The sequence below is a fragment of the Mus musculus genome, chromosome 4 (genome assembly GCF_000001635.26).
Source record: "Mus musculus strain C57BL/6J chromosome 4, GRCm38.p6 C57BL/6J".
In the NCBI taxonomy this organism is placed as follows: domain Eukaryota; kingdom Metazoa; phylum Chordata; class Mammalia; order Rodentia; family Muridae; genus Mus; species Mus musculus.
In genome coordinates, this window is record NC_000070.6 from 115699795 (window position 1) to 115827399 (window position 127605).

The following is a 127605-nucleotide window of genomic DNA, read 5'->3' on the forward strand; positions in this document are numbered from 1 at the left end:
GATAGATCACAGGGCTCCCAATGGAGGAGCTAGAGAAAGTACCCAAGGAGCTAAAGGGATCTGCAACCCTATAGGTGGAACAACATTATGAACTAACCAGTACCTCGGAGCTCTTGACTCTAGCTGCATATGTATCAAAAGATGGCCTAGTAGGCCATCACTGGAAAGAGAGGCCCATTGGACTTGCAAACTTTATATGCCCCAGTACAGGGGAACGCCAGGGCCAACAAAATGGGAATGGGTGGGTAGGGAAGTGGGGGGAGGGTATGGGGGACTTTTGGGATAGCATTGGAAATGTAATTGAGGAAAATACGTAATAATAAATAATAATAATAATAAAAACATCAATCTTGGAAAGCATCATGTCAATGGAGTACTGGATATAAGCAGAGGATAATTGTTATAAAAAGATAAGTCAGATTGTAGGAAACACCTTTAAGACCTGTAGATAACTAAAATGCAGAGATGTGGGGTAGAAGGAATGTGGTGTCAGGCAAGGGTGTTTAGGGACTTAGAGGAGACTTGGGCAAGAGTATAGGCTAGAGAGAAGTTTTTTTTAAATGAAGGATAGAATGAACAACTTATGACACAATTTAAGAAATGGAGTGGAGGTGGAGTCTGTTGCACACATGAAGAATTTGTCTAATAAGAGTGAGGACACCTTAATCTGAAACTGTGGAAAATGGTTAGCAGGCATAGACATTCACAGGTTTGTGGTAAGACTAAAGGACTTTCAGAAGGACCATACTAAATATTAGGAAAAGGGAAACTATTAGTTTTAATGATAAACTAGAAGCAAAATACAAGAAAGGGAAAATAATTAAGGGTATTTTCAAAATTATTAATTTGGGGGCTGGGCAAAGTGGTTTCGTACCTTTAATCCCAGAACTCAGGAGGCAGGAGGAAATGAATCTCTATGGATTTCAGACTAGTTTGATCCAACCAGGGCTACAAAGGTAGACGCTGCCTCAAAATAAAAGCATTAACTAGAGCACCTGAGATTATGGTGTTCTCTGAGAGAGAAAGAGAAAACCGAAATGAGGCAAGTTTGGGGGAGAAAGGCAAAGGATGCAAAAATTTAAGATCAGCATAAACTGCAAAGAGCAATGAGTGCCCAGAGGCCATCCAAGTAGAGATGTGTATTGCTCGGTTCTTAAACACAGGAGAGAGCCTAGAGAAGTGGTCATCAATCAAAACTTCAAGGCATCAGGGTCCTTTCAGCAAAATAAATATAAATAAATAAATAAATAAATAAATACATACATACATACATACATACATACATACATACATACATACAAATTAAAAAAAAAAAAAAACTTCAAGGTAGTGCTGGAAATCCAGGCAGTAGGAGTCATCCTCCTTTCCTTACAATCACTGCCAGGTAAATCACAAAATTCTGGTTCCAAAGCATCCGCCTGACTGGTGAGACAGCCTTCACATATCACCCCTCACCTAGGGATGGTGAGCACACTGTGACTGCCTCGATTTTCATTGTGCCAAGACTAAATCCAGGCAGAAAAGGAAACAGACACCTAGAAAGCTAGGAGACAAGGAAGAGAAGAAACTGGGATGTCTCTTTCAAGGGCCATCAGCCTGTGAAGGACTAAAGCCATGGAAACGGAGAGAACCTCAAGGATTACAAGTGGCGTAAAAATAGAGAGAGGAAGGGGAGAAGGAGGATTTCCCCAGTGACATCCCACAAACTACCAGGAGTCACTTGCAGTTAGAATTCTCTCAGTTGCAGTCCCTCAGGGGACTGACTCGGTGGTTAGTTTTCCCAGAAAGAGCTAAAGAGAACACTGAGATGCACATCTGTAGCTTGTTCCTCCTAAGATCTCATTTTCATCCATCATTTTGCAACCCAAAATATTCTTCTGTGAAGTTCCTCCCAAGCCCAGGGGATGAAAATGATTTTGTCTATTTTCCAAAATGCCAGATGCCTTTCCATTTCTGGCAGTAATGAGCATCCCATGGGACACAGAGTCCCCTTTAGACACTCCCTCCCATTCCCGGATCCACCACACACCCGTGTATCCAATCTTTAGATCCTTTAAACCCATATTTCTTAGTCCTCCACCACATTTGGGGGAAGAAGGCACATCAGCTTGAGGAAGGCATGTCTCTGACACCCAGCACTTTTTGAAGGGATGAATTACCCATTCTAGATCTCAAGAGAGAGAGAAAGGAGAGTCACTGGAAGACAGAATGCCTTTGTTTCTTGGCCCTTGTCTTCTGTCATTCACATCATCTTTTCTGCTCTTAGCTATTTCCCAAGATTAACAAATGAACTGGAGTTCTGACACCCAACACTTTACGCCTCTCTGAGGTCAAGCAGGACCTACCAGGTAGCAAAACTGCTCTGAGTGCAATTACCTATGGGTCCTGACCCCACCCTCTGGCTGCTGGGTGAAAGAGCAATACTTAGGCTTAGCACAGTTTTCAAAACTTCAAGAGCTACCTGAACCCCTGTGTCTCCCTTGTTCCATCTATAGTCCTGTCCTGGGGAAAGCTATTAAGATCTAGTGAATCTTTTTAAAAGTAAAAGATGACAAATAAAATCTGGAGCTGGACAGATGAATCAGTGGTCATGGACACTTGCCTTTCTTGCAGAGGACATGGATTTAGCTCCCAGCACCCACCTGAAAGCTCACAACTACCTGTAACTGCAACTTTAGGGACTCTGGAGCCTCTTTTGATCTCTCCAGTCTCCTGCACCCTGGTGCACATATGCACATACACATAAATAAAATACATATTTTTAAATAATAATAACAATAGCAATAAATAAAACCATGGAAATAACAAGTGTTTCAGGGCAAAGTGGAGGATTAGATGGAAAAGATCCAAACATACATGTAACATGTGAGCTGCAGTGCAATACTGCCTATGTACAGGTGAAGTAGGGGTGTGAGAGCTGAGTAGAGAGAAAAGCATGTTCTGAGGGGACCAGTGAGGACACTGGACACTTCTCTGAGAAGGTGACAGGCTGCGGGCAGTGGGGAGGCTGTCCTGATGGGAGAAGTAAGAGGGAAAAGGTAGGCAGCCTCAAAGCAATCACGGATGACAGGAAACAAACAGGAAGTGAGACAGCAATACTGAGCAGACAGAAGGCACATGGGGGAGTTAGCAGAGCCTCTGGGCTCTGCAGTAAGCCCTGGGACCTTCATGCCTACAGTTCCACCCGAGCCCTTGTCAGAGGGAGCTTCTACACCCTCTAAAGCCTGGCCTGGGAAGCCTTCTCAGCTCTCCCCCACCTCAGGCAGAAACACTTCCCTCCATGAGAACCCCTGCACATTTCTCTTTCTGACTGCAGTTCATACCGTGACTTCTGGCCTTCTTCAGCTGTGTTATTTTCACTTAACCTTTATAAATACCTTCCATCATCTAGAATTACCATCTTCATGCCATAGGAGAAACTGAAACTCAGAGAGGTAGAGGCAGCAACTGAAGGTGACTCAGGACCTTGGAGAGCACAAAACCATCCTTTTCCCCTTTGTTGGGACCATCTGTATGTACATCAGCCATCTGTATAAGAATGAGTGAGCCAATTCTAAGAAGGAGCAAAGTGTCCACACTTTGGTCTTCGTTCTTCTTCAGTTTCATGTGTTTGGAGCTGAGACAAAAGGATGGACCATCTAGAGACTGCCATATCCAGGGATCCATCCCATAATTAGCCTCCAAACAATGACACCATTGCATACACTAGCAAGCGTTTGATGCAAGGACCGTGATATAGCTGTCTCTTGTGAGACTAGGCCAGGGCCTAGCAAACACTGAAGTGGATGCTCACAGTCAGCTATTGGATGGATCACAGGGCCCCCAGTGGAGGAGCTAGAGGAAGTATCCAAGGAGCTAAAGAGATCTGCAACCCTGTAGGTGCAACATTATGAACTAACCAGTACCCCGGAGCTCTTGTCTCTAGCTGCATATGTATCAAAAGATGGCCTAGTCGGCCATCACTGGAAAGAGAGGCCCATTGGACAGGCAAACTTTATATGCCCCAGTACAGGGGAACACCAGGGCCAAAAAATGGGAATGGGTGGGTAGGGGAGTGGGGGGGGGGGACTTTTGGGATAGCATTGGAAATGTAATTGAGGGAAAAAATGTAATAAAAAATATAAAAAATAAAAAAAGAATGAGTGAGCCATCTTAGTATATATGCATCCCCTTTGGACTGCCTGCTTTGTATTCACAGGAACAGTGTCAGCCTCAATTACACACCACCTACAGCAGATCTAGCTCAGGACCCATGGAAAATCAAGACTCAAAAAGAGAGGGACAGCTTGCCAAGACCACACAGCAAATCAGGATTGGTGCCAGGTTACAACCCAGGTCATTTGACTCTGAGACAGAACTTAGGCCCTTAGAAACTAAAATGACACTTACGTCCCTCCCAGAGTCTACTCCTTCACTTGTAACTGTCTAATTATATACCTACTAATCCTATTACATTCTGTATGTCCTGAACCTTGAGTTGGAAATCCACTTCAGGGCACAGGGACTGCCAACTCCACCTACCTGCTCACAGCAAACAAGCTAAATTGCCACTCAACCATGGGTCGCTGGCAGATTTGCCTGCAATTCAGAGGTCAGCCTGGGAACACTTAGAGGACACAAACATGCATGGAAACATAAACAGAAAAAAATGTTGTTGTTTAGCCTGTAGATGTGATTTGGGGAGATAGCTACAGAGACAAGACCTGTAAGATAGTGAGAGACAGCCTGAGGGGGACAGGGAAAAGAAAGACCTTCCCTCTGAAGAAAGGGAACTGCAAGAATAAAGGCCCAGAGGTGGAAAAAAGAAGAAAGTATTCAGAAGCCTGCAACATTGTGGTGATTGTGATGAAATCACAGAGCAATATAAGGGTAGAGGGAGAGAAGATGGAGTGTTAACTGAGCAAAGCCAGGAGTCCTTCCCACATAAGGAAGAAAAGTTGGCACTTCAAGAGAGGGGAGTAGAGTGAGCGTCTTTGCTCACACTTTGCAAATCTTTCTCATCTGGAGAAGGCCCAGGACAACCTGTACCTAGAATATTCTCCCCAACTAAAACAACAGCCCTATCAAGAAGCCTTCTGCAGCCCATGCTTGTAGCCAGTCTCTCTCTAGTCCCTAGTCTAACATTCCTAAGGGCTAGTGTACACCCATAGCTCTGATTATACAACTCAGTAAACACATAACAGAACGGGGGAGAATGTTATTCTAATCTGCAATCTTTCCAATTGGCCTAGGAAGACGACAGACTTGTTCCTAAGATGAGAACTTTCTTTCAGTTGAAGAAGGAAATAAGAGAAAGAATTTTGAGATGAAATTACCCTGCCTGTAGATTAGCTGTGGACCGAGCAAACAATGGACTGTGATGTTTACTTCCGTCTTCCCCACCACATACCTCTTCATCAGCTAGTCCTGCAAGTCTTTTTAATCAAAGTGAAGTTCTTGATGTGTAGATTCAAAAGCCTAAGCCTGAAGACCTCTAGCCCAAATACCAGATTTGGAGAAATGCATGCTACATTGAAGCCACTTTCCCATGGTTAAGACCAAAATAGAACTTAATGCACAGCAGAGGAGAGAAGAGAAGATGAGACGAAAACCAATAAGACCAAGAGAAACATACTTACATCACCCATGTGTGTGTGTGTGTGTGTGTGTGTGTGTGTGTGTGTGTGTGTGTGTGTGTGTGTGTGTACAGCAGGCCCAGGTCATAGACATATGACAGTTAGACAGTAGCTAGGAATAGAATGCCCTGGAGGGCTTGCTCACCCATACACCACAGCGCACGTGTTTCCCTGAGACCTCTGCTGCAGGAGATACCTGGCTTTTCTGTTTAAGCTAGCCTTCCTCATCACATGGCAGTTAGACTACAAAAACAACCAATGAGAGAGAGCCTAACAGAGACCTACTGCCCTTCAAGACAGCATAATCTCAGAAGCAAGTAGCGTCACCTGTGCCTCCTTGGGTTTATTAGACGCAAACCTCACAGAGCATCTCATACCCAAAGAGGGATTGGAATGAACTCAGTCCTTGTTTAAGATTTGTTTATTTTGTGTATAAGAGTTTTGCCTTTGTGTATATGCCTGACATGTGTATGTGCACTGTGTGAATGCCTGGAACCCATGAAGGTCAGAAGACAGTATCGGATCCTCTGGAACTGAAGTTCCAGATGACTTGTTAGCTATAGTGTGAATGCCAAGAATTGAAGCCAGGTCCTCTGGAAGCATAGCCAGTGCTCTTACCCTCTGAGCCATCGCTCTAGCCTGGATCTCAACTCTTGGTAAAAAGAGGCCAAAAAACCAATGGGTGCATCTGGAGGATATCATCCTGAGTGAGGTAACCCAATCACAAAAGAAATCACTTGATATGCACTCACTGATAAGTGGATATTAGCCCAGAAACTTAGAATACCCAAGATACAATTTGCAAAACACAAGAAAATCAAGAAGAAGGAAGACCAATGCATGGATACTTCATTCCTCCTTAGAATAGGGAACAAAATACCCATGGAAGGAGTTACAGAGACAAAGTTTGGAGTTAAGACGAAAGGATGGACCATCCAGAGACTACCCCACCCGGGGATCCATCCCATAATCAGCCACCAAACTCAGATACTATTGCACATGCCAGCAAGATTTTGCTAAAAGGACCCTGATATAGCTCTTTCATGTGAGGCTATGCCAGTGCCTGGCTAATACAGAAGTGGATGCTCACAGTCATCTATTGGTTGGAACACAAGGGCCCCTAATGGAAGAGCTAGAGAAAGTATCCAAGGAGCTGAAGGGGTCTGCAACCCTATAGGTGGAACAACAATATGAACTAACCAGTATCCCCAGAGCTCATGTCTCTAGCTGCATATGTAGCAGAAGATGGCCTAGTCGGCCATCACTGAGAAAAGAGGCCCCTTGTTCTTGCAAACTTTATATGCCCCAGTACAGGGGAACACCAGGGCCAAGAAGTGGGAGTAGGTGGGTAGGGGAGCAGGAGGGGGGGGAGGGTATAGGGTACTTTCGGGATAGCATTTGAAATGTAAATGACGAAAATATCTAATTAAAAATTGGAAAAGAAAAAAGATAGAGGTGGGAGGATAGGACTGGTTTTCTTCGACCATACACTGAAACAGATCCCAGATGGTCATTCTTGAGAACCAAAGGGCACAGTGACTTCAGAGCAACAGGACTTGAGGAAACCTGGCCATGAATGTCAGTTTGCTTGACTGCTACCACTTAGACAATGACTCTCTGCCCAGGTGTCATGACTGATCATCCCAGAGCATCCAACTCTGCAGCCTTTAGTTTCTACTTGTGCATACACACTTGCTTTAAATCTGCGAACATGTATTAGCTCCAGAGTTTATCCCAGCAGGACCAGGCAGGCAACTTTGCAGACTTGGGATATTCTCTAGAACTAACTTAGAAACTGGCTGGAGCTCTGCCAGGCATACTGGGGGGGGGGGGGGGGGGGAATGGTTTCCCAGTAATCAAAATCCTAAACTAAACATCTGTCAGAAACACATGGAGGTGGATAATGAAAAGCAAACTTTGCACTTTGTATAGGAAGTGCACAGCACAGAAGAAGCTGCCAATTTCTGGGGTGAAGAGTGACAGGGTTGTATGGTCTGAATCAGTAGAAAGGACATACAAGTGTTTCCCATGAAGCAGAGGTGTCTTGATGCACAGCAGAGGGTACCTGCTGGTGAGTAAAGAGAATTGTTGTAGACCAATGAGAGCTGGAGAAAGGATGCACAAGTCTATTGGTAGATGCCAGATTGAATGTTTTCAACTTGGTGTGTGTGTGTGTGTGTGTGTGTGTGTGTGTGTGTGAGAGAGAGAGAGAGAGAGAGAGACAGACAGACAGACAGACAGACAGACAGAGGGACAGAGAGAGACGGAGAGAGACAGAGACAGAGAAACAGAGACAGAGAGAAGAATATTTATTATATCTCTGGACTGACAGGTACTACTGTATCTCAGCAGCTGGAGATCAGAGGAGCTAGCAAAATCTGAAATCTTTTCAACCTCTCTATAGAAGATGATGCCCACCAATATGTATTCAAAGAGCCCTTAAACAAGAAACATTTTTTAAAAAAAAAAAAAAAAAACATGGACCGAAGCACCCAAGATTCAGAGTATCCTACAACACAAATGCTAATGTGTTGCTCTGACGAAATGTGCATTAAGAAGCCAGGTGGTAATGGCCCATGCCTTTAATCCCAGCACTCAGGAGGCAGAGGCAAGTGGATCTCTGTGAGTTCTAGGCCAGCCTGGTTTACAAAGTGAGTTCCAGGATAGCCAGAGCTACGCAGAGAAATCCTGTCTTAAAACAACAACAAAAATGGGAGAGAAACAGAGAGAGGGGGGGCACTAAGACAAGCAAGGAGGAAGCTGCAGAATACATTAAACTTTTGGCCAAGAAAATGAAGGAAGCCAGAGAAAACTGCCGGGAATAGATTGTGGGGAAACATAGGCTGGCCTCCCTAAGAGCTTCTACTTCTGAGTGGGATTCCTGTCAAGATTAAGTCTCTAAGAGTGACAGACTTTGGAGCACTCACATAAACAGGATATCTTCATCAAATTCTTCTTTAAGGGCTCAACATTCTATGCAGAAAAAGAAAGACTGTAAGAGCCAGAGATAAAGGGTGGCTCCAGGAAACAGCATCTTCTAGACATAACAAGATTGACACACATATGAACTCAGACACTATGGCAGCCCACACAGGGCCTGCCTGCAAAAGTTCAAGGCAAGCAGGGTCCCAACACCATGAGAGGGAAGCAGATTAGGATCCCAAGCCTAATCAAGAAGATTATCTGCAACTGATACTTGATGGCAAAGGAAAAAAAAAATCAGTTTTCTCCAGTGGAGTCTCACTGGTTATAGTAACCACACTTCAGAGGAGGCCCCTAGCCCGGTAGTAGATAGCAACACAAATCAAACTCAACAGTATCTTTGTAGATGTTTTTGCCTCATTTTGCATTTTTTTAACATTGGCCTTTGGCATGTATATTTTGGTTTTTGTTTCTATGTTTTTGTGGTGATGTATGTTTTTGTGTTGTATTTCTTGTTTTTCTTATTTTGGCGTTGTTGATTTTGTTTGTTTGAAAGAGAGAGAGAGGGGCCTGGAGTTAGATGGGGAGGTGGGGAGGATCTGGGAAGAGTTGGAGGAAGGAAGAGCATGATCAGACTATGTTGCATAAATTGTTCTCAATAAAAATAATGTGTTTAAAAGTCACAAATATGATAAGATCTAAAAGCAGACACAAAACAAAATTCCTGAACTATGAGATTATAAATCCTGTCAAAAGGCCTGGGCTGCGGAAGTCACGTGACCTACCAGGGAAGCAACTGTTATTGTTTTGCTAAACAGATCTGCTTCTCCATAACTAAGTTAATGTCGGTGGAGGAGTGCTGCTGTCAGCAAATAACAAGCTACAAGTGAATGAGTATCCAGTCAAGAGTGAGACACGGATATCAGTCCTACCCACCCAACCAAGGATCAGGGAACAATGCAGAAGAAAAATGTAGTAAGTGAAGGATCCGTGTGGAATGCTGAGTTCTGCTCATGATCTTACAGCAGCTGCGACCGCCTACACAACATCTGCATACGATTAGGTCCTTCGCCCCCTTCCCATCGAAGGGAGAAGGAAGCACGCTTCCTTCCTGAGGACTTACATGTAGTCTCAGTTGATGAGGGAGAGATATTTCCTTTAGTTACAGATAAGGTACAGATTGTGCCTGTAAACAATCCTTCAGCCATGGCCCTGTAATCAACATTGATGAAACGCACTGGGTCGTGAAAATTTTAGAAAGTAAAGATATGAAAGAATTACAGTTTCTGATCTAAAGAAGTGAAGGCTGCAGCTCTCAGGCTTCAGACATAGTCTATGCCACTAAGTCACCAACATTTGTTCTGAGACTACTGTGAGGAAGCACTAATCCTCAAGAGCCAGAAAACCTGGGTCAAAATTCCAGGCAAACCATATACCAGCTCCAAGGCCACCGGACAGTCTCTGAAACAGATTCCATCTGGGAAATGGAGATGGGTATCCCTGTCAGGCAAAGTTGTTTAAGGTTAAAGCAATACATGTAGTTATGACTTGGATACACTGTGTTCAGTAAATGTCTGTCGTTTGTTATCTGCCTAAAACTCTGCAGAAGTTCTGGTCGGGAGAGGATCCTAAACCAAGCTGCTAAGCTAGATGTTTCTATGTTTCAGTGCTTCCCTCTGCTGGCCAAAGGAGGTAGCTCCACTGGGGGCGGGACGGGGGAGAGAAAGAGAGCAAAAGAGCGAGGGAGGGAGAGCGAGAGCGAGGGAGGGGGGCGGAGGGGAGGGAGAGAGGCCAAAGTCTGGCCTCTCGAGGCCAAAGTCTGGCCTCTCTGCTGGCTACCAAATCCCCCAAGGAGGTAGATGTGGTGTAGCACAAACAATCTCAGCTATCCAGCGGCCGTGTGAAGGTACATGCAGCCCTTCGCCTCTCTGAGCCTATCTGCTTAGCTGTAAGAATGGAGTGACAATCCCTACCATATTTCAGAATTGCCGTGAATCCCAAATGGCCATGCCTTTGGGACACTTTCCTAAGCTAACCTCAAGTGCTTTGTGGTCAAGCACTTTGATGTTGGGCATCCAAAACCCCAAGGAGGATCTGAGAAGTTGGCCCTGCACTTCAGTAGTCCCTCTCCAGGGGAAGAGGAACGTCTTTGTCTATGCATGTATCTTGGAGTATTTCCCCTATACGTTCCTTTAATGGTTTCATAGTTTGGGGGCTGACATTAGGCCATTTTGAATTGATTTTGGAGCAAGGTGAGAGGCAGAGACACTTTGTTTTTCTATGAATGAGCAGTGGTTTGAATGAGAACTTTCACTCATAGGCTCACATATTTAAATATATGGTCCCTGTGGGTGGTGCTACTTTGGGAGGTTACGGAATCTTTGGGACAAGAAACTTTGCTGCAGGAAGTATGCCGTTGGGGTGGGCTTTCAGAGCTATGGCATCACCTTACTTCCAGCTCACTCTCTGCTTCCTATATATGGATGGAGATGGATGTGATCTCTCAGCTTCCTGCATTGGCTGTGTGCTGCCCTGCCTCCCCTGCCTCCCCTGCCATTATTGACTCTTCCTCTGGAACCAGAAGCTGAATAAATTCTTTCTCCTTTAAGTAACGTCCAGCCATAAGTTTTATCACAGCAACAAAAAGTAACATATACACTGAATATTCCATTTTCCCAGCATTTCCACTACATTGAAGACACTATCTTTTCTTCAATATATGTTTCTGAAGTCTTCATCAAAATTACATGGCTAAAAAAATCCAGACTAGATGGAGGCAGGGTGGTCTCCAGGCCACATCCTTCTGAGGAGCTCTTGACACTTGCTACATCTGGGGAGAGAGAATCACTCTTTCTTCTTTTCCTTGTTTACAATATGTGCTACTAACAGATTTCCCATGCTCCATTGTCTGTCCCACACCCCAACATCCAAACACAATGTGCACAGCAGCAACTGAGGCTTAGTAGATTAAAAAAAAAAAAAAAAGAGGTTAGGAGGCAAGTGTGTTGAGGGGTTTGAGGGAAGTTGGATGGGGAAAGTGGGAGGTGGATATTACCATGTTTCATATATATGTATGTGTGTGTGTATAAAATTTCTCAAAAATAAAGGAAAATTACTCTTCTAAAAATTATGTGTTGGGGCTGGAGAGATGGCTTGTCCCAAGCTAGTATCTCGCCGGCAAGAATTCACTCGGACAACCGGATTCTTCTACAGCAAAGCTTTATTGCTTCATCTGAAGGAAGACCCCAAACCCGGAAAATGGTGCTGCTTATATACCCCTCCGTGTGACGTGTCAGCTCCTGATTAGCTGCTCACTCATCACCCCACTACTACGCCCCGGGGTGGGCAGTGACTTGGCATGAATTTACTCTTGCACCTGCGCACATTACTTGTTTACCAGTTAGGCACAGTGGAGGCCAGCACCATCTTGTAATGGCGATTGCTCACGGCTCTCCACAATGGCTCAGTGGCTAAGAGCACTGACTGCTCTTCTGAAGGTCCTGAATTTGAATCCCAGCAACCACATGGTGGCTCACAGCCATCTGTAATGAGATCTGATGCCCTCTTCTGGTGCGTCTGAAGATAGCTACAGTGTACTTAGATATAATAATAAATAAATCTTTTTTTTTAATTATGTGTTTATAGCTGTGCGGATTTAATTTTAATCTTTGGGTTCTAGTCCACTGACCCTGTTTCTTAACCACCACCATGCTGGTTTTATAACTATGACTCTGTAATATAGTTTGGAATCAGTTATGGCTCCAGCCAGCATTGTTCTTTTTGCTCACAATTGCTTGGGTTATTAAGAGTCTTTTTGTGATTTTTATACGAATCCTAGAATTTTTTTTTCTATTTTGTAAAGGATGTTATTGGAACTTTGATGAGGATTAAAGATTAATATCTAGAAACTGTAAAGAACATGTAGAGACTGCCATATCCAGGGATCCACCCCATAATCAGCATCCAAACGCTGACACCATTGCATACACTAGCAAGATTTTATTGAAAGGACCCAGATGTAGCTGTCTCTTGTGAGACTATGCCGGGGCCTAGCAAACACAGAAGTGGATGCTCACAGTCAGCTAATGGATGGATCATAGGGCTCCCAATGGAGAAGCTAGAGAAAGTAGCCAAGGAGCTAAAGGGATCTGCAACCCTATAGGTGGAACAACATTATGAACTAACCAGTACCCCGGAGCTCTTGACTCTAGCTGCATATATATCAAAAGATGGCCTAGTCGGCCATCACTGGAAAGAGAGGCCCATTGGACTTGCAAACTTTATATGCCCCAGTACAGGGGAACACCAGGGCCAAAAAGGGGGAGTGGGTGGGCAGGGGAGTGGGGGTGGGTGGATATGGGGGACTTTTGGTATAGCATTGGAAATGTAAATGAGCTAAATACCTAATAAAAAATGGAAAAAAAAAAGAAATGGGCAAAAAAAAAAAAAAGAAAAAAAGAAAATGTAAAGAACCAAAAAAGAAGAAAAAACATCAAAGTTCAAATAATCCAGTCAATACATGGGCTATTGAAATCAACAGACAATTCTCAAAGGATAAAGCGCTAATGGCCAATAGACATGAAAAAAGGGTGTTCAACATTTTTAGCAATCAGGGGAAGGCAAGTTAAAACTACATTAAAGTTCTTTCTCACCTCTGTCAGAATCGTTAAGAAAACAAACACTGGCAAGAATGTGGGGGAAAGGCCAGCCTTCTATACTGATGATAGGATTGTAAGTGCTCCAGTCACTATGGAAATCTAAACCTGAAAACAGAACACCATATGACCTAGCTAGACCACTGCTGGGTCTACACTGAGAGAACTATAAATCAGCCCACTACAGAGACCCACATAGCTATGTTTATTGAAGCACCATTCATAATAGCTAATGTGTCCATCAGCAGATGAATGGATAAATGTTTTATAAATAAACAATGGCACTTTATTCAGTCATGAAGAAGAATGAAATTATGTCATTTGCTGAAACATGGATCCACCTGGAAATCATCATATTAAGCAAATTAAGTTCAACACACAAAAAATGACAGATATGTCTTTCTTATTTGTAGCTCCTATAGACACATAAAACCATATGTATATATGATGTGAAAGCAGAAAGGAGATTAGAAGAAGGGGGAGACTATCAGAGACTGGGAAGACTAAAAGGAAAGAACAGAAGAGGTATGGATATAGTCAAAGCACATTATATACTTGGAAGAAATTGTCTATATTAAACTCAACACTAAATATAATGAAAAATACACTCGTAAAATATTTTTAAATTTTTAAAGCAGAGAGAGAGAATCAGGGAACAATATTTAAAGTTTCCATCTGTGGCAGCAAGACCATTACTGTCTCTCCCCAACGCACAATGTGCTTGCATCTCAACCAGTAAAACTATCACAGCTTAAAATGTTAGAAGTTTAAAATGCACAGAATAACTAAGCTATTAAATGTCCTCAGTAGAGGTTTAGCAATAAAGCACACTACAGACTACTGGTTCTTGATGCTTGTGATCCTATAGCTGACAGTGTCTGGAACTTATTGTCACTACCTGTTATCAAAAGAGAATATCAAACCATACAACACAATCCTTCATATGATTCACACTGGATTCAAATCACTCTCCCACCACTGAAAACTCAAAAATCATCTTTTGAACTATCCTAATCTGGCAACTGTTTATATAAAATAAGTAGGCATAAATATAAAACACGTTTATGAAAGATCTATATACAAGTAATTGCACTGCAGTACTAAGAGAAACTTCCTTAGTTAGCCAAGTCATCAAGGCTAACATCACCATTAATTAGAAAAATATGTTTGTCCTTAGATAACATGTCACTGATATAATAACATTCCTGCCTAAAAAGCTTAACCTGAATCTGTCATGAGGATATAAATAATTGTTGACAGTATAGTAAATGTCCTGAATGTCTTAAATCTAAACTTAGAGACTTGTTTTAAAAACAGCCTGTAGCCTGTACTTTCAAAGATATCATTGTGGGCTGGAGAGATTGCTCAGTGGTTAAGAGCATTGGCTGCTCTTCTAGAGGACTCAAGTTTGATTCCCAGCACACATTGTGGCTCAAAATCCCCTGTGAATCCAATCCCAATGGATCCCATGCCCTCTTTTGGCCTCTTCAGGAACCAGGTGCAGAAGTGGTACACAGACATATATGCAAGCAAAATAACCATATACATAAAGTAAAATAAAAATAAAAATTTTAAGAATACATCTTCAAAGCCAAACCTTATATCAATCAATAACAAGCTGAGAAACTGTTCCAGGTTAAAGAAGAAGAATAGAGAAAGCAACTGAATACAATGTGAGATCTTTGATTGGATCCTAAAGGATATTAATGGAACTTAAACAATATGTTAAAGGGTGCTAATGAATCAATGTTAAATTTCCTGAAAGTAATAATTATGTTATTGTCATTCAGAAGAATGCTCTTCTATGCCTTATATGGAAATTTCATAATTTGACAGTTAATTTCAAATAATTCAAAATAAAATAAGATATTGATATTTATATGCAAATAGAGGGCTAAATAAAATGTTGCAAGAGTGTGTGTGAGTGTGTGTGTGTGTGTGTGTGTGTGTGTGTGTGTGTGTGTGTGTGTGTGTGTGTTGATTTTTACTCTTGTAGACAGGCTATGGCCCTAACATTTTTTCAACAATAAGCAATTGGAGGGGAGATTATACAGCTAGATATTAAAGAATGATTAAATGAATGAAGACATTTATCTCAGGTTCATAAATAAATATTCTTAATATATGTTTAAAAATGGCTCAGTCTGAGCAGTAGAGAAATGAAAGCCAGACTCCAGAAAAATTCTAGTTTTCTCTATTCAATGTATAAAGATCAAGCAGACTGACAAAGCTTAGTGCTAGAGACACTAAGTTGACAATTCTGTTCTACTGTATATTATGGTGCATACTGATATAAACAATTTACTTTCCTATAAAGTTGAATTAGCACTAGCTAAATATTGCAGACACTTTTAAAATAAGTGTGTAAGTTCTTCAAAAAGCTATTAATAGATCCACCCCAGGATCCAGCAATATCACTCCTGGGAATAGACCCAAAAGACTCTGTTCTCCTCAGTGATGCCTCCTCATCATTGAGCATCACTGTTCTAGCCACAACAGCTAGGAAGTGGAGACAGCCTAGATGGCTATCAACTGATGAATGGATAATGGAAGTGTATGGCCTGTATATAATAGAGTGTTATTCAGCAGGAAAAAAAAAAAAAACCGAGCTGGACACCCGCAAGGACCCACACAGGATACCTAAGACCTCTGGTGATTGGAACACAGCATCTGCTCCAATCCAATCTCGCAGGACCTGAGACTGCATTAACTAGGGAAGCAGATAACCCGGCCTGATCAGGGGCACAAGTCCCTTCCGGTCCACTCCAGCACTGGGGTTCCTTGCGCGTGGAGTTTCCAGACACCCCCAAGGTCCTCACAGGACCCTCCATGAGATCTTAAGACCTCTGGTGAGTGGAGCACAACCTCTGCCAAAAGACAGGTTCAAACACCAGATATCCGGGCACCTTCCCTTCAAGAAGAGAGCTTGCCTGTAGACAATACTCTGACCACTGAAGCTAAGGAGAGATCTAGTCTCCCAGGTCTGCTGATAGAGGCTAACATAATCACCTGAGGAACAAGCTCTAACCAGTGACAACTATAACAACTAGCTTCAGAGATTACCAGATGGCGAAAGGCAAATGTAAGAATCTTACTAACAGAAATCAAGACCACTCACCATCATCAGAACGAAGCACTCCCACCCCACCTAGTCCTGTACACCCCAACACACACGAAAAGCAAGACCCGGATTTAAAAGCATATCTCATGGTGATGGTAAAGGACATCAATAAGGACTTTAATAACTCACTTAAAGAAATACAGGAGAACACAGCTAAACAGGTGGAAGACCTTAAAGAGGAAATACAAAAATTCCTTAAAGAATTGCAGGAAAACACGACCAAACAGGTGATGGAATTGAATAAAACCATCCAAGACATAAAAAGGAAAATAGACTCAATAAAGAAAACCCAAAGTGAGGCAACGCTGGAGATAGAAACCCTAGGAAAGAAATCTGGAACCATAGATGCGAGCATCAGCAACAGAATACAAGAGATGGAAGAGAGAATCTCAGGTGCAGAAGATTCCATAGAGAACATCGGCACAACAATCAAAGAAAATACAAAATGCAAAAACATCCTAACTCAAAACATCCAAGAAATCCAGGACAAAATGAGAAGACCAAACCTACGGATAATAGGAGTTGATGAGAATGAAGATTTTTCAACTTAAAGGGCCAGTAAATATCTTCAACAAAATTATTGAAGAAAACTTCCCAAACCTAAAGAAAGAGATGCCCATGAACATACAAGAAGCCTACAGAACTCCAAATAGACTGGACCAGAAAAGAAATTCCTCCTGACACATAATAATCAGAACAACAAATGCACTAAATAAAGAGAGAATATTAAAAGCAGTAAGAAAAAAAAGGTCAAGTAACATATAAAGGCAAGCCTATCAGAATTACACCAGATTTTTCACCAGAGGCTATGAAAGCCAGAAGAGTCTGGACAGATGTTATACAGACACTAAGAGAACACAAATGCCAGCCCAGGCTACTATAACCGGCCAAATTCTCAATTACCATAGATGGAGAAACCAAAGTATTCCACGACAAAACCAAATTCACACATTATCTCTCCACGAATCCAGCCCTTCAAAGGATAATAACAGAAAAAAACAAATACAAGGATGGAAACCACATCCTAGAAAAAGCAGGAAGGTAATCCCTCAACAAACCTAAAAGAAGACAGCCACAAGAACAGAAGGCCAACTCTAACAACAAAAATAAAAGGAAGCAACAATAACTTTTCCTTAATATCTCTTAATATCAATGGACTCAATTCCCCAATAAAAAGACATAGACTAACACACTGGCTACACAAACAGGACCCAATATTCTGCTGCTTACAGGAAACCCATCTCAGGGAAAAAGACAGACACTACCTCAGAGTGAAAGGCTGGAAAACAATTTTCCAAGCAAATGGTCTGAAGAAACATGCTGGAGTAGCCATTCTAATATCGAATAAAATCGACTTCCGGGGCTGGTGAGATGGCTCAGTGGGTTAGAGCACCCAACTGCTCTTCCGAAGGTCCGGAGTTCAAATCCCAGCAACCACATGGTGGCTCACAACCATCTGTAACGAGATCTGACTCCCTCTTCTGGAGTGTCTGAAGACAGCTACAATGTACTTACATATAATAAATAAATAAATCTTTTTTTAAAAAAATCGACTTCCAACCCAAAATTATCAAAAAAGATAAAGAGGGACACTTCATACTCATCAAACTCTCAATTCTGAATATCTATGCTCCAAATGAAAGGGCAGCCACATTCATTAAAGAAACTTTAGTAAAGCTCAAAGCACACATTGCACCTCACACAATAATAGTGGGAGACTTCAACACACCACTTTCATCAATGGACAGATTGTTGAAACAGAAACTAAACAGGGACACAGTGAAACTAACAGAAGTTATGAAACAAATGGACTTAACAGATATCTACAAAACATTTTATCCTAAAACAAAAGGTTATACCTTCTTCTCAGCACCTCACAGGACCTTCTCCAAAATTGACCATATAATTGGTCACAAAACAGGCCTCAACAGAAACAAAAATATTGAAATTGTCCCATGTATCCTATCAGATCACCATGGCCTAAGACTGATCTTTAATAACAACATAAATAATAGAAAGCCAACATTCACATGGAAACTGAACAACACTCTCCTCAATGATACCTTGGTCAAGGAAGGAATAAAGAAATTAAAGACTTTTTAGAGTTTAATGAAAATTAAGCCACAACATACCCAAACCTATGGGACACAATGAAAGCATTTCTAAGAGGGAAAGTCATAGCTCTGAGTGCCCCGAAAAGAAACTAGAGAGAGCACACACTAGCAGCTTGACAACACATCTAAATGCTCTAGAAAAAAAAGGAAGAAAATTCACCCAAGAGGAGGAAATAATCAAACTCAGGGGTGAAATCAACCAAGTGGAAACAATAAGAACTATTCAAAGAATTAACCAAACATGGAGTTGGTTCTTTGAGAAAATCAACAAGATAGATAAACCATTAGCTAGACTCACTAGAGGGCACAGGGACAACATCCTAATTAACAAAATCAGAAATTAAAAGGGAGACATAACAAAAGATCCTGAAGAAATCCAAAACACCATCAGATCCTTCTACAAAAGGCTATACTCAACAAAACTGGAGAACCTGGACAAAATGGACCAATTTCTAGACAGATACCAGGTACCAAAGTTAAATCAGGATCAAGTTAACGATCTAAACAGTCCCATATACCCGATAGAAATAGAAGCAGTCATTAATAGTCTCCCAGCCAAAAAAAGTCCAGGACCAGATGGGTTTAGTGCAGAGTTCTATCAGACCTTCAAAGAAGATCTAATTCCAGTTCTGCACAAACTATTCCACAAAATAGAAGTAGAAGGTACTCTACCCAACTCATTCTATGAAGCCACAATTACTCTGATACCTAAACCACAGAAAGATCCATCAAAGATAGAGAACTTCAGACCAATTTCCCTTATGAATATCGATGCAAAAATACTCAATAAAATTCTCCCTACCCGAATCCAAGAACACATTAAAGCAATCATCAATCCTGACCAGGTAAGTTTTATTCCAGGGATGCAGGGATGGTTCAATATACGGAAATCCATCAATGAAATCCATTATATAAACAAACTCAAAGACAAAAACCACATGATCATCTCATTAGATGCGGAGAAAGCATTTGCCAAGATCCAACACCCATTCATGATAAAAGTCTTGGAAAGATCAGGAATTCAAGGCCCATACCTAAACATGATAAAAGCAATCTACAGCAAACCAGTAGCCAACATCAAAGTAAATGGTGAGAAGCTGGAAGCAATCCCACTAAAATCAGGGACTAGACGAGGTTGCCCACTTTCTCCCTACCTCTTCAACATAGTACTTGAAATCCTAGCCAGAGAGGACAGGTGTCCGCCTGGCTCGGAAGGCCTCAGCCTCAGGAGCAGCGGGCGCCATCTTGGTTCCGGGACTCCACCGAACTTAGGAATTTAGTCTGCACAGGTGAGAGTCTGCACCACAGAAGCTGACAGCTTCTGGGACCTGCCGAAGCAACACAGCTTCTGAGAAAGGTCCTGTTTTGGGCCTCCTTCTTCGGCCAGGAGGAGGTCCAAACACAAGATATCTGCGCACCTTCCCTGTAAGAGAGCTTGCCAGCAGAGAGTGCTCTGAGCACTGAAACTCAGAGGAGAGAATCTGTCTCCCAGGTCTGCTGATAGACGGTAACAGAATCACCAGAAGAACAATCTCTAAACAGAGTCAACTATAACAACTAACTCCAGAGATTACCAGATGGCGAAAGGTAAATGTAGGAATATTACTAACAGGAACCAAGACCACTCACCATCATCAGAACCCAGCACTCCCACTTCGCCCAGTCCAGGGCACCCCAACACACCCAAAAACATAGACCCAGATTTAAAAGCATATTTCATGATGATGGTAGAGGACATCAAGAAGGACTTTAATAACTCACTTAAAGAAATACAGGAGAACACTGCTAAAGAGTTACAAGTCCTTAAAGAAAAACAGGAAAACACAATCAAACAGGTAGAAGTCCTTACAGAAAAAGAGGAAAAAACATACAAACAGGTGATGAAAATGAACAAAACCATACTAGACCTAAAAAGGGAAGTAGACACAATAAAGAAAACCCAAAGTGAGGCAACACTGGAGATAGAAACCCTAGGAAAGAAATCTGGAACCATAGATACGAGCATCAGCAACAGAATACAAGAGATGGAAGAGAGAATCTCAGGTGCAGAAGATTCCATAGAGAACATCGGCACAACAATCAAAGAAAATACAAAATGCAAAAAGATCCTAACTCAAAATATCCAGGAAATCCAGGACACAATGAGAAGACCAAACCTACGGATAATAGGAGTTGATGAGAATGAAGATTTTCAACTCAAAGGACCAGCAAACATCTTCAACAAAATTATTGAAGAAAACTTCCCAAATCTAAAGAAAGAGATGCCCATGAACATACAAGAAGCCTACAGAACTCCAAATAGACTGGATCAGAAAAGAAATTCTTCCCGACACATAATAATCAGAACAACAAACGCACTAAATAAAGAGAGAATACTAAAAGCAGTAAGAAAAAAAAGGTCAAGTAACATATAAAGGCAAGCCTATCAGAATTACACCAGATTTTTCACCAGAGGCTATGAAAGCCAGAAGAGCCTGGACAGATGTTATACAGACACTAAGAGAACACAAATTCCAACCCAGGCTACTATACCCGGCCAAACTCTCAATTACCATAGATGGAGAAACCAAAGTATTCCACGACAAAACCAAATTCACACATTATCTCTCCACGAATCCAGCCCTTGAAAGGATAATAACAGAAGAAAACCAATACAAGAACGGGAACAACGCCCTAGAAAAAACAAGAAGGTAATCCCTCAAAAAACCTAAAAGAAGACAGCCACATGAACAGAATGCCAACTTTAACAACAAAAATAACAGGAAGCAACAATTACTTTTCCTTAATATCTCTTAATATCAATGGTCTCAACTCCCCAATAAAAAGACATAGACTAACAAACTGGCTACACAAACAAGACCCAACATTTTGCTGCTTACAGGAAACTCATCTCAGAGAAAAAGATAGACACTACCTCAGAATGAAAGGCTGGAAAACAATTTTCCAAGCAAATGGTATGAAGAAACAAGCTGGACTAGCCATCCTAATATCTGATAAGATTGACTTCCAACCCGAAGTCATCAAAAAAGACAAGGATGGGGCACTTCATTCTCATCAAAGGTAAAATCCTCCAAGAGGAACTATCAATTCTGAATATCTATGCTCCAAATACAAGGGCAGCCACATTCATTAAAGAAACTTTAGTAAATCTCAAAGCACACACTGCACCTCACACAATAATAGTGGGAGACTTCAACACACCACTTCATCAATGTACAGATCATGGAAACAGAAACTAAACAGGGACACAGTGAAACTAACAGAAGTGATGAAACAAATGGATCTGACAGATATCTACAGAACATTTTATCCTAAAACAAAAGGATATACCTTCTTCTCAGCACCTCATGGTACCTTCTCCAAAATTGACCACATAATAGGTCACAAAACAGGCCACAACAGATTCAAAAATATTGAAATTGTCCCATGCATCCTATCAGATCACCATGCACTAAGGCTGATCTTCAATAACAAAGTAAATAATAGAAAGCCAACATTCACGTGGAAACTGAACAACACTCTTCTCAATGATACCTTGGTCAAGGAAGGAATAAAGAAAGAAATTAAGGACTTCTTAGAGTTCAATGAAAATGAAGCCACTTCATACCCAAACTTATGGGACACAATGAAAGCATTTCTAAGAGGAAAACTCATAGCTCTGAGTGCCTCCAAAAAGAAACTAGAGAGAGCATACATTAGCAGCTTGACAACACACCTAAAAGCTCTAGAACAAAAGGAAGCAAATTCACCCAAGAGGAGTAGACTGCAGGAAATAATCAAACTCAGGGGTGAAATCAACCAAGTGGAAACAAGAACTATTCAGAGAATCAACCAATCGAGGAGCTGGTTCTTTGAGAAAATCAACAAGATAGATAAACCCTTAGCCAGACTCACTAGAGGGCACAGGGAAAGCATTCTAATTAACAAAATCAGAAATGAAAAGGGAGACATAACAACAGATCCTGAAGAAATCCAAAACACCATCAGTTCCTTCTACAAAAGGTTATACTCAACAAAACTGGAGAACCTGGATGAAATGGACAAGTTTCTAGACAGATACCAGGTACCAAAGTTGAATCAAGATCAGGTTAATGATCTAAACAGCCCGATATCCCCCAAAGAAATAGAAGCAGTCATTAATAGTCTCCCAGACAAAAAAAGCCCAGGACCAGATGGGTTTAGTGCAGAGTTCTATCAGACCTTCAAAGAAGATCTAATCCCAGTTCTTCACAAAATATTCCACAAAATAGAAACAGAAAGTACTCTACCCAACTCATTCTATGAAGCCACAATTACTCTGATACCTAAACCACAAAAAGACCCCACAAAGATAGAGAACTTCAGACCAATATTCCTTATGAATATTGATGCAAAAATCCTCAATAAAGTTCTTGCGAACCGAATCCAAGAACACATCAAAACAATCATCCATCCTGAACAAGTAGGTTTCATCCCAGGGATGCAGGGATGGTTCAATATACGGAAATCCATCAACATAATCCAGTATATAAACAAACTCAAAGACAAAAACCACATGATCATCTCGTTAGACGCTGAGAAAGCATTTGACAAAATCCAGCGCCCATTCATGATAAAAGTCTTGGAAAGATCAGGAATTCAAGGCCCATACCTAAACATGATAAAAAAGCAATCTACAGCAAACCAGTAGCCAGCATCAAAATAAATGGTGAGAAGCTTGAAGCGATCCCACTAAAATCAGGGACTAGACAAGGCTGTCGACTCTCTCCCTACCTATTCAACATTGTACTTGAAGTCCTAGCCAGAGCAATTAGACAACAAAAGGAGATCAAGGGGATACAAATTGGAAAGGAAGAAGTCAAATTATCACTTTTTGCAGATGATATGATAGTATATATACGTGACCCTAAAAATTCCAGCAGAGAACTCCTAAGCCTGATAAACAGCTTCAGTGAAGTAGCTGGATATAAAATTAACTCAAACAAGTCAATGGCCTTTCTCTACACAAAGAGTAAACAGGCTGAGAAAGAAATTAGGGAAACAACACCCTTCTCAATAGCCACAAATAATATAAAATACCTAGGCATGACTCTAACTAAGGAAGTGAAAGATCTGTATGACAAGAACTTAAAGTCTCTGAAGAAATTAAAGAAGATCTCAGAAGATGGAAAGATCTCCCATGCTCATGGATTGGCAGGATCAACATTGTAAAAATGGCTATCTTGCCAAAAGCAATCTACAGATTCAATGCAATCCCCATCAAAATTCCAACTCAATTCTTCAACGAATTAGAAAGGGCAATCGGCAGATTCATCTGGAATAACAAAAAACCTAGGATAGCAAAAACTCTTCTCAAGGATAAAAGAACCTCTGGTGGAATCACCATGCCCGACCTAAAGATGTACTACAGAGCAATTGTGATAAAAACTGCATGGTACTGGTATAGCGACAGACAAGTAGACCAATGGAACAGAATTGAAGACCCAGAGATAAACCCACACACCTATGGTCACTTGATCTTTGACAAGGGAGCTAAAATCATCCAGTGGAAAAAAGACAGCATTTTCAACAAATGGTGCTGGCACAACTGGCTGTTATCATGTAGAAGATTTCGAATTGATCCAGTACTATCTCCTTGTACTAAGGTCAAATCTAAGTGGATTAAGGATCTCCACATAAAACCAGAGACACTGAAACTTATAGAGGAGAAAGTAAGGAAAAGCCTCGAAGATATGGGCACAGGGGAAAAATTCCTGAATAGAACAGCAATGGCTTGTGCTGTAAGATCGAGAATCGTTAAATGGGACCTCATAAAATTGCAAAGCTTCTGCAAGGCAAAAGACACCGTCATGAAGACAAAAAGACCACCAACAAATTGGGAAAGGATCTTTACCTATCCCAAATCGGACAGGGGACTAATATCCAATATATATAAAGAACTCAAGAAGGTAGACTCCATAAAATCAAATAACCCCATTAAAAAATGGGGCTCAGAACTGAACAAAGATTTCTCACCCGAGGAATACCGAATTGTAGAGAAGCACCTGAAAAAATGTTCAACATCCTTAATCATCAGGGAAATGCAAATCAAAACAACCCTGAGATTCCACCTCACACCAGTCAGAATGGCTAAAGTCAAAAATTCAGGTGACAGCAGATGCTGGCGAGGATGTGGAGAAAGAGGAACACTCCTCCATTGTTGGTGGGATTGCAAGCTTGTACAACCACTCTGGTAATCAGTCTGTCGGTTCCTCAGAAAATTGGACATAGTACTACCGGAAGGTCCAGCAATACCTCTTCTGGGCATATATCCAGAAGATGCCCCAACCGGTAAGAAGGACACATGCTCCACTATGTTCATAGCAGCCTTATTTATAATAGCCAGAAGCTGGAAAGAACCCAGATGCCCCTCAACAGAGGAATGGATACAGAAAATGTGGTACATTTACACAATGGAGTACTACTCAGCTATTAAAAAGAATGAATTTATGAAATTCCTAGCCAAATGGATGGACCTGGAGGGCATCATCCTGAGTGAGGTAACCCAATCACAAAGGAACTCTCACAATATGTACTCACTGATAAGTGGATATTAGCCCAGAAACTTAGGATACCCAAGATATAAGATATAATTTGCTAAAAACATTAAACTCAAGAGAACAAAGACCAAAGTGTGGACACTTTGCCCCTTCTTAGAATAGGAAACAAAACATCCATGGAAGGAGTTATAGAGACAAAGTTTGAAGCTGTGACGAAAGGATGGACCATCTAGAGACTGCCATATTCAGGGATCCACCCCATAATCAGCTTCCAAACGCTGACACCATTGCATACACTAGCAAGATTTTGCTAAAAGGATCCAGATATAGCTGTCTCTTGTGAGACTATGCCAGGGCCTAGCAAACACAGAAGTGGATGCTCACAGTCAGCTATTGGATGGATCACAGGGCCCCCAATGGAGGAGCTAGAGAAAATAACCAAGGAGCTAAAGAGATCTTCAACCCTGCAGGTGGAACAACAATATGAACTATCCAGTACCCCGGAGCTCTTGTCTAGCTGCATATGTATCAAAAGATGGCCTGGTAAGCCATCACTGGAAAGAAAGGCCCATTGGACACGCAAACTTTATATGCCCCAGTATAGGGGAACGCCAGGGCCAAAAAGTGGGAATGGGTGGGTAGGGAAGTGGGGGGGGGGGGGTATGGGGGACTTTTGGTATAGCATTGGAAATTTAATTGAGGAAAATACATAATAAAAAAATATTTTAAAAAAACAGAAAAAAGAAAATAGAAAATTTTAGATGAATAGAGGGAACTAGAAAAATTATACTTAGTAAGGCGATCTAGACCCAGAAAGACGAACACCCCATTTCTTACTTATATGAAAATCCTAGGGTCAAATCTTTAGGGACGGGTGTGGGTGCACATGTGAGTGTGAGCACGTGCACACACACACATGCACACATGCATACACACACACACACACACATACATGTTTAACTGGAAAGAAGCCATGAGGGAGTTTTGCTTTGTTTTGTTTTGTTTTTAGATTTTGCATCTTCGATTCTTTTCTTTTTAAATTATATATTTTATTGATTTATATTTCAAATGTTATCCCCCTTCCCCATTTCTTCTCTGCAAACCACCTAACCCACCCCCCTTACCCTGCTTCTATGATGGTGCTACCCCATCCACCCACCCACTCCTGCCTCACCGCCCTAACATTCCTCTACACTGGAGCATCAAGGCTTCACAGGACCAAGGGCTCCCACTGATGCCAGATAAGGCCCCTTCAGCTCCTTCAGTTCTTCCCCAACTCCTCCATTGGGGTCCCTGTGCTCAGTCCAATGGTTGGCTGTGAGTATCCACATCTGTGTTGGTCAGGATCTGGCAGAGCCTCTCAGGAGACAGCTGTATCATCTTGGCATCTGCAATAGTGTCTGGATTTGGTGTCTGCATGTGGGATGGATTTCCAAGTGGGGCAGTCTCTGGATGGCCTGTCCTTCAGTCTCTGTTCTGCTCTTTGTCTGTGAGGGATATCTTAAGGAAGACAAACTAGGAAATGATGGGGAGGGAGGTTTAAGTGGAGAGAGAATAAGAGATAGGAGAATAGAGAACAGAGTTGCGCAGAGAAGGGATAATTAGCATTAACAATGCTTGAGAATACCATATGGAAACCTGTTATTTTATAAACTTCATACACACAGATATTTATTTATTTTTATTTATGAGTTTAATTGGAGTTACCCTGCATATGGGAATAGTGGTCTTTCCCAAAGCCATAAATTAATTAATGAAAAAGCCCAATGCCAGGTATGGATAAATCCCCTTGAATTATTGGTCATGAATATCCTAGAGATACCCCTCCAGAACAATATAGGCTCTTGCTGTTGCTCCTGATTGCCCACCAGAACTAGGTAATAAAAACCTATTCCTGAAAACACCACACACTTTGAGCACAGAACATGGAGAAATCAAAGTAGCACTGATCGGGAAGTTTCCTCACCACTGGCTAATTTTCATAGTACCAGAAAGTGTGATATAGGCTGATGGGAGAAAAAAGTCACCAAGAATCCTTCCTAGCTGTAAACCCTGTGGGCTACAATAACAATTGGCCTGGCAAGATATGCACATGAGTGCAGTAATAGTTCAAATGTTATAGAAATAACCAACCACATTCTGTTTGGATTTAAGGTCCACTCCACAAAAGGGAAAGAATGTCTGGTACTGTACCTATGACCAAGAACTCATGGCTTGGGAGCCCATAGGCCTCAGGAATGAACCTGCTACTGTTAATTTACTGAAAGAACATTTTTCAAAGTGCTCTCTAATTTGTATCTCTATACCCATAGATTGGTGCAATTCTCAGACATCATCAGAGAAGCTTCTGTAGTGGATTCTGATTAATATAGGAATGCAAAAAATAAAAGGACAGGAATAAGTACCTATGGCATGCTCAGCCACAAGTAGGTTAGCTGTATCACACTCTATCACCAAAGCTCAGAAAACATCATAAAAAGGATTGCAAAAGTCAAGAATAACTAAGATGAAGCAGTATTTAGGGACAGGACAGGACCAATTCTCTCATGAACTCAGAGCAATTGTGGTTGCCTGTGTAAAGCCTGTACACAATCAGACCAGTCAACAATCCAGCATGGAGGTGAGAGAACTCATGAGCCTACTGAGGAACTATGGGTAGCTGATGAGTGCTAGGGGATGGAGAGCCTGTCTTTTTTTAACGGATGTGGTCCCTGGTGGGTAGACCATGCTCCAGTGGGTAGCTTCACACCAATGGATAGAGCATGGGTAGAACAATTCTTTTTTTTTTTTTTAAGAAGTCATGAAGTGGAGAGGCAGGTGGATGGTAGAGATGGATCTAGGAGGAATCAGAGGAAGGGATGGGAAGTGAATATGATCAAAATACATTGTTTGTATAAAATTCTCAAGGAATTGATAAAATAATATACTTTAAGAAATCTGCATACTAGGGAACATGTACAGTCATACATTAATTAGCTGGACTACTTAAATTAGGAAAATAATGACAATAATATTGTCACTGTCCATTGACATAAAAACAGATAATGATGTACTTTCACAAAAGAATATTTTCATATCAGAAATAGTGAATGAACTATGGCCCACAAAGTAACTTTATGGATCTTGGCAATATTTTAAAATAAAAATGTAGAATAGTACATACAACAAGGTACTCTTTTAATAAACTTCAATAGCATCTAAAAATCAAAAATGCTATATATTATATATAGCATATAATACATAATTATGTAATAATATGGCTTATATTTTATAACTATATATAATTTATATAATATATTTCTAATATTATATAAATATATAATATAATTTATTATATATTTTATAATATAATATATTATATGTTTTATAATTATATAATTAATTCATATAATTACATAATATCATTATATAATTTAATATATATTGCATATACATATAATTTTTAATGAAGAAAATTACAAGTGCAAACTTCAGGATGGTGTTTGCCATAGGGAAAGGTGTTAAATGCTCAAACATAAATTATGGCTGATATTAGTTGTTGGGTTGGGTGGAAGTGAGTATATGTGTGAGAGGAAGAGATTTATGTAAGGACTAGTGAAGACAACTTCAGGAGCTAAGATTACAGATCAGCTTTGTTCATAGTGTCAATTAAACAAAAGAAGAAAAGAAACCTCACCAACTTTGGAGGATCTAAGGAAGTGCATCAAAATAGGTGCCCTAGGTTTAGTCATAGAAGGAAGCATAAAGAGACTTTTCAGGAAATGCTAACATACAACGACAAAATGTCAGCCTGAGCCAATGGGTGCCTAAGGATACCTAATAAGCCGAATGGAAACTGCATCATTAAAACAAGACTAGTAACTGGGCAAGCCCTGCATCACCTCCAACATAAGCCTCAGTGATAGTTGGAGCCTTGGAAAGTGATAACATCTGAGTCCTCTGGTTCCTTTTCTCAGTCTCTCTGACTAGCTGGATTCTATCAAAACAACCATGACCTTGAAATGTACCTAGAAGTGAAGCCACTGCAAATACTCCGATCTCCAAACCATTTTTACCGGGTCCTAAAGTCTCTGAGCAATGCTGGATTTGTTGATTCCTTGCCAGTCCTGAGATCTGAGACAGGATTCCAGATTTGCCATCTAAGAGGTGGAGATGGAATTAAACGTCAGCACCATGGACAGCTCCCTCTGGCTTTAGGGAAAGCTCTACATCAGAAACCCTTTTACCCTTTTTCTGTGTTGCCAGATCAACCTTCCTAAATTGTCCATCTGACCGCAATTCCACGATGCCCTAACTTGGTAGCCAAAGCCCATTAAAATATCCCCTCCCTTATTTCCAGCACTATGGATAGCCTCTATTCCTACAGAGTTTTGTTCAGGGCAGAACTATACATTCTACCTCTTTGATGAGTCTCCTCTCCCCTCTCCCCTCTCCCCTCTCCCCTCTCCCCTCTCCCCTCTCCCCTCTCCCCTCTCCCCTCTCCCCTCTCCCCTCTTCTGTTTTTCCCTCTCCCCTCTTCTGTTTTTCCCTCTTCTCCTCTACCCTTTCTCCCTCTTCCCTTCCCCCTCTCCCCTCTCTGCTCTCCCCCTCTCCCTTCTCCCCTCTCCCTTACCTCTTCTTCCCTCTCCTCTCTCCATCCTGTCTCCCCCCCCCACCCTAGTTCCCAAGCTAACAATTGGAGTATTACAGTCTTAATAGTCTTGTCCTTCTATTTCCACTCATCTCTCCGGTGATATCATCTACTCCTGTGGATTTAAATGTATCTTCAAACTAAACCTCTGCCCTGAACATCAGACTTGATAGAACCAGTTGGAGGCTCAATAGTGACCTCAACATGAACACATCAGTAATAAACTGGTTTGGTTTTGGGTTTGGTTTGGTTTGGCTTAGCTTGGCTTATGGTAGTGATTAGCAACTTAGTACAGTTTTGAATGGAAGCCGTGAGAACAGATATCTTTGGCTTCTTCCTAGTCTAAAAAAAAGTATTCTTTCAGCATTCAGCTGTAGGCTTTGGGTACACATCCTTTATCACACTGTGAACCATCTCTTCTTCAACATTATCAACTGCTTTTTAAATTTTTTCTTTCTTTCTTTCTTTTTTACATATATTGGAATGGTTATATTGTTTTCCTACATGGAATATAATGAGTTCTTTTGATTTTCAAATCTTAAGTCCTTTCATTTCTATTATTAGTCTCATTTGGTCCTGATATACTCTTTTATATATTGTTTTGTGTTCTTTTCATAAGAAAACATGGCCTTTAGTTTTCTTCTCTTGGAATGTTTTTCTCTTAATTTAATAGCAGGTTAATACTTGCCTCCAAAAATTTGGGCTGGGAATATAGCCCAGTGGTTGAGTGTGTGAATGTGAGGTCCTAAGTACAATTAGACACATACACACACACAACAGCAACAACAACTTAGAAATACCTTTCATGTTTTTGATGTTTTGTTGTTATTTGAGGGTTGGGGGTATTAAGTACACCAAAAGGAGCAGCTAGCTGGGCAATGACAAGAGTGCTTCTCACCTCTCTGAATTTTATTCTTCATTATCACTTAGGGAGGTGAGAGTGTTGATAGAATCTTAACAATAGAGGGCTACTAAAGTCATCCATTCCCTCTGCCCACCCAGGAAGCTTTGGTAATCTGTGATGTGCAAAGAATTTGCCCATTTCGTGTCTAAGCTGTCAGATTCACTAGCATTAAATTTCCCAAGAATGTTTCACTGCCTTTTGCCTTCCTGGAGCCTCGATTATAAGTACGTTGGAACATTGTTGCTGTCCTGTGGGTTCTGAACCTCTGTTCTGCTGTTGTTGGCCCTGCCCTGTTTCAGTGCTACAGATTAGGTATTTTCTATTGCTGTTTTCCAGCTCACTGATCTCTTCTTCCTCAGTGTCTAATCTCAACTGGATCTTTATTTAAATGTTACCTCAAGATTTGCACTCTCCTCAGCAGAGCTCACTGCCCTCCTTTTCTGCTTGGTTTTTCTAATTTTCATCATCTATAACGTATGTACTTATCCATCTGACTTAGTAATCACTTCTCTTTGTTAGAATGTACACACCTCATAGGCAAGAATCTTGTGTGGTTCTACTATGCTGTAGCTCCAGAACAAAGATTGTATTAAGTTCAGAATATACTAAGTGATGAAAAATTAAGAATTAATGTTACCATTTGAAAACCTTCCTGATGCCATTCCTATTTTTTCTGTATTTTGTATCGTAGTGTTGACTATACATTTATTGTTGGTGAATATCCATCTCTCCCTTTCCTCTTCCTCTTCCTCCTCCTTCATTCGTATCTCTCTCTCTCTCTCTCTCTCTCTCTCTCTCTCTCTCCCTCTTTCTCTCTCTATCACTTGTTTTTGGATACTTTAATGGGTTTTCCTTTCTTCCACCCTTCTCCACTCCTTTTCTTCCACCCTTTCAACCCCATAGCACTAGATCAAAAGACAAAAGGATTGAGGGCAAAGGAAGGAGATCCCTGAATAAAGTCAGGAGTCAGAAAGGGGGCAACATTATTGTTAGATTACTTCCTGCTGGTTACGGGCATTGCGTTCCTTGGGGCAAGTTTGATCTTCATCATCTGGATATCTAATTTCTTCTTGTTGCTTCTTCTTTGTGCACAACTACTTAAACCACAACCAGCAACAACTAACAACTAACCAACTGCCCTGCCTCTCAGGGCCCTTATATTTATATACTCTCTGAAAAGTCCCCAGAATTCCAGATGCTACACAATTGTAGAAACTATCTGTAGCTGGAAAAATCATGCCCCTGCTATAGCACAAGGCAAATCATAGTCTGCTGCTACATAACCCACATCTGAGATTAAAATGAAAATACATTTCTTTGTTTTCCAAAGAAACAAAAATTGTAAAATTATCACTACCCCCCGCCGCCCCGCCCACAGCCCCCCTCCAGTCCTACACACACACATGTGTTCCCTGTGGTGGACACATGTGGAGGGAGGGTTTTTACTGTATGTGAATAGCCGTTTTCTTTTGGAGGCATGCAGTTACCCAGAAAAGCAGCAGAGGGCAGCAGAGGGCTGCCTTTCCTGCCTTCCTGACGCCAGTCCTCAGGTTAAGAGAAGACATTATTTATTACATGGAGCTGGACCTTAGACCCACAAAGCCAGAATAGTGGTTCCCTCACAAAAGAACTTGGGGAGCCCAGTTCCCCCATATGGATTTATTAATTCAGTGTCTCCCACCACTCACTGTCACCCACAAACATCATTCAGGCCGCACACCACACCACAAACACACAACACACACATAACATACCACATACACATACACCACACACACATACCACACCACACACACATACCACATACACCACACACACCACACACACATACCACATACACCACACACACACAGTGCCAGGACCTCAGTTAAAAGAGTGGTCCATTTCTAACCTATTCCCTTTTTCTCTAGATTGTGCCAAGTTCCCTGGTTCAAATGAGATTCTCCGGAGCCTGTTCCCTCCTTCCCAGCTCCCTCACTGTAGCTAGCAAACTCCTTTAATGCCTACCACTTCTATTAAATTCTTGCCACTGGCACTAACAGAAGAGGATTGTTGCTAGCTCCAGCTCATGGAACAGGAAACAGGCTTCAAGAGGAAAGAAGAGTGTGCCTAAGGTCACTGAGATTAATGCCCGGAACTGCTCACCATCTGTAGTCCCAAGTCTCAGTAGATAAGCCTGGTGTAAAGGCCAGATAGGTTGATTGGAAGCCTTTTCTCCAAGAATATTTCCTACATAAACTTCTCTCTCTCTCTCTCTCTCTCTCTCTCACAACCCCCCCCCCCCCCCCGTGGCATGTACCCAAAGGTTGCAAGGTTGGGCTTTACCACTTCCTGAGAGCACATGCAGGCTCTGAGTGTACTCAGTACAGCACACAAAACCTTACCAACAAGGAGTAGCTCACTTGGAACAATGTGTGACTGCACAGGTAGATGGGATCGTAGGTTCAACAACACCTGGGCACTCTTTAGTCTCATCCATTCCAAATACTCACTCCAGCCCCTGAGATTCTCCCACTAGACTCTGCCCTAGATGCCAAAGACACAGTTAACAGGTGAGGAAACCACAGCGAATGCTAAGCAGAGGCACAGAAGCTTACAGCAATGCAGGAAGAGTGTGCTAGAACAGGAGTATTCTGGCTGGGCAGTCTTCATCCCTGCCCATAACAATGCTGGGAACCAGCTGCTGCTTCCTCCTTCCTGGGGTCCATGGGAGAAGCCGTTATTTAGCTTCATGTTTGGTCACTTTTCTACCACTCAGTCCTTCCACTTTGCAGTGACCTCAAGAGCATCATCTGGGTAGAGGATGCAGCTGTTGGCATAGCAGCAAAAAAATAGGAAGGGGCTTGGGGAAGCCAAGAGGCAATTCTAGGAAAGTAAGAGGCTTCAGCTGCTGGTATCTTTCAAGATGAGCTGCAGATAAAGGTGCCAGGCAACAAAGTTTGTTGTACCGGGTGCAAAAAGTCAGGCTTCAGAGGCAGCCAACCACTGATTTGCTGTGTGTCCCCAGACAAGTCTTTTTCCATCTCTGAACATCAATTTGTGTCATAATTAGGTCAAAGATAACATGCTTATTTGGTGAAGAATCACTTACTGTAGTGAGGCTTGACACAGAAATGTCTTAATACCTAAGTGTTTAAACTTTGTTTAAGTGTTTAAGCATCTTTCTTGCTTCCTCCCACTTAAACCAACAGCAAAGAATCAACAAAGACAATGCCAAACAGAGATCTTGCAGCAAACAAACGTTGTTCTTTCGGTTAAGTAAACAGATGTAGCCCCGCATGTTTGATGAATGGACAATATATTTAATAATTTATAATCATATTAATGGAATAGCTGACGTCTGTGGACATTTATAGTGAGTGTATCAAGCACAAGGCATTGGTACAGCTGCTCTGTGGGCTAGGTACAGTCAAGGCCAGCTTGACGAGTGTGTAACCAACACAGGTACACAGAGGACCTCATACTTGGGCCTTATTGCTCCGTAGTGGCCATCTCGAAATTCGGACTCATTGTATCTGAGTGTGCTCTGTGTGTGAAAATAAAGGAGTGTGCACAGGGTTATTTAAAGCCTCACACAGAGACTTACCACTTGTCAACCTCTAAACTTCCACCTCTCTGAGATCAATTGGCAGGTGCCTGCCTGTTCTCTGCTCCCCAGCCGCTCCCATCTTCCTGATTCTGTGGGGCCTCACTACAGGAACAGGAAGAGAAAGGGAGGGGTGTGTCTGCCCAATCATAGGACAGGGTCCTATAGCCATTCACCCTCTGTATGCATTTCATATCACCAGGACAACATTAAACAGAGAACAAATAAACTTATTATCATAGGAAATTATAGTAAGAGAAAAGCTTATCTCCCCGCCTTATTTAAACTAAACCTGCCTGAAGTGAAAATGCATTATTCCTCACGAATTATGTACCTAATCATGAGTTCTGTTCATTGAAAGTACTTGACAGAAATAGATACTGAAGTTTAGAGCGGCTCAGCGATTTGTCTAAGACCACACAGCTAGCAAGTAGCAGCATTCAAAGACATTGGTCCTGGGAAGAGGGTTCTAAAGTCTTGAAGAGCTTCAGCTCAGGAATTAGGAGCCCTGCATCCAACTTTGTGACCAGAATCCTGGGCACGCTGCCCATTCTCATCTTTCCCAAATGAATGTCCTCCAGGGAGAACTGCAAGGTAGTACAGCTCTCAGGTGTGGCTTTAACTTGCTCAGGCTGTGATTTTGACAGCAATGATCTTGCCGCTCCCCGCCCCCCACACACACCCCATGAGAACTCCCAGAAGCTTGTAGATAACAGTCACCCACCCTACGTGACATCTTGGCATTTAAAGAGTTTATCATGCCACACCTCCATCATGATGGTGCTGAGATGAGCAAGGAATATTTGGTTTTCTAGAGAATGCTGAAGCATGGGAACCAGCACACACTCTCGCTGCTTCTCAGGCAAGTTTTAAATAGGGGATCCCGAGGATTAGGGTAACAGCATGTGCATCCCCAACGGAGAAGCAGGCATCACCTCAAAAGTCCCAGTGAAGCAGGGCCGCATGGGCCCCTCGGGAGCCCTGGCCTTGATGGTGTTGGCTTGGTCCTCGGACTAGAGGGGCCCATCCCTGAGAAAATAGACCAGAGAAACAGCCAAGTTCTCCTGAGAAAAATATCTACCAGGTATACAGTGCTTAGAGGGTGACTCAGCATCCGGGGAGGGGGTGGGGGATGTTTGCCCAACACTGAGGTGTGGTCTCCAGAACAAAGATAGACAGAAGACCAAACAGGTAGAGACACCAAATGCAGACTCAGCAGAAATACCAGCTCCACCAGCATGAGGGCAGAGGGTGGCGCATCCTTGGCCCTGCCCTCATTGAGCTGAGATACTCAGCCACTGTTCCCTTGGTATGGATGTAGCATCTACAATAGAAAGACCTCCCACCATGAATAGGTACCTCGATTGCCTGTGGATTATAGTGACCATAAACAAGATGTGTCTGTGTCTATGAAACGGTTTGTGAGTTTGGTAACCTCATCGTTCCATTTCCAGCCCACCAGGAAAGCACCAGGGCAGATCTGACCAATAAAACTGTTTGTGATGATAGAATGATATGAGACTGTGCTTTTCTATGGCCACTAGCCACATGTGTCTACTGGGTAAGGAGCCAGTGGTGCCAAGGGAACAAGTAGAACAAAGCTAAATGGGACATTTACCTGTACATTTGGCATATGTGGTTTGTAGCTTCTGTGCTTGGTTGGAGCAGCTCTAGAAACAAGAAGGGACAATAAAAAATGGGGCATCTATACCACAACTCCAGGCTTCAAAAGCATCAGCCACTGTCTCCTGCAAAGTAGATGTTTATTTCAGGTACAGAGTTGGGAAACAACCCCAGGAAAGTCCAACAGCTGTCTCCCGACAGAGCTGGAATTGCAAACAGGATTAAATCTCATGACTCCAAAGCTCTCTCCTACCTCTGCAGTACTCTGTTCACATATGTGAACATGCCATCGCATATCTAACAGGTGGTTGTAATTAGGTGCTTACCACTGGGTTCCACACTTAAAGGCAAATCAAGACACACACCTGGGCTTTAGGAGGGCTTCCTCAGGCAAAGGCAGTGTGCAGCTGCCACAGTGAGAATATAGGGATTTAAATCACTTTGGTTTCCTTCCAGGTAGCTCAACGCACCATGTTATAAATATCATTGACGTCTGCTGAGTTTCCAGTTTATATTTTAGGCCATCGTTCCTGCCCAGAATTCCCTATGGAAATACCAAGCAGCCTACTGGATTTCGAATTTAGATATCAAATCATCGGCTTCTTGACCTTGTCCCCAAACCTTCCCCCTTCTCGACAAATGGCAAGGCTCTTCTCACAGCACCGTTCCGAACTTCTAGGGTTGTCCATGGCTCCTTTTTTTTTTTTTTTTTAATTTTCTTTCATCTAATCCACCGACAAATATCTTTAACTCTATCTACAAGAAGCATACAGCATACTGGCCATCCCCACTACTGCCACTCCGCTGTCCTCTTCATGTCTATCCAGACCGAAGAAATACTTGGCTCCCTCTCTTTTTGTTGTTTATTTTCCAAACAGTAGTCAGAGTCATCTTTTTTTTAAAAAATTACTTATTTTTAATTTTATGTGCATTGGTGTTCTTCCTGCGTGTATGTCTATATGAGGGCCTTGGAGCTCCTGGAACTGGAGTTACAGACAGTTGTGAGCTGCCATGCAGATGCTAGTAATTGAACCCAGGTCCTCTGGAAGAGCAGTCAGTGCTCTCTTAATCCCTGAGCCATCTCTGCAGCCCCTAGAGTCATCTTCTATAAACTGAAAATTCAGAGTATGTTCCTCAATGGTTTTTCAAACTCCTTCTACAAAACCCTGCAAGGTTTACTTCCTGATGTTTCTGTAACTTCATTTCCTATCACTTTTTTTTTTCCAAACCAGGTCTTTCTGAGCACTCCTTCATGATACCATTTTACTTACTCTCTGGCTTCCTAAGGATCTATGCCCAAAAATCCCTTCATCAAAGACAACAGGCATGCCTCACCCTATCTTATTTGGGTTTCCTTCATAATATGCATCCACTTCTAAAGTGTAATATGTGTGCCTATTGTTGCTTTCATGCTCAAATACAAGCTGGAGCAGATGAGCAGATAAAATAGAGGAAGCCCAATTGAATTTAAATTTCAGATAAACAATGAATTATTTTTCAATATGAAGTTGTCATAGATATTGGAGGGCTCTTATAATTTAAAAAAAAAATAGCTAAACCAGGTGTGAGGATGCATGCCATTAATCCCAGAACTCAGGACCAAGGCAGGCAGATCTTTGCGAGTTCAAGAACAGCCTGGTCTACATAGCTAGCTCTAGGGCAGCCAGGACTACATAGAAAGCCTCTGTCCAACTCCCTCCCCCCTCCCCAAAAATCACTGTTTATCTGGTATTGGAAATTTACTAGTGTTCAGTATTTTATTTGCTAAATCTGGCAACTCTATACAGAAAGGAAAACACATTGGTTATTGTGTTTATGGCAGCATCCCCAGAGCTAGAATAGTCTCGATATTTCACCACCAGTAAATATTTATTGGATGGATGGGTGGGTGGGTGGATAGATGGATAGATGGGTGGAGGGATGGATGGAAGGACGGATGAATTATTCAACTGGGCCATTAAAACAATGAGCCTAAAGAACCTAAGAGTAAGAGGGATGGAGTCTTTCAAGAACTTTTCAGAAGGTGGAGCCTCGGGTGCCAGTCCCCGCCCCTGCTTCTCAGCAAGCAAAACTCTGCCTCCGCTGTAAGTTGATGCGGTCAGCCGCGGTCCGACAGGGGCGGGGCCTACTAACTGTGGCTCCAGACCCAGCACGAGCCAGAGCCGCGGCCCCTTTAACGTTCCACCTCCCCAGCACCACACGCGCCCTCCTGCGTGACGTCACCAAGGGGCGCCCAATGGGGGCGCGGCTTACTGGCAAGCCTTGCCCGGGGCCGCTGCCAAAGGGGAAGTGAGCTAAGACTGGAGCTATGGCCCGGGTCTGGAGCCTGCGGCGGCCGCCACCGCCAGCACATCCAGAGAAGTCGCGACCGAAGCAGGGGCCGGAGACGCGGCTGGACTGGCCGCGGCGCGTGTGAGTTGCGGAAGTCGCTGGTGGCGGAACACTTCAGGCTGGCGGAGCGGTGGTCACCCCTCATCACTGCGCCCCCTCCAGGCCCTAGCAGCAGGGCTCCCGCTCCTCTCGCGCGGGTCTCTACAAACTCAGGACAGAAGCCACGGGAAGGTGATCATCCCGAATCCTGGTGGGCGTCCCGGCCTGGGAGTTTTCTAGGCGCCCAGGCAGTGTTGGCGCTCTCCTGTCACCACCTCTCCAGTTAAGGATCAGCGAGTTCCCACTGCCTGCTCTGCAAAGTCTCCTCTCCTCCCATTCAAAAACAAGTTTATTTTCCTTCTGCATTGGGAATCTTGTCCCAGAGATCTAAAGTACCTTAGTTTTGTGTATCTTTCTCCCGCTTTCTGGAGCACTCCTAGAAATATTGGTTGCCTACACGACTTAGAATCTCGTGCTTGACTTAGCGGGTTGTTTTGTTTCGTTTTCCTTTTGACAGGTAATAGTTGTTTCAGAAATTTATCCATTTAGATCTCCAGTTCCTTGGCCATCTCTATGTAACTTCCCCCACCCCCCATCCCCCATCCACCTGAGTCCAATTTTCTCTGGGCTCTATTCTCCAGCCCTCAGTAGATCTGGTCAGTCCCACCTCTGGGTGGGAGTGATCAGGGGGCTCAGGCCCAGGATTTCCAACCCTGGAAGGCAGCTCCAAGTCAGCGAGAGAGTTGGGTGTTGGCTACGAACCTGGCAGCTCAGGAGTGGGCCCGCCACTCACCCCCCACAAAAAGATGAAAAAGCGCAAAGAGCTCAATGCGTTGATCGGCCTGGCTGGTGACCATCGGAGAAAGAAGACCAAGCAAGGCTCAGGCAGCCACCGCCTGCTTCGCACTGAGCCTCCTGACTCAGACTCAGAGTCCAGCACAGACGAAGAGGAATTTGGAGCAATTGGAAATCGCTCTCGTTTTGTCAAGTGAGTGTAGCAGTGGGGAGGGCTGAAATGGGCAAAAGGCATCTTGCACTACTACCAGCCGGGCAAATGGATGAGAAGGAGAGGGGAGTCCCTTGGAAGAAAAAGGGAAGTAGGCCTTGGAAAACAGGGAGAAAGGATGTTGGACAGGGCAAGTTCTAACTCTTAATAAAGAGTAAGCAGTCACTCTAATGTCTAACAAGAGCTTCAAATCTAGGGTGGAAGTGTGGACTTGGGGAATGGGCTCATAGCCCAAGAAGGAATTAAAAAGGTTACTCATGGAGACAGAGGAGCAGAGAGGCTCTTGGGGCTAGGCATTTTTAAAAAGTAGGTCAAGGGACCTTAAGACCAATACTCGTTTTGTGTTTCTTAACCAGCTTAGATATTGGTGATAGGAGAATATGGTGAAGGGCTTACTGTTGAAAGTGTGAACCTTCGATAAATAATATGGGGGTGGGGGGAGCAGTCTTTTTTACCAAACCAGTTTCAGGTAGAGCAACCACTAAACAAATGAGCTTTGAGGATTGGGGGATTAAGAGGTCAGTTTGTGAGGCAACTGAAGGAAACCTCAGCCATTTGGACCTGTCAGAGAGCAAACTAAAAGCAAAGGGAGTCCGTTGGGGTGTAGAGACCAGAGTTAGGCAAAGGGCTTGGGTCCTAAAAGATTTGTGATCTTTTAGCGGGCTCAGAATCTGTGTGCTTTTGTTAAGACTGGTTAGTTAAGGACTTTTCCAAGTTTGTGTTGTGAAGGTCATCTGATGAAGTGTGAGTCTCGAAAGTTGCCCTGCTGCCTTAGTTTAGAACTGAAAACTAGATGAAGTTTGATGTGAAATCTAGTGTGCTTCTATTTCTGTACTGCCAAGGCAGTTAAGTTAAAGAATATCAGGTGTCCACTTAAGCCAGCAGATCTAGTTTCTCTCATTCCATTTGCAGTAAAACTTGGTCAAGAGTTTGTGAAGTTTCAATAAATGAGGCAAGGTCTCCTGGGCTAAGTGAGCATGTATGGGGGGGGTGAGGGTGTGGAAGGGGATAAATTACAGTGAAGGGATAGAATTCCATAGAACCACTCATTTTTACCCTTCTTTCTGTCCATTCTTTCTTTTTATCTTATTACTACTAAGGATTGAGCTAGGTTCTAGTAGTAGGCATAGAACTTGGCAATCCCTCTTCCTCAGACTCCCAGGTACTTGGATTGCAGATGGGCCACTGGGCCCTTCTTGTCATTTACACTTCTCAAACCGAGTTCTGCTCCAAAGACCACCTTCCTGAATTGACAGCAGTGATCTAGAACCTGCAAGCTCTTCCCATGGCCCACGGGAACTCCCTGTTTCCTGTGCAGTTTGAAACCTTTGTACCCCGTAGAACTTTTCACGGGTCATATTCAGTAATTTGCAACCTCCTCCTATTAGACGCAAGTGTGTTATCCTGTGATCCTTGGTAAATTCATTGGTCATTCATTAGAGAAGATAATCGCATAGGAGCATACTGTTGCTAATAAAGCTGTTCTCATCACAGCTACCTTCTCGCTCATTGGTGAATGTTTTCTTCCAACAGGGGAGACTATGCCCGATGCTGCAAGATCTGCTGTCCCCTCTGTGCCTTTGTCATCCTCGCAGCCTGCGTTGTGGCCTCTGTGGGCTTGGTGTGGATGCAAATGGCTCTCAAGGAGGATCTGGATGTCCTCAAGGAAAAATTTAGAACAAGTAAGTGGTCAGGTTCTCTTCAAGTCTTGGGGGAAACTGGCCCATGCTGAATTAGGAATTTGCCCGTTCTGGTAAGCAGTTGTGCATCTTGTTCTGTACACTAGCTTAACTGTCGGCTTAACTGTAGTAGCACTTACTTGCTTTTCAACCCATAAACAAGCCCAGTGGTTATGTACCATCTGACAAGTAGCGTCTGAAATTATGACACTGCAGTTAACTCAATGCAAAGGGGAGCAACTGTAAACCAGAAACCTGATTATACTCAACCTACAGCCTAGCCCCAGGTACAAAGTGGCTGTTGAAATACCACAGTTTCCTTCTACCTTACAGAGCCAGCAATTAAAATGTGGAAGCATCTGTCAGGTGACTTCCTCTTTCAAAACACTGTGTAGGAACATAGGAGTGGACAGCATTTATTCTAAGAGCCACCATTTATGAAGTGTCTGCTTGTGCCAATTGACAAGTAAATTGTTCCCCAAACAGGCCTCTGACATAGGCATTATTTTGCTCTCCCCACTCCCCCGTGTGTGTGTGTGTGTGTGTGTGTGTGTGTGTGTGCGTGTGTGTGCGCGCGCGCGCGCGCGCGCGTGTGTATGCACATGCCTGTGCAGTGGTAAAGATGAGAATTACTATTTGTGTTCTTAGAAGAGGAAGCTGGCTGGGCCAAATGGTTCAATAGGTATAGACACTTGCTGGCAAACCTGAGTTCATTCTCCGAGATCCACCTGCGCTGGAAGGAGAGAACTGACTCTTGCAAGTTGTCCTCTAACTTCCACAGACATGCTGTGGCATGCACATACATACATACATCCGTACACACATATATACATACATAAATGTATGTTAAAAACAAACAAGCTGCCGGGCAGTGGTGGTGCACACCTTTAATCCCAGCACTTGGGAGGCAGAAGCAGGCGGATTTCTGAGTTGAGGCTAGCCTGGTCTACAGAGTGAGTTCCAGTACAGCCAGAGCTACACAGAGAAACCCTGTCTCGAAAAAAAAAAAAAAAACAAGCTTAGAGAAGTTAAGTAGGTTGTTTAGCAATTAAGTGTATACAGCTGAGATTCATACCTGGTCCTCTTGCCCTTTATGCCCAAATCAATATCTATAGCCACTGCAGTACTGCAGTATGGTTCCAGTGCCTGTAGAAGCTTCACGAGTGACTACAGGTGGCCACAGATTCCTCTGTATCAGCTGGGGTCAGTAGTCTGAAGAGCTTAGGAGCTGCTGGAAGGGCTGGTTTTCTGCATGTGTGTGTTTGGTGTTTGAGCTCAGAGCAAGAACTAAGCCAGGAGGCTTCTTTCCACAAGACGATGGTTTGTGGCATCTGCTCCAAGGAGGAAAAGTTTCAAATACCATGAAGATCACCATCTTCAAAGTTTTAGGGAGCATTTGATCCTTTGAAGTATATTGCACATTGCTGAAGAGGTGCACTGATCATAACAGTTCTGACCTTGAACCCAGCACAGCTAATGAACAGATTTGTCTCATGAAGGGGTTTTGTTAAGAGAATTTTCTACTTACAAAATATCATATATTCTAATTACAACGTTCAGTTTTATAAGTCCAAACTACTTTTTTTTTCTGAAAGACATGTTTGTATAGTGGTTTCCACCAGGTTTAACTAACAAATTTTGTTCTTTTTTAACAATAGTGTAATTTTTGGTTCTAGATTTAAAGAATTAATTTCCTAAGCTAAGGAACCAGTTTCAGTTTAGTCACGAATGGTAATAGCACACCAGCAAACTGACCACAGGCTTCCCAGAGCTCTCACTGTAAAACTGGAATTTGAGCTTTCACTTTTCCTCTTAATCCGAGGAAATCACAACCTCCTGAGGCAGGAGGATCAGTCAGCTTCTCTTAACCTACAGCCATTCAAGCTTTGAAGGTGACAAAGGACAGCTACTCCTCAGAGTTTATCTCTAGTGACAGTGCTTTTAAAATCTTTTAATATTCACTTTGGTTTTCTTCTGACTTTCTGGTCCAGGGTTGGGACTGGGTAAGTCCACAGTTGTTCGTCAGAATCATCCTGGTGTATATGGCTGAATTAAAGTACAGCACAAAAAAGGATGTGCAACCTGTAGGGTTTCTCCCTGTGTAATTCTTGTTTTTGGAACATTGCACATATTTTTAAGCTTGTATTTTTTGTATGTAAATAATAATCATAACTTGGAAACAGTGTTGAACTGTATGTTAACACTGAGCACACCTTTCTGCCCTATGAATTCTCCATAATTAGTTGAGCTTCTTGTGACATACCTTGTTTTGATCACATACAGCAATTATATGTTTATACATTTCATACATTGCTCAGTTCTGCCCTCTAGAGATTCCTTTCTGCAGCTATGCTGGGCCTGTATTTACAGGATACCTTAGCTGGCCTTCCCAGGGATTTCTTTGTTGGAAAATGTAAGACATGTAGTAGGCCTGACAGACAGTCAATAAATACTTGCTAAGCATTTGTTAATGCCAGTTCCTAAAAATAGTATATTCAGGAGATGCCACTCAGTCCATACACCTGGGCTGTGGGGGCCAGCTTGCTATTGAGGAAGATTTTCCTGTAGCCAGAACTGCATTTGTCAGCCACCTGAATAAAGCAGGTTTGGAATTGTCAATCTTATTGTGTTGTTGGCTTTGCTTTGCCACGATTGAAATGTTAGTGGCCACTGAGATCATTCAGAGGACAAGGGCTCTTACCACCACGCCTGATGACCTAAGTTCAGTCTCTGGAGTCCATGTGGTGTGAGGAGAGCCACTCTTGTGAGTCATACTCTTATCTCTGTGTCCATGTTACGGCACACAGACACCACATGCACACATAAGCGCACACACAAGAAAGAGAAAGAAAACAAAGACAAGCAAGGACTTCATGAGGGAGGAAAGACTGTGGTCTGCCATGCTCAAGCCAGACTACTATGGACTGGTTGCTTACTAGTTTTGGTTTCAAAAAAAAGGAAAGAACAGTTATCTTGACTAAGTGGAGTAATTTTACTACATTTAAATAATCATATTTTAAAAACTATTCTTGTACTTTAAATATATCTCAATAAGTTAATTTTTATTTCTTCTTAATCTAATAAAACAGTGGAGCTTATCAGCTCAGATAAGACCACCTGCCTGCTTGACTTGAATGCCTTTTGAGAAATCAGAGCCTCTTGTTCCTCATTTCAATAATTTTTCCAAGGACCCCTGAAGAACAGGAGTGCTGGGGGGATGCCTAAAGTGGAAAGCAGGCTTATTCATGGCTTGCTTTTTCTTTGCAGTGAGGAGTGACTTGATCCTTGAATTCAAAGACCGGCTGGCCTTCAAAACACTTTTTAAAAAATGCATTGCCTGTATGTTTGTTTGTATGAGAAGATTGGGTCCCCCTGAGGTGGAGTTACAGACTCTTGTAAGCTGCCATATGGTGCTGAGAATCAAACCTTAGACATCTAGAAGAGCAGCAGTGTTCTTCACTACAAAGCCATTTCTTCAGCCCCCTTCCCTTTTTTGTAATGATGTATTTTTCTGTGTGGGTATTTGCCTGGATGTGTCTGCACTGTGTAGATGCAGTACCCCGGAGGCCTGAAGAAGGTGTCAGGTTCCCTGAGCTATAATTACAGACATGTGAGCTTGCTTGTAGAAGAGATGGAAAGTACCAACCAGTCAGGCGTCTCCTCTTCTGGTCAGCCAGGGAAAGTAGAGGTTTGATTTGATGTTTTATACAAAATGTTAGATGCTTTTGTGTGACTGTGCTACAAAGGTGTGTCACTGACATCTTAAGCATCCTAAAAGAGTGTTGGTCCTGTGAGCACTTTTTTTGACTGTTTGCTCTCATTTCTCACTATAAAATTAGAACAATCACATAATTCTTTCTGAGCCTATATTTTCTTACCCACACATGACACGTGAAGTTGTATTTTTGCCTCAAAAGTGCTTTGGTCATTACTCATGTTCTAGTAACCCTCCCTTCACCTCTAGATAGAGAACTTTAGGGTCTTTCTATACAGTGGTGTCAGGTAGAGGACTGGCACACAGTAGAGGCTCAGGAATATGTCATTTGGTGATAATTACATCAAAATTGATTATAAACTATGGGGGCATTGTATGAATGCAAAACATAACTGTTGACATAGGTATGTTGTGTTTGAAGAGTGTATGCAGAAATTTCATTTCCTAATCATAAAGATGGAAAAAATGAGAACTAGGTAAGTTCTTTTGAGATTCAACACATTGAATTTTAAATGAGTCGCTTTCCCTGGTGAAAGAACATGAATAAGTAATTGTAAGTTGTTTGTTTGCCATACTTCCATTTATGTAACAAAAGTGCCTCGGCTTGGCTTGTCTCTCCTAAAAACCCACATCAGATAATGATTATTATGATCCCCTCTGGGCTCATAGACTCCTCAGGATCCCGAGTGTCCTCAGGGCTTGCTAACATCATGTATGCATTAGTTAATAGTTGTAGCTCAGGTTATTTATGTCTCTGCCTTACTTCTTTTTCACTTCTAAGTCCTATTTATTGCATATAGACTTCAGGAAAGAGACCCTCCATGCTGATGGTGTTTGACCACCTGAGTATGGAAAGCATTCATGGGATGGCTTTTCTTTACAGCCTAGCTGAAACTCTATAAGCAATTCAGTGACACAGAGCTGCATTCGTTAGAATGAGTAATGAAATGCCCTTACTGACTGAGATGGATGTTTTCTGCAAACCATGTGTAAATCAAATGCTACACTAAAAGCACTCATGAAAGCCTGTTATTTAGAATGCAATCCTATGGCAGCAACTTTTGAAAAATAATGAAAGTATCTAATTTCATATTGTGAATTGTTTCGTAGTGGGCTTGCTAAAAGGTATATTGCCACCACCTTCGGTTTTCGTGAGGCCTTGTTATTGTTAAATGTGCTTGCTTGTCTGACATTTTTACTTTCTGAGTTTTCTTTGTTGGATTGAAGAGGAGAGTGATGTACTGAGATATATGGTTGGGAGGTCAGCAAAGACTAGGTTTATTTAGGTAACAAGTATTTACCAAGTGCTTAAAATGATATTCTAAGTGCAGACCATACAGAAATGGACAAAACCAAGTCCTGGAGTTCACATTTTAGTAAATTATTTTATAATTTACTGTATGCCAGTTTGGGGGCTCAAAACACTGTCTCTTTCTTTCTCTCTCTCTCTCTCCCTCTCTCTCTCTCTCTCTCTCTGTGTGTGTGTGTGTGTGTGTGTGTGTGTGTGCATACAGTAACTAATCAGAACGTCTGTGACTTAAGGAAAAATGACGTAGGTTTTATTCTGGAAGAACAGCCATTATCAATATTTTATTTTCCATTAAGAGAAAAAAATGCTTTCCACAGGAGGAGGAGAGTGCACCCATGGCTTCTGCCTCGGGCTCCAGATCCCTTAACTATGGAGGAATTATTTCCAGAGCCCAAATGTCCCCCTGCCCCACCTGGCACGTTTATCTTGTGTTTCATCTTGAGCTTTTGGATTGGTGAAGAAAACACTATTTGTGAAATAATCTTATTCCTCATACTAGTATTTGAATACTTCCTCTCAGTCAGCCAACTTAAAGTAGAAGAAAATAAACACTTAGAGGTAGTTTGTAATGGCACTTTGTGCATCCTTGGGATAGGAGTTGTCAGTCCAGTTGACTAATATGAAAGCTGGTCAGACATGTATCTGTCACTGTGTGCCTGGTTAAAAGTGTTAAAGATGCACATTTACATCACAGTGCTGCCCTGCCCCTCCTCTTTCCTCCTTTTCAGTGTAATTAGGTAATTGTGAATTAAGTCATCACCACCCCAAAATTAATTCACTATTCATTAATCTCTCTTCTTCCCTTCTTCCCTACCTTGTGATTGCTTCCCCCACCCCCAATTTGGGACCAGAGGGAATGTGATCTTTATTTACAATTGTTCTTACTTTGCTTTCAGTGGAGTCTAATCAGAAGAGCTCATTCCAGGAAATCCCCAAACTTAATGAGGAACTTCTCAGCAAACAAAAACAACTTGAGAAGATTGAGTCTGGGGAGCTGGGCTTAAGCAGAGTCTGGATCAACATCACAGAAATGAATAAGCAGGTAGTGAAAGTGTGACTTTATTCCTGTGTAAGCTGTGGAAATGAATTTACATTGGTTGGTGAGCATTTAGTATGAATTTAAAATTCAAGTTTTGTCTTTTTAAGTTGGAGTTTACTGTGATCACATGTTAAAATAGTAAAATAGCAAAAAAAAAAAAAAAAAAAAACAAACAAACAAACAAAAACACACACAAAAAAACTACCATTTGCCAAGTGTTTAAAATGTTAACCCTTTCTGCACAGGGTAGAGCATTATAGAGGGAGTTATAAATAACTGAGTCAGGCAAAAATCCTCATTAGATGCAGTCACGTGTTCTTAAATGAGCTAAACGAGCCTGTTCATAAATCACCCACTCTATGGTATTTAGCTCTGGCTGCAGGAAGTAGACTAAACACCATAAGCAGCTAAAGTGAAATTTCTGAAAGCAGTGGCTTATGATGTTCCTAGTCTTTCCTTTGGTGGGCCTGTGTTTTATTTTAGTTTTGAGACAGTTTCATTATGTAGCCCATGCTGATCTGAACACTAAGATGATAGGAGCCACCACACTTGTCTGTGTTTTATTTTATTTTATTTTATTTTGTTTTGTTTTATGTCTCAGAGGAAGGAAGTGACAGTGATACCAACTCTAGTTATCATCTATTCTTAGGTTCTCGGTAATTAAAGAAAAGCAGATATTCATTTCTTTTGTGCACAAAGAATAGAATCAACTGTGACCCTACATGCACACAGCAGAGGAGCAATGTGGGCAGAGATGATGTCACAGAGATGACATCAGGTGGGAGTAGCACAGCTCTGGGAGAGTGAACATTTCTCCTGGGCAGTCTGTGGATCGAAGTTGGCAGAACAGGGTCAACCATTCAAGGTTAAGATTGCTTTGCATGACTTTATATGCCCCTGTACAGGGGAACGCCAGGGCCAAAAAGTTGGAATGGGTGGGTAGGGGAGTGGGGGGCAGGGTATGGGGGACTTTTGGGATAGCATTGGAAATGTAATTGAGAAAAATACCTAATTAGAAAAAAAAAAAAAAGATTGCTTTGCATGAACAGACAGACAAACATCAACTGTCTGTCTCCATTTCCTTCTTATACATTGGCATTCTAGGACTGCTCAAAGAGAAAACTGGTGCTTGGCATGCTGTAAGATGTCCTTGGACTTTGCGTATGAGCCTGGAGAAGGTCAGACTAAAACTCTTGGCAGATTAGTAGCACCACACTTTATGAGATGCTAGATTGATTTATTAAAGCCAACCTACTGCAGAGGAATTCTCTCCTAGCATAGACCCAGAAGGATGGATGGCGGTGAGGTAGAGCTGGATGTTGATTCCAAAGGGAGCTTGGCAGTCTGGGTGGGTTTCTAAAGTTAGTGCTACACATCTCTAGTGCTCTATCAAGTCAGCAGTCAAAGTGAGCCAAAATAGAAATAAAAGTAAAGATAATGTTTACTATGGCTAGTGGTAATTGTCAATTCAGACGATCCTAACAGCATTTTTAAACAAGATACTTACCCAAAATGTATTCTGTCACTTATCAAGAACTATTCCTATTACCAAGTTGAAGCTAATTCAGGCTGGGGAAAAGGCCATCTGATTGAGAAAGTTAAAATCCAACTTTTCCTTAAATCTTTAAGATAGTACATGAATCTTCATTTACACTTTGTTTTATTCATGTAACCTCTGGTACTATGCCTGTTCCCTCTTGATGGTTATAAGACACCTCCCTTTCTGTGGAGACAAATGTTTACCGAGCTGCTTTTATGGAGCTAAAGCCTTTGATTGTGCCTCAGTCCATTCAGACTGCTCTAACAGAAAGCCTTAGACTAGGTAACTTAGGAAGAATGGAATTTATTGCTTACAGCTCTGGAGGCCCAAGACTCCAGGATCAGGATGCCATCAGATTTGGTCTCTGGAGAAAGTAGAGCCCTCTCTTATCATGCCTGAAGAACCCTGCCTTTTACTGCCACCACACTGGAGATTTTGAAGATGAAACTTTTAGGGGAGCAGCAACATTCATACTACAGTAGATTTAGAGCCAAAACGATGCAGTTCCTTACCCCAGTGATCTTACGGACAAACAGTAAATAGGAAAGTAAGCAGCTTGACATGAAGCATGTCCATATGGCTCAGATGCTGAGGGCATATTGAAATGAACATGCAACCCAGATTGGAGTCAGCTTTCCCAGAAATGGTGTGCTAAGTCTGAAGGGGGAATGGACCAGGTGGACCCCAGAGAAAGAGAAGGTTACTCTCTAGGACAGTACAGCTGATCCTCATAATTTCATCTACTTGCTAAAATCTTCTTGTAACCTCAGAATCTGTAAGTATGAAGCTTTTTAATCATCCATTGATACATGCACAGCAACAGTGGCTTTTGAGTCACCCTGCAGACACTGAAAGTTGGAGCACCCTGCCTTCTTGTTCTGTTCTCGTACTGTAAACAAGCGGAGTTCTGGGCTGTATCCCATGTCCCTTTTCACATTTTGTCCTCTTTGTTAGTGGTTTCACTGCTGGGGGCTTCCTTCAGGCGTCACTTTCCATGCTGCTGCTGTGGGTTCAGTCTCAGTCAGCAGTGTCGTTAAATATGTTTAACCAGGAACACGTGTAACCAGGAACACGTGTAAAACAAGGTTATATATTAAATTGATGAGTTACTGAAAATGTGACCAAAGGACTCACAGGAACCTAGCCCTCACACCTAGAAACAGTGTTTAGCATTCACTAATCCAACATTTGTTATAGCTTTTCAGAAGATAACTACCTAATAACAAGAATGGAGTGCCTTTGTAAGACAATAGACAAGTGAAAAGACTTGGAAAGATTGAGGAAATTTTAGTCCTTCCTTATAGCCCTCCTTGGGCCTCGAAAGAAGCCAGAGATAAAGTAAATCAACAAGCACTGTTATCAAAGACCTTCTGCAGTTCCCTCCTGCTCCCTTCTGGGCACTTGTATGACAGTCTGTTGCATATGCATCTGATTTCACTGGGAGACTGTACACTGTACTCAGCCTCAAGCAGGGGATGAAAATCTGGGAAGTGGTGATAACTGTTGTACATAAAATGTTTCCTTCCATGAAATGCACACCACTCTGTTAGCTGAACAGCATATGTGATCTCCTTTCTCTTGTGTCACAAGAAGTTGTAAGTGGTATACCCAAGTGCAGATAAGAAAATTGAGATTGGCCTGGTGGTGGTGGTACATGCCTTTAATCCCAGTGCTTGGGAGGCAGAGGCAGGCAGAGCTCTGTGAGTTCAAGGCCATCCTGGTCTACAGATCAAGTTCCAGGACAGCAAAGGCTGCACAGAGAAATCCTGTCTCAAAAAGCAAAGCAGACAGACAAAATGGAACAAATAAAAAAGAAAGAAAAAGAAAATTGAAACTCAAAGGTAAAAGAGCTTATCCAATTTCCAGCTGTGTATCAATCTAGCATTGAGACATTTAAGTCTTGGGAGCCTGGTTTCCTTCCATTTTTATAAGAGTGAGCAGGGCCAGGTGCACCTTTAATTCCAGTACTTTAGAGACAGAGGCAGGAGAATCTCTGGAGTTTAAGGCCAGCCGTCTAGATAGCAAGTTCCGGGACAGTCAGGACTGTGTAGAAAACTCCTATTCATAATAATTCATCATTTGTGATTCTCTGTTTGCGTAACTTTTTCCTCACTATTTAAAGAACATTAAGTTCAACCCTGAAGAAAAAATAGCATTTCTGCTTTTGAAGTATAAAATTTTATATTAAGCAAATAGTCTAAAGTGGCTATTTCTACTTATGCTGATTAAAAAAAAAGTCAGACTATGCATAGAAGTTATAGCTTATCTTTTGGCTAAATGTGATTTTTTTTTTTCCTTAGTGGTTTCTGTTTGTCTCAGTTTTTAGTGTCTTCAGATTGTAAAATATGACATTTGTTGATAAGTTCTATTGTAATGCATGAATCCAGTCTCACATTCTAGAGTCTCTGTTTGAGACCAGTGACAATGGGAGAGTACCCCTTGTCTCTCCAGTCCGACTATTCGTGTATATGTACTGTAGTTTCCTGCACAGTTTGGCTCTGCTGAAGAGGGGAGGTCTGGAGGGTAGACTGTCTGGTGGTGTAGGGGTGCATAACTGAGCTGAGACCAGTCTGTGATCCAGCTGACTGTCTAGAGTTCATACCCACAGTGTTTATGACGAGGCGAGAAGGCCTTACCTGCTTTTATTACTTCTCTAGTTTTAAGTAAAATGGCAGCTTCCAGCAGCCACACCAGCCTTCTCTGAGACCATAAAGTTCCTAAGATACTTCTGACTAGTTCTGCCATAGCCTCAAGATATTGGAGTACCTGACAGAATAGTTTCTACCCAGATCACTCAGAGCACAGTGTGTTATTATCCCTTTAGGATCCATCTGCCAGTTGTCAGTGAAAGGAGTTTATTCACTAGTGTGTATTGTGTCACATAATAGGGCATGTAGAATAATCGTAAAACTTCCCCGGGAGGAGTCCCCTCCCTTCATATTCCCACATAGCCACATAGTCTCATGTCAGTGATACGCTCTGCACTGCCTATGTAGTATAAAGCTATCATAGCTTTTAATATTATCAGCTTATGGGTTACACCAAGTGTGTATGTAAATAAATGGAGACATTCAGTATGTGGTGTCCTACAATGTCCTTTGTTTACTGAATATATCTACATATCTAGTGATAGGCATTTAGATTATTCTAGTGTTTTGCTGGTACAAATAAGAAAGACCTGTTGTGCATATTTCTTTGTGCCTGTGAGCTAGTAATCTTCAAGATAGGTTTCTATAAATGAAGTTGCTGAACAAAGGATATAAACATTTGAGGGCTATTCTTTCAAAGCAATCCTTTTCCAGTTTACATCCCCATGAACAATACACGATAATGCCTGTCTCCTTATGTTCTTTGAAGCCTCAGTATTATCAAGAGCTTCTTAAAGGAATGGAGGTGGGGGAAAAACACAGCCTCCCTGATATAATTGCTGCTGTAAGAGGTTTTTAGCTTTCTAAAAGTATTTTTCAGTGTGGGCTGAGTATCTCACCTTTTTGTTTTCAAATGGATAGAGTTAGAGCCCTGATGAGTGGTCTGCATGTTTGAGAACACTTAGGGCGGTATACTCACTAAATCTCACTCCTAAAGAACTGCCACTGATTAATCGGTCGTACTCTGCAATGTGCTAAGAGCTGAGGTCACGTGTCCTTAATTCTTACAATATATGAATCATCTGTTGCTGGGTTACATTTAATCTCCAAATGTAGTGGCTTAATGCAACAAACCTTCATTATCTCACACTTTCTGTATGCCAGAAATTGTGAAGCCGCTTAGCAGAATGTTAAGCCCTAGGGTTGCCGCTAAGGTGCACAGAAAAAGTGCCAAATGCCAAGATTCTACTGTGTCTCGCATTCTCTCCTGCCTTTCCCGGCTTGACCTGTAGCAAGTGCCCAGAAAGTTAGGTGTTGTGAGGCCACTCATTTCAACTATTGGTTAGGCCTTAGTTCTCATCCTAAAATTTAGAATAAGAAAGCAGTCTGGTACTCAGACTCTTTGAAGAGTGTTTTGAGTCACATTGCAAGATTTGTTAGAATGTAAAGTTGAAGCCTGAAATCTTGTGTTACTCAGGTTCCCCCAGTCCCCATTTAAGCAGGAATCCAGCTACTTAGAAACCTACCCCTAAGTAGCAGAAAGGAAGCCACATTTTCCTTTTATTCAATTTGTTTTAATACATTCATTGCATCCTTCAGTAAGTCAGTGGGTATTTATTGAGCTCCTTCAGGGTACAGAGTAATGCTGTGGTTGAGCTATTGAGTTTGAAATATTAATCACATTATTAAACCAAAACCAAGTCCCAGAGTAGCTGAAAGTGCTGTTCAGGTTGTCAGGGTACCATTCCTGAGGACTATATTTTGTGATGATGGGCTTTTACTTTGTAATGTGCATTCCCACTTGGACAGGAACAAAAGTTCAGTTAAATAACTAAGGTGTTCTATTTTACCAAAGTGAAGTTTTGAAGTGGCCGTGATCATCAGTCTTTTCCTGTTCAGCTGTCGAAGGATTGTGTGGTAGTCACTGCATCTTTTGAGTAACTGAAGGGTTTTGCACTGTGACACTGCTAGGACTAAGGTAAAGAATGACCTTGCAAGGTTCTGCCTCTTTGGCACCAGTTCAAACTGGGCAGAGAAATAGGGGGTTGTTGCTGCTTCCTGCCTGCATCTTCCCACAGTACTGCATTTCCTCCACTCCTGTGAGCTGACAGGTACCTGACATTGTGAACTATAGAGTTTGTGAAGAAAGCATATACTCTACAAATTCTGAGTTGTTTATTAATCTTTTTCAGATTTCTCTCTTGAGTTCTGCAGTAAACCACCTAAAAGCCAGCGTCAAGTCAGCCGCAGACTTACTTAGTCTGCCTAGCACTGTAGAAGGACTTCAGAAGGTAAGTGCTGCATGTGGGCATTATGGCCACCCCAGTGATAGAATTCTGGCACCTTGAGAGTTCCCTTCGAAAACCTGGTATTTGAAATCAGCTGCTTCAAAAGAGTGGTGTAGTATACCATTGTGTTCTATGGAGTACAAACTTTGGTAATTAGGCCCTTAGTTTTTAACAGGTTACTTTATGGTTCATATGGTTTTTCATTTGTCCATCTGGGTTTCAGAATTGCTCTTCTGGGACCATTGTGTTAGCAGGTGGTGGTTTATACGTTTCAGTTTGCCGTTACACTTCATGACCAGTTATGGGTGAGAGTTACTTTAAACCTCTGCTTTTCTGCTTTGTTTTGTTTTGCTGTTTAAAGATGATCTAAAATAAATGCTGAAGTTAAAAATTAGGTAGCAGGTTGTGACAAGGGTACTTTTAAACACTCTGGGATGTAAACTGAAAAAAGAATTACTTTGGAAACAAGTGGGTATTATTTTCTAAAGGCGTTTGTATAAGTCCTAAACAATTACTTGTGTGTCCACCATAGACCCCAGGGCTGTGTGCAAAGAGCAGTGCATAGTTTCTGTTTATTTGACCCCTGGTATGTAGACGTAGCAGACAAATCTCAGCCAGAAGGATGAGAGCAAGGAATGCCTAGAGCTGGACAGAGAGTGAAAAGAGGTGGGAGGGAACAGATTTCTCATTGAACAGGGGGACCATCATCTCACAACAAGAAATGAAGGAAAGGTTGTTAGGAATTAAGAGCCCCTTGCACAGTGAATTTTAAATCTAGGATTCATGGCTTTTAAAAGTTAGCCTGTGTTGTTTGATTCAATTATATTCCAGACTCTGTCCATAAATGTCTAAATTGTTATACAACGTGAGAAATTTCTAAACCACAAACAAAAATAAAACCTGATGTTTTACAACCACAATATTGTGTGTCCGTCCCTGTGATTTGCTACTTGTCCAGTATGGTCATCTGCTCTCAGGGTTTCAATTAAAAAGGTCGAGGCAGCTTTAATGAGACAGATACTTACCGTTACTCCCAAGAATCAAGTAGGAAAAGACAGGCCACTGTAGCTTTACAGAGGCAAACCTTAGCAGTCTTGCGTTAGGAAAGGAAACTGGCTTGTTCTTCTCTTTAACTCAATAAACACTTGTGGAGCTTTCTCCAGTGTGTACCAGGCACTTTGCAGTTGGTAGAAATACTAGTTTCAGACTTTCATTCTAGGATTTACATGATCTGTCAGCTGCTTTCCAAAAAAACAACCCCTAAACAAGAGCTCACTATCTTCCTGTGTCCTGACAGGCTTAGCCAGCCAGCCAGTGAGGATTCTCAAACAGTAGGTGTCTTTGAGTGTCTCTGGCTTTTTGCAACAACAAGGCTTACATAGCATAGTAGCTTAGAAACTATCCCAAATGTTCTCTCTTTGCCATCCCGCTGGACACAGCTTTTATTGCAAATGATGATGCACTTTGGAAACGGTAATTCATCTCCAAAACTTAGCTAGCTTTCATTTATGTCACATAATTTTCTAAATATTGAAAGTGTTATCATATCCTGTTCTCTTTAAGGTCTTGTTTCAGTGTAATTTTAAAAAACTTGGGTTGGAGTCTGAGGATGCACTTCTATTGGTGGAGTACTTACCTAGCATCCACAAAGCCCTAGGTTTGATTTCCAGCACCACCTAAAGCCAGTTGTGGTGATACATGTCTATAATTCCCACACATGGAAGGTAGAGGCAGGAAGAGAGAAGTTTAAAATCATCCTTGAGTGTATGGCAAGCTGGACTCCGTGAGACTTCCTCAAAACAATAAAATAACTCTGGTTAAAAATATTAATGTCACATAAATAAATAAATAAATAAATAAATAAAATAAGTAAATAAATAAAGTTACCGTGTAAATTGTCAGTATATAAATGTATAAAACCAACCAAATAACATTCTTTTGAATTTTTTTTTTTAAGTAACTAATAGAGACTGAAGAGATGAATTGTTGGCTAAGAACACATACTGCTCTTGCTGGGGAATAGAGTTTAGTTCCTGTAACTCTAGCTCCAGGAGATGCAGTGACCTCTTCTGGCTTCCACAGGCACTTGCATTCACATACACACATCCACAACATACACTCATGCATAATTTCTTAATTTTTAAAAGATGACTTCTGAGCCATGCCCTCTGTATACTTGGGTTCTTCAAGACTAATAAGAGCAAAATAAGTAGTTGCCCTTACCTAACTACACTCACTGCTGACAGAGTTCTACTGCCAGCTGGGTTTCCTAGAGCCAAAAATTACACCCACCCAATTTTGCTCAAAAGCCATCACCTAATATTCCTGACTGTTGACAGTAATAGCATTGGCTCTGGCCATCTGTCTGCCTGCAGAGTGTTTAACACACATAGTTCATGGGTAGGTATATTATCCATGAGTTCCAGACTTTATTATCTTTTATTTTATTTTATTTTATTTAGTATTTGACTGTTACAAATAATTTTTTAGGAAAATATCTTTTAGAAAGATTGTCGTTTTCCTTAATTGGGAAAATAGCCTAACATATTTATATATGGGAAAATGTTCATATAAAGAGTGAATGTTTATGATTTTTGTTAATTTTTTTCAGCATATGTTACATGGAATTTATAGTTTGGATATAGTTGAAATAATTAAAATATTTATTTATATTCAGTTAGTGTTTTAATGTAAACTAAAATCACAGCATACCACTATACTGCCATTAGAATGGGCAAAATTTTTAGGTTAACAGCACCTATATTTTGGATGTATAGAGTAATATGAACTCTCTTAAACACTGCAAATGGGGCTATAAAATGACACAACCATTTTAGAAGGTCATATATAAGTTTTTTAGTAAGTTAGGCATAGATCTGCCATATGGCCAGCTGTTCATCTATGTATTGTGGTAATGAGAAACTCTGAAGGGAAATGAGGGCACAAGACCACATAAAGATTACCTCATGAATGCTTATAGCAGCTCTGTTGGTTCAGTATCAAATACTAAAATACTAAATGTGTACTGACTGTTGAGTAAACAAGTTGATGAAACTATACCAATGGCGTATAACATGCCAATCAGCTTAGATATAAATGAATCTCAGGTGTACTTGGTGAAAGAAGACATACTAAAAACCATCTTAGAAAGTATTGTTCCCTTTATGTAAAGCTCTAGAAAATGCAAACTGACATATAGAGACAGAAAATGAACAAATGGTTGCCTTTGGGTCAGAAAGGGGGAAACTACAAAAAGGCATGGAGAAACTGGGGGTGGGAGCTAGTTTCTGTTGCTTCTATTATGGAAATAGTTTCACAGGCTTATTGTGCATTTTGAATACATGCATAGATGGCATGTCAGTTATGCTTAATAAAGCTCTTCAAAGGGCTGATGTTCCTATATTGTCTCTATGCAGAGTGTGGCTTCCATTGGCAATACTTTAAACAGTGTCCACCTTGCTGTAGAGGTGATACAGAAGACTGTGGATGAGCACAGGACAACCTTGGGGTTACTGCAGGGCAGTATGGTAAGATCTGGACAGACTACGGACAGTCAGCATGCTCCTGTTCTCTATTTCCTGTGTTAGTCATGACACTAATTTCCCACTGAGCTGAGCAGACACTACTCTACCTGCTTTTCTTTAAAAAAAAAAAAAAAAAGCAGTGTGGACTCATTGGTCTGCAGGCTGTGAGTCAAACAGTTAAGGAAGATGGGATTGAAAGCAAGGTCTTTTGCAAACATGGTATTGGAGGAAATGCTCATAATATATTTTCCAAAGATGGAACAAAAGGAATAAAAAGAGATCAGAAAGGTATCTGAAAGAAGGAGACAGAAATTGAAAACTGTCTCATTTATCACTGCAAAGTAAACCACTCCAACAAGTTATTATTTCTCACTCTCTGAGCATCAGGGATGTGAGCAGCATTTTGCACCCTAGTGCTGAGAGACCATCTAGAAGAAGAATGGTCACCTTAGGTGGTTCAACTCCCTCCAGGTGTCAGGGGAATGCAGCTATATATATTACCTAAACCATGCGGAATCCATCCTGTATCAGCCCCCAAGATGAGCTCAGGGAACCCACAGAATAGTGAGAAGTAACACATTTTTGTTGTTTCAACCCCAAAATTTGAGGATGACTTGTTGTACTTCTGTGGAAGCAAAGCTTGCCATTTCCAGCCACCTCAGGCTCCTCATGCAGCTCCACACACAAGCCCCTACAGTCATCCAGGCAGTAACCGCTTTTTAACAGCTCCCTGCAGGATTTATGGAAGTAAGGAAAAGGGGCACCGACCACCCTTGCTATCCTGATGGAGAACAAGTTGACCTCAGACTCTAAACTTGGCAGTTTGTACCAAGGAACCTGAACTGCATCAGAGTTCCAGAAAGGGTTTTCATGTCTTCAGAGCGAGTGCTCACTGTTATTAGCGAGTCACTGTTGTTACTATTAGCGAGTCACTGTTGTTACTAGTGGAGCTAACTCAAAAGGAGAAGTTTCAATGTAGGTATCCAGACTCACTTCTGATTCCATCTGCCACTATGGACCTTTTGTAACCCATAATAGCAAAGACCTCTCCAACTCACCACCCCTCTGTCTTATGCATGCTCTCAAGTAATGAACCATTTCCTAAAGTACTGTCTCCTAGCTGAGTAATTTCTGCTTCCTAGAACCATTGGTTATTACACTTTTTTTTTTAATCTTACCTTCAATTTATATGAAAGCAAGGTTGATAAATGTCTAGGATTTCAGGTTTTAAGGAAAACTGTTTTGCCATCTATAATGTTGTAACTGAATCAGTATCTTTTAACCTTCTATAACTACCGATAATATTCTCCCTACTAGCACACTGTGCTAACCTATAGCTGTAGGCTTCAAAGGAATCAGCTATGTGGCTCTTCCCATAAAGGGTGGAAATGTATCAAAGCATGATATACTTAGGTCTCTACAAAGACACTAGAGCAGTGGGGAGGAAAAGGAAGAGTCACTCTCCAGTGTAGATATCAGCATACCTGAAAGGGAAAACCAATCATTTGTATATTTGCTGTGAATTATATTAGATTATGCAGTTTTCCTGCAGTATAGATAATGAAGGAGAGGAAAGAGGAGTTTCTGAGGAATTCATTCCATTAAGAAACTGAAAAGCAGCTGGGCAGTGGTGGTGCATGCCTTTAATCCCAGCACACTGGGGAGGCAGAGGCAGGCGGATTTCTGAGTTCCAGGACAGCCTGGTGAGTTCCAGGACAGCCAAGGTTATACAGAGAAACCCTGTCTTGAAAAACCAAAAAAAAAAAAAAAGAAAAAAAAAAAAAAAAAAAACCTGAAAAGTGGGGCTGGAGAGATGGCTCAGCAGTTAAAAGCATGAATGCTCTTCCAGAGGTCCAAAGTTCAATTCCCAGCAACCACATGGTGGCTCACAACCATCTGTAATGAGATCTGATGCCCTCTTCTGGTGTGTCTGAAGACAGCTACAGTGTACTCACATACATAAAATAAATAAAATTGTTTTTTAAAAAAAAAAAACTGAAAAGCTTATTAAGAGGAGCTCAGATTCCTGGGGTAATCTGGGTGCTGCTATCCAGCCTCTGCTTCAGGCTGGGCACCCTCAAAAGTCCATGATACCTTCGACACCTTTCAGATGGGTCATACTATAAATTTGGGGGAACTACTGTAGATTAATCTGTAGCTATATCCTGGGAAGGCAAGTGTGTTCCAGGGCCATCCAGATGGTTAAGTAACCTAGTAGTTAATTGTTGCTTGTATACTAACTTCCATTTGTGTTGACATTTCCTAAAGGAGAACAATGGAAGCAACCAGATCTTGCCATCACCTTCACCTCCATCAGAGCTTGACAATAAATCCCACAGTGAAAGTGCAAAACAGGTACTTTTTGCTTGGGACTGTGGTGGGCCCTGGAGGCAGGCTGAGACTGTGGGCTTCACATCTACTGCCCCAGCAGGTGCCTCACACCTCACCCCTGCCTGAGAGCTGAGCAGAAAGGGATACATGCTGGTACTTGGGAATTCGTCTCTTCTCCATACTCTGCTTCCTCCCAACCGGTGGAATAAATTCCTTTTCACATCTTGAAAGATATAAAATGAGCAGATTATCCTATAACTATGACAAGATATAAAATGAGCAGATTGTCCTGTAACTATGACAAGTAGCAGCCAGGACCAGGGAAGGATGGGTGCAAAATCTAGAAAGTCTGCTGTTTTGAGCCACAGAAAACTCTTAAGAATGTTGAGAAACATATTCTTGAAACTTGGCGTTTTCTAAAGTCTGAAGATAAAAGGCAGGAGAGGAAGACGGGAGGGATACTGGGATCAGAATGTCATTAAAGAGTAAGGAAATCTCTAAGAATTTCTGTCCTGAGTTTAATGCCCTTTAAAGGCTATAGTCATCATTCCTTTTCAAGTAGTAATCAGTACTAGAAGATGTCAATAAAAATAATTGAGTCTAGTACTAAATAATGCACTACTTGCTGTGCTCTTGTTTTATGAGCCAATTCAGTAATTGGTATTGTTTCTAAGGTAGTTTTGTTCTGACGAATTAGGCTATGGGACTTCAGTTAATAACCTACCAGCAAGTGAGGTAAAGGTTGGGAAAATAATTCCCAAAATCACCACTTTGAGGGACCAGAGTGGGAGTTTGCAGAGAGTTCTCTTCTTTACCCTCCTATCTAGCTGAAGCCCAACAGCCCAAGAGAGGGCATAGTGGAAACAGTTTAGAGTAGGAAGAACAAAGCAGATCTAAACGGTTGGTGGTCACAACCAGAAGTTGTGACCTTGCCTCCTGTCCTGCTTGTCTAGTTGCAGTGTCAGGTGGATCTACAATGCAGTTTATTTCCAATCTAGGATATCCTGTACCTGCACAACTCCTTAGAGGAAGTCAACAGTACTGTAGTGGAATACCAGAGACAGAATGACCTTAAACTCAAGGGAATGAGCGAGACCCTCAGTAACCTGACACAGAGACTCAGCCTGATAGAAAGCCATGTGGTTGCACTGAGCAAGGCAGAACAGAGAACAAACGTGAGCTCCAGCACGGTAAGCTTTTCAGATCTGCTGTGACACGTTGTGCTGGTGTGTGTTGTCTGTGCATAGACGATCTTCCCCATCCCCTGTGAACAGTAGTGTGCACACTTGAGAGAATACACGTTTGTTTTGTCCTTACTTTACATCAGCTTGAAGCCATATAGCAGCTCTCAGAAGTGAGTGGCACGGGGTTTACAGTGTGTGTTTGAAAGGGGTGGCATCAAGGGTCAGCTGAAACACATCAGCTCACTACAGCGTGTTAGCAGAAACAACAAGTCTCTCAATGTTGCCCATGGTCCATCAGGTACAGACACATGGGCACGTATTTTCTTTTCTTCTTTTCTTTTCTTTTCTTTTCTTTTCTTTTCTCTTCTTTTCTTTTCTTTTCTTTTCTTTTCTTTTCTCTTAAGATGTTAGAAGTGGCTGGGCGGTGGTGGCACACACCTTTAATCCCAGCATTAGGAGGGCAGAGGCAGGCGGATTTCTGAGTTCGAGGCCAGCCTGGTCTACAAAGTGAGTTCCAGGACAGCCAGGGCTATACAGAGAAACCCTGTTTCAAAACAAACAAACAAACCAACAAACAAACAAAGATAGATGTTAGAAGTGGTAAGAATGACAGATAAAAAATCTTGTGCCATTTTTTTTTAACCCTGAACTTGGCTTACAGATTCATCCTGCTTCTGTCAGCATAGAGGAAACCTTTTGCATATAATGTTAGGAAACCCATTTAAATAGATGAAGTTGCTTCCATGAACAAACCCAACCAATTAGATCACACAGAAAAAAATATGAAAGCAGAAAGGCAATCAGTTGGGAAGGAGATTAGCAGGAGTGGGAGGAACACGGGGTTAATGGGGGGGGGGGGTGGAATGAGGTGATTATGATAAATATATTCTGTACATGGATGGAAAATATAATGAAACCCATCATTATGTATAATTACCTTATGCTAATAAAAACATTTTTAAACAGATGAAATCAGAGTAGTTCAGCTTCCAAGGTCAATGAGTTGTTTTCTGTGTTAGAGAACTGAGTGACCCACTAAATCACTGAAGCTCACTGGCTATGAGGGTTTCTGGTTTTCGTGATCTCGTGAACAGTGTTTGCTTTAATTCACGTTTCATCTGTACATCATGCTGGGATTCACAGGGATCATTTCATTAACAGTGATAGGTCTTGCTTTTAAAGGTTTCGTAGAGCAAAGACACATGTACATTTTTTTATGGAAATTATACTGAAATTCAAGGAACAGCCAAAGCTGGAAGCTAACCACTCATGAGATGGAGCCCTGGCACAGAGTTAGAAATGCTTGAGCCGGCTCTGCCGCAATGAACCTTGGCAAGCTGCCTGAAAATGGCTTTGAAGGGTTGGGTGGAAAGACCTGTCCCCTTCTGCCTGGCCCTCCTGCTTTACAAGAGTGTGTAATTTACTACAAAGCTGTGAAGATTAAAGGAGTCCTAGTTTTTAAAGCCTTTTGAACTCAGCTAAGCTAAGTAGGGGCTAAGAACTTTGGGTGATTTGATGAATAGTGTGCCTTGAAGGTTTTTCAAGGCTTATTGTGAAAACTTACCACACCATATCCCTTGCTGTCTCTGCCCTCCCCTTTTTATTTTTATCCAGCAAAGAAAATCAGTAATAGTATCCATCTGTCCTACTATTTCTTCCAGCAGTGTCACACTGGATCTGGGTAGAAGTTACATTGCAGTTTTAAAGTTTGTGAATAAAACATTTAGAAGCCTTTATTCCACTTTCTCTCCTTGTGCCCTTCCCATGTTATTCTCTTCTCCCACTCCTTTGCCATTTGTGTTTAAAGTGGTTCAGATCCCTTAAATAAATGTGAGAAATTTGTTTAAGAAGTATTAAGTCAGGGTTGGAGAGATGACTCAGCTGGTAAAGTAGGTGCCACACAAGCGTGAAGACCCAAGTTCAGAACCCCAGACCCACAAAAAAGCCAGACACAGTGGCATAAATCTGAAACTCATTTGTTCTGGGTTTGAGCAGAGACATGCTGGCCAGCCAGCCTAATCAAAATGGCTACTTCCAGGTTCAGTAAGAGACCCTGTCTTAAATACTCGCTGACATGTGTACACACACACACAAGTATTTGATGTCATTTAAGTTTCAATGTCTCCCCTTAACCTTTTCTTCTATTTTCTTTGCCCTCTAAGATGGAGAATAGGGCTGCCACTCTGAAAAGAGAGTCTTTGGTGACCAACAGAAGTGACACTGTACAGGCGCAAAGCATGAAGGTAAGGAACAGGAAGCTTCTGTAAAGTAAAAACAAACACATCAGCGTCCCCATGACACCTACAACCAGCCATCCCCTCTAATAGGGGCACTTTGACCCTCTGTGAGAAACGCCAAGACAGAGCAGTTAGTTATTGGTGAATGAATGAATATCACATGAGGCACATACCTTGTACTAAGCACTTTACAGGGAACTGGGATGGCCACAGTGAATGAGACAGATAGGTGACCCCTATGGTGGCACAGCTCAAGACTGATCAGACAGTCACAAGTCTGATCAATGCTGCAGTGGAAAAGTGTAGGGTATGATGTGGGCATTGAGAGGGATCAGGTTGGCATTCCTAAGGAAACAACTATTAAGCTGAGACAGTTATTGTCCAAGTTTGTTTTTATTGCTGTGATAAACACTATGACCAAAAGCAACATGGGGAGGAAGTTTATTATATCCTGTGGGTTTCAGTCTATTGTCAAGGGAAGCCAAGGCAGGAGCTTGAAGCAGAAACTGTGGAGGACTGCTACACTGGCTTGTTTCCTCAGCTTACTCGGCTCCTGTTCCTATACAGCTCAGGCTACCCTCAGTGATCTGTGCTCTCCTATGTCAGTTAGCAATTAAGACAAAGCCCCATGCACATATCCACAGGCGGATGAAGGCAGCTCCTCAGCTGAGGTTCCCTCTTCCCATGTCACACTAATTTGTATCAAGTTGACAAAATTAATTAGCAGAGTTATCTAAACTAACAATAGGGGACAGAGGCATAGATGATCTAAAAATGGTGTCCAGCTTAAAAATCATTTCATGTTTAAATTGCATTCTCAACACGTTCATAGTCCTGTTAAGTCCTGTTGAGATAAAGGGAGAGCCAGGAAGATTGAGATAGAACAGCGTCATCTGAGATGCACAGTGTTTGAGTTCAGAGGATAGGAAGTTCCAAGTCATGAACTTTGCTAAAACCATATTACAGAAGGTTTAGATGTAAAACTTTCTAACTTTACTCTTTGATCCTCAGCAAATTTGTATTGTCTGGATAAAGTCATATATATTTAAGATTTTAATGCATTATAAGGTGGGCTTTTATTGAGCTTTTAAACTGTTTCTACACTTTTCTTAAACATTGTTTAAGGAATGACAACATTTTAAAAACCAGATTTAAATGTTGAACACAAAAGACTTAACAGATGGTTAATATTAGAAAGTAGTAGTGATTTCAGCAGTAATTCATATCTTAACAGTCAGATCAGAACATAGCAACCACACTTCTGCCTAAATCTCTGGCTTTACGTTTAGATCCCTAGTGTTGTAACTGTCACGCCAGTCAGTCAGTCTCTCCGTGTTACCTCATCAAAGCATCCCAACCAGATTCAGTTTGTGCTGTCAGTAAGCATTTAGCATCTAGGTTTGTTTGTGTGTTCATATTGGGTCTCCCTAAATAAATCCAGTAGCCACTGTTCAGTAACTATTAGGGTATACATTAGGATAGAACAGGGATGTGTAAGCTCACTGAGTGAGGCATGAGGTGCACTGGTGCTCCTAAACAAAGGCTTGGCCTTTTCATACAGTAAACCGATGCCAACCACAGAAGAACTAGGCTGCTCTCCGTACAATTAAGTGTATTGGTTTATATACCATCCTAGATAAAGCTGAAAATAAGGCCATGTGTGGATTGGGTAGACTTTAGACCCTAGTAACAGTTTGAATTAGAAATATTATAACTCCTACTTTGTTTGTGTCTCTGACAGTTCTTGCTACCAGTTAAATCATTATAGTGTTCCGTTGGGTGAATCAGGGGAATGCTTGTGGTTTGATTGAGTTCTGCTGGGTTTTGTTATGGTTTTGTTTTTTGGTTTGTTTGTTTTTAATTTTCCTTCAGATGACATGGTCACAAAGTGATGAGATATCTGAGGCACTTTTTCAGTTAGTATAAAATAGCTCCAGAAAATAGTGTCCCCTATTATTTAGGAAGCAGGTGCTACACAGCACCTGAGTAAGGGCACATTGTCTTTTCTGCTGACACATGCATACCTTCCTCTATGGACTGTTCACAATGAAACAGATCAGAGAGAATGTAAGATCCTTGTAGCCCCCTTTAAACCCAGCTGAGCACTTATCAACACTGAGCCCCAAAGACAGTCCTAGTATTTGTCCATCCCTTCATTGACCTTAGCAGGGACATGTAAAGGCCAATCTTAGGTGCGGAATGTGTCTTGGGAGTATAGCAGAAGCTCCAGTGAGGTGTTACCCCAACCTTAAGCCTTATCTGATCTCTGTTTGGGGCAGAAAGAAGATAATTCAAATTCTCAGGTATCCGAGCTTCGAGAAAAACTGCAGCTGATCAGTGCTCTCACAAACAAACCTGAAAGCAACAGGCCTCCGGAGACCACAGATGAAGGTAAGCAGCTAGCTGGCTTCTGAATATTTCACGCAGGCTTGGGCAGCCTGTCTCCCACACAGGGAGTAGGAACGGTGTCCGCCAGCACTAATGGGACCGAGTGAGTGATGCCTGAGCGCACCGAGCTGAGGCTGATGCACCTCGCTTTCATTTAGCAAAAGCCCATTTTGTACTTGATTTGTACTCTAGTCTATTAAGGGGAGAACGGGTAATGTTTAGCTGGAAATAGACTTCTCCATGCTGCCTGCATCCAATTATAGGCAAAAATGTTACTGTCATAGCTTACATTAAACTAGTCCTAAATGTTATGTTTCTGTTACTGTGAGTCCTCTAAAAAGGACTCTTAAATATTAGTCCTCTAAAAAGTCGTTAACAGGTAATGATGGAATTCTTCCAATTTGCAGGCCACTTGACTTTAGGTAAGGGCACACTAATCAATATTATTAGATGCATTAATTAACATCTACTGATTTAGGACTTGTGAGGCTGTAACAAGATACTAGACAGTATTGGCTTTGACCGCCCTAGCTCAAGCATTCTTCAGCTTTGGAGCTGTAGAATAGCTTCCCTCAGTTTCTCTCCTGTGAGAAACAGAACTATGTTGAAGGTCTTGTAACACTGGCTTCATCTTGCTATATAGCATTCTTATGGTATGGTGGCTAGTGGCTCATGCCCTCACACCAGACTTAATAGCCTATTTCCCAAGAAATCAAAAGACTTATCCAACTCAAGTCTTAGCATCGGTCTTAGTCAGGGTTTCTATTCCTGCATAAAACATTATGACCAAGAAGCAATCTGAGGAGGAAAGGGTTTATTCAGCTTACACTTCCACATTGCTATTCATCATCAAAGGAAGTCAGGACAGGAACTCACACAGGGTAGGAACTTGGAGGCAGGAGTGGATGCAGAAGCCATGGAAGAAAGCTGCTTACTGACTTGCTTCCCCTGGCTTGCTCAGCCTGCTTTCTTATAGAACTCAGGCCCACCATACCAGGGATTGCACCACACACAATGGGTTAGGCCCTCCCCCCTTGATCACTAATTGAAAAAAAAAATGTCTTATAGCTGGATCTCATGGAGGCATTTCCTCAACTGAAGCTCCTTTGTGATAACTCCAGCTGTGTCAAGTTGACACAAAACCAACCAGTACAGCATCTAAGCATAGATGACAATAAGGCAGGTAGAGCCTAAAGTATGGTCAATTTGGTTTTTGTTTGTTTTTAGATTTTTGTTTTGTTTTGTTTTTTGAAATATTTGCAAGTTATCATTGAGTTGGTATTTGAATCTAAATACAGAAATTCATTCATGGTTCATATATACATTGTCCTTATACAAATGGCCTGGTGTTAATTTTATTTGTTATTTTTAGGTCACCTTTATTTGACTATGACCTATCACATGAAGTCATACAAGGAGTTTTCCACCTGTTTTATCTTCTGAAAGATTTTGATTTGGGGCATTTCAGATTTTCAGATTAGGGCTACTCACCCTGTGCCAGATTCTGCTTCAGGCCTTAGTGTAGTCCCGATCCCTCTTCGCTTATCTGCACACATCCTTCAGTCTGTACCTTTACCTTCATAGTTACATTGCTGCTGTAACTCTCAGCGACTTTTCTTAAAATATACCTGCTCTAGTACTAGGTGACCTTTGATACTCACTTAATTTGGTGTTGGAATTGATTGTAATAAAGGTATATGTGTTTGCTACAGAGCAAGTACAGAACTTCACATCAGATCCTTCAGCATTGCCAGAATTTTCACAGCTTCTTAGAAACCAAATTGAGACCCAAGTAAAACCTCTCTCCCTGCCTGGGATTTCTAGCATCAAAGGTAATGTTAATGATGGAAATGTTCAAAGTTGTAACTGTTATAACTTGTTAATGGTTTTTCTTGTTTAAAAATGAAAGCATATCTAATGAACTAGAGAGATGATTCAGGTGGTTAAGGCTTGAGTTCAGTTCCTAGAATCCGTGTGAAAAAAGCCAGGTGTGATGGCACACTTACAGTTCCAGCACTGGGAATATGCAGACGGGTAGATTCTTGGGGCTCAGTGTCCAGCCAGCCTAACCCACTTGTTGAGTTCCAAACTAGTAAGAAACATTTTCTCAAAAACAAAAAGGTGAACAGAGACCAGAGAGATAGCTCAGTGCCTAATAGCACTTACAGCCTAATGATCTAAGGTCAGTCCCCAGAACTAACATAAAGACAAAAGCAGAGAGTTGAGTATGAAGTTGTCCTCTGAGCTCAACATATGACATGTGTACACCCACACCCACACACATCATACACAAACATAATAATCATCTATTTTAAAAGGTGGACAGTACCTGAGGAGTAACACCTGAGATTGCCCTCTGGCCTCCACATACCTGCAAATACACAGGTACACGCACAGAAACACACACACACACAATTTATAGCTAACATTGTTGGGCCAGATACAGAAAGCTGCCCACATCTAAACAGCAGTTAATTGGTTGAGACAGAATTCAAGCTGAGGCTGACTCTAAAGCTTCCATACTACCTTTCTCTTAAATGTTGTTTAAGGTCTTCAGTCATTCACTAAGTGCCCTCCAGACCCCATGTCAAAGGATGGAATACAGTATAAGATACAATCTTGCCGGGCGGTGGTGGCATATGCTTTTTGGGAGGCAGAGGCAGGCGGATTTCTGAGTTCGAAGCCAGCCTGGTCTACAAAGTGAGTTCCAGGACAGCCAAGGGTACACAGAGAAACCCTGTCTCAAAAAAAAAAAAATAAAATAAAAAAAAAAAATAAGGATACAGTCTCAGCCAGACACAGTGCATATACCTATAATCTCAACTGAGGCACAACAATAAAGATATTGAGGCCAGCCTGTGCTCTATATAGTGAGATCATGTCTCCAAAAATGTCCCTTTCTTTCCATAAGGATAGGTTGTCTAAAGCAGAGGACAGAAAAAGCAAACACAATTCTGTTAGATTAGCAAAACAAGTCAAAGTTGACTGTTTCCCTGCAACAGGCCCTCTGGGATTCTGACAGCGAGCAGAATAAGTATTCATACAAAGGCTATATGTCATAGAACAATGTCTGCCTTGTTCTCAGTAGTGTCTTGTACTCTTCATTGTGATGGTGAGGCTTCCTGGTTGTCTCTTGCCGTCTGGAAAGTCGTCCAGTTCTGACCACATACCTTGCACTGGTTCTTCACTTAGGTTCAGATGCCATCGTGCTCTCCCAGGTCTGGAGCAGGTGCTTCCTGTGCGTTATGACATGTTTTACTTGCTCCTAATTAGCATATGCCACTGTTGAAATTCCCTAGGAAGAAACAGTTTAGCTTCCGTGAGGAAAGTCTCATGGAAGTCTCCTGTTCACTCCCTAGCCTGCAGCACAGAGCCTGGTAGGACTGTGAAACTGAATGACTGTGTTGCTTATTCATCTTGCAGTTAATGCTTAACTACCATTACTTTTCGCCCCGTCTGGGGTGGCTTTCCTTTGTTTTCTGGAGGGGAAGGCGAGTCATTGTATTTACTCTCTATTGAAAGGAATTCCCATCTAGCCATTTGCTGTTGGGAAGAAGTATCCCAGCTGCTTTTCTGGCTCAGGGCATTTCTGAGGTCTCACCAGCTGCACTGCCAGGCCCGCGAAGCAACAGGAGTGAGGAGGGCCTTTCAGGAATTTATGAGACTTCCTCAATGGAGTAGATCTTGCACAGAAATAGCTTTTCCTCCCTTCAGCACATCTTCCCAAGTACCAAACAGCAAGAGGCATGTGGAGTCAAAGCATGATCTTGAATAAATGAAGAAAAATAATCAGGAAAGCTTTTAAAGAAACACACACTAGTGACCTTCTTCTTTCTATAGTATTATAATCTTTTCAGTGAGCTTAAGAACTCAGTCAAGTCCTTTTTATTTTTTATTTCTTCTATAATTCTTAATTGTGTGTGCACTCTCAAAGGCCAGAAACATCAGATCCTTCTGGAGCTGGAGCTGGAGCTGCAGGCAGTTGTGAACTACCTGACACGGACGCTAGGAACTGAACTCTGGTCCGCAGGGGGAGGAGTACAAACTCCTGACCACTGATCCATCTCTCTGAAACCCCTTTTGGATTTTTTTAGTTTGTTGGTTGATTGGTGTTTGTTTAAAGTTTTTGTTTTGTTTTGTTTTGTTGAGGTTTTTTTGTATGTTTTTTGTTTGTTTTGAGACAACCTCATATAGCCAGGTTGACCTTACTACTCTGTATATCTGAGTCTGGTCTTGAACTCTGGATTACAGGCATACACCACCACCCCTGGATCAAATCCTTTTTAAATTGTTAAAGGCTTTTGTTGGAAATTTTCTAATGTCATTTTCTAAATAGTATCTTTGTTATTTTTTTTAATACAGATTAACTGGTAGCATTAACCACCAAAAAAATAAACAAACAGATACAGAGATTTCTATGGTCCTTTTTTAATGGAGATATAATTCATACTCCATGTCACCCTTTTAAACTGTGTAATTGCATGGGCCTTAGTATATTCTCAAGATTATATAGCCATCACCTTGACTTAATTCCATAGCATTTTTATCACCCCAGAATGAAGCTTCATACTCCTTTAACAGCTTCGTCTGAGGCTGGCCAGATGCCTCAATGCTTGCCAGCAAGCCTGACACCCTGAGCAGGAGCCACGTGGTAGAAGAAGAAAGCCCACGCCCACAAGTTCTTCTCTGATCTCCACATGCATCTTACTATGTACACATGTACACATACACAATAAGTACATAGATAGATAGATAGATAGATAGATAGATAGATAGATAGATAGATAGATAGATAGATAAGGGAGAAGTTTAAGATGCACTCCAGTTACTCCTACTGTCTCAATAAACTTATTTATCTGGGATGTTTCGTTTGTAGAAATGGAATCATACAATCTGTGGCCTTCTATATACTTCTTTTATCATAGTTCTCTTTTCATTTTGTGGCATGAAACAATACTTCCTTTCTATGGCTGAGTAATAGTCTATTGTATGCTATATTCACACTTTGTTCATCCATTCATCAGTTGATGCATATTTGGGTTGTTTCCAGTTTTTTACAAATAATAATGCTGCTGTGAACATGAGGGCATAGATTTTTATGAACATGGTTGTTTTCTTGACCTAGTGCCTAGGAATTAAATTACCAGGTCATACAGTTCCTGAACGGCCAAACCGTTGTTCGGAATGTGACTTCCAGTTGACATTCTCATTAGCCCCGTAAGGACTCATCGCTTTCCCCCACATCATCATTGCTCCTGATGATGGCCATCCTGGTGATGATAAAGTAGTCTGTAATCCTGACTTTTTTTATTTCTTCCAATTTTGAGATTATATTATAATTATATCAACTCTCCCTTCCCTTTCTTTCCTCCAAACCCTCCCATATACATCTCCTTTCTCTCTTTCAACTCCGTGGTTTCTTTTTCATTAATTGTTTTTACACACACACACACACATTCCTAACTATAACCTGATAAATCTGTATAATGTATGTTTTCAGGGCTGACCATTCGTCATTAGATAACTAATTGATGTGCTCTTCCCTGGATAAACAGTTTTTCCTACTTTCAGCATCTCATAGTTACCCATATGTAGTTTTTTGTGTAGGGTTGAAGTCTCCTGGGGCTTAGCCCGTACACTTTGGTGTGTCTATTGTTGTCCTTGTTCAGTTCATATTTAGATAGTCGTATAGGTGAGACTTTATAGTGTAGCTTCTGACATTCTCGTTTGTTTGTTTGTTTGTTTGTTTGTTTGTTTGTTTGTTTGAGACAGGGTTTCTCTGTGTAGCCCTGGCTGTCCAAGAACTCACTCTGTAGACCAGGCTGGCCTCGAACTCAGAAATCCGCCTGCCTCTGCCTCCCTAGTGCTGGTATTAAAGGTGTACGCCACCATGCCCAGCTAGCTTCTGACATTCTTAAGAGACAAAATTGCAGGGTAAACTCCTTGACCCTCTGGCTCTTACAGTCTTTCCGCTCTTCCTTCTGAAATGTTCCCTGAGCCATAGGTGTAGGAGCTGTTTTATAGAGGTGCCCATTGGAACTGGTCTCCACATCTCTGCATTTTGATTGGTTGTAGTTTTCTGTAATGGTTTCTGTCTGTTGCACTTTTCCATGGTTATAAGGACAAATATTTAAAATGTTGTTAGGATTTATTCTGGTAGGTTCTCCTCCAAGATCCATGACTTCACTAGGCCTGGGTAGTTGACCAAGTTTCCAGTACTAAACACAATTTCCCTCCTAATTTAAGCAGGTCTTAAGTCCAATGAGAGGGCCGGGCAGTGGTGGCACACGCCTTTAATCCCAGAGGACAACCAGGGCTACACAGAGAAACCCTGTCTCAGAAAAAGAAAAAAAAAAAAAAAAGTTCAGTGAGAGAGCTGATGGTTACTGCCAACATATGCATGCCACTACTGCACCCTTGGGGTTATCATGCCATGCTGGTCATCATTGTGTCTCATAAGCACCATATCTGTGTGACACTCTTGGTTGCTTACCTCCTTTGGAAGCTTGATTGGCACCTCTGGTACCAAAAACCTTAGTCCTTAGAACAGAGGCATTCAGGTCAGTTCCAGCTCGGGGCCTCTGACTCTGTGTCTGAAGTGAATGGTGTCTTCAGCAATAAGAACTTAACCTTCCACTCTGGGAGGCAACCAATAGCAATGGTAGCTGTTTGGGGGAGTTTGGAAGAGTCTCTTGAACAAACCTGACCAACAAAAAGAGGATTTCTTATGCCTAATGTTGAAGTTATCTTAGGTGTTCTCTTGGAGGGACCATTGTCAGCCTAGACGAGGAAATTTCATTTAAACTATATACGTATTTTTACACACAGACTTAGTATATTACAGGTGGGGAATTTTTAGGTGAATAGTTAATCATGATTCCTATGACTTCTTCACACGTCCTTACTTATTTTACCTTCCTCTTTCCTTCTGTGTTTATCTCCCTCCCAATTCCTGATTCTTCAACTACTTAATTTCTAGATCTAGAAAGACAATGGTACATAGTAGCAAGATCACCATACTGGGTAATATTTGATACACTTCAGTGCTTTTCAAAGTTGGTTGATTGCAGTGAGAATTTTGGTTTCTTAAAATCAGAGAAATATTATAAGAATAAGTTTTTGTTTTAATTCCATATGGGGCTGCTTCAGGTTGTCCACAGCAGCTGACTATGATTTGCCTCATGCTCTAGCAGAGTCATAGTTTTTACAACGACAGATAGTTTCTGTGATTATGTGACATTTAGAATTCTGGGATCTCTTCACAGGGTATATCAATGCTAGGCTCCCAAGCAGCAGGCTGGGTTATTGGTTGTTGTTGGTTGCAGTTGGTCTCTGTTTAAGTAGCCAGGCTCAAAGAAGAAACAAGATAAAAAGAAAAAATTGGGTGTCTTGACTGCAAAGATCAAACGTCCCAAGGAACTCAATACTACCCCTAATTAGCAGGAAATAGTCTAAGGATGATGTTGCCCCCTTTCCTCTCTGTCCTTTTTTTCTCCCTATCTAGTGTTGGGGTGGGTGGAAAGGGTGGAAGAAAAAAAAAAAAAACGTTGCCACAAAGTAGCCAAATACTGGCTACAGTTGACCTTTGCATTTTGTTTGTTTGTTTGTTTTGTTTTGTTTTTCGAGACAGGGTTTCTCTGTATAGCTCTGGCTGTCCTAGAACTCACTTTGTAGACCAGGCTGGCCTCCAACTCAGAAATCCGCCTGCCTCTGCCTCCCTAATGCTGGGATTAAAGGCGTGCGCCACCACGCCCAGCTAGATCTTTGCATTTTATAACTATTAGAATTGAGAATGCCATCTCACATATATATGTAGTACAGAATAGCAAAATATCTTTAGAGCCATTTCAGAAATCGAAAACTTAAGTCAGCAACTCAAATGGCAGTTTTAAAAATTAAACATTCTAACATTACAACCAAAAGATGCACTGGTTTGATACGTGCTAAAGAACAATGGCAAGAAAATATTTTTTAAGTTTTTGTTTTCTACAAACCCTTGTTTCTATAAGAAGAGAAAACTTGGTATATACAATAAAAACACTGCAGCTCACAGCATACAGTAGACTGAAATCCAAAGCAAAGTGCTTCAGGCAGCGTTCATGGCGTATGGCATGAGGGCATATGCACTGTGTGTCAGCACGTCCCGTACTGTAGATCAGGCGAACACTTCCAGAAACACCTCAGACTTGTTAAGCATATGAGTCTGATTTACTGTTTGGTCACTGTTGCCAAACATGACGCCAACATTGCAGGTATGTAACTAACTTCCATATGAGTTTTCACCTCAGTGTAAAAAGCTGTGCAGTATAGTATTCGTCTCCTTCTTAAAGGATCAAAATGTATCATTCTTGGTTTTTTCCTTATTTCACATCTGTATGTGCATGTGAGTGTGTATTGCGTGTATGTGTCTATATGCATGTTTACCTGTATGGGCATGGGTTTTGTGCATGTGCACATTTACATGTGTGTGCTTGTACACATGTATATGTGTGGGTGTATATTTGGCGGTCCCACACTGATGTCAGGAACCATCCTCACCAAGTCAGTCTTCCAGGCAAGCCCAGAGCTCGCTGGCAGGGCTGGTCGCAGCAGCCAGCTTGCTCTAGGGATGCTCTCACCACTTTCTGAGGTTGGAATTACAGAAAGGTCATCATGCCCTCCTGGAATTTGCATGTATTCTGGGGACCCAAACCCTGGCCCTCGCAGGTGCATGATCACAAACACTTTAACCACTGGTCCATGGGGTTCGGGAAGGCGGGTTCTTGGAGGCTAGAAGAGAGCATCTGATTTCCTGGACCTGAAGTTACAAGTGGCTGGGAGCCAAACTCACAGTCCTAGAAGAGCAGCTAGCACTCTTAACCACTGAGCCATCTCTCTACCCCTCCCAGCAAGTTGGGAGAGTTGTTTTGTTTTGCAGGGGAAGGGTTTGAGATAAGCCCTGGCTGATCTGGAACTTAACTGTATAGATGAGGCTACTCTCAAATCTACAGAGATCTGCCTACCTCTACCCAACCACTCCCAAATGCTAGGATTAAAGATGGTCACCACCACACCCGGCCAAGTAGCCTTTCTTTTAATGCTGGGAAGTCAGTTTAAGCTACTTTTAACTGTATGCATAAACATACTACATGTCTCTCTTGTAATTCCCGTTTAACAGATCTTCAGGATTTATTCCACAAGACTGGTCAAGATGTGGATGGGATGCTGACCTACCAGGAACTCTGGAACTCCCTAGGTTCTGCCATGCCAAGACCAGAGAGCTTGAGAGCATTTGATTCGAATGGAGATGGAAGATACTCTTTCCTGGAACTAAGATTAGCTTTAGGTATCTAGTCTCATCAGGTATATTTGAAACGGATATGTAGCCTGGACTACCTAAAAATCTACTTAACTAAAAAGACAGAAAAAAACAAAAACAAAAACCTTCTTGACTAACTCTTCAGCCCTCCAGTCCTTTATACTACTATAACAAACACATTGTCACCTTTTAACTTGTTTGAAAACACTATTTAAAAAATTATTTTTTTAAAAAAATTTACTTAAAGTATGATGTTTAGAAATCTATGATTTCATGAAGCCAGTGAGATGTTGTAACTTAAAGTTGCCAGGAAAAAAAAATAAAGCCCTCTTCTCTCTTTCCTGTTTTTTGAGGGGAAGAGAATTTACCTTTTAAAGCTGGAAAGTGTATGTATATAGAGATAATAAGTCAGTTTATATTTCATATGAATTTGCCTTAAATTAGATGCACTTTATAGAGCCTCAGAATATGTCTTTTCTTTGAAAGATGAGTCTCTTCTGTTTGTAAATATATAAGATGAAAGATTGTGCATAATGTGTAGAAAGACGATTGGCTTTGAATGGAATGAATGAATGACTTGTTATGAGTAACTGACAGTCTGCTCTGGGTGGCAACTGAACCTCTTCACACCTCCTTAAGGCAGCCCTCAAATGCTTGGGCACCACCATAGGGTTTGAAGCTGGGGCATCAGTTCAGGTATGGATGCTGTGCAGAGGGTGCCAGTTCCAAACTCAGGAAAGTCAGATTCTGGGCCACTGCTCCTATTCCTAACCTAAGAACCAGAGAAGTCTTACTGGGATTTTCCTCATTTTTAATTATCTTTCAAGGATTATGAGCGTAAAAGTTACTCGGTGGGAAATTATATGTTTTCCCCTCAAGAAGTGGGTCTTCTCTGCCCACCCACTCTAGACTACCTTAAAGTTGTAACTGCCTACCTTCAGCACCATGTCCAGTCAGAAATGGGAAGGTTCATGTCCTTGGCTGCTATCCCAAACTAGTTGCCCAGAGCACTAGAGAAAAGCTCTGAGTACCCTTTGATTTTACCTTTAGGATAACCAAGAATTTGCTCTATTTCTTGGCAGGATGCCTAAAGCCAAAATGTGGTCTGATGAAACAGGAAATCATATTCTTTCTTCCTAATTGTTCACTCAAAAGGAGCTATGGGTTTTCTGTCCAGAGGATACCACATGGAGCAGGCGTGCTTGGAGCAGGAGCCTTCTGGTGATGGGGCTGTTTTCCCAGGTCTAAAGAGCATCTGTGATGCTTCCGCTTACATGCTTTGTGGGCAGGCCAGGACAGGTCTGATAGGAGCAGATCACCATTCGCTGACATGTTGAGACACTCCCAGTGCTCTTAGGCGTCTCTGGCAGCTCCAGCAGAAGACCTTACAGAACCGCAGGTTGCTGTAGCCGTCAGGGAAACACTGGAGAAGCTGTTGTGATGGCAGGGCTTCTTTACTAAAGATCATTGCTGTTTAATTTCGATCAAGTTGCCCTGTCAGCTATAGATACAGTCTAGTACCTTTAACCTTTAAAGACATTTGGTTTTCGCTTTGCTTTGCCTTGCTTTTTATATTTTGTTTCTTTTATATATGATATTCAGCTTAGTGTTGGCTTTTTTTTTCTCTAGACATTAAAACTCAGTGAAGGCAAGACAAGTTTTCCTGTGCATGAGTCTTCTTAGCTCATGTTTCTCTCTCTTTAAATTTTTTGCCTTAATGTTTGCCTTGCTCATCTATGCTGTCACCTTCTTGGAAAGGTTAAAAATACAGTTCAAACATTATCCTGGCTCTTTAGGTAACTCTTGTTCTCCTGGCTGCCTTCCATACTAAACACACACACACACACACACACACACACACACACATCCGTACAGATTTTGTAACAACCAAATAAAGTTCTAGCAATAAATTGAATTATTCTGCTATATTTGTATATATTGTACCATAAATAGTATGTCTGTACCTGGAAGGTTTTTCTTTTTTTCTTTCTTTCTTTCTTTCTTTTTTTTTTTTTTTTTGAGAACTGATTTATATGAAATATACTGAGGGTAATGTAGCTTGTCCTTTTTAGTTTCAAGTTCTCATTTGTAGGCAGATACTTTCAAGACACCTTAACTCTTTGTGGTATATGCTTTTCAGTGAGGAAGCAGGATTTGTTTCTTGGACTTTCTTCTGGTTTTTCCATGTCAAGAAGCTTGTCTGCCAGCATCACCCCTGAGCCATGTGATGTCTCTTATCAAACTGACCAGAGGTAGCCATAACTGCCCTCTGACATTCTATACGTTTCTCATCCTGACTATGGCATTACCAGATCTAGGCAGAGGTTGCTATCCTTTGCTAGAAATTGGACAGACTCACTGGCTTAGGAGCCCCAAAAACCTATCAATCGGTGAAGATTGGGTCTTCATTTGTTTATTGTCTTACCTTGTGCATCCAGTGCCTTGTGTTAGTCAAGCTTCACCAGCCACAGATCACCTCTAAGAGAACTCAATGGTAGTGGTGGTGAGTTTGGCTTTGGATTTCAATCCTTTGGCCTTATCAGTCAGTAGCTAAGAGTACTTCCCACCTTAGTTTCTTAAAGTGTTACCCTTGGTCCTTTGCTTTATGTACCATCTACCATAATATTTACTGAAAGACCATTCACAAGCCAGTCATGGTAGTACATACCTGTAATCCCAGCCCTTGGGAGACTGAGACAGGAAAGTAATGAGTTCTAGTCCAGTCTGGGCTCCATAGTGAGATCTTGTCTCAGAAAAGTACCTGGCTTAAATATGACTGTAGTAACATTCAAGGAGGAGCAGAGCAATGGATGCTTGGCTCTTAAGAATGGGTCTAATGCAGAAGAGCTGAGGCAGACAGTCTCACTTCACGACCAGCTTGTTTCCCTTCCATTGCAGTTTGCTCTTTACCATTGCTGGACAGCCCCATCAGCCCCCTCCCTGGTCCCAGCGTCACAGCTGAAGGTTTTGACTGTGATGGGCTCACACTTATAATGGCCTATTGAGTTGTTTTTAGTGACAGCTTTTGTTTGCTACACACCTCATTGGCTTGCTTACCAACCATCTAGATGTGGTCCCTTCTCTCATATTCAAGCCAGAACACATTTGGGTATTCCTGAGACTAGAGAGTGTGTATTGTTTGTTATATAAACCTAACCTACCTTGTTGTTTTCTCATATTAAGAACGGTAAATCTACTTTATATTAATGGAACTATTTTGGTAATACATAAGCAATTTTGGTTTTGTTTAGAGTGGATTCAAGGTTTCCATGACTTCATTTGAGCTTTACTTACTTCCTATCAATATAGCCATTTTAATTTATCTAAATAAAACATTACGTTTCTCTCACTGTGTCTGACTAGAATTTTCCCTGCTCCCCTGATAATTAAAGGGGGAAACCTGCTTTAATCTTTATTTTTGTGGACTGCTTGCTACTTCCTCTTGAAATCAAGGGCTATTAGTTGGAGGTACAAAACAATATCAAGAATCTGCTTTATTTTTGCCAAGTAGGCACCTAAGACTAACAACAACAGCAACAACAAAAAGCAAGAATTGTCTCTGCCACTGGTTGCCCACCAGACCTCTCTCTTAAGACCTTTGCTGAAGACACCTCATCCTCTGTTGACAGGACAGAAATCAAGCTGGAACTGGGCGGGAGTTTCCTTCCTGATGGATAGCCATCATAATGCATGAAGGTAGTCTGCAGGCTGCTGGGGTGGGTGGGGGGAGAGCCATCAACTGTCATCTGTGGATCCTGTGTGCAATACTGCTGACCAGACAGGCAAGGTGTACCCACTGGTACAGGAGTAGCAGCTCTTACAGGGATAACCAAGCAGTTTCTGTTTGGACTTGAAGCCCACTCCACAACAGGAAATGCATGACTCATTTCGTAATCCCAGTCAAAAGCCTGTGGCTAGGAAGGTCCTAGGCCATACCACAGAGACCCATAACCAGTCAAAGTGAGGGTTGAATGGCCATCCATAAATGAGGCATTTATATATCCCCTCCAGGTTCAGGGAGTATCATAGAAGAAAGGGCAGACAATATAGGAGCTGCAGGAAGTCGGGGAGTGGTATAGAAGTCTGACTTTAAGCTGGAGTGGCTCTTAAATTCTCAAACCCACTGTAGCTGTGACTACCAACAAACATGGTGGGTTTGAAAGGAGCTGTTGGAGCCCCCACCTATCCCTGAGGACTTAAATGTAGTTAATGGGTGCTGTGGGAGGGAAGGCCATTTTGTAGCCACTGGTAAGCAACCCTAATGAACTTCATTGATAGGTTTTCAGTTTTGGGGTGTTTGTTTGTTTGTTTGTTTGTTTGTTTGTTTGTTTGTTTTTCAAGGAGCCAGGCGTGGTGGCACACGCCTTTAATCCCAGCACTCTGGAGGCAGAGGCAGGCAGATTTCTGAGTTCGAGGCCAGCCTAGTCTACAGAGTGAGTTCCAGGACAGCCAGGGGAACACAGAGAAACCCTGTCTCGAAAAAAAAAAAAAAAGACATGAAAGCATTTCAATGTTTGACCTGAAGCAAAGCCTGCAGGGCTCAGGCTTTCGGCATATTCAGGATGCGAGGAAGCAAGAAAGGCTGAGGAATGAGCCTGCTCTGGTGTGCATCAGAAGCTCCATCTGGGCCCATTTTATGTGTTCAGATGGTTCAGTGGTTAAGAACAATGGCTGCAGCCAGGTGTGGTGGGGCACACCTTTGATCCCAGCACTTGGGAAGCAGAGGCAGATGGATTTCTGAGTTCGAGGCCAGCCTGGTCTACAAAGTGAGTTCCAGGACAGCCAAGGCTACACAGAAAATCCCTGTCTTGAAAAAAAACAAAAACAAAACAAAACAAAACAAACAAACAAAAAACCCACTGGCTGCTTTTCCAGGGGGCCCAGGTTCAATTCCCAGCACTCACATAGAGGGCCACAGTTGTCTAACGTCAGTTCCAGGGGATCTGATACCCTCTTCTGACGTCCACAAGCACAGACATACATGAAAGTAAAACATCCATACACACAAAATTAAAGAAAATCTAAAGATATAAGCAATAAAGCCAAGTATAGGGACACAAACCTGTAATACCAGCACTCAGAAGACTGAGGCAGGAGGATCAAGAGTTTAACGGCAACCTGGCATAAGTTCCAAGCCAGCCTGGACTAAAATAGCCCTCATCTCAAAAGAGAAGATGGGAGAAAAGGAGAAAGGGGATAAGATACAAACTATAGGTGTAATTCTAGAAGATGCTCTGACCCATTTGCCAGTCAACAACCCTCATACCCTAATGCTTTTAGCCAAACTGTTCTAACAAGACAGTGCTAAGAAAAGACACCGTGGGGTGTGGTAGAAATACTAGAAATGAGATGCCAGGAAAACGTGAACTAGAGAGCTAGCTGTGGAACCACCAAGGTATACATCCTGGAAACCCATGTCTGCATCTGAACAGGAGGGTCAGAACTGCCATTTGGCATTGTTCTTGGGACCACTAGAAATAAAGGACAAAGACAGCCAGCCAAGAAGCAATACATGGCAAACAACAGTCCAGCTAAACCATACTGGCATTTGTTAGGTTTATGACATAGCCAATGTAGGCCACCATAGCTCTCAACTACTGTCCTCTTGTGCCATCTGTGCTTCCCCCCCTGCTGAAGAGCAGTGCCTGAAGACCTAGGTCAGAGCCTGGCGCTCATTCAGTCTTAAACACTGGATGGAGGGATGTTGAGTCAGTCCAGCCACAAGTATTGGTTCAGCATCTCCCAAATGGTAATCTCAGATTCCCATATGCAGTGGTGAAACTTATAACCAGTTTACAAAGCACCACAGTCACATTGGCTGGGACAAAAGGCACTGCCCTTCTAGGAGCAAATGAGACAGGAAAACTTGGACTTTATTATTATTTTTTTAAATCTGTGGCTTTAAACCTCTCACCAGGTGGCTGTGGTCTCCTTGTCAGTACCAACTCCTTGTGGTTATCTCTGTTTTCTACCAAAGGGAGCCTTTGGTACTTGCAGCTCCCACCCTCACTAAGAGGAAACTACAGCTCTAAAGCAAAAGGCTTGGCATTAAAGCAGTTTGTTCCGTGGGCCAGTGTTGGGAGGGAACAGAAAGGAACATTCCTTTCAGGGCGGTTGGCCAAAGGGTAGGAGACAGAGTGGTTCAACATGGGAGGCAGGTGGCAGAGGGACAGGGCAAAGGGCACCTCCTGAAAGATGGGAAGTGGGAATGGGGAGTCAGTCCGAGGCTGTGACATTTTTGAAGACTGGGGCTGCTTTGGAATCCCCAAAACATGTTGCAAGAGATCAGAGGCTTCACCTCTGGGGCTGCTGTCTTGTACAACGAAGTTCCTGCCTTCAGAGAGATCCAACTCCCACAAAGAATCTGAATTCTGATCTTCCGGCTCGGTCTTGGTGACAGCAGGGGGAGGGCCTGTGTTAATGGCTACATTCATGCCATGGTAACGCCGCTTGTTTATCCAGTACAACAGTGGGCTGTAGGTGAATGTGGCAGCTCTCATCACTTCCACCCACTGCTGGGCACGTTCTTCTCTTTGCAAGTTCTTCTTCCAGTGCAGAAAGAGTATGCAGCTTCCTATTAGCACAGAACACAGCCCCAGGAATCCAATGCACAAGGAGATCCACACTAAGGCAGTGAGAGAGAGAGAAAGGCTGGCTGGCTGGTGTGCCTAATGCACAGCTTTTTTTTCACTCCCCTCCTTGACCTCCTCACTAGTCACTCTTCCTGTTCTCTCCATTCCTCCCCTCCCTCCTCATTCTCCAGCTCAACACTAGACTTCCAGGTTCCTTAAGGGATCATTATAGCTATTTACAGATGAGAAACGCTAGGTCTAAAGGGGGTAGGGACTCAGCCTTCTGGGAGTACTTAGTTTCTAGAGAAGATAACCATCTAATTCCTTAGCACTTCAAGAAGCCACCACTCCTCCATCCATGCAAAAGACTTCCCCTTACTTACCCCATGCCCAAGGGTACAATGTGAGGGGCAAGGACTAGAGGTGCTACACTTACTGCCAGAGAGGCTTGGGTCCTTTTGGGAATCCGTAAAGGTCAGTCTTGGCCTCCAGCCTATCACTCTGGGGAGAGGAAATTCACCCCACTCCACCAATAGGAGTCCTCAGAAGGCCCGGGCCTCATTGTTCTCTAAAGGAAAGGTCATCAGGTTCTGTCCAACTGGCATTCCAGGGACAATGTTTGTGAGCCCATCCAGTAACCTCTAGTACACAACATCTACTGCTTCTACCAAAGACCGAGGCACCAGAAGAGTTGTCTGCCCAATTCCTTACAGTGAACCCATAGAGCAGCCCCAGGACAGGGCCTTGGCATTCTCAAGGGGCTAACTATGTGGTTGGTGATTAAGGAAACACCATTGGGTACCTCCCCCAGTGCCTCCTGGGGAGAGCACACAGAGCATTGGGCATGTCTGGCCTCAACAAATCTTGACCAAGCTATGAGAAGAAAACCAGCTCAAGAGAACCAAGTGGTCAGTGCCTCCTTTGGCTCCTACAATCTCTTTTATTTCTGCTTTCTTTCCTTCCTTTAGCAGGTGCTGGCAAGTGTTCTTGGGCTCTGTGGGAGCTCTCCTCCATCTGGTCCTGCATCCCTTTCCGGGCTAACTTTCTTTCCTTTATTCTCAATACTTCATTCCCTTCTGACCAGGCCATCAGACACCCCCTACACACACACACACACACAGGGGGGAGGTGGGCAGGGGGATGGGGGAAGAGAGCACTATTGGGGCAGGTCTCCCCAGCAACCAATCCCCCCAGGATTTATTGGAGCCAGGATCTTGCTTATTACTTAAGGCAACTTGATCCACTTATGGGTAGCTCAGTTAGAAAGCCCTTGCATGTTATGTCTCAGTCAACTCTAGGGGAGACATACCAACCAGTGATAACTTGAAATCTTACCCTTTAGTTTTTCTCCTTTTTATAGTCTCCTATTGTGACTCCTGACACTCTATGTTACTTTTGTATCTCTGTGACCCATATACCAGACAGAAACAATGTTAAAAGGAAAGGTTTGATTTAGCTCCTGTTTCAGAGGGTTCTATAGTTGCTCAGTCCCATGTGAATGGGCGTGCCATCATGGCTGTGGTAGAACACGTGGTAGAAGACAGCCATTCACATCACAGAAAACAGCAAGCAGAACTCAGGACCAGAACCAAGGTCTGGGCTATAGCCTTCAAAGTCTTACCCCATGTGACCTTCTTCTGCCCAACCTCTTTAGTTTCCACAGCCTCCCAAAATAGTGCCACTGGCTGGGGACCAAGTGTTCAACACATGAGCTTATTGAGAACATTTCAGATTCAAACCAGAGCAGGCACTATTTACAGAGTTCTTCCCAGAATGCCTTTCCCTCCGCTCTACCCTATTTGCCCCTGCTTTTCCTCTTCTTTAGCTGGTGTTTTCCACCATCTCCTGGTCTCTAAGTCTTGGCATGCTCCAGGGCTCAGTCTTTAGCATTCTATCTATGTTTCCTTCTCAGTGAACTTACCCACATTTATAACATTAAAGAACACAAATGCACTGATGACTCACAACTGTAACCTCCAGCCTGGAACATACCTCAGAACTTCAGATTCACATACCCAACAGTTTGGCTGGCATCCTTCCTTGCCTATCTATCAAGTTATACTTGACCTTGGGCTTTGAGGTGGGACAAATTACTCACCCTTGGAGGTTTCCACATTTGCTCCACATACTCCAAGTTCCGCAGTCAGAACGATCCTTTGAAGAGTAGGCCATGTTACTCCTCTGCTTAGACTTCCCAGATCAAAAGCCAGTTTTTAACCATGACCTTCAAAGCCCTGAGCAATTTAGCCACTCAACTCTGTGTCATCTCTACCTCTGTCCCCTCCACCATGGGGATATGCTTTTGCTATTTTCAACACTATAATCCTGTCTTACATTTGCTGTTCCCCTTAGCTAGTCTGTCCCTGCAAGTATCATACAAGTCGTTCCCTCATTACATTCAAATATCTGCTCAGGCAATACCCTATTTGTGTCTCTCATATCTTCCTTTGCTTTTCTACTTACGAGTGTTTATCTGGTTCCACTAAAATGTAAATTCCATGGGTTTCTGTAAACAAGGTATTTACATAAATTCTATGGGTTTATGTAAACATTGCTGTTGCTGTGATAAAAATAGCAATTTTTTGTGAAGCAATTTATAGACGGAGGCCTTGTTTTGTTTGTTTTTTTGTTTCGTTTTTGTTTTGTTTTGTTGGTGGTGGTGGTATTTTTGTTTGTCTGTCTTATGGGTCTAGAAGGGGGGAGGGGATCCATAATGACAAAGGAGACATGACAGCAGGTGGCTGGGGTACGAAGCTGGGAGATCACATCCTTATCCATATGCAGGAAGCAAAAAGCAGTGCCTGGAAGTGGGGAAGCCTACAACTCTCAAGCCTACCCATTGATATACTTCCTCCCGCAAGCCTCCACCTCCTGAAGGTTCACACCCTCCCCAACAGGGAGCAAGAATTCAAATACCTGAGTCTGTGGGAGGCATTCCTACCTCAGACCACCAGAGGTCTAAAGTTTTGGATAGTTATATCTTCTGTAAGAAGTAGACTGGGGCCCGGCGTGGTGGCGCACACCTTTAATCCCAGCACTTGGGAGGCAGAGGCAGGTGGATTTCTGAGTTCGAGGCCAGCCTGGTCTACCGAGTGAGTTCCAGGATAGCCAGGGCTATACAGAGAAACCCTGTCTCGAAAAACCAAAAAAAAAAAAAAAAAAAAGACTGGAAAGGGTTGGGGATTTAGCTTAGTAGAGTGCTTACACAAGGCCCTGGGTTCAGTCCTCAGCTCTGGGTGGGGGAAGAGTAAAGATAGACTATAAGGAGGAATGGGGGAGAGATGGCTCAGCAGCTTAAAAGCACTTGCCCTGTGAGCCTGGAGAGCTGAATTAGATCAGCTGGAAAGGAGTTGGAAACTGGAAAAGAAGGAGAGAGCCTATTTCACAAAATTGTCTTCTGATTTCCACATGTGCTTCACCACACTTGAACACAATTTTTTTTTTTAAAGGATGGGGAGGTTTCTCTAGAGGTCTCTTTGAGGCGCTGAGAGAACTGAGTTCCAGATGAGGAGGAGGCAATGCATGCCTGTTTGAGCAGAGGAAACAGCACGTGGAAAAATTCTGAGCCAGGTACAGGCCAGCAAAGTCAGACTTCCATATCTCCCAATGCACTGTCCCAGCATCGAGAGTCTGATGTCTGAGCGCAGGCTGTATTGAACAGAGTTTGGAGTCCCTGTTCCTGCCTCGGGAGAGGTTCCTATCAACTAAGGTCCAGATAAGGACTTCCATGTGACTGCCCTCACATAAGGTCTGCTTTGGATGGTAGCAGGTGAGATACCATTGTTCCTAAGCTCAAGTTTGGTTCAGCAAATGAAGATGGTGACATTTTGGTTGAGAAGGGGAGAGCCCAAATAAAGACTTGTCCAGGATAATTCCTTATGTCTCTGAGGAAAGTAGTTCAATTAAATGCCAGGAAGGAACCCAGACTTCAGAGGCATTGCGTTTTTAAAAAGCTTAGCTTTTAGGTGGAACTTACTACTTTAATGGTTCACAGCCTGTTTAGCTTCTCCATCTGTAAAATGAGGTTAATATCTACTTCATAGGGTATGAGGCCAATGGAACCTTCTGCAAATAGACACTGATAAAGAGAAGCTTCAGCTATGATGTTCAGACATCCTTTGCAGCTAAAGAAACTGTTACAGCTAGTGCCAAGTAAATTTAGAAAAGGGGCAAGCCCTGTGAGAACCCGAAGATGCAAGCCAGCTTTCCAGAAGCCTGGCGCGCAGAGGCTGCTGGTCGGGGGTAGGGGGTGGGGTGAATCCTGGCAGACTCCCGGGAGGAGACGCGCCACGACACCCCTAGAGCGGGTGGGCAGAACCGGGAGCTGCCAGCCCGAAGCGTCGTTGTCCCTTCTCCACTCCAGCACCCGGAACCTTGAGCGCGCGGAACCTCGGTGGCGGAACGCGGGCCTCGCGGACCTTGCGGGAGATGGAGCAGGCGCGCGGGCCGGGGGCCGAGGCTGACGCGCCCGAGGAGGAGGAGGGGGAGTCGCAGGCGGCCATGGCGGCGGTAGTGTCCGCTGCGGGTGGAGCGTGCCCCGCAGTCCTGCAGGTGGCGGGTCTCTACCGAGGCCTGTGTGCAGTGCGCAGCCGCGCCCTGGGGCTGGGGTTCGTGTCACCGGCACAGTTGCGCGTGTTCCCGGTGCGCCGGGGCTCGGGCCTGCCCCCCGAGGGAGCAGACGGCAGTGGGGTCAGCGAGCTGGAAGCGAACCCCTTCTACGACCGCTACCGGGACAAGATCCAGCAGCTGCGCAGGTGCGGTCCTGGTCGGGTGGGGGTGGGGACTCACGACCGGCGGGCAGAGCTTCCGGCATGCACTACTCTCCGGGACGGTGGGCTTGCCCTGGCCCTGCTATACCAATAGTTTGTTTCCAAGTTCAGAGAGGCCAGGCCACTTGCCTAAAGTCACATCTCTGCAGACTCTTTGGGTCTTTCCACAGTCGTCAAAACACTCTTTAAAGCCCTATGAAGAAGACAGCTCAGAGAAAGTTGTCCCCTACTTAGGAAGATGAAAATGAAGACCTTCAGCGAAGGCATTTGATTTGCTCAAGGTCACATGTTGAGTCAGCAGATACCTGCCTGAGAGATCAAGTTCACAGGCTCTCCCAGCTTAGGGCCCTGACTGCCTGGACAAGGAGACTGGGATTGTGGCAAAGACTGATATGATAATGTTACGTTTGTATTGCCCATTGAACCCTCTCACTAAGGAAATGTAGGGATCTGGAGAGAGGTAGAGTCTTGCCCGAGGTCACACAGTTGGTTAAGGTTTATCTGACTGTAACCAGGGTTCCTAAGGCGTCAGCTTCCAGAAGGTAAACCGTGAAGATGAAAGAGGTGTGGCTTAGTAGAAGAGAACTTGCTTACTATGCACTGGGCCTTGAGTTCCATCTCCAGCACTGAGGAGGAAAAGTGTCGTAGGGTTATGGCTGTTAAGGTAGGTAGAGTGGGTGCCTAGTTCCAGGACGAAGGATGAAGGTAAGGAATGGTGGTCTGAGAGTTTGGTGCTATAGGAAGGCACTTCTGAAAGGAAGCCAGACGTTACCGGCTAGAAGTTCTCTGCATTTTGTCTCATTTTAATTCCACTCCCTTAAGTTCTTCGTCTTCACGCGGGGCAGCAGCATCCTCTAACTAGGTGTACTGGCTGGTTTGGTGTGTCAACTTGACACAAGCTGGAGTTATCACAGAGAAAGGAGCTTCAGTTGAGGAAATGCCTCCATGAGATCCTGCTGTAAAGCATTTTCTCAATTAGTGATCAAGGGTGGGAGGACCCATTGTGGATGGTGCCATCCCTGGGCTGGTAGTCCTGGGTTCTATAAGAGAGCAAGCTGAGCAAACCAGGGGAAGCAAGCCTGTAAGGAGCATCCCTCCATGGCCTCTGCATCAGCTCCTGCTTCCTGATCTGCTTGAGTTCCAGTCCTGACTTCATTTGGTGATGAACAGCAGTATGGAAGTGTAAGCTGAATAAACCCTTTCCTCCCCAGCTTGCATCTTGGCTATGATGTTTGTGCAGGAATAGAAACCCTGACTAAGACACTAGGGTTTACCACTTCTAGCCCTGGAACCCTCCACCTGTCTGTCACTTTACCACGAATAGAGTGATCTTCTAAGCTTTTTGAAGCAATGATGGAATAAATGAGTGAATACTTTTGCTCTCCTTCAAACATTAGATAGTCTCAAATTGATTTTAAAATAGTACTTGACCTGCAGTCCTCTCCACCCACTTCTCTCTGATCCCTTTAATACACAAGTGTCTCCAAAGAGGTGTCTCATCTCACTGAGTACTTAGTGGGTCTATTCAGACTTACTCAGGGGCCAATAATGGTCTCTTTCCTTCCTTGGGTCATTCCCATCAACATTTATACATACTAATATTTCAGAAAGTGAGTTTCCCAAGGTGCCCCATTGAATTCTTCAGTGTCCAAACTGCTTAGCGCTTGATGTAAAACCTTCACATGCTAGTTCTCTGCCACTCTCTAGACCAATCTAATACCTAAACTGCAAATACTATGGTCTAGGTCTAGCTCTTAAATCATTGGAGGAATGTGTTCCAAATATGGGAAATAATAACACAGTCAAAAGTACAGTCATGAAACCACCTCAGTCATTTAAGGATGTTTGAGCAAAATTTTGTTACGGTTATAATTATCAGCAGTGCGTTTGTACATATTTATGTATCTGTCTATACAACTAGGTAGTAAGTTTCTTCAAGTAGGGACAGTGTGTTAGCTATTTTCTATGTGCCTAGAGCACAGCAAGAGCTCTCCTGCGCACGGTGCCCCTGTTTTCTATGCACTCACCATGGCAAGCTCAGGTACATCCGTGCTTATTAGCTGGGCTGACCCAGTCCTTCCAGAAGAAAAGAAAAGATCAGCCCATCTACATAGTAGTGAAGACAGTGACATTTGGTGTCACATCCAAACAGTTTTTGGAATAGGCAGTACCCTATAATGTCTTGACTATGAAGGTCTACCAAACGGTTAAACAAGCTATCCTTGGCTCCTCACCCAAACTGTTGTGTGTCTCCCAGGCAAGTAGCTAGAGTTCTTGGATGATGTTTTCATCTACGATTACAAAGCCACGCATCCCATAATCAGCTACACATTCTGACGTATCCTTAGTAACAATGGCTGCCTCAGCCTAGCCTTCAAGCCTGAAGAGCATCCCCATTTTAAGATAAAGGATGAATTCTGGTGTTCTGTCTGATAGGTCAGGGAGATGCTCAGGTACTAAGGCTTCTTCCAGAGCATCCATTTGGAGTACAGGATCTGATGGTGGGTATAGAAGGAGACGTCAAAAATTAGATATATTCAGGTAAAACCTTAACACTGAGTAGGCACGCTGTAGGATTCCTGCCTGTGGAGGTAACCCAGCAATATGACTTGACAGTATTCTTTCTCTCTTGAGTGGCTTAAGAACCTAAGAAAGCGAGCCCTGCATCACCTGAGCGAGTAGCCTGCAAAAGAAAAATAAAGCAAAAAAACAAAACAAAAACAGTGTTGCACTGCTGATCCCTAGAGGCTTACCTATAGCTGAGTAACTGGCTTTGCTTTCCACTGCCTTGACTTTCAGGCTTATACCCTGTTCTTAACTGAATGCAAACCCTTTAGCCTCATGGTGTCTGTGTCCCTTCTCTGAGGAGGTGCGATGGAGTGCTTCCTTATTTCAAAGCCCGCAAAGGCCTGCGTGCTTCACCTTTATTTACCTTTTGTCAGGTCTGACCCAGCGGCCTTTGAGTCCCGCCTGGAGAAGCGCAGTGAGTTCCGAAAGCAGCCAGTGGGGCACTCCAAACAAAGTGATTTTATCAAGTGTATGGAGCAGAAGGTAAGATGTACTGGGCCTCGGAGGTTGGTTTTGTCTTGTTGTATAAGCTTACTAGCCCTTACCCTTTAAGTGGTCGCCAGTGACCGGAACATCTCATCTTTTCTCATTCTCCGTCAGTAAATGTGTACCCTGCTCTTGCTAGACAAGATCCTGTAGTCATGTTGGAATGTAGAAGACTGAGAGGAGAGTCCCCACTCATAAGAAATGTAGTCTAGTGGTCAAGGAGCTCATGGAACTGAGCTGTAGGATACAGGGGATATTTTCAATGGAGGTCCTGGGTTTGCTTTTTTTTTTTTTTTTTTTTAAAGACAGACTCTCACTGTCTATCTCTGGCTGGCCTAGAACTTGCCGTGTAGACCAGGCTGGCTTTGGACTCATAGATTCTCTTGCCTCCTGAGAACTGGGATTAAAGTTGTGCACTACCACACCCAGCAAGAATTATTATTATTATTATTATTATTATTATTATTATTATTATTATTTGTAGGTGTGTATGTCTGAATGTGTGTATGTGCACACATGGCTGCAGAGGTAACTGAGTTTAAAAGGTAGACTTAGGTTAACTTGCCTGATAAGAAGACAAGCTCCGGAACCACGTGCCAAGGACTGCGTCATAGCGTTTAGCTACCAGCTAGGTAGTTATGGGCAAATTATGTAACTTCTCTCTGCCTTAGTTTTGCCTATTTGTGAATTAGAAATAATAATACCTACCTCACAGAATATGCTAAGACTGGATGAAGTAGTATCGTGCACTCTCCAGCACCATCCCTGGCACATAAAAAGACCTTAATGCATCATTAGTCTTTGTGATCCTTGAGCACCAATGCTGGGGAAAGGGTATAGAAAGCTAGCTATGATAATCTAGGGCAATGCTTTCCAGACTCTTTGACCACAACTCACAGTAGGAAATATATTTACATTGCTACTTAGAATACATGTGTATGTTTCGTATAACAAACGAAACTTTTGTGCAGCAGTGTTCTGGTGACACATAATACATTCTTTTCCTATGTTTGTCTGGTTCTCACTCTGCAAACCAGCCTCATCTGGAACTTAGTAGGTAACCCTCTTGAACTCTCAGTAACCCTCCTGCCTCAGCCTCCCACGGGCTCAGATTGCAGATGTGAGTCATCACACCTGGGTAGTGTATTCTTAGTTTTTAATCTCCTAAAAAATTATGTTAACAATCCACTGAAGTGATTTTACAATATATCATTTGAAAACTTGTAATCTCAGAGGTGCATGGGAACTAATTCTGGAGAGACTTGAGCCAAGCTGGAACCACTTTTGATTGTTTTTGGCCCTTTTAGAGTGGAAATGTATCATTGTTAGCACATTTCTGTGACAGAAACATCCTTGATGAGGAAGGATTGGGTTTGCATGTTTCAGATTTGTCAGTACGTCATGTCAAAGAGCATGTGGGCTTGCTTAGGAAGCAGAAAAGGGGGATATGGAAAGAGACCAGAATAAGATAGAGCCCCTAAGAACATGCCCTAACAACATACTTCCTCCAGATAGACCCCACAGCCCACCTTTCGTCACTTCTCAATATCTTCATATTATGAATCCAACAAAGGATTAATCTGTTCATTAGATCAGACCTCATGACCTAGTCATCTCTGGAAGTGCCCTCACAGACTTATCCAGAGGTGGATTACAAGTTCCCTAGGCACCTCTCGGGCCCATCAATGTAACAAGGGATTTTAACCGTCACAAGAAGTCTAATTGATAGGGAATCTGAGAACTCAACAGGACTCTAGCATGCTGAAGACCCCTACAACTAGAAATGCTATCAGAAATAATCAGTTTTAGAAAACACATCTCACCATTTCTCACCTAATTGGTGTCTGGTGTGGAACAGGTCAGAGGGCCAAGCACAGAAAGAATCCTTCATGGTTTTTCACAGTAGTGGCAGCTGTACTGTGAACTCCTGTACTGGGAGTCAGTGTCTGCTAACATACCCGTTCTCACCTCTGTATCTCAGATTCTTAGAGAAAGGAAAGCTGTCCCATAAACAGTAACTCTTAGAGAGGTATGTACAGTGTCATAGAGAGTGGATATGAGTGAGTTCCCAGGAACAGAAGGACTCAGTGAGACTGGCCACCTCAGTGGTTTGATTTATTCCCTTTCTTTCTTCCTGCCTTTCTTGCTCTTTCTTTCTTTCTGTGAGGAAAGTATAGTTTAATAGTCTGTCTCCTCATGTATTTCAGACAGATGCCTTGGGGAAACAGCCTGTGAGCAAAGGATTCACTAAGGACAAGGTAGGTTTCTAGTTAAATATAGAAATCTAAGTCTGAAGTCATGTGGGACATCTATAATAAGAGGCTGCAAATTTAAACATATTTGTTGTGCTCAGGGATTTTTGTCTAAGGTGATTTTTCCCAACAGTAGAGATGAGAAATATTTGTCTGGGTTATTGTGTCCTTGACATGACTTCTAACTTAGGTTTGGGTCCACAGACACTGCTAGACATTTGAAGGAAACAGAAAGCACTCCTTTCTAAATCAAAACACCACATGGAGCACCTATTGCACAAATACAGAGCTCCCTGGGGGAGCAGCAGCCAATGCTTCTCCCTTACCAGCTGCAAAGTGCTGCAAGACTGGTGAGACTGGAGCATCTGGGGATGCTTGATGACCTAATAGTTACTGCCCAGGAATAGAACTGTGAAGGAAGGTCTGTGTGGGAGCAGAGACTCACGTTCTCTGAGCCTGTGAGAGGCTTTTGTACCCACAGGAGGTCTGCTTCACTGTGCTGACATTCTTTTCCACAAGGCTTGAGACAGAACTAAGCTGGGGTTGTTGTTACCGTTAATTGTAGATGTTAAATTAATTGCTATTTCTTCTTTCAAGACTCTCAGTTCAGTCTTCAACGTTGAGATGGTGAAAGACAAAACTGCGGAGGAAATAAAACAGGTAATAGGTGGAAATGAATAGGCACGCCCCCTGAGATTATTTGCTCTGTAAACCAAGTCTGAGAACAGAAAAGGTCAGATGTTTTTCTTACACCTTTTTCAATGCCAATAATAAATAGTCCTAAGGGACAAAAGTGATGAGTCACATAAATAACAGTGACATTTAAAACGTGTCTTTCTTTGTCTTGCTTTTATATGTCTAATGACTTAGGTTTACCCTTTCCCTTTCATTTAAAGTCATCAGGATTCTATACCTGGCTCTTCACTACCTTTGCAAATAGGCTCCCGTGGTGTGCTGGTGGGGTAGTGGTGAGCACAGCTGCCCTCCATGTAGCTTTTCCTTTCCCTTGTCTTAGCTGAGTGCACTTGAGGTTCTGCTTGCTACAGAGAAGAGAGTGTGCTGGTTAAAGCAGTAGAGCTGGGCGTGGTGGCACAGACCTTTAATCCCAGCACTCAGGAGGCAGAGGCAGGCGAATCTCTGTGAGTTCGAGGCCAGCCTGGTCTACACAGTGAGTTCCAGGACAGCCAGGACTACACAGAGAAACCTCGTATCAAGAAAGAAAGGGAGGGAGGAAAGGAGGGAGGAACTTAGACTTTAGAAATAAGCTGACATTTTTAAGCTCTAGCTCTTCCACTTATCTGACTGACAAGTTAATTTCTCAGAGCCTCAGTTTGCCCACTGTAAAGTGGTAACAGCTATATGCCTACTTGTCAAACTATTTGAGAATTAAATGAGTTAACGTTTGTGAAGCACTTAGAACGAATCCTGGCACAGAGTAAGTGCTATAGATATGTTTTAAAATAAATGAAAAAATACTGTGTTGGGAACATGTTTCAAAATATCCAGTGACAACCCCTTCCCCATTTTCATTTCCTTGGCATTTGTGGCCTAAAGACCTCCCATAGGCATTTCCTAACCATCTCTCAAAAGCATTCATGATCCGCCCTGCCTGTTCTGTCATTCTGTGTACCTTGATTTACATTGCTCATCCCTACTTATGACTGTAATTCTTTTCTCTTTAGCCTGTATGAAACTATTTGAGGATTCTTTATACTTCCATTATATTTTAGGTTTATGTGCTAATGAACACGATAGCAATTAAAGGAATAATAAAAACACAGGCAGGCATTATGCTTGTTGCTTCAAAAGTATTTCTTCATTAAATTCTAATGTCTACCCTTAGAAGTAGATGCTGGGCTGGTGAGATGGCTCAGTGGGTAAGAGCACCCGACTGCTCTTCCGAAGGTCCAGAGTTCAAATCCCAGCAACCACATGGTGGCTCACAACCATCTGTAAAAAGATCTGACGCCCTCTTCTGGAGTGTCTGAAGACAGCTAAAAGTGTACTTACATATAATAAATAAATAAATCTTTAAAAAAAAAAAAAAAAAGAAGTACATGCTGTTATTCCCAACTTAAAGACACGTGGTTAAAAAATATATATTTATGCAAAACAATGTTCCAAACATTGGCAATTAAAATTTTTTTTAAAAATCAGTCACCTCTGAAAAAAATATTGAAGATTATTTATATCTTACAATATCGAATTTCAGTCAAGATTTAGTTGTTTAAAAATAAGCACATACCTCTCAATAGTATACAAGTTTTTTCTCTTTAATAAATGATAAAATTATATGTATATGAAAGAATTATTTTGAAATATTTTGTATAATTTAATATCAGTAAATATTTGATTTCTATGCCTATTTTATATTACATATACCCATAATCAAATTTCATGGGTAAAAGGAAGTCACAAGTGGAAAAACTTTAAGAAGTCCTGGTATAAGTGAAATTCCCTCCCTTTGCTTGCCCCCTCACACCGCCAAGCAGTACTGGGAACTGAACCTCATGCATGCTAAGCAACCACTCTGCCACTGAGCTATGTCATCTGATACTGTTGGATTGCAGGACATTGGTGATGACATAGACTAATATCCTGCCTACTCAGTGCTTGCAAACCAGTGAAGGAGGTGCATTCAATGCTAATGACCATATTTAAGTTAACGTATTTGTTTCAGTTAGTTTTTTATTACTGCAGTAAGACACCAAGACCAAAAGCAACTTGGGAAGGAAAGCGTTTATTTCAGCGTACAGTTTGTAGTCTGTCCTCTAGGGAGGTCAGGGAGGGAACTCAAAATGGAAGGAGTAGAGAAGCTGGAGCTGCTGCATCAACTCCATTGAGAAGTGCTGCTTGCCCGCTTGCTCTGCTGCTTTGTATATGTTTCAGGGCCATCCGCTGAGGGATGGCGTCAATCCACAATAGGCTGGACCCTTCCACATCAGTCACTAATTACAAACATGCTGGAGGATTGGCTCAGCAGTTAAGAGCTCTAGTAGCTTTTGCAGAGAACCGAGGTTTGATTCCCAGCATCCACAAGGTGGCTCACAACCATCTGTAACATCACTTCCAAGAGATCAAAAACTCTCTTCTGACTTCTTGGGAATATAAATATGGTACACATACATATGTATGTGCAAGCCATATAGTCATACGCATAAAATAATAAAATAAAAAATTTTGAATGTATTTTTTTACTAGAAAATGTACCATATTCTTGTCCATAGGCCAGTTTCATGGGAGCATTTCTTCAATCGCAGCTCCCTCTTCCTAAACGACTGTCTTCTGTCAAGCTGACATAAAACTAGCCAGCGCAATCTCTAGAGAGATGATATGAAATAGACAATGATGAAGGAAAACTACTTGTGGGGAGAAGTATGAACTTAGCCTTGAGTTAAAGAAGAACTGGTGGGGAAGGTGGTCAGAGATGGGAAAAGGAAAATTCCAGTAAAAACCCTCAATGTGAAAAGCCACAGAGGACAAAAATAATAGAGGTCAGTAAAAAGCATGCGCATAGAACATGCATTCGTGCTGCGAGGATACTGCACATGGACTATATACAATATATTGTAAAAAACATTCCTAAAAACGACCAAAACTATTCTTATAGTGTAATAAAACTGTGGGTTTTCTTTTTCTTTTTCCCTGTTTTCTTATTTTATACTTTATAAACCTACTTACTATTTTTGGGTATTTACATCATGAAAATCAACTGTACTCTGTGTTCTTTGATGCCAGGCAGAGAAATTGTGACTGCTCTGTATCTCAGTCAGACAGCAGGTTCTATCTGTTCCCTAAATGTAGGACTTCTTGGATGCAGAATTTTAAGAGCTGCCTGCAATAAGCAATAAAAGCTAACATTATTTTAGTGTCTGCTCTGCCAGTCTCAGTTAGTCTTCATAACAATCCCATGAGGTTGGTGTCACTGCTGTTTTATCAATGTCGTCTAAGTTCCAGAGATTTGTCCAAGGTGGACTAGCTAGTAAATGATCAGGGCCAGGGTTTGCATCCCAGGCCATTGACTCCAGACCCTAACCTCTGAGTGGCCTGTATTCTTCCTCTCTGAGAAAGTCCACAGTTGGCTGGGGAGGTATGGTGTGGGGAGACGATAAAGAACTTGTGAAAGCCTATCACAAACAAGATAAATCCTGAGAACAATTATTTCAGAGGTCATAGAAACTATTTCTTTGACAGAATTTATTTTGTAAAGGTTATTTTCTCATTATATGTATATGGATGTTTTGCCTGCGTACATGTCTGTGCATCACATGTGTGCAGTACCTGTGGAGGCCAAGAGTAAGTGTCAAATTCCCTGGAACTACAGTTACAGATGGTGTGAGCTGTGCCATCTGGGCAGTAGGAGTTGAACCTTAGTGCTCAGCAAGAGCAGCCAGTGCTCTTAACTGCTGAGCCATCTCTCCAGGCCCTTTAATTATTATCAGTTGTCTGTTTGTAAGGGGTAGGTATGCTTAAATGCAGGAGCCTGCAGAGGCCGAAGGTATTGGATCCCACTGGTCTCCTGGCACTGGAGTAAAAGGCAGCCATGAGCTGCCTAATGTGGATGCTAAGAACCAAATGGGTCTTTTTCAAGAGCAGGAGATGTTATTAACCACTGCTGTTAGCCATATCTCCAGCTCCCAGACTTGATTATTAAGAAATAAACAGTGTAGGATTTGGAGAGATGACTCAGGAGTGAAGAGAACTTTCTAGCACTGTATCTTGGTGTACATTTACCCACATTGTCACAGATCATTCATTTGTTTGTTTGTTTATTGCAGATTTGGCAGCAGTATTTTTCAGCAAAAGACACAGTCTACGCAGTTATTCCTGTGAGTAATCTGAAGGGGAGATGGAAGTGTTTCAGCATGAGGTCAGCACTCCTACCCTCTCAGGCAGCTGCCTTTGCTTCTCCTCTGTTTATGACATCTCAGGAAGTTACACTTTACAGCTCTAAGAGTTTTATTATGCCCTAAGCAGCAGCGATTGGAAGCTCCATATGGTGTATTTATGACGCTTGCTTTCCCTTGTTCTGGTTTAGAAATGTTTCCAGTCTGACCAGGGAGGCTAGTGCAAGTTCATGTTTCTGAGTGATTTCCAGATGCATTTTATTTCATTTTCACTTTCTAACCAAACTGTGGAGACACAGCATGGCTTTCTGCCCTCCCTGTGTGTATGGCAAATGCTCCCTCTGGGCCTCTCCAGCTTTTCCCCTTAGCAAGTGGCATTTTCTTGGCTTTGCCTTCTTGGAATTGTTTTAAAGGTGATTGCTAGCCATTGCTTTACTATAGCTAAGAACCAGACATGATGGTGCACACCTTTAATCCCAGTGCTCGAGAGGTAGAAACAGAGGCAGACAGGTCTCGTGAGTTAGAGGTCAGCCTTGTCTATATAGCAAATAAAAAAAGAAAGAGAGAGATTATCTCTTACCTTAAAGTGCACTGAAGAACACCGCTGTATTCTGAGAGGCTTACCTAAGTATAAGATTAAAGCCGAAAATGCATACAGAAAGAAAAGTCAGGCCTTTGGCTGTGAGGACTCTCTGTCCTTTGTTTTAACTTCTTATACACATATACTCTTACCTTCATGAACTCCACAACCTGTGCAGTTTGTACTTGCTGTTTTAGATCTTTCATACCAGCTCATTGGACAGGCCTTCTCAGGTCTCCCTTGAGTACCTACCTGGTTCCTTGGAGACTTTAAAGCATTGGAGGACTTAGTCTTCATATATACTCTGTAGCAATGAGCAGCAAAGCATGCATCAGGTTTTCTTGTCATTTTATTATAAGAGTGATTTGTAGGGCTGGAGAGATGGCTCAGTGGTTAAGAGCACTGACTGCTCTTCCAAAGGTTCTGAGTTCAAATCCCAGCAACCACATGGTGGCTCTCAACCATCCGTAGTGAGATCTGATGCCCTCTTTTGGTGCATCTGAAGACAGCTACAGTGTACTTAGATATAATAATAAATAAATCTTAAAAAAAAAAAAGAGTGATTTGTAAATGGTGGAACTTAAAAGCCTGTTTTAGCCATAATGTAGTTCTAGAATTCACTCTTGGAAAAAAATCTAGTGTGATTGTGACTTTTCATGTTTTTCTATTTGTGAGTTAATTTTATTCTTTTCTAACTTACAGAAAGAGAAGTTTGATTTGATCTGGAACAGGGCTCAGTCCTGCCCAACAGTAAGTCTGTAGTGACTATGCAGAATTGCTTATAAGTGCCACCAAATAGGCAATTTCAAACCAGTTCTTCTCATGATATAATGCTCTATTAACAATGGTACTTATATGCTAATTTTATTGATAAGTGGTATTTTCATTCTTATAAATGGCTTTTTAGCATTCTACTACATATTAGGCCTTTCTGATATAGGTCTTAATCTGTCAGTATATGTATGAAAAGGCACCATAGAACCCAGTGTACTGATACGTGTCTTTAATCCTATTCAGCCTGGTCAACATAGCAGGTTCCAGGCCACCCAGGGCTATATAGAAAGAACCTGCCTCAATAAGGAAGGAAGGAAGGAAGGAAGGAAGGAAGGAAGGAAGGAAGGAAGGAAGGAAGGAAGGAAGGAAGGAAACTAGACAGAACCTAAGACCTTTATCTTCACAACTTCCGTGAGGTTCCTGTGTTAGAGTTTTCTTGACAGTTTTATTCATGCTATTCTGATAATATGTGCCAGAAATAAATTAATATTTTGATGCTGAAGTAGTGATCCACCACACAGTTCCAGGGAAAGGGAATGGGTAGCCAGTGTGACAGCTATGATTGCTCAAACATTGCTAGTAAGAAATAAAGACTACCTTAGCAAATCAGAGATATATATCATACTGGTGGGCTGGATAGCAATATTGCTAAATGTCAGCTCTCAAATTTCATCTCTGATACGCTCCTTCTTAGATGGGTTGAGAAATGTGCATGTGTTTGTTATACTATCACATAATTAATTTCATAATTTCATCCCATAAAGCCAAGCATTATGGGATGGGAGTATAACTCAGTAGGTTACTTTACCTAGCATGCACAAAACCCCAGGGTCAGTCCCCAGTACCCCATCAACTGGGTATGGCAGCACATGCTTATTCTAAGGCTTACTCAAGGCAGAGGCAGGAGAGTCAGGAGTCAGGCAGGCTTCACTGTGTATAAGTTTGAGGTCAGCCTGGGATACATGAGACATTTTCTTTAAATTAAAAAAAAAAAAAATGAACAGAGGAAGGAAAGAAGGAAGGAAGAGAAAACAGAGAAACTATCCAAGCATTGAAGAAATAAAGTGCTACTAGTGATAAGACATTGAAGAAATGACTTCATTTATTCACCGGTCTCCTTGTTTTTCTGTTTTCCACAGTTTCTTTGTGCACTACCAAGAAGGGATGGTTATGAGTTCTTTGTAGGACAATGGACAGGTACAGAGCTCCACTTCACTGCACTTATAAATATTCAGGTAGGTGACATATGCCCTACAAAACACGGGGTATAAAAAAGAAGCCTATCCTTTGGTAAGAGTAGAAACCTTCCTGGGGCTGGGGTTAGGGTCCAGAACACTGGCTGAGTCCAGCAGTACCTGCTGTGCTGCTGCTGAACTGTAATACGCTGAATGTTAGGCCTCCATAGCCGATATCTGAAGTCAGAACGCCGCTCTCTAGCTTCATTGTCTCTCTTTTGTCTCCTTCTGCAACCTCTATGGCATCTATTGCATGTGTCTCAACACAAATGGGTCGTTGTAGCCCAAGCTATGAGCCCACTGAGGCAGGCCTCCATGTCTTACCTGTGTTTTATTAACCAAGGTAGCCTTTTCCAAAATGCTAGATGAATAGTTTTCACTTCATACATATTAGTTTATTTGCTTTCTCTTTTTCTTTGTTTTATTTACAAATGTTAGAGTAAAAAACATAGCTCAAAGTACACTTGAGACTTAAAAAAAAGAGTCAGTATTTTAATTCATAGTAACTAGGATTGGCATTCTATATTCGGAGCACACACCTGGTTTAAAAACAAAAAACGAAAAAACCTGTATTGTTTTGGCTTTAAAGCTGAGGCAGAGGGCACAGAATAAAGTGAAGGGGCAAGCTTTGACATTGTGGTGTTAGAATTTGGCAAGTGTTAGCATTGGATAGATATTATGCAGTGGGTGTTTCATACTTGTCGTTTAATCTTCTCAATATGTCATGAAGTGGCTACTGTTACTACTTGTATTGGTAGAGAAGAAGGTCATGTGCATTACTAAGTAAGTAGTAAACTGTTTTGAGTCCCGCTTGTCTTACTCCAAAGTCTATAAACTTAAACACTGACCACTGTCCTGAGAAACCTACTAGGTCCTACAAGAAAAGGACTGCCCCAATGGAGTTCAAAGCTAAAATATAAAAGCACAGAGGAATTGACAGATACCAAACACAGAGTAGTCGATGACTCTAGAATGGGATTGGAAGGCAATACAGCAGGATCCTCATACTGCAGGTCTGTCCTTGTTTACTTTCTATTGCTATGATAAAACACCATTCTAGAAGCAACTTATAGAAGAAAGCGTTTATTTGGGCTTACAGTTCCAGAGCAGGGCTCTGTAATGGCTGGGGAGACATGATAGCAAGTAGCCAGAGCAGGACGCTGAGAGGTCATTCTTCAACAAGCATACAGTGGATAACCACTGGAAGTGGGCAGAGATATAAACCCTCATGACTGCCTGCCTCCAAGGTGTACGTCCTCCAGTGAGGCTTCACCTCCTAAAAGTTCCATAGCTTTCCCCAGATAGCACCACCAACTGGGGAACAAGCCTTTAGATGCCTGAGTTTTGGGGGACGTTTTCCATTCTAATCACCATAGTATCTAATGAGAGGTATATGTCTTTTTGTGATAGTATCATGTATGACTTTCATAACAGACCCTGAGAAAGTCCTTCAGAAACATAATGATCAAAATAATTAGTATTAGGATTTTGGCCAGAATGATCAGTACGTTAGAAGTGTGGTGAGAGAACTAAGAGGATGAACTGTTAAGAGCGCCTTAGCAATAGCTCGGTGTAATACGTACAGGATGCCTGCTGGAGCTTTAAAGCTGAAGCCCAGGGATGTGCTTGTTACTGAGGTTGTTTTCTTCCATGCTAGGTAACGGCATTGGCTTTAAATTCGGCTTCTCTTCCTAGTCTAGACTTGAGGTCTGGTGACCTTGCTGATCATTCTTATGAAGTTACACATTTGTCATTTTTCTCTCCTTTCTGCCCCAACCAGATAGATAATATTTTAAAGCCACACAATAGAAATCTGGCTTGTGTACAAACTCTCCAGTGCTAGCTATAGCTTAAAAGAGCTCAGACTTTAGAGCCTCCACAGGGAGCAGATGAAATGCACTAGTCCGTAGAAGTAGCAATTACACCAGCATATCGCTTTCTTTAGACCTTAGCTTGGTAGCTGCCTGTACCATTTTGTTTTTAAATGTATGACTACAATGAAGGATTCACTGCCTTTGTAAACATTTCTGGGAAAAAAGCCAAATCTTTTCCAATTGAAGACACAAATAACACCATGAAAACTGTCAGTTCGCCATGTCTTTGCAGGCCTGACCTTGTCCTGCATACCAGTCTTCTAACTCACCAGCACCCAAGGGGCTGTTAAGAGCTAGAATTTGCTCCAGACTCTGTTGCTTTGTAACTGCAGTTTGTTGTGGTGGTACCTTATTGAGCTTTGATAAGTGTTCCTCTATGCAGACCCGAGGGGATGCAGCAGCCAGCCAGCTGATTTTATATCACTATCCTGAACTTAAGGAAGAAAAGGGCATAGTGCTGATGACAGCAGAAATGGACTCCACATTTCTGGTAAGACTCTGCATTTGTCTCTTGGGGTTTACCTAGTAGACCTGTAGTTATTTAGGTATTACTCTTTTTGATGCCTCGGGTCTAGATTAAGGAAAGATGCCTATATGTAGTTTGTTTCTCGTGGTTGAAAACAATTTTGTCTTGCTTACAGTATCCAAGTTGAAGTACAGTTATACACAGATAAATAAATGCTTTTGGTGGTGGCGGTATTTTGTTTCAGTGTACTTTTTAAGTGTGTGTGCGCTCGCATGCATACACACACACATATACACATTGGGAACAGGACACATGGCAAGATGCATGTGTAAAAAGTCAGAGGACAACCTCTTGAGGTCCATTCTCTTCCTTCCACCATCTAGCTTCCAGGGGTCAAACTCAGGTCATCTTGCAGCAAGCATCTTAATCCACTGAGCTACCTCACTGGCCCTGAAAATAGGTTGTTATATTTCAGACTGGGACTCACTATGTTGCCCTAGCTAGCCTGGAACTTGCTAAGTAAACCAAGTTGGCCTCCAACTTACAGAGATCCACCTGCCTCTGTCCAAGTGCTGGGATCGGAGGTGTAAGCCACCATGGCTAGTGCTGAAAATTGTTTCACTCTCATTTCATCCCAACAGTTTTCCTGCCTTAAACTCTTTTGGAGCTAAATTTTCATTTAAACTGAGATGAGGTCATTTATAGTTATGACACTCATTTGATACAAAATATTACACATTTTATTCAGGAAGTATTAATGTATTTGATTATGGATCATAACACAGTTACATATTATCTTCACCTATATCTTTATAAAATCCAGTAATACTAAAACCAAGACACATCTGGCCCTGGAGATCTCAGGTAAAATTACGGACACATAGGTGACTTATGAAGTGTGGGATGAGCTTACAGTCTAGAGTAATAGTTGTGTCTTTATCTTCCTCTCCACCGTTGATGGGTGTATAACATCCACCATGGGACCTCCTTTCCTCCTTTTCCAGTTGAATCACTGAGACAGAGCATCAGCCACATGCCTTGAACTGATGATGCCCATTGCTTTCCACGTGTCCAGGCACCAGAGACAGTTTGGGGTCTGTCTAAGGCTTGCTTATTTCAGTCCCATCTGACCGACAGTGATGGTGTAGGATGTCCTCAGAAGACTGGGCACTTTAAAGCTTCTTCCTCCATTACAACTTATGTTTCTTCTTTGTCTTTTACCAGCTGCATAGAGAGAAGGAAATGGTTTCACTAGACTACCATGGGATGTCTCACAGTAACAGTAGACTCCTGACTGGAACAGAGTGGGGACTCTACTTCCCTGACTGTTATTCCTAAACTGCCCAATCTTATTTCTCTGGATTTTTCTTTCCTCCTAAACTATGTGTCACTCAACGGGAAGACAGTGACCCAGAATCCTACTTATAGTATGCATTTGCCATTAACTAAGATAAAGGCTGAAGAAAGAGTAGTTTTGGATGGAAAATCAAGACCTCACTTTTGGACTATTAAATCTGAGATGTCTATTAGCTATCCATATAATGTAGTCAGGTAGATACATGCGCCTGGTATTCAGAAAAGCTGGAGTATATAGGTTGTATTTAAAGCCATGGATTGAATGAAATACCAAGAAAATAAATGAGGGTGCAGAAGAGAAAAGATGTAAGAACTAAGTCCTAAAGAGATGAAGAAACATCAGCAAGGAAAAGTAAGAAAAACCATTGTGATACTGGGTGGGGGCGGGGAGTTAAGCTGATGGGTGCCTGGAAATGAAGATAAAGTGTTCTAAGCAACAGAGAGTGTTTAGTTAGCCAACTCTAACTTGCTTATAGGGCAAATGAGATAAAAGACTGAAATTTTACAAGATTTACAGACATGGAAGTATTTGGGAGCCTTTATAAGAACAGTTTCAGAGAAATGTTGTGATTATAAGAGCATGATTAAATTTAAGAAAGATGGGAAGAGAGATTTGAAAGGGCAAACATTAACTCTTTCAAGGGAAAGAAAGTAAGGTGTTTGTTAGAGGAAAGAAGTGGGAACAAGGATGTCTTTTAAATATTGAATAAATAATACGGAAATATATGGTAGGGAGAAGAATATTAGCCATATAGGAGAAAGAAAAAGAATAATATTCTGGGTGAGCAAGTCTGGAAATGAGGGCTTAATCTTTCTCCAGGAGTTTAATAGTGGACAAAAGTCAGGAAATGAGGATATAGGTATAGTATAGTTAGATGAGTAGAGTTAGTGGCAGCTTGTAGAAGTTCTTGTCAGTTTTTTTTTAAATGAAAAGAAAAGCCATCAGCTCAGAGTAAACATGAGAACATGGGGTTAGATATTTGAGTCAAAAAGAGATAGTATGCCAGGTATGGTGGTATACACCTTTAATCCCAGCACTTGGGAGGAAGAGACAGGTGGATCTAAAAATCAAGACCCAGGACATCCAAGGACTACATAGAAAAACTATGTCTCAAAAGAGAGAGAGAGAGCCGGGCGGTGGTGGCACACGCATTTAATCCCAGCACGTGGGAGGCAGGCGGATTTCTGAGTTCAAGACCAACCTGGTCTACAGAGAGTTCCAGGATAGCCAGAGCTATATAGAGAAACCCTGTCTCGAAAAAAAACAAGAAAGAGACAGAGAGACAGAGACAGAAAGAAAGAAAGGGAGAGAGAGGAAGGAAGGAAGGAAGGAGGGAGAGAGAGAAAGGGAAAGAAAAGAAAAAAAGAAAGGGAGAGAGGAAGGAAGGAAAGAAAAGAAAAGAAAGAAAGGAAAGGAAAGAGAGAAAGAGAAAGAAAGAAAGAAAGAAAGAAAGAAAGAAAGAAAGAAAGAAAGAAAGAGAGAGAGATTATTGTCTGCAAGCACAGCCTATGGGCTGGATTTAACCCACATCTTGTTTTTGTAAGACCTATGAATTATAAATGATTAAGAACCACAAACCACGAAAATTAGTATTTCATGGGATGTGAAAAGTATTAAATTCAATTTCAGGGTATATAAATTAGGATTTATTTACATATTACTTATGACTGCTTTAGTTCTGTAATAGAGTTGAGTAGTTTGAGATTCTATGGCCCCCAGAGCCTAAAATGTTTACTGTTTATAGAAAGTGTTTGCACAGCACAGTCTAAGGAAATAGAGAATTTTGTGTAGATATAAGCACAGACTTAACTGTAGTCGGCTGTGTGGTATAATGATGTAACTGAGGGGCCAAGACCAGAAAATAAAGCTGGGTAGAGAGGGAAGTAAAAGGATAAGACACTAGGAACAGTGAACTTCAGCTGCAGACTGTTAGAGTTTCAAGTGAACTAGGAAGGTAAAATAATGGCCACAGTGCAGATATTTCAGACAAGACTGGGAGAAGACATCAGTATTGATGGCAAAGTCTGTACTCTGAGTCACATGGAAATATGACATAGAGATTGTGCTGTGTTTTAAATGAGCCCTAGAGGTAGGTCACAGGAAACTTTTTCTTGGTTTGTTCTGTTTCACCATTTCACTCCGATAGTCTCAGACTGATGCAGTTGTTGTATCATTAAGGTTTTGGAGGGATGGTGATGTGGGGTGGAGCTTTGTTGTTGTTTTGGCTTTATAACATTTGATTACATACCAGACAATCAATTTGCCTTGTCTAAACCACAGTGACTATGAGGTCCCAGTATACAAGGCTCAACAGATAAAGGGACCCATCATCAAGCCTGATGACCTGAGTTCTGTCCCCAGGACCCACATGGTAGGAGAAAAGAACTAACTCTTGGAGCTTGTTCTCTGACCTCCATTGGATGAGCCATGGCATACCTGCTAACATGCAGACACACATAATAAATTCATAAGTAAAAATGCATAATTTTAAAAGATTTTCTTTATTATTTTAGTCATGTGTGTATATGTATGTATCTATCTATATATATGTATGTGTGTGTGTGTATGTATGTATGTGTGTATGTATATATATATGCCTGAGTGTGAGAATGTGCATGTGAGTGAAAGTGTTCTCAGCGGCCAGAGGCATTGGATATCCCGAAAGCTGGAGTTACATGTGGTTTGAGCCACCAGACATGGATGCTAGAAATTAAACTCAGGTCCTCTTGCAAGAGTAATGCATGCTCTTAACTCCTGAGCCCACCACTCCAGCCCCAGTTTAAAACATAAAAGGTTTAAAATGAATACTCTGTAGAAAGAAGTACAGCCCATGTTTTTTTTAAAATAAACTTATCCACATCATTTTATAGCTAGATACAACCAACTTTTTTTCTTCCAATGCTAAGAATTCAACTTAGGACTTGCATTTGTTTTTATTTTTTGTTTGTTTTATTTTTGTTTTTAGCAACACAATTAATTTTTTTAATTAGGTATTTAGCTCATTTACATTTCCAATACTATACCAAAAGTCCCCCATACCCACCCACCCCCACTCCCCTACCCGCCCACTCCCCCTTTTTGGCCCTGGCGTTCCCCTGTTCTGGGGCATATAAAGTTTGCATGTCCAATGGGCCTCTCTTTCCAGTGATGGCCGACTAGGCCATCTTTTGATACATATGCAGCTAGAGTCAAGAGCTCCGGGGTACTGGTTAGTTCATAATGTTGATCCACCTATAGGGTTGCAGATCCCTTTAGCTCCTTGGGTACTTTCTCTAGCTCCTCCATTGGGAGCCCTGTGATCCATCCATTAGCTGACTGTGAGCATCCACTTCTGTGTTTGCTAGGCCCCGGCATAGTCTCACAAGAGACAGCTACATCTGGGTCCTTTCGATAAAATCTTGCTAGTGTATGCAATGGTGTCAGCGTTTGGATGCTGATTATGGGGTGGATCCCTGGATATGGCAGTCTCTACATGGTCCATCCTTTCATCTCAGCTCCAAACTTTGTCTCTGTAACTCCTTCCAAGGGTGTTTTGTTCCCAATTCTAAGAAGGGGCATAGTGTCCACACTTCAGTATTCATTTTTCTTGAGTTTCATGTGTTTAGGAAATTGTATCTTATATCTTGGGTATCCTAGGTTTTGGGCTAATATCCACTTATCAGTGAGTACATATTGTGTGAGTTCCTTTGTGAATGTGTAACCTCACTCAGGATGATGCCCTCCAGGTCCATCCATTTGGCTAGGAATTTCATAAATTCATTCTTTTTAATAGCTGAGTAGTACTCCATTGTGTAGATGTACCACATTTTCTGTATCCATTCCTCTGTTGAGGGGCATCTGGGTTCTTTCCAGCTTCTGGCTATTATAAATAAGGCTGCTATGAACATAGTGGAGCATGTGTCCTTCTTACCAGTTGAGGCATCTTCTGGATATATGCCCAGGAGAGGTATTGCTGGATCCTCCGGTAGTATTATGTCCAATTTTCTGAGGAACCGCCAGAGGGATTTCCAGAGTGGTTGTACAAGCCTGCAATCCCACCAACAATGGAGGAGTGTTCCTCTTTCTCCACATCCTCGCCAGCATCTGCTGTCACCTGAATTTTTGATCTTAGCCATTCTGACTGGTGTGAGGTGGAATCTCAGGGTTGTTTTGATTTGCATTTCCCTGATGATTAAGGATGTTGAACATTTTTTCAGGTGCTTCTCTGCCATTCGGTATTCCTCAGGTGAGAATTCTTTGTTCAGTTCTGAGCCCCATTTTTTAATGGGGTTATTTGCTTTTCTGAAGTCCACCTTCTTGAGTTCTTTATATGTGTTGGATATTAGTCCCCTATCTGATTTAGGATAGGTAAAGATCCTTTCCCAATCTGTTGGTGGTCTTTTTGTCTTATTGACGGTGTCTTTTGCCTTGCAGAAACTTTGGAGTTTCATTAGGTCGTATTTGTCAATTCTCGATCTTACAGCACAAGCCATTGCTGTTCTGTTCAGGAATTTTTCCCCTGTGCCCATATCTTCAAGGCTTTTCCCCACTTTCTCCTCTATAAGTTTGAGTGTCTCTGGTTTTATGTGAAGTTCTTTGATCCATTTAGATTTGACCTTAGTACAAGGAGATAAGTATGGATCGATTCGCATTCTTCTACATGATAACAACCAGTTGTGCCAGCACCAATTGTTGAAAATGCTGTCTTTCTTCCACTGGATGGTTTTAGCTCCCTTGTCGAAGATCAAGTGACCATAGGTGTGTGGGTTCATTTCTGGGTCTTCAATTCTATTCCATTGGTCTACTTGTCTGTCTCTATACCAGTACCATGCAGGTTTTACCACAATTGCTCTGTAGTAAAGCTTTAGGTCAGGCATGGTGATTCCACCAGAGGTTCTTTTATCCTTGAGAAGAGTTTTTGCTATCCTAGGTTTTTTGTTATTCCAGATGAATTTGCAAATTGCTCCTTCGAATTCGTTGAAGAATTGAGTTGGAATTTTGATGGGGATTGCATTGAATCTGTAGATTGCTTTTGGCAAGATAGCCATTTTTACAATGTTGATCCTGCCAATCCATGAGCATGGGAGATCTTTCCATCTTCTGAGATCTTCTTTAATTTCTTTCTTCAGAGACTTGAAGTTTTTATCATACAGATCTTTCACTTCCTTAGTTAGAGTCACGCCGAGATATTTTATATTATTTGTGACTATTGAGAAGGGTGTTGTTTCCCTAATTTCTTTCTCAGCCTGTTTATTCTTTGTGTAGAGAAAGGCCATTGACTTGTTTGAGTTAATTTTATATCCAGCTACTTCACTGAAGCTGTTTATCAGGTTTAGGAGTTCTCTGGTGGAATTTTTAGGGTCACTTATATATACTATCATATCATCTGCAAAAAGTGATATTTTGACTTCCTCCTTTCCAATTTGTATCCCCTTGATCTCCTTTTGTTGTCGAATTGCTCTGGCTAATACTTCAAGTACTATGTTGAAAAGGTAGGGAGAAAGTGGGCAGCCTTGTCTAGTCCCTGATTTTAGTGGAATTGCTTCCAGCTTCTCTCCATTTACTTTGATGTTGGCTACTGGTTTGCTGTAGATTGCTTTTATCATGTTTAGGTATGGGCCTTGAATTCCTGATCTTTCCAGAACTTTTATCATGAATGGGTGTTGGATCTTGTCAAATGCTTTTTCTGCATCTAACGAGATGATCATGTGGTTTCTGTCTTTGAGTTTGTTTATATAATGGATTACATTGATGGATTTTCGTATATTAAACCATCCCTGCATCCCTGGAATAAAACCTACTTGGTCAGGATAGATGATTGCTTTAATGTGTTCTTGGATTCGGTTAGCGAGAATTTTATTGAGGATTTTTGCATCAATATTCATAAGAGAAATTGGTCTGAAGTTCTCTATCTTTGTTGGATCTTTCTGTGGTTTAGGTATCAGAGTAATAGTGGCTACATAAAATGAGTTGGGTAGAGTACCTTCTACTTCTATCTTGTGAAAAAGTTTGTGCAGAACTGGAATTAGATATTCTTTGAAGGTCTGATAGAACTCTGCACTAAACCCGTCTGGTCCTGGGCTTTTTTTGGCTGGGAGACTATTTATAACTGCTTCTATTTCTTTAGGGGATATGGGACTGTTTAGAAGGTCAACTTGATCCTGATTCAACTTTGGTACCTGGTATCTGTCCAGAAATTTGTCCATTTCGTCCAGGTTTTCCAGTTTTGTTGAGTATAGCCTTTTGTAGAAGGATCTGATGGTGTTTTGGATTTCTTCAGGATCTGTTGTTATGTCTCCCTTTTCAGTTCTGATTTTGTTAATTAGGATTTTGTCCCTGTGCCCTTTAGTGAGTCTAGCTAAGGGTTTATCTATCTTGTTGATTTTCTCAAAGAACCAACTCCTCGTTTGGTTAATTCTTTGAATAGTTCTTCTTGTTTCCACTTGGTTGATTTCACCCCTGAGTTTGATTATTTCCTGCCGTCTACTCCTCTTGGGTGAATTTGCTTCCTTTTTTTCTAGAGCTTTTAGATGTGTTGTCAAGCTGCTAGTATGTGCTCTCTCCCGTTTCTTCTTGGAGGCACTCAGAGCTATGAGTTTCCCTCTTAGAAATGCTTTCATTGTGTCCCAAAGGTTTGGGTACGTTGTGGCTTCATTTTCATTAAACTCTAAAAAGTCTTTAATTTCTTTCTTTATTCCTTCCTTGACCAAGGTATCATTGAGAAGAGTCTTGTTCAGTTTCCACGTGAGTGTTGGCTTTCTGTTATTTTTTTTTGTTATTGAAGATCAGCCTTAGTGCATGGTGATCTGATAGGATACATGGGACAATTTCAATATTTTTGAATCTGTTGAGGCCTGTTTTGTGACCTATTATGTGGTCAATTTTGGAAAAGGTACCATGAGGTGCTGAGAAGAAGGTATATCCTTTTGTTTTAGGATAAAATGTTCTGTAGATATCTGTCAGATCCATTTGTTTCATCACTTCTGTCAGTTTCAGTGTGTCCCTGTTTAGTTTCTGTTTCCATGATCTGTCCATTGGTGAAAGTGGTGTGTTGAAGTCTCCCACTATTATTGTGTGAGGTGCAATGTGTGCTTTGAGCTTTACTAAAGTTTCTTTAATGAATGTGGCTGCCCTTGTATTTGGAGCATAGATATTCAGAATTGAGAGTTCCTCTTGGAGGATTTTACCTTTGATGAGAACGAAGTGCCCCTCCTTGTCTTTTTTGATGACTTTGGGTTGGAAGTCAATCTTATCAGATATTAGGATGGCTACTCCAGCTTGTTTCTTCATACCATTTGCTTGGAAAATTGTTTTCCAGCCTTTTATTCTGAGGTAGTGTCTATCTTTTTCTCTGAGATGTGTCTCCTGTAAACAGCAAAATGTTGGGTCTTGTTTGTGTAGCCAGTTTGTTAGTCTATGTCTTTTTATTGGGGAGTTGAGACCATTGATGTTAAGAGATATTAAGGAAAAGTAATTGTTGCTTCCTGTTATTTTTGTTGTTAAAGTTGGCATTCTGTTCTTGTGGCTGTCTTCTTTTAGGTTTGTTGAGGGATTACCTTCTTGTTTTTTCTAGGGCATTGTTCCCGTTCTTGTATTGGTTTTCTTCTGTTATTAACCTTTGAAGGGCTGGATTCGTGGAGAGATAATGTGTGAATTTGGTTTTATCGTGGAATACTTTGGTTTCTCCATCTATGGTAATTGAGAGTTTGGCTGGGTATAGTAGCCTGGGCTGGAATTTGTGTTCTCTTAGTGTCTGTATAACATCTGTCCAGGCTCTTCTGGCTTTCATAGTCTCTGGTGAAAAATCTGGTGTAATTCTGATAGGCTTGCCTTTGTATGTTACTTGACCTTTTTCCCTTACTGCTTTTAGTATTCTATCTTTATTTAGTGCATTTGATGTTCTGATTATTATGTGTCGGGAGGAATTTCTTTTCTGGTCCAGTCTATTTGGAGTTCTGTAGGCTTCTTGTATGTTCATGGGCATCTCTTTCTTTAGATTTGGGAAGTTTTCTTCAATAATTTTGTTGAAGATGTTTGCTGGTCCTTTGAGTTGAAAATCTTCATTCTCATCCACTCCTATTATCCGTAGGTTTGGTCTTCTCATTGTGTCCTGGATTTCCTGGATATTTTGAGTTAGGATCTTTTTGCATTTTCCATTTTCTTTGATTGTTGTGCCGATGTTCTCTATGGAATCTTCTGCACCTGAGATTCTCTCTTCCATCTCTTGTATTCTGTTGCTGATGCTCAAATCTATGGTTCTAGATTTCTTTCCTAGGGTTTCTATCTCCAGTGTTGCCTCGCTTTGAGTTTTCTTTATTGTGTCTACTTTCTGAACCTTGGAAATGATTATAAATGATTGCATAACAGATTGTTCCACGTTGTAGCATTGTAGTAGATTATAATGGCAAGCATTACCTCACAGTCTGTGGAACAGGAACTCAAGAGCAGCTTAGCCAGGTGGTCCTGGCTCCAGTCTCATAAAGTTGCTGTCATGATGTCACATCTGAAGACTGACTGGGCTTAAGGGTCCACTCGTTTCCTTGGCTCTTCTTTAGGACTACTTGAATGTCCTCATGATATGCCAGCTTACCCCAGAACAAATAATTCAAAATATATTCTTTTATGTTCCAATAACAAGAGCCCTTTCCAATCATTTCACCATAGTCTACTTGCTAGAAGAAACTCATTAAGTACAGCCTCACACTAGGAATAGAGATCAATCTACCAAAGGAGGAAGGACCATGATAGTTGCAGAGATTTTATATCATCACAACTGGCTTTGCCACTGTGTTTCTGACTGGGGTGCTATCAATAACAAGATAACAGGTAGTACACAAGTGTGTCTAGTTAGTCAAGAACTCAGTACTTGCACACTTATTCTTAGAGCTAGGTAACTCTTGCCCCTCTTCCTGGGATGTATGTAGTGGTTAGTTAGGAACTAAATAGAGAAATTGTTATCATTTGAACTAACTTACTCAACAAACATTATATCACTATGTATTGGAACATAAAATAAGTCATGATGTCTGTATCTTTGAAGATTTTATATTAAAGAGTCCAGGCCAAAAAGAAAAACAAATATAAGAGAAGGTGCTGAGAGTGGTAAACAAGATGCCTTGCCCATGTGGAAGGAACATCTAACGAAGATATGAGAGGTCAGGGAGTCGGGGAAGCTTTTCAGGAACAGTGACTCCTCCACAGAACTTGGGCACAGAGCTTCAGGCTTGTGCAGGAAAGTGCCTCACTGCTCTCATTGCCTTGCAGAATGTTGTGGAGGCACAGTGCATCGCCAATCAGGTTCAGCTCTTCTACGCCACCGATCGGAAGGAGATCTATGGGCTAGTAGAGACCTTTAACTTCAGACCAAATGAGTTCAAATATATGTCTGTCATCGCTGAGTTGGAGCAAAGTGGACTTGGAGCCGAACTGAAACGTGCCCAGAACCAAGATAAGACTTAGAGGTATCTGGATTGTCTCTTCACAGTGTTGGCTCAGTCCTGGATGGCCTGAAGCCCACCCACACCCTTGAATTCCAGAGCTCAGCATCTGCAACAAGCAGTCTGTAAAGAGTTACTGTGTAAGCTTATTGCAAGAAGTGATTGTGGACATGAGCCCTAATACTTGATACAGGAACAAAGATATACAATTACTCTGATAATTACCTCTCAGCATAAGGGTTCCTTTTCAGTGTTTCTGGCCTTTGGAATGAGAAATATATCGCTTCTCGGCCTTTTGGCTAAGATGAAGTGTGGAATGAGAAATATTCAGGGATCCACAAGACTATTGGCTTGGTTTTATTTAGTGTAATAGTGCAGTTGCATTCTGGCCATTTTGACCTCATAGCTCCCACTTCTATGACTTCATAAACTGTAGCAATAAGCTTGAAGATCTTAGAGATGTTGGCTTTATATACTCTTTCCATGCACCAGTGAGCTGGCTAAAAACATAACCCAAAACTCCTGGCCAGACTCTAATACAACCAGCTATTCTCATCAGAATAAAGACTTGTGGATGCCCCTTCAGAGTTGCCTTCAGTGTAACTCAGTGAATTACGGGTATACTTCAATAAACAGGTTCAATGCCTGTATACTGTTAAACTGTCGCTTATGGCCCTACTCCCTGAACTCTGCCTGTGAGAAGCTGATGAATCACTACAGTGTAAATAAAACCTTTTTCTAAGGAGATCAATCTAGATTTGCATGATTAAAAAAAAATAAGTGTTATATGAAAACGTGGGTGGAAGCAAAAGTTCCCAGATTGAGTGCAGGGAATGTAGCAATAAAATAAGTCTGGTTTTCAGTCTCTGTTACACAGCATAGTGGAAACTAAACTTTATACTGTTGGTGGCATCAGTGCCGGGGGTTCATTTTATCAGAACTCATCTTGGGGCTCGGTGATTTCTTGAAACACCAGAAATAATTAAGTTATTCTTCAGCACCAGAAGCACGTGTATCCTGCTTTGTGGCCCCAAGGTCATTGATACAAAAGAATAGTGGGTCCACACCAACCTTATGACCTCAAAGCACTCCCTGTCCCACACCTGTCATTTGGTCTAACATCCTCTACCTTAGTCTGCCCCCCCCACACCCCCACACACCCCCCACCCCCCACCCCACCCCCACCCCGCCTGATCCTGCTGGGTGCCACCAACTACGGTGAGTAGAAACTTAAGTTGTGTTTTCAGTTTATGTGTGTTCTTCATTACAGACTTTTTTTTTAGGGTAGGCATCTCCCAAAGCTTTTTAAGTGGGTGTGGTAGTTTGAATAAGAATGACACCCCACCCCGCACCTCCCATTCCCCACCAGTAGGCTCATATATTTGAATGCTTAGTTGCCAGGAAGTAGAACCGTTTGAAAGGATTAGAAAGATTAGGTGGCTTATTGGAGGAAGAATGACACTGTGGGTATACAAGGTTTTAAAAGTCCACACCAGGCTGTGTGTGTGTGTGTGTGTGTGTGTGTGTGTGTGTGTGTGGGCATAGCTCTCAGCTATTTCTCCAGTATCATTCTTGCTTGTTGCCATGCTGTGTGCCATGGTGATTATGGTCTACACCTCTGAAACTGTAGGCTAGCCCACAATTAAATGTTTTCTTTTATAAAAGTGGCCTTGGTCATGGTGTCTCTTCCCAGCAATAGAACAGTAACTAAGAGAGTAGGGTTGGCCATCCCATTATTTTCTGAATCAAGAAACAGATAATGTTTATTTAACTGAAGAAGCAGAACTAAAGGTTGAGTTGATCTCTAATGCAGCTTCTAGACCCGTTATTGTTTCAAGTGTGCATTTTGAGAAACTTGAGACCTATCAACCCTGCAGTTTTCCTTAAATGCCTTTCAAGCTTCTGGATGATACATGTCCCAAGACTCTTAGGCGTTGGGTAGGGTTGCTTTTGTGGGTATCCAGTTATGTTTGTTTTTCTCTCCAGATAGACCCAGTTCTCAGCCATAGAACATTTTCATGATGCCTCTACTAGATGGTGAGAACACGATAGGGGAAGAAAGAACTAGCCATTTATTTCCTAGTTCTTCCCAGCTTTGCCCTCAGTCCCATCTTACCAAAGAAGGAGGATACATCCACGGGTAATTATAGCAGACGTGACTAAAGTCCCATCTGAATGTTGATAATATTTACTTTACCAAAGAGATCTAGCAAATAATAAGTGAAAACCATAGCTAGTCTATAAATTTGTTCCCTGACTCTTGAACTCAGAAATCCGCCTGCCTCTGCCTCCCAAGTGCTGGGATTAAAGGTATGTGCCACCACCACCACCCGGCCCCCGAATGGTATTTCTAAGATGGTGGTAGGCTTTGACACCCATTGAATTGGGTTCAAATATCACCATTTTCATTAGCTTGTTAATGACTAATTACTTACACTCTTAAGTCTTCCTTTTCTTCTGAAGGTGAGGATGATATCTACCTCATAGGATTGTTGTGAGACCCCAGTTAGCATGTGTGCAGAGTACTGTGGAGCCTAGGACGTGCTGAATCCCTTCCTCTCCTTCACTTCTCTTCTTCATTAAAGACCAATGTGGGGCTAGGACTATAACTTGGGCGCTGAGTTCAGTTCCCAGCATTTCAGATGTACAGATCACTCTTCATTTCAGCTTAAACAACAAACCCTATCTCACTGATTCTTAACTTGAGATACAGTGGCGTCACTTACGAGCTCTTTAAAATGCAGTTCCAGGACCCTGACCTGCTGAATCAGCATGTCCCAGTGCTGAACAAAGCACCAGGAACCTACATGTTAGTATGTATTCTAGCCAATTCTGATGTAGGTGATCAACCATTGCCTTATCCATTCCTTATGAAAATGTCCACTGCATGGGTCTTTCTCACCTGCAGACATTCACACGGGACTTAGATTCCTCTTCCTGATAGTTGCTATTGTTCCAGTGTACTCCAGTTACATTGTGTTATATTTATTTCTGTGTGTTTACCCCACTAGACTGTGAGCTCCTTGAGGGTCAGGATTTAACTTTATTCTCAGTGCTAGAGACATGACCTGAACCACAGAAGAAACTCAATTGTTGAACTAATAAATGATACAGATTTAGCAAAAAAAAAAAAAACTCTTATTGACTTACACATTTCTCTGTTAAATCCTATAGCATTGTGATTTGAATGTAAATTTCCCCACAGCTCCTGAGTTTAAACATGTGGTCCACAGTTGGCAGCACTACTTGGGGGGTGAGGGGTTATGAAACCTTTGGGAGGTGGGACCTCGCTGACAAAGGTAGGTCAGGGAGCATGGCCTTAAAGGTAGTATACCAGCTTCTAGTTCAAGATTACTGTTTCCTGATTGTTGGCCTCAATGTGAACAAGCTTTAGCTATCACTTTCCACTGCATGGACTTTGCCAGGCCTTCTGAGCCATGATAGACTCTACCTGCTGAAAGCAGGAGCCCAAGAAAAATCCTTGCTTAAGCTGTCTGTCAGGTGTATGTTCACAGTGACACAAAAGTAACTAGTGATACACTTGGAACTTAATGCCACCGCCACCCCCCAATCTCACTCTCCCTTCCCCCATCCTGTTGAGTTTATTTTTTATTACAAAGAATTTATATGTATGTGCATTTGGCTGCATGTATGTTTGCATGCCAATGAAGGCCAGAGAGGATATTGAATCCACTGGAACTAGAGTTCTAGATGGTTGTGAAACACCAAGTGGGTGCTAGGAATCAAACCAGGTTCTTTAGAACAGCCAGTGCTCTTAACTACTGAGCCATCTCTCCAGCCCCATTGCCTCCCAGATATCCAAGACAGGGTCTCATGTAACCCAGACTGGCTTCATGATAATGGCCAAAGCTAGCCTTGATTTCCTGCATGCATCTACCTACTAAGTGGTGAAACTACAGGCATGCACTTTTACTGGAATTACTGACTTCTTTCTCTTTTAGAGAGTAAGACAATAGAGCTGTTTTGGTGCTAGGAGTCAAACCCTGGGACTTCACACTGCTAGGGAAGCACTCTACCAGTGAACCATATCCCCAGCTCTAACAACTCAGCAGCTGTTCACACAGCACCTACTGCTGTGTTAAGTGCTGCACCCAGGAGGATGAGCTGTGTTCCTTGCTCCAAGCTCTACCATCTCTTTCTTGCCTCTGATTCTGAACCTTAGATCTAGAACCTGGTCTTGCTTTGCCTTGTTTTCAAAATATTCATACTTGTTTCTCTTTCAACTCATTTAGGAGGCAAAGCCATTCCCTACGATAGTGGCCTTTTGTTCGGTCTGAAAGAAGAGACACAGATGCCCACTCCCCCAGGCACTTGAGAAAGCCTTGTTTCAGCAACTACACTTACCAAGCTCCAGTTTTTATACTTAAAGTGAGAATATAGCGGTGGACAGGATAAACGGGGCCTCTGCTCTCACTAGTTTATATCCCCAAAACAAAGACAAGAAAGTAAGCTAGTAAAATTATCTCTACTCAGATACCAGCTATGAAACAAGGGGAGTGAACTCGGTGGCTTACTGGCCAGGAGAGCCATCTCTGCAGAGGTCACTTGCTACGTGAGCTGGGATGAGCGTCCCAGGTAAAGTAAGGCAGGTGTGAAGATTGTGAAACATAAGCCTGCTTGTTTCTGGGCATAGGTTCAGTCCCTGCCCTTGGGCATAGTTCAGGCAAGACACATGCACAATGACAGTACAAGGCAGTGACCGGTGCCATTCAGAGAAGAACAGGAGGGCTTGCCCCTTTCTGGTGTGGCAGGAGATATAAACTTTGCTAGAGCTTAGTAACTGCTAAGGTGGTAGTTTATGGCCTAATCGAAAATAACAGGTAAATATTATTAAAGCATACATATATACAACAAAAAGGAAAGAGTGAGAGAAAGGGACTTTTCATGCAGAAAATAGAAGATCCTGTGAGCCCAAAACTGGCTTCTGCTTTTCAGTGTGTACAATAGCCACTAACATTTTCTGGGGCCTTATCATATGCCAGACACTCTGTCACACAGATTATTTTAGTCCTACCTATGGGACTGAGGAACCTGCTCAGCAGGGAGATGTACCGTCCCCTCTCCTTATACTCTCCTGCCCTCCCCACCTTCAGCTCAGAAGAGAGCAACTTCCGGTCACCTCAAACTCCAGCCACAGCAGTAACCTCAGCTATCCAGAAGGGATGGGGAGTAGCAGAACCTCAGCTATCCAGAAGGGATGGGGAGTAGCAGAGCCAGGCCAAAGAAACCTGTCTGCTGACTCTCCTGGAGGAAAGAACACCCAGAGCGTTTCGAAAGACATGCTGCTTTAGCTCGGGAGAACCCTCCTGGTGCTCTGCTTTACCTCACGGAGCAGTTGATCCTTTCAGCTTGGCTAGTAGAGCAGCATGGTGGCAGCATTTTTATTCCTGTCTGCTAACAGAGACGTCAGGCACAGGGGAGAGGTGATTTGAAGACATCGGCCTGCATCAGGAGCCAGGCCCAGAAAAGAAGACTGTCCGTGCACTAGTCTTTGCTGTGTCTGCTAAAGCAGATTCATGTCTCACATCCATTCATACAGGGTTACTTAAGGACTGTTTGAGCCTCAAGAATATAGAGGCCCATCTATCTTTGCAGTAAAACAAACAAAAATAAATAAATAAATAAACTGGGATATCTTTAAGAAAAAAAAATGTTCCCAAACAAACCTCCTAGGATCCTCAGAGCATTCAGGACGAAGTCCCTTTGGATCACCTCACAAGGGCGTCCAGTCCAGCTCTGGTGCCTCCTGCCTTCTCCAGGTTCTCACTTCTTGCTGGACTCCTTAGCAGCAGCCATTTTATTGACAGAGAAGAGAGCAACTTCCGGTCACCTCAAACTCCAGCCACAGCAGTAACCTCAGCTATCCAGAAGGGATGGGGAGTAGCAGAACCTCAGCTATCCAGAAGGGATGGGGAGTAGCAGAACCAGGCCAAAGAAAGTCACTGTGCTCTGACTTCCTTATTCTGTCCTGGTCTTTTTGACAATTTTTGTCTGATTGAAATGCCTATACTCCTTTCATCAAACTATTTCCTAATTGTCTTTCAAACCTCCACTAAAGCATCTCTACCTTTTTCCTTTTAACTTTTTATTGGTTCTTTCTGAATTTCACATCGTGTGCCCCAATCCCACTCATCTTCCCCTTCCCTCGTACCTGCCCTCTACCCGTGTAACCTTCCCCAAAAGAGAGAAAAAAGTTCTCCTTGTGGACGCTGTAGTGTGTCACAGAGTATACACCCTTTGTCCACACTTCTTTTCATTGCAGTGAGTAGGCTTCTGCTACTCTGTGTTGATCCTGGAACCTCACTGGGAATCCTCTCAGATACCCTGTTGATGCCCTGTGTCATGGAGATCCTCTACTTCTGGATCTGTAGGACCGGCCCCTCATGCACTACAGCAGTTCATCAAAGGGATAGATGTTGGGGTGGGCCAATTCAGAGCTCTGGATCTGGGCCTGAGAGTTTTCTGAGTTTTCTGTCAGCCTAATAGCTTGCTCAAACCCCACTGCATGGGGGCAAGTTCTGCTCTCATGCCTGGGCAGGAGGAGGGCAGTGGGGAAGAGTTGGGCTAGTATCCATGCCTATAGTGGGGGTGATATCCATACCCATGCTACCAGGGCCAGTTCTATTGTGCCTCTAGGTGAGGAACAGGACTTGCTCTCCCGGCATCTCGGCTTTCTTTCCCTAAGTCCTACTCTCCCCTTGTTGCCTCTGCCTGCATTATATGCTTTGTTTCCCCAGCATTTAGTGTTCTCCTTTAGAGATGGAATTATACTTCTGTATTCCAGCATGAAATCTTACAGAGAGATGGGAGACCCTAAAGATTCTGAATAAGTTCACTAAACTCAAGCCACCTGCGTCTATAAGCATCCCTGAGGTCCAGCCCTGGCAAATGTGATTATGTCCCAGTCTCAGACAGTGGCCATTTTGTTTACTCTTTCTAGAAGCTACATGTAATAAATACAGGCAAGGGGCTATCATAAGAAGCAAAGGAGTCTCGAGCTGGTAAGCCATGAGAATAGAAAGATAATGACTAACCAAGCCTTTGGAATCCGACAGTCTTTTCAGAGTAGCAGCCTGGCTTATTCTTGTCCTAGCTCACTACATCTCAACATTAAAAGAGTCCTCAGAGATTGTCCATGAAATTCCAAGAGCTCCTTAGAGGTAGGCATACTAAGTGTCTGGTCCTTATCCCAACTCACGAAGAGAATTAAAAGTTTATTTACTGCAAAGTTTAAAATACCACTGCCCAGTCACTCGTGACTTGTGGTTCACTGTGGCCCCAGACCATTTACGATGTGACATCATCAACACCTTGCATTCTTATTTCTTCAACCATTTCTCACTGTGATTTGGTTTCTGGGCAGTTGACAGAGTGGGAGTAGGGAGGATAGTAGACATTGTAATTTTTACCCTGGTATTACATGAAGAAAGAGGAAGCATAGGTGTTTGCTGAGACTCATTTCATACGTGATTGCAAACGGGCTCTGGATGTGTTTGCTTCCACAGCTTGTTTCCTTTCATTTGATCGTCTCAGCAATACAATAAGGGTAATACTACATTTCCATTTTACAGATGAGAACACTGGGGAGACAACATCATAAATCTTGAGGACTAAATTAAAACCCCAGCTTTGTCTCTCATTAGCTGTCTAACCATGCACTCTGAGCCTTTGAGTAAAACAATAAGGTATGTATCGCGGCTAACACATGCAAAATCATAGCTGCTAGATTGTGTCTCTGACTTGAGCAAGGTGCATGTCTCTGCAGGGGGTGAGTCTGCTGGGATAGAAATTTTCTCTCAGAATATAGACCTGCTGCTTCTGGGACATAGATTTCTATTATGCTATTTCCTGAACAATGCGGCCACTTTCAGAAATCCTCTTCCAGGAATTTTGAAAGGCTTGAGCCCTCGTCAAATGAGGGGCAGATGCTGAGAATCTGAGAAGTCTTAAGGCTGGAGTCAGAAGCTGGCAGGGAGGAACAGAGCTCTTTAGAGGTAGTCAACCTGAGAGCCCGGTCCTTCAGTCCTTCGATCACACAGGCTATGGTAATGCTTTAGCACTAATTTGTCACCAGTCTGCTGGGCCCATTGCCTCGACAACGCAAAGACAAGAGGGTAGGGAATAAGATGTAGGCAGGCAGCAAGCTAACATCTGGATCAGAATTTGGGGCAGAGATATAGAAGCTTATGTCATTATTTATATGTAGCTTATCTGAGAATTTTTTGTTTATAAAAATTGTATTTATTTTATGTGTCTGTGTGCACCCACAAAAAGTGGCTTTAAGGTAAGCTATTTGTGTGTTGAGTATAATGGTTGCTTTTTTTGTTGTTTTGGGTTTTTTGTTTTGTTTCTGGTTTTTTGTTTGTTTGTTTGGGTTTTTGTTTATTTTTTGGGGTTTTGTTTTGTTTTGTTTTGTTTTGTTTTTAGACAAGGTCTCTCTATGTAGCCCTGACTGTTCCGGAACTCACTATGCACACCAGGCTGGCCTTGAACTCACAGAGATCCTCCTGCCTCTACCTCTGTGCTAAGATTGAAGGCATCCACCACCATGCCTAGCTTGTGATGGCTGCTTTTAATGTCACCTTGCTACAAGTTAGAGTTGCCTGAGCAGCTGTGCCTGAAGACTTGTCCTTAGTGTCTCAGCTGATGCACCAGCTCTGTAAGCTGCCGTAGCAGGCCAGACTGTTCAAAGGGGACATGGGCAGAAGGAAGGGTCTTTGTCTGGTGCTTGGCCTTCCCTCTTGCTGTCGTTGATTACCTCTCTTGTTGCTATGGTGATCTCTTTGCTGATACAAGAGCCTCCATTTGCTGGCTTCCATCATCAATGAAGAGTCAATGGCTCTCCAGGAACCTTCAGGTTTCAATGCTAAATTAGTTCTGCTGAGGCCCACATCTTAGTGGACTGAGCAACTACTAGATTGTCTGTCTCTTCAGTATGAAAAGCCAATACATGACTTCTCCAACTGCTGAGAATAGCCAATGTTCTTGGTTACCCTCCAGAGCTTGACAGTAAGACTCTATTGCTGAAGACACCACATATTTGAGTCATAGAACATGGAGAAACCAAGCCAACATTCACCTGGAAACTGTATCCCTGTTGGCTAGCTTTCATAGGGTTGGAAGGTGCTATGCACAATACTGGCAGAAAAAGGCAGTCACTCTTACCCAGCAGCTGTTACAGCATGCACAAGATCTGTACAAACTCAAGCCAGACAAAACCCAAGCGTGGAGACAGAAGAGGACACAAATTCCATCCCCAGCTGAGGAACTTCTGGCGATTGATTGCTGCTGAGAAAGGGAGAGTCAGGTTTCTTTAAGGGTGTGGTCCTTGGTAGGTCAGCTGCTCTCCAGTGGAAGGCTACGCATCCAAGTGTCTATGGGCAACACAAACTGGATTTGATAAGTTTAACAAAATAAAAAGGAAGAGATAATACTGAGTGGGTAGAAAAGGAGAGGGGGATCTAGGAGGCACTGGGGGAAGGGTGAATATGACCAAAATATGTTGTACAAGTTTTCAGAGAACTAAAAAAAAAGAAAGAACCACAATGTGACCTGAGAGGGAAGCAGAGAGACCTTTTTAAACCCATGGGACCCAGACATTTTCTTTTTTCTACTTTGAGGGTGGCAATGTCCCCTGGCTCATGATCCCTGGACCCAAACACTGGATTAGCTGTAGCTCCTGACGATTTGGACCTGACCCCTGTGGCTGTGTGAACTGGGTGTTGCCTGTATGGGTCGCCGCTTTCCTACCTACGTCCAGTGTGCATTCTTCCTGGCCTGTGGTGAGCGAGCAGAGGGGGATGACAAATGGGAAGCCCCAGCAGCAGCTCTGAAGAAGTCAGGGATTAATGGGAGCTCAGCTTCAGAGCTCACTGGGAAAGCACACACCACTGCAGCTGGGGTTGATCAGCTGAAGTCTCCTGGTTTCAGGTTGTCTCAGAGCAGCAGCCTGCTGTGCTCTCTGGGTGCTCCCAGGAGAGGAAATTACTCTTGAGGCCAAAGAAGAGCTGAGTTTCTTGGTGGTTCACTAGAGGCCTTCTTTCGAGAAGCAAGCAGCCTGCCTCTGGAAAGCAAGTGACCCTCAGGTAGCCTTCTAGATCCTACCTTATCTGCCTTCTTTCTGTATGTGGCCTCCTTCCAATCTCTCTTCTTTCGGCCCTCAGCTCACACTAAATGGTTCTCCCTTGGGTGCCATTCGTACGTTGTGTGAATATGATCTGTCCCAGAAGATTTTGATCTCAGTAGAGTAGAGGGATCTCAATGGGGTCAAAGTTATTGAGGCTGACTGATGTACTTAACTCTGTTCATTGCTTTAGGGTGGACCCAGGCACAAATGACTGTATTATCTTCTTTCCCAGGAGAACATTCCTGGAGTGTCTAGCCCTCTTTCCAATCTCCTGGTGTGTCATTTGAGACAGCTCTCTAAGCAATGCATTTGCTAAATGCTTGGGTGGGAAGGGTCACATGGGCAGGCCTTGTGACTGAGCCTGAGCTTGAGTCCCAAGTGTGCCATTTTGGGCCATGCTTCTAAGCCAAGACATTTCCTCTTTGGAAGTCAGTATTCACTTATCCAGGTTGTAGACAGATTCAGAAGTGACCAGATATTGAAAGCACTCCATAAGACAGAAAGTTCCTTATAGCCCTTAGTGTTACCACAGGGTTCCATGGGGTATAAAATAAATAAGACCCCACTTGTACGGGTTTATAGAATGAAAGGGAAGACAATGGAGGCACATCTGCACAGCATTAAGAACTCTGTATCAAAGGTTCCAACAGAAGAGACTGTTTCTAGGTAGCTGAGGCTATTCAGGAAAACTCTTGGAAGAGAACACACACACTTGGACCACTCCCCCAGCTGTTTCTCTGCAGAGCCTCACATGCAGTCTTGTGACAAGCCAGATAACAAGTGCAGGAAGTCACAGGCTACGCTTGGCATGGAACCCAGACTTCATGGGGTACAGTCAGGTCTCCACCAAGAAGTGACCCCAGCACCGTCTGAACTGCTGCACTGACACAATTTCCATCTCCTGAAAGTGACGTCAGGAGGGAACACAGAGCTGCAGGACAGTTTGGGACCTTATCCAAGTGTCCTGGCCCTGCTGGTGAAACTCCTATTTCTCCATCCCTCCCTCTGAAGCAAACAAACTCCCCAGGTTGCCAAAAGGAGAAAATGAGAAAGCGCAGCTCACACACCAGTGTATAGAAATCTTACTGAAGGGTTTTTTGTTTTGCCCTGTTTTGTTTTTATGATTTAGCACTGGAACAATCCATGGTTCCCAGTGCCTCAGTTTTCTCAAGCACTTCCAAATTGTTGCTAAGTGACATCCAAGGACCCATTTGTATGAGCCACACACTTCCCTGATAATGGTCACTAATGTTCTGTTCCAGTCTCAGTGCTTTGAACTAGACGGTGGCATGACTAATCCAATGAAAGTTCCACAGAAGACTGAGTCCCACCAGGTAAGGACAAAGTCTGCTCCTAATCCATTACAAGTTATGACCTTTAATGGGCTCTTGGCAAACACTTGCTGAATGAATAAATGAGTGGCAGGTGCACTTCCAGGAGTGGATGTGCAGTTTGTATCCCATCATACTAAGGGCAGGAGTCCAGATCTCTTGAGCACACCAGTGTGGTCACTTGGAGCTTCCATCATGGAGGTAGGTGCCTGGGCTGTGCAATGGAATAGGCCACACCAACCTGGAGAGATGGGCCCTGTTGGCGCCCTCTGGAGCCACTTTACCACATTTAGGGCGCTGTGAGAGGGAACAGTGACTCACCAGTATAGATGTACAGTGAGTATAGATGGACAGTTACAGTATACCACCAAAGAGAGTGAGACTAACCCAAGGTCACACAATAGATACACAGTACAGCAGAACCTGCCTTACTTTCCTACTATTGGGCCAATGGTAACTAGAAGATACCATTCTATCCCCACAGGGACCATAAGGAACCCCTATCGTGTCCCCATTGCTAATTCCTAGGCAGGTATTATGGAACACACTTGGAGAAAGGAAGATTTGGAAGAAGGGAGAGAGTGCAGTGGAGAAGTCTAATGAGGTTCCTGAAGAAGGGCTTTGAACTCAGTGGTTTAGGTGGGTGTCCCTAGAGGCTGCAATTGAAGGAACACAGCAGTATAGGAGGGGATGGGATTGGACATTTTGTGTAGCTTGTGGGCTACATTTTGTGTACTATGGAAGGCCGAACCTGGGACACTCCTTCCCATCTGCCACCTCCACTCCCAGGGTGTGAACTAACCCAAGCGATTGAAGGAGATAGTGTCTCCCAGAGCCATGCTGAGGTCCAGGGGACTATGGACTTGTCACCTTTAGGTCAACTGGGCTTCTATCAAAAACTTCAGAGGCCTCTTCCCAAGATATAAGACTCTAAACTTGGAGAAGTGAAAGCTGTCTCCAGCTCAAGGGGTGGGGAAGAGTTGGAAGGGAGGAGGACTTTGGAGCAAAACACATGACAGACTGAAGCTCTGAAAGGAAGTAAGACCTTAAATATGATATTACAAGGGGCTGCTGGTTCACTTCTGCCTGCACATCTCCCTCTCAAAAAGAAGCACAACCAGGGAGGCACATGACTGGCCAGCTCTAATGTGCTAGTGTCTTCTCATATCGTCCTGAGCCTTTACTACTGTACCCCAGGACCCCAGCACAAGCTCAGCTCTTCTACACAAATGCTTTGAAGGCAGCACCTCTGAAACATACTGGCCATCACCTTCTGCTGTCTGCAGGAGCTATCACATGTAATCCTTACAGCTCTTCAGTGGAGCAGATGTTGTTGCTATTTTAGAGAAGGGGAAATAGGCTCAGCAAGAACATGTGCCTTGTTCAAGGTCACACTAAATCTTATGGCATATCCTTGTCAATCCTGTCTACTCTGGTCATATTTCACTGAACTTTGTCTTCTTCGAGCTAAAGGATGCCTCACCTCAATTCCTCTGATTGTCAGGTTTCCACTCAGCAGGCTAGGATGAGCGATCCTGCCTCCTGGGAAGGGCAGAAGCTGATTTAGAAACTGCAGTGAATGAAGACAGGGTTGGCCCTACAGGGCTCTAATAGATGCCAGATGCTTGGTAAAGTGAAGTAGGGGTGTGGTGGCTCACTTCAGGAAGAAGATTGGGGCCTTTCCTGGCATGGGAGGGACTGGGAGTCCCCAGGAAGAGGTCACTCTTTATCTGGGTACTGGCCTAGCAGGATGTGGCTGAGAGCTAGTTCTGATAAGCACTTGGAGAACACTTGGTGTGGCTACAAGATGCTTTGGTGGTACAAATGAGAAAACGGAGTCCCAAAGAGGGGATAGGGCTTTCCCAGGACACCAGAGGGTGTAGTGGGGGGAGTAAGGGTAGGAGTCCAGATCTCCTGAACAAACCAGTGTGGTCACTTGGGGCTTCCATCATGGAGGTAGGTGCCTGTGCTGTGCAATAGAAGAGGCCACACTAGATCCTTTTTGGCTCCCACCAACCTGAAGAGATGGGCCCTGTTGGAGCCCTCTGGAGCCACTTTACCATATTTAGGGCACTGTGAGAGGGAACAGTGACTCACCAGTATAGATGTACAGTGAGTACTGGACAGTTCCAGTATACCACCAAAGACGGTGAGCCTAATCCAAGGTCACACAATAGATACACAGTACAGCAGGAACTTGTCTGCATGCTCTGGGTCTTCTTAGCCTCAGACGGGCCTCCTGAAAGAATACAGCCCAGACTGAGAGTGGCAGAAAGGGGTATGGGCATTAAGAAACCCACACCATCTCTCTCTGCTGCCCCAACTCCAACTCTTCCTATCACCTGCCCTACAGACATCCAGGAGTCTGCACATGACCCTGGAACTTCAAAAATTCCTTCAGAATGGATCTCCAACATAGCCCACAGAGAGTCTCTTCATTCTTCACTAAATTCCTGCCTTTTCTATAAAACCTAGCTCAGAGGCACAGAAAATGACCATGTGCAAAGCCACAGAGGAAGTTGTATCAAATTCCAAAGAATCTCATAGACCAAGATCTCTGACCACAAGGCAATGTAAAGAGCAGTGAACAAGAAAAACATAACTCTTCCTAGGATGAGAAACTAAAGTCTCACTTCTAAATCATCCAAGAGTTAGGGAGAAGCAATTACAAATGGCATTTGTAAAATATTTAGCACAAAATGATAAGAGGAGCTTGAGCAGTTTCTAAGTCATTTCCTCTGTGACATCATCCCTTACCCAACACTGTCCTCCCAGCTCCGCATCTAGGGGGCTGATCTCTGGGCTGTGGCAACAGGTTCCCTTGTCCTTGGCTCTTAATGGGACTTAGCTACGGGGAACTTGGCCAGAGAAGAGAGGGAAATGAGACCCTTATTGACCAGTAGTTTTTCTCTTGACTGCTATGATCTGGGTATGGTCTCCACCTTAGGCCACAGAGCTAGCTATAGCCTTCTCATATCTCCTATTCCCAGTGTACCTCAGCTTAGGGTTGCTGACAGCTATCTGCAGTCCTTGCTATCTCATTGGTGGTATAGTCTGTACATGGCTTCCCTACAACTAGTTACATCTATATGCAGTGCCACTGTTAAAGTCTCCTCAAAACAGGGTGCTCTGGGTTGCCTGTGAATATCCCCACCCTTGCCTAGCATTGGACCATCAGTGCATTATGTACCCCACTTCTATCTCTGAACGACTAAGCTCTGACATGGTTACCTGCATATGTTGTGTTGCAGCTGCTGATCTGTCAGCACCTGAAATCAGTGACTGATTCATCATCTTAATCTCAGCACACTGTCACACTCAACAAAAATGCTCTGATAATTATATCAAATTGACAGTATGTCAAATGTGAATTCCATCAACATGTAAAAGTTTATAAGAAATTTTATGCTGGAGAAGAAATAAGTCCTTACGGGGCTGGAGAGAGGGCTTAGTGGTTAAGGGCACTGACTGTTCTTCCACAGGTCCTGAGTTCAATTCCCAGTACCCACATGGTGGCTCACAACCATCTATAAAGGGATCTGATGCCCTCTTCTGGCTTGCATGTATGTGTACATGCAACAGAGCACTCATACATAAATAAATTTAAAAGAAAGGAAGAGAGAAAGAGAGGAAGATAGAGAGAAGCCCCTAGTCAAAGATGAGTCCTCAGTTCTAACCTAAAATTCTTTTTTAAAGAGGATTTATTTACTTTATGTATATGAGTACACCATTGCTCTTTCCAAACACACCAGAAAAGGGTGTCAGATGGTTTTGAGCCACCATGTGGTTGCTGGGAATTGAACTCAGGACCTCTGGAAGAGCAGTCAGTGCTCTTAACGGCTGAGCCATCTATCCAACCCCTAACCTAAAATTCTTAAGGATCTAAGTGTGTTCTCATGTGGTTGAGAAAGCAGACCCAGAGCCAGGGAATCCAATGGAGCAGTTGTGTCTCAGTATAAAGCCTCAGGCTCCAATGTCTCCGCAGTCACTCCTTCTCGCTTTCATGTCCTCCGGGATGTCTTCGGCAGCCCAGCTGCCTGCCTTGGCCTTCTGTGGTACTTACTTTTTATGCTGTAACAAAATACTAAGGAAAAGCTTTTTGTTTTGGCTCACAGTTTGAGAGTGCAGTCCACCATGGTAGGGAAAGTATGTCAAGACAGGCTCTAAGCTGTGACAGCAAGAGTCTGGAACAGTGGTGAAGAAATGGAGGTGGATGGACACCTGTGCTCTATTGGCTCCCCCACCCTCACCCACCTTTCTGTTAGTTTAGTTCAGGATGGCAGGAGACACATTCAAGGAGAGCCAGTCCTCCTCAGTTAAACAACCCCTTGGGAATACACACTCCCAGAGAGGCGACTCCTTGGTAGTTCCGAAGCTAGTGAAGCTAACAATGAAGGTTAACCATAGCACTCACCTAGTAGAACTCTGTCTTCAACCTCCTCACCCTAGGCAGATCCTGCAGACAGGTTCCTGGGGCCAAGCCATGGTATGCATTGAGCACTGATGTGGGATAGCAGCCTGTTTCCAGGGGAGGAATCTAGGTAGAAGAGTGGGTAGTGTAGATCAAGTATGCAAAGGTTTGGAGCCAGATGGAACAGGCTGGGAGAGAAGCCATTCTAAAGAACAACAGAGACAAAGGAAGATAGGAAATGGGTAACTTTGGATGGTGTGAGAGTCTACAGAACCAGAACCAGGTGCAAGGAAGGCGAGGTCTTCTTTGAACATTCTTTGGGAATGTTTCTGTCTG

At 42.4% G+C, this 127605-nt stretch overlaps 3 protein-coding genes across 8 annotated transcripts; 2 read left to right on the top strand and 1 right to left on the bottom strand.

The window, feature by feature from the left end:
• The first annotated feature begins 37921 nt into the window (after positions 1-37921).
• On the top strand, positions 37922-77599 carry Efcab14 (EF-hand calcium binding domain 14). 3 transcript variants are annotated; one of them, XM_006503006.4, is made up of 12 exons: positions 37922-39046; positions 40598-40746; positions 46664-46809; positions 53127-53225; positions 56639-56749; positions 59015-59101; positions 60076-60267; positions 62424-62504; positions 64778-64889; positions 66599-66718; positions 74044-74228; positions 75267-77534. In XM_006503006.4, the coding sequence occupies exons 1-11, from the start codon at positions 38865-38867 to the stop codon at positions 74217-74219; spliced, it is 1455 nt and encodes a 484-aa protein (XP_006503069.1). In that variant the 5' UTR covers positions 37922-38864; the 3' UTR covers positions 74220-74228; positions 75267-77534. The 3 variants fall into 3 exon arrangements, with proteins under 3 accessions (XP_006503069.1, NP_001355556.1, NP_766286.2); NM_172698.2 differs by having other exon boundaries at positions 38279-39046; positions 74044-74211; positions 75267-77533; NM_001368627.1 differs by having other exon boundaries at positions 37976-39046; positions 74044-77599.
• Positions 77600-80036: 2437 nt separating this feature from the next.
• On the bottom strand, positions 80037-83207 carry Tex38 (testis expressed 38). 3 transcript variants are annotated; one of them, XM_011240627.3, is made up of 2 exons: positions 82855-83207; positions 80037-80809 (listed from the first exon to the last, which is right to left on the bottom strand). In XM_011240627.3, the coding sequence occupies exon 2, from the start codon at positions 80682-80684 to the stop codon at positions 80205-80207; it is 480 nt and encodes a 159-aa protein (XP_011238929.1). In that variant the 5' UTR covers positions 80685-80809; positions 82855-83207; the 3' UTR covers positions 80037-80204. The 3 variants fall into 3 exon arrangements, with proteins under 3 accessions (XP_011238929.1, XP_011238928.1, NP_083472.1); XM_011240626.2 differs by lacking the exon at positions 82855-83207 and adding an exon at positions 81193-82830 and having other exon boundaries at positions 80037-80758; NM_029196.1 differs by lacking the exon at positions 82855-83207 and adding an exon at positions 81193-81240 and having other exon boundaries at positions 80040-80809.
• A 1826-nt stretch (positions 83208-85033) lies between these two features.
• On the top strand, positions 85034-112129 carry Atpaf1 (ATP synthase mitochondrial F1 complex assembly factor 1). 2 transcript variants are annotated; one of them, NM_181040.5, is made up of 9 exons: positions 85034-85510; positions 88468-88576; positions 90787-90837; positions 91429-91491; positions 95610-95660; positions 96961-97008; positions 98172-98267; positions 100524-100631; positions 111208-112129. In NM_181040.5, exons 1-9 carry the CDS (start codon positions 85185-85187, stop codon positions 111400-111402), a joined length of 1047 nt encoding a protein of 348 aa, NP_851383.2. In that variant the 5' UTR covers positions 85034-85184; the 3' UTR covers positions 111403-112129. The 2 variants fall into 2 exon arrangements, with proteins under 2 accessions (NP_851383.2, NP_001356162.1); NM_001369233.1 differs by having other exon boundaries at positions 85212-85510.
• Positions 112130-127605: the final 15476 nt, after the last annotated feature.

What these genes read in the sequence shown, in the direction of transcription:
- Efcab14 (NM_172698.2), top strand. Translation starts at nt 38,865, where the DNA reads ATGAAAAAGCGCAAAGAGCTCAATGCGTTGATCGGCCTGGCTGGTGAC. An exon ending in CAAGGAAAAATTTAGAACAA is followed by an intron (nt 40,747 to 46,663) that starts GTAAGTGGTCAG and finishes CTTTGCTTTCAG; the next exon opens with TGGAGTCTAATCAGAAGAGC. An exon ending in GGAACTAAGATTAGCTTTAG is followed by an intron (nt 74,212 to 75,266) that starts GTATCTAGTCTC and finishes ATTTCTTGGCAG; the next exon opens with GATGCCTAAAGCCAAAATGT.
- Atpaf1 (NM_181040.5), top strand. Translation starts at nt 85,185, where the DNA reads ATGGAGCAGGCGCGCGGGCCGGGGGCCGAGGCTGACGCGCCCGAGGAG. An exon ending in TCAAGTGTATGGAGCAGAAG is followed by an intron (nt 88,577 to 90,786) that starts GTAAGATGTACT and finishes CATGTATTTCAG; the next exon opens with ACAGATGCCTTGGGGAAACA. An exon ending in CTGCACTTATAAATATTCAG is followed by an intron (nt 98,268 to 100,523) that starts GTAGGTGACATA and finishes TCCTCTATGCAG; the next exon opens with ACCCGAGGGGATGCAGCAGC.